General features: G+C 43.5%; 1 protein-coding gene across 2 annotated transcripts; it reads left to right on the plus strand.

Moving 5' to 3' along the window:
- Positions 1–24,116: 24,116 nt before the first annotated feature.
- FHL2 (four and a half LIM domains 2) lies at positions 24,117–105,159 on the plus strand. 2 transcript variants are annotated; one of them, XM_049856980.1, is made up of 6 exons: positions 24,117–24,414; positions 75,872–76,051; positions 92,645–92,819; positions 102,318–102,487; positions 103,385–103,571; positions 104,513–105,159. In XM_049856980.1, exons 1-6 carry the CDS (start codon positions 24,382–24,384, stop codon positions 104,662–104,664), a joined length of 897 nt encoding a protein of 298 aa, XP_049712937.1. In that variant the 5' UTR covers positions 24,117–24,381; the 3' UTR covers positions 104,665–105,159. The 2 variants fall into 2 exon arrangements, with proteins under 2 accessions (XP_049712937.1, XP_049712938.1); XM_049856981.1 differs by lacking the exon at positions 24,117–24,414 and adding an exon at positions 61,472–62,133.
- The last annotated feature ends 6,238 nt before the right edge of the window (positions 105,160–111,397 follow it).

The raw sequence follows: 111,397 nt of genomic DNA on the forward strand, positions 1-111,397 counted from the left end.
AAGAATTAAGGAGAATAGAAGAATTAAAACAAATATAAGCAATTGAAGAGAGGCAGAGAGGATGGTGGAAGTGTTGAGCCAAAAGCCTACCTATGCTATAAAAGTTAATAGAGTCCAAGTCTGATAATTTTTAAATAGAAGTATATACATGTGATTTTAAATTGTTGTAGAAAAACAACAAATAGAAACAGTTAAAGGTGGCTAGTCTGTGCATAGGGAGGCGTGGTTTTATGAATCACTTTTATATTGTACGGCCTTCTAGCCATGGTCTTTTAACTCCCACCAAATGTTTGGGTAGGATTATGCAAATAAGGTGCTTGTGGCCCACCAAGGGGATTGGACAGTTTGTTAATGATACAAAAAATGTGCATGGCACCCTTGTGGGAGTGGGACCATGCTATTAAAAGTGTACAGAATCCAAACGAGGCAATTGGTCAGTTTTGCAATCTGCTAGATTTAAAACGAGCCATCCCAGAGGCAGGAAGGGGGGACTTCGCTCTCACCAAGAAAAAGAGACAGGAGCAGAAAGCATCCTTTGGACCTGGAGTTCCTGTGCTGAGAAACTCCTAGACCCAGGAGACATAGAGAGAGAGAGAGAGATGTAATGCTGGAGATGGTACAAGACTGTAAGAAGCAGTGGCAGAGAAATGGTGGCAGCAGAACTAGAAGACTGATCGGCATGAGATGGTGCAGTGGGCTTCCCAGCCCACAGAGCAAGGCAGTTACAGTGGGTGTGCTGACCCAAGGAGTAACAGAGCTGAGAGCCTTTGGGCAGGAGGGTTCTTGATGGAGTGGGGTGCCTCCAGGCACTTGTCAGCAGAGCGAGGCTTGCTGATCCACAGGGCAAGAGAACTGAGTACCTTTAGGCTGAGACTTACTGGCAGAACGGGATGCTTCTGGGCACTTATTGGCAGAGCTATAGAGCTTTGTAACACTTGTCCAAGGGGCCTAGAGGCTGAGGGCCAGAGAAAGGCCCGCTGGCAGGCAGAGAAGGCTGTTCTGATCAAAGAGCTGTATCCTGAGTTGTCCCTGAGCCTGAACTGTAACCTGTTACTTCCCCAATAAACCCCATAATCGTGAGTATGGTCTGTGAGTTCTGTGGGGCCACTGCAATGAATTCTTGAACGTAGCAGAGAAGTAGAGAGTGCCGTGGGAGGGATGGCTGGTGTCAGAACTGGTAAAGAGTTTGGAAAGAAGAAGTATGTCTAACCTCCGCTTTGTAAGAATCAGCCTTGGACTGCTGATGGTGATTCCCTCTCCCCCGTGTGAAGTTAGATGACGAGGTCGGACAATGCTGCCACCACACCATTTTTCCAGTTGGCACCATTTTTACAGACAGATTCAACTTGAAGCAAGAGAAATTTACTTTTTATTTCATACATTCTGTGTTATTTGAATTGTTTTCTATTATTCGGTTTTATTGCTTTCATAATAAAAGTTTTCTTTTCTAAGAAGAAAATGTTCACCAAATTTTAAATGGAAAGAACAGTATCCAAAAGACAGCATACAGAATAATTTCAGTTTAGTTCATATATCTAGTTCTAATATATCTTAGAAAAAAAAATTGGAAGGAAATAAACCAAACTGTTAACAATGGCTAATTATGGAGAGTGGGAGAACTGGTATTTCTTATTATTTCTGAAATTAGTAGGCAAGACTTTAATAATCACACACATAGACACAAAATCATATTAAGAGCTGGCACTAGACATTTTCTTAATGATAGAACTAAATTTGCAGTCTATGAGATTTTGGACAATATCTTCTTAAGATTTTGGAGAATATCTTCTTAGGATGTGGAGTAGGTGATAGCTGTAGATGTGGATATTGGCTGGCACCCAGGCAGTAGTGAGAAGGCACTCCACACACTGTTGTCGAGCAACAGAGCCAGCCAACCCCTGGTCACAGAGACAAGATGAAGCTTTTAATTTATTGCTTTTCTATAAACTGCTTTTCTACCAAATTCTTAGGCAGTGTCTTACTTAGCTAGCACTGCCGTAACAAAAATAGCTCAGGTGAATGGCTTTAACAAACGGATGTTTATTCTCTTACAGCCTAGGAGGCTAGAAGTATGAATTCAGGACACCAGCTCCAGGGGAAGTCTTTCTCTTTCTGTCAGCCCTGGGGGAAGGTCCTTGTCATCAATCTTCCCCTGGCCTAGGAGCTTCTCAGCACAGGGACCCTGGGGCCAAAGACATGCTCCACTCCTGACACTTATTTCTTGGAGATATGAGGTCCTACTTCTCTCTGCTGAATTCTCTCTTTTATGTCTTAAAAGAGATTGACTCAAAATACAACCTAATCCTGTAGACTGAGTCCTGCCTCATTAACATAACTGCCTCTAATCCTGCCTCATCAGCATCACAGAGGTTAGGATTTACAACACATAGGATAATCATATCAGATCACAAAATGGTGGACAACCACAAATACTAGGAATTGTGGCCTCGCCAAGTTGATACATGTTTTCGAGGGGCAACAATTCAATCTATAACAAGCAGTATAGTACCCACTCTGAACTTCAAATCTCTTATAGAGTCCAAAACAGCCCCCAAGGCTGGAAGGCTGGATGTCTTCTTCCTGTTAGGTTCAAATACACTGTCATGGGAGGCCCCCATCGCCACAGAAGAGATATCAAAGTGTGCAGATTCATAACAGCCTTGGCATCTGTGCAGACCTGTAGCTGTGAAAGACTGGGGCTGAAGAGTTTCGTCTTAGCATGAGCTACAAGGGAAAGCTCTAATTCAGTGCTGGGCCATACTCTTTGGTTCAGGGAGCCTCTAGAAGACTAGGTAAGTTCTCATACCAGGAGGCTGGAGTTTGCTGGGAGTCACCAGTGGGCGGGCCTGTGTGGCCGGGTCAACCTGGAAAAGCCCTAGGTTCCAAAACCAAGGCTACGTGTACCAGAAAGTCTGCCTGGAAGGTGTCAAGGTAGTCAGAGAATGTGTTGGGGGGCAGGTACCATTCCTTCCCTGTTTTTGTGCCCTGTGGGACATGCTCTTAAAGTCTACGAACTGTTGTTGTTTTCAGTTGTCATAGAGCCAACCCCCAACTCATGGTGATGCCACACACAAAAGGATTGGATCATTGTGATCTATAGGGTTTTCAGCTGATTTTTCAGAAGGAGACAGCCAGGCTTTTCTTCCTAGTCTTTCTTAGTTTGCAAGCATCACTGGAGCCTCTTCAGCGTCACGGCAACACACAAACCTCCACCAACAGACAGGTGGTGGCTGTGCACGAGGTGTATTTGGCTGGGAACCTCCAGCATAAAAGGAGAGAACTCTACCACTGAACCACCACTGCCCCCAAGAGAGGGTACAGGGGTTGCAAACTCATGAGCTTATAGCAGCCAAGCAGGTGGCATGAATGTGTGAAGCCAATAAAGAGTGTAGGGAAACCCTGAGCTGGACAAATAAAACCCACTTGCATCTGGACTTCACCCACCAGCTGCCAGATAGGCAGTCGTGGAGAAGAGTCCAAGGTCAGTCTGATCAATTCAGATCATGAAACGAAACCCGCTGCCATCGAATCAATTCCAACTCATAGCGACCCTATAGCACAGAGCAGAACTGCCCTACAGGGTTTCCAAGTTCGCACCTGGTGGATTCATAGTGCCAACTTTTGGTTAACAGCCATAGCTCTCAATCACTACACGACCAGGGTTTCCTCAGATCATAAAAAGCCGCTGGGAAATCCTGCCAAGACTGGGAGACCTTGGCCCCAGTGGTGCTCACAAGGTTACCAGACAAAACCTTAAGGGGAATGCTTTGTTGTTGCTGTTAGATGCCTTCAAGTGTTGGCTCCACCAAATTAGAGTGCATCCGCCAGGCTCTTTTGTGAAATTGTTTGCCCCACTTTTTTCCCCTCTCCCCCTCCTTCCCACATTTTTCTTCCCAATTTAAGCAAAACAGACCTTGAGTTTCTTACTTCTGGAATGTTATTGAAAACAGCTTACTCAGAAAAGCTTACTTTCCATAAATATACCAATTCATAAGCGAGAAAACATGATAACTGGGAAGCTGAAGACATTCCTAATTTGCCTTTATTTTTCAGGGACACAGTCACCCAATGCACAGAGACATTTTTTCAGGTCTGTGCATTAGTTCTGAAGCCTTGACCAGAATTTCTTAAGCCAAGGAGTTTGCAATCAATGATCTTTCAAGAACCCACTGCCAGAGGCCAAGAGGGAAAAATTCAGAGTTAAAATTCCTCTTTTGGCTTATGCTTAAATTTGTCAAAACAATAGATTAAACCAGGACAAATTATTTATCTAGATACCCTGACCCAGCCACCCGTGACGGGCGAGCAAAACACCAGGCATAGAGTGACGCTAAATATTTCTAGAATAAAGGATGAATTGAGCACACTGCTCGTCCATGTAGAAAATCCATTTTGATACCACATACCTAAAGCTCACTTTCCTACTGCATGAGCTGGCTGTTCCACATTGGGTTCCATGGAAAATGGAAGCCATCCCCGATTGTCTGGGCTCACACTCCTCAGCCAGAAATAGACTCACTTTTTTTTTGGAAAGATTGGTTTTCAAGGAAAGAAAGAGGATTTTTGTTTCCTTGTTGCTGTTTTCCTTTAGCATCTGTTCCCATTTTTCTCCTTCCTGCCTACCTTGAGGGTTTTTAAATCAGTGACTATCTCCACACAAGCAAACGAATTTTGATTTCCGACTCAAAGCTCTCTCCGTCTGATTCCTGCCCAAAATAAAACAGAATAACAATTTGGGGTACCTTTTCCTTCATGATTTCGTATGACCAAATTAGGTGATATGGAAAAACAAGGTAAATATTGTGCATTTTAGGAACGCATGTACCGTGGTAGGTAACTATTACCCAGGGAATAGCTGCCATATTTTTCAGGATAATTTTTTTTTTAATTTTATTATGGTAAAATACATATAACAAAAAATTGCCATTTTAAGAGTTCAGCTCAGTGACATTAGTTCCATTCACCAGGCTGTAAAGCCATCACCACTATTTCTAAAATCTTTTCATCGCCCTGAATAGAAACTCACTAGCTGCCATTTTCTTTTTGAGGCAGCACAAGACCTATACATAAGGGGATAAGTACACATGAAGGAAAGGTAACCCCTTTAGTTAGTTCCTTACCATATGCTTAGAAAGATTTTCTATCTACTTTATACTTACAGGAAACCCTGGTGGCTTAGTGGTTAAGTGCTACAGCTAACCCAGAGGTCAGTAGTTCAAATCCGCCAGGCGCTCCTTGGAAACTCTATGGGGCAGTCCTACTCTGTCCTATAGCGTGGCTATGAGTCAGAATCGACTAGACGGCAGTGGGTTTGGTTTTATACTTATGACTTTTTCTTTGGAAAGCAGTCCTATCCCTCCACCAACGTAATTGTCCGGTTTAGGAGTATTTTCACGAGAGAGTTTATTTTCTGGATATCTTCTAAATCAGGAAGAGGGTGCCCGTCTTTCATTTATATATTCCTTATAACCTCCCGCTTCCTCTTTCTACTCTCCTGCATCCTTTTCTCCAGCACCCCCACTTCCAGCTTTCCCCCTTTGCACTCCCGCCCTCTTTTTGATCCTGAGCCAACCGTATTCACCCTGATGGTGGACTTGAGGCTGAAATGATTGCTGGCTTCTCATCACCAACATTTTACCTCTAAGGATTAAGCGTCAGTGCTTTGTGCCTATGTCAGGTTTGCACTATGGTAACTATGAAATGTCAAAGAATCAATTAATGCCATGGGCACTCCCTGTGTGTCTGGAGAATTTACTGGTGAGTCTGTATTGTCTTAAAACCATCCGTGTTTTCATGAACTACAATGATCCAGTAACATGAAGAGTACTGGGGGACAAGCCCACTTGTTTCTTTTTTTTGCAGGTAAAAGTTCATTTCAAGGGGAGGTTGACAAATATGGTAACATCTTGGTTTTGTCAAATGTCACCGATTATTTTTCGACTATTTTAAGCTCAGCAAAACTAACTCTCTCTTTCTTCCTGGACTTTTTCTAACTTTGCTGTGACTGTTGAGCTTCGTGAGTACTTTAGGTGAAATATAATCCCTGTCTACCGCACTTGCACCTAATTCAGCCAACTGTTACTTTCTTAATGTCCGAGAAGACTTTAGGAGATTTCAATAAGCCTGGTTTAAAGGCTTGCTTCCTTCCAGGCCCCCAAACAGGAAATCATGTCTTACTAAGGGTAAACAAATTTTGACATTTTCAAAGTTCACGTATGGCTTCACGCCAAGCACCAAACATGGTTGGGAAGGTTCCTGAATTTAACGAAATGTATTCTTTTCCCTCTAGTTTAAAAATGTGCATATGTGAAATTCCCAAGTAAGCTTATAACCACCCAAAATATAAATATAATGCATAAATAAATGATATATGAACGCATTATATCTCTACACATCTAAGCACTCAGCTGCTAACAGAAAGGTTGGCAGTTCGAGTCCACCCAGAGATGCCTCAGAAGAAAGGCTGGATAATCTCCTTCCAAAAAATCAGCCATGGAAAACCCTGTGGAGCGCATTTGTACTCTGACACACATGGGGTCAACATGAGTTGGAATCCACTCAATGGCAACTGGTTTTGGTGGCGGAGTGGCTAAGAGCTTGGCTGCTAGCCAAAAAGTCGGCAGTCTGAATCCACCAGAGGCTGCTTGAAAACCATATGGGGCAGTTCTACTTGTCCTATAGGGTCACCATGAGTCAGAATCGCAGCAGGTTTGGGGTTTGTTATCTCCAGCTTAATGCTTTCATTCAAGTTCTGTGAGTGGCCATTCAATCTGTGTACAAGCATAATCAATACAGAGAGAAATATCTAAACCAAATAAAAAATGTTAACGAAAACATTCAGGGTTTGGGCGTTTAGGACAGACACAACCCAGAAAGCCCTGAAATCTTCCCACACCTTGCCTCGAGACTCATGGCCTTCAGACTTCTGGGCTCTCTGTTTTCCTACTTGTCTCTATCCGAATGCCATATTAGAATGTATAGCTAATTACTTCATTACGTTAACTAAATCAGTTTTTATTCTCTGAATTCTTTACAATAGTTCTTTTGCAATATGCCAGCCACCCTCCCTTCAGACTATGCTGCGCCGCCCAACTGAGTGTGAAGGATGTTTGCCTGCTTGCTGGATGGGATCACGCCTTTAGACCTCCCGCATGCAAATGCTCAATGCTGTCTGACCTAAAGATTGTAAAATTTTGCAAAGCATGTTAAAATTAAGCAGGACTCAGGTACTTAAGAATCAAACTCTCATTTCCACATATATTTATCATGTATAGATATCATATCTTCAGCAAAAAAAAAAAAATTCAACCCCCCTTTTCACCTTTCTGAGCCCCAGTGGTTGCCCTCAGCTGCAAACCGAAAGGTTGAAGGTTTGAACCTACCTGAAAGATGTGGCAGTCTGCTTCCATAAAGATTACAGCCTCGGAAGCCCTACGGGGCAGTTCTACTCTGTCCCTCAGGGTCATCCATAAGTTGGGATCGACTCCACAGCAGGGGTTTTTCACCTTTCATGGTGTCTCTGAAGAATATAAAATCATAACTACAAAGAGAAAGTGGTATTTTCAAATACAGAGACCTTGAGAAAATCCCTAGAGCATTCCATAGAGTCTGAGGTTGTTTCTTACTATTCTTTGCTCTTTTAAATATGTGATTTAATTGGAACTTTTCTACACATTCAATCCAAGTTGAGGTGCATGTCGCCATATGCTCAAAGCCTGAATCCGCTCTTTACTCTTTTTTAATAATCCAGTGACCAACTGATTGTTGGTCACAAACAGTGGCCAGCTTGTTTCTGAGACAGGGCAGAAAGGATAGAGTGTCCTGAATTAAGCACAGCTGGGAGAACCTGAGATCACTGCACCAATACACTTTCCCGCTGGGGTCATTTGGTCACCAGGTGTATAGAAAGTCATTCTGATCAAAATGCTCCGTTTTTGCACGTGCCAACAACACACTTAGAAAAGAATTCACAGTTGATTCCTGAGGATCCCTTGGCGTTCAGCAAGTGTGAACGCTTAGACACGCGCACACACAAACACACGCAGACACGTGCATACACACACGCACGGACAGACGTACACATGCACACACATACAGGCGCACAGAACTTTTTCTTTCATTTCCACATATCCCTGAACCCAACATGCCTTTCATTCCATCTCCACAAAGGACCCAAAGCAGACTTTCAAGTGTAGCTTTTAAAGAGGAATTGCACTGTGTGAGTCAAAGCCCAGGACTGAATCTAGATGGTTTTAACTGAGTCACCTCAGGCAGGATTCTTATCCTTCTGTGGGTCAGCCAACAGTCAGATCCCTATCTTCTGAAGTGCTCCTCAGAAAAGACAGGAGGGGCAAAGATAAAAAGGGCTGGTATTCACTGATTCAAAGAAAATCATTCACGTTCATGTTTCATTATTATTTTGTATTTCCTGATAGCCCGTCCTTGGTGAATGGCTTTCCTCCCTCCTTGTGCACCACCTTCAATATAAACACCCTAGTTGGGAATAGGAGGAAATATAAACACAGGAAGAGGATGAATAGTCTTGATGAGAGCTGTTTGAGGACAGGAAAATCAAAAAGAAGTGGAGAATCGCAATTTAAAAAGGAAGTCAGCGGAACAGGAAACTGACACAGATGTAGGATTAAAAAAAAAAAAAAAAAAACCTGCTGCCTTCGAGTTGATTCCAACTCACAGCGACCCTATAGGACAGAGTAGAAATGCCCCATAGAATTTCCAAGGAGTGACTGGTGGATTCGAACTGTCAACTTTTTGGTTAGCAACCATAGCTCTTAACCACCACGCCACCAGGGTTTCTGAGTCAAGAAGTATAGCTCTCTTTTATCTTCATGATCCACCGATGTTTCAGTGTTTTGATGTAAAATGATTTAAGTAAAACTCCATAGTTTTACTTCTTATTCTTCTGCTATAAGTATGCCTGAGATAAAAATCCTTGTATCTATATCTTTTCATACTTTCGAAACATCTTAAAATAGAGTGCTAGAAACGGAATTTGTATCGCTTCTCAGCCTTTTGGCTAAAATCAAGTGTGAACTGGAATTTGCATGAAGTGGTATGCTCATTTTAAATTTTAACTAACATTGTCAAACTTCCCCCCCCAAAATAGGAATTAATTTATACTCCCACCAACAGAACCTCAGAGTCGTGATTGCCTCCAGTGTCACCAACATTGGGTACCATCAGTTTTTTAATTTAACCAATCTGGTAGGAAAAACTGATACCTCAGTGTTGTTTTGATTTACATTTCTCTTATTACAAATAAAGTTGGATACATTTTATTAAGGCCTTCAACATCTTTTTTGTTGTTGCATGGTAGATCACCTACCTTCTATACTCATTGGAGTGTTTACCTTTGTCAGGAGCCCTGGTGGCTCTGTGGTTAAGAACTTAGCTGCTAACCAAAAGGTAAGCAGTTTGAATCCACCAGCCAGCTGCTCCTTGGAAACCCTGTGGGGCAGTTCTACTCTGTCATATAGGGTTGCTAGGAGTCAGAATCAACTCAAAGGCAGTGGGTTTTGTTTTGTTTCTTTTTTTGGTTTTACCTTTGTCATATTAATGTATAAAAATTTTCTACATTAGGGATATATATTTGCTATACATGTTATAAATATTTTCTCCAATTTGTGTTTGCCTTTAATCCTGCATGATATTGTCTATCGTTTATTTCTTATGTGTTCCAATTCAATGTTTTTCTTTATAGCTTCAATTTTTCATGTCTTCCCTTACCTCACTGCATAGATTTCAACATCTGAAAACCAGTGGGGACATCCAGCTTCCAAATTCCAGAAATTCTATGCATTACACTTCTTACCTTCCCACTCACCCTACTCTTTGCCTGCAGAACCAGTTTTCATCCCATTTCCTAAATTCTTCCCATAGAGCTAAAGGGATTCAAATCAACCTATCCCCTCACCTCTGGACAGCACTTGTCCAAGCCAATGCCAGGGACCGGGTTATCAGCTAGATGCCATTAGTAACTTTGACATGATCACAGAAAGCAAAAAAAAGAAGGCTGTGCTTCCCAGACTTCTTTCTCACTTGGTTCTACATCTCTGCACATGTGCTGAGCACAAATAAAGTCAGTGTCTTAGTCCTCTGGTGCTGCCATAACAGACACACCACAAATGGGTGGCTTTAACAAACAGAAATTTATTTTCTCACAGTTTAGGAGGCTCAAAGTCTGAATTCAGGACGCTGGCGCTAGGAGATGCCTCTGGAGGAAGGTCCTTGCCTCTTGTGAGCTTCTGCTCCTGGGCGATTTTCGTTTAGCTCAGCATCCCTCTTCTTCTCCATTAAAACTCAAAAGAGATTGATTAAAAAACACACCCTACACTGACCGTGTCTCATTAACATAACAAAGACAACCCGTTCCCAAATGAGATAATAACCACAGGCATAGAAGTCAGGATTTGCAACACATATTTATGGGGAACACAATTCAATCCTAACAGTCAGTGACTCTGGCCTGAAAAGTTAGCCCTTTTGGGGACTTTAAAGCTGCTGTTTGTTTTTTATTTTGTTTTGTTGTTGTTTTATTGTGGTAAATATGTATATAACAAAGTGTTTGCCATTTCGACCTTCATCACATGTACAATTCAGTGACATTGTGTTCCTCGTGTTGTGTGACCATCACCATTATCCCTTTCCAAATGTTTTCATCGTCCTCAACAGGAACTCAATACCCCTCCCTTCCCCCTTCCCTCCTGCCCCTGGTAACCACTAATAAACTTTGGTCCCTATGCATTTGCCTCTCCTAGATATTTCATATAAGTGGGATTATATAATATGTGTCCTTTGGTTACTAACTTTTGTCACTCAGCATGATGTTCTCAAGGTTCACCCATGTTGTAGCATGTAGCAGGACGTCATGTCTCTGGGGCTAATATTCCATTGTACGTATGCACCGCACTTTGTTCTTCCATTCCTCTGATGATGGACATTCAGGTTGTTTCCATCTTTTGACTATTGCAAATCGTGCTGCAGCGAACATTGGTGTACATGTGGGTTTGTTCGTTTCTTCACGACATGAAACCAGAGCTTCCAAACTCTGCTGGAGCTAAACTGTTAATTGCCTAAATTTAAGCTGAAGAGTAGACTAAAGATAAAAAAAAAAAAAATTTTTTTTAAAGAGGGATAATTAAAACTAATGATTCAAGGTCAAATCAGGGGTCGAGAATGAATCACTGAACATAGATTTCATCTAGAAATCTCTCTTTAATATGTCAGGAGCAAAGTTTTTTTTTTTTTTAGTAATGAGAAGTGAATACTTAGGTTTGTGAGCAGTATCATAGCACCTGGCACTTACAAAGCAATCAGTAAGGATTTGCTGAATGAACAAATGAATGAACAACACCCTCAAAGTACATGGTTGCTGGAGCCCTGGTGGTGCACTGGTTAAGAGCTTGGCTGCTAACCAAAAGGTCAGCAGTTCGAATCTGCCTGCTGCTCCTTGGAAACCCTATGGGGCAGCTCAAATAACTGTAGCTGATCGGGAGCCCTGGTGGTACAATGGTTAGAGTAAGGTTGAGTAAGGTTGGTAGTTCCAGTCCACCCAGAGGTGCCTTGGAAGAAAGGCCTGGCAATCTGCTTTTTAAAAATCAGCTGTTGAAAACCCTATGGAACACTGCTCTACACTGACACACATGGGGTAACCATGAATCAGAGCCGATCTGACAGCGACTGAACTGGACTGGAAACAGGCCCTACTTTTGTGGGAAAATCACTCCCATTTAAAACTGAGGACCTCCCCATGAGAACTCATCCTTTGTCTGTTATGCAACCCCCCCCCAAATGTTCCTATGGATCTTCTCCATCCAGAACTAGGACCAGCCATACCCTCTATTGCTCCACCTCTTATCAACAGCAACCTTGTTTGCAGATAGACTGCCTCCTCATAATAAGTGAGGGGCAGAGCAAAAGAAAATGCAAGGAGCCTACGTGCTCCAGGTGTCTTGGGTGCTGAACACCTCTTGTATCTCCTGCTGACATAATTGATAGCAGTATAAATAAATAAATGTTTGTGAGTCCTCAGGTACATCGGGCTCTGGTTACATGAAAGGGAGCCCTGGCACTGCAGGGAGCGAAGCTCATTCTCTCAGTGTTATGGATTGAGTTGTGTCCCCCCAAAATTTGTGAGTCGACTTAGAAAGTCCATGATTCCCATTACTGTGTGATTGCCCACCATTTTGTCATCTAATGTGATTTTCCTATGTGTTGTAAATTCTGCTTCTGTGATGTCAGTGAGGTGGGATTAGTGGCAGTTATGTTAACGAGGCAGGGCTCAGTCTACAAGATTAGGTTGTGTCTTGAGTCAAACTCTTTTGAGACATAAAAGAGAGAAGCGAGCAGAGAGATAGGGAAACCTCTTATCATCAAGAAACAAGAGCCGGGAGAATAACACTTACTTTAGACGAAGGGTTCCTGTGCTGAGAAGCTCCTCAACTGTGGAAGACTGATGACAAGGACCTTCTTCCAGAGCCGACAGAGGGAAAGCATTCCACTGTAGCTGGCACCTTGAATTTGGACTTCTATCCTCCTAGAATGTGAGAGAATAAATTTCTCTTTGTTAAAACCAACCACTCGAGGTATTTCTGTGACAGCAGCACTGGGTAACTAAGACACCTGGTGTGGTGGTTTGGCTAAGTGGCCTGGGTGTTACAGTCCTGGCACCCTCCCTTGCTGGCCCTACCTGAAGAGGCACCTGTGCAGGTCTGGCCGCCATGTTCTCGGCTCCTCTCACTCTCTTCTACTGACAAATACACATTTCCCTTAAGTCTCTGATTTAACACAATTTTATTATTATTACTAACTACATTTAAGGAGCCTTGCTGGTGAGGTGGTGAAGAGCTCAGGCTGCTAACCAAAAGGACAGCAGTTCAAATTCACCAGCCGCTCCTTGAAAACCCTATGGGCCAGTTCTACTCCATCCTTTAGGGTGGCTATGAGTCGGAATCCACTTAACAGCAACGGGTTTGGTTTGGTTTAACTACATTTAATAGTCTTTCCTCCAGTACAATAGATTTCTCTTCTAATTAGTATACGCACCAAAGTGATTAAATAAATAAATGGCTAGTGTATTTGTACTTCATATTTCATGTCGCCTTCACTGCTATCCCTAGTTGTCTGAGCTCTCCCATTTTCTAGCTGCCAAAACCCTCTCTTCCCTAATTTGATACTTTTTAAGCTTTCGCCTCAACCAAGTCCTATCCACTGATCAATCCAAAGTAAGAAATTCACTTTGTCAAAGCACCTCTCTCCTAGTCTTGGAGAATACGGTTATTTAAACATGAAAAGATAAATCAGGTGGACTCAGATGATTGGCATATATTTTTAGTTAATTTGTCTAAACATTTGTATATAATAAAATTTAATTACATAAATTCTGTCAACCTTTAGAAACAGCTTTAGAAGTCTAAACAGGAAATCCGAATCCACTTCAAGTAACTTCAGCAGAAAGAATTAAATGCCAGGAACTGGTTACGTGGGTGAAGGAGATGCTGAGAGGCCAAACTAGGATGATGTGGACAAAGCCACTGCTGGCCTCAGAGGTTAGGCCCAGCAGTTGGGGTCACCCAACAGAAGCTCCAACCTTGGCAAGAGCTATAGCTGCTGCCAGAGACACTGCCAGAAGCAGAGAGGGAGGGACACCCTGGCTTCTCCCTTCCTCTGGATGCCAGCTTCCCCCTCAGTGGCTGAGCCCCACTGGAAGCAGCAGCCACAGAGCTTGAGTTATTCTCCCGGCCATGTAGAGCAGAGCAGAGCAAGCAGGAAAGGGTGAGGGGTAGATCTGAAGGCAATGAGGCCTAGAACCGCCATATTACTCTGTGTTCATGTCCATGGACTAACATAGACAATGTGATGTGGGAGATTGAGACTGTTTTGAGAGCTCCCTGAGAGCAGCACCATGCTTCTTCCCAGTTCTACTATGGGGCCTGAGAAAGGGTGGGCTATCACACCATATTTGTTCGATCGACACAATCATTTTCTCAACTCCCCCTTACACTTTGCCTATTTAGGCATCGTCTTAAAGATAATGCCTCTCACAATGAATCTCTTTTTTATTATTGTGTTGAAATACATATAACAAAACATTTGCCATTTCAGCCACCTTTGGTGTGTAATTCAATGACGTTAATTACGGTCACCATTTTGTGCAGGCAGCTGTGGTGCTTCAGTGGCAGAATTCTTGCATTCCATGGGTTCAATTCCAGCCAATGCACGTCAGGTGCAGGCACCCACTGTCTATCAGTAGGGGTGTGTGTGTTGCTATTATGCCGAACAGGTTTTAGCAGAGCTTCCAGACCAAGATGGATTAAAACTAAAGACACGACGATTGTTATGGATTGAATTGTGTCCCCCCAAAATGTGTATCAACTTGGCCAGGCCATAATTCCCAGCATTGTGTGGTTGTCCACCATTTTATGATTTGAGGTGATTGTCCTATGTGTTGTAAATCCTAATCTCTATGATGTTAATGAGGCGGGATTAGAGGCAGTTATGTTAATGAGGCAGGTCTCAACCTACAGAATTAGGTTGTTGTATCTTGAGTCAGTGTCTTTTGAGATATAAAAAGAGAGAATCAAGCAGAGTAGAGAGGGACTTCGTGCCACCAAGAAAGTGCACTGGAAGCAGAGCACATTCTTTTGACCTGGGACCCCTACACTGAGAAGCTCCTAGACAAGGCGAAGATTGATGACAAGGGCCTTCCATTGCAGTGGACAGAGAGAGAAAGCCTTCTCCTGGAGCCAGTGCCCTGAATTCAGGCTTCCAGCCTCCTAGATTGTGAGAGAATCAAGTTCTGTTTGTTAAGGCCATCCACTTGTGGTATTTCTGTTAGAGCAGCCCTGCATAACTAAGACAACAATCTACTTCTGAAAATGAGACAAAAGAAAACCCTGTGGATCACAATGATCCAATCTGCAAACAATCATGGGGATGGTGCAGGACCAAGAAGCCTTTTATTCTGTTGTAAATGGGGTCCCCAGGATTAGGGGGCCAGCTTGCCAGCAGCAAACGAGGACAACAAAGTGTTGTGCAACAATCAGCTCTATCTGTTTCTATTAACAGAAACTCAGTGCCCCTGAAACAATACCTTTTCCCTCTCTCCCTCCCTCCCACTTCTGGTAACCACTAATACACTTTGGTCTCTGTGCACTTGTCTGGTCTGGATGTTTCCTCTAAGTGGGATTATACAATATTTGTCCTTTTGCGTTCGATTTATTTTGCTCAGCATGTGTTCAAGGTTCATCCATGCTGTAACAGGCAACAGGACTTTGTTTCTCTTTATGGCGGTTCCTTGAGAAGTTAAACATAGAACTACCTTAAGACCCAGCAATTTCACTCCTAAGTATATACCCAAAAGTATTGAAAGCAGGGACTCATACAGATACTTGTACACCAATGTTCATTGTAGCATTATTCACAAGAGCCAAAAGGTGGAAACAACCCTAGCGTCCATCAACATCAACAGATGAATGGAGAAACAAAATGTGGTATATACTGACAACGCATATTTTAACAAACTTGTCTGTGTTCCCTAAATGGTGCTGGAGACCCAAAGGTAGAGAAATCTTCATGAAACACCCACACTTCTGACATTCTCTGAGCCACAATGGCCAATTTCTTGGATCCTTAAGTTATGTTTATGCATATTTATTCTAAACGGTCTGAGATAACTTAATGAAGCCAGTGAATATTTCTCTAGTGGTTTGCCTCCTGAATTGCTATCCATAAGTACAAGCATTTAGGACATTTCAAAATAAATTTTTGCCGGTGCAGTATGAGTCACAAGGACTGTGTTCTTAGTGACTCATAAAATAATCTTGCTTTACAATCAGTTGGCTACTTTGGTCTTTTGCAATAAGGTGACAGTTCACTTAATCTTCAGGAAGACCTGCTGAAGTTAGTCTAGGCTGGGATAGCTGAATGGACTGAAATTGAGATGGGGCAACTCTTTCTCTCCCGGCAATCAGAGCAGAATCAGTAAACACTTTAGTCTTTCAGGAGAGGACTGAGAAATCCATCTTATCTGTCTTAGATGATGCGGGAAATAGAAGACTAGTAAGCATTTTCTTCTCTTATTTTGTGCTCCTTGGTTTGAGTTTCTATAAATATGAAAGTGAGGGGAATTGAGGGCTAGACTTGCTGAGTTGAGTAGTGGGAGGACCTGGCTCCTGAAGAGCAAGTTGGCTCAAGAGCCGATTGTCTCTCCCATCCATCTTCTGTCTTTTCATTAGCTTGCCTTTAGGATGTCAGCCCCTTGGGGATAGTAACTGGCACTCAAAAAAACAGGAAATTTCCAGCAACTATAGTGCGTACAGACTGAACCTCCTACTTTGGGAAACTTTTCTATCTCTTCAAGCAACAAGCTGGATTTGCTTTCAGCATCTCAGACTTCTGCAGCATGGTGTTGTTGTTGTTAGGTGTTGAGTTGATTTCAACTCATAGTGACCCCATGTGACAGATTAGAATTGCCCCACAGGGTTTTCTAGGCCGTGGAGCCCTGGTAGCATAGTGGTTAAGAGCTCAGCTGCTAACCAAAATGTTGGCAGTTCAAATCTACCAGCCACACAGTTCTACTCTGTCCAATAGGGCACTAAGAGTCAGAATTGATTGGACGGCAGTGGGTTTGGTTTGGGTTTGGTTTTGGGTTTGGGTTTGGGTTTGGGTTTGGGTTTGGGTCTGGGTTGGGTTTGGGTTTGGTTAATCTCTATGGGAGCAGATCTCCAGGTCTTTCTCTCATGGAGTGGCTAGGAGTGTTCAAACTGCCAGCCTTCTGGTTAGCAGAAGAGCACTTAACCATTGTGCCACCAGGGCTTATTTTTCTGCAGCATAGAAGTTCCCAATCTGTTCTCACCTCCACCTCTGTAGCAACCAGAAAAAACGAATGAAGAGGAGAGCAAATTAACAGTATAATAACAACGTCCAACATTCACCCTACGCTTCCCAAAGTGTGATCGTATCATAAAAACAGTATGTGTTCTACGTGTCTATTAAGAGAAGGGGGCAGAATAGCACACCATTTAAGAACATAATTTTGAAGCTAATAGATGCAGGGTGCAATATCTGCTCTACCACTTGTAGCTGCATACCCTTGGTGCATGCCTAGCATGTAGTAAGAGCTCCAGAAATGGCAGGTATTGTTCTTAAGGCCATTGTGTATCTCAGTTTAGAAACTGAGGTATGCAGGAAATATATTCTTTCTTTCTCTTAAAACAACTTAATTAGGATTCTGAGCACCTAGTCTACCAAGAAAGTAGGAGATATTGCCTCTGGAATCAAAGGGGTTCTTTCTCTGGCCTGCATCCCACCAGAATCTGGGAGAATTACACAGTGGTCTAAGGCAATGTCCTTGCCTCATGGGCTTGGGCAATGTAAGGGTCTACATTGCTTATGGAATCCACGGATCTCCTTTTATCCATGGTAGCAGAGGGGTGAGGGGTAGAGGGTGAGGAATGGGATGAATTCTCTCTTTCTAGCTGCTTCTGAAGACTTTCGGTCTTTCCCCTCTGCATCAACCGGGGTCCAGGCATGAAAGAGATGCCACATTCAATCTTTGAGCAGGATTTTGTGAGAACAATGGGAGTGGTGCAGAGCCTCAGGCCTGGCAATAGCAAGAAGTTTTTACACGTCTGGGCATTAGGGGCAAGGAGAGGGAGAAGTTACCAGAGCCCCTGAGAAGGTTGCCAAATGGTGAGGGACCCCTGATAAGAGCTGTGGCCTTCCCTTGAGGGATACAGCCAACCTACAGCAACCCCACTGGGGTGGGGCGGAATCTGGGAAATAAATATCCTGATCGCACTCTCCTGCTGCCTCCTCCCACTGGCTAACCCCAACCAAAGCCAGAGAGCCAAGGAGCTCTTAGATGCAGTTCATTCTCTTTGGGGGCTTGGGGTGCACCGAGCAGAGGGTGAAGGTGAAAGAGCAAACACGCTTTCACTCTAGGAATCCTGGCATAATCTCTTTAGGGGGAATGAGGCTTTTCCAAAAAGTGTGCTTCTTCAGGTTGCTTCTACTTTCTGCCCTGCCAGCAATCCCTGCAACACCGTCATTGTGAATGGTTCTAGAATTACAGCCACTGTTGACTACAGCCCATTGTGTACAGCCAAAACCAGGGCGCATCCAGGAGTGGCTTAAAGTATAAACTCATGGGCTAGGAAGACATTTAAAAAAAAATCAAACCCATTGTCAAGGAGTTGATTCAGATTCCTGGTGACCCGATAGGACAGAGTAGGACTGTCCCATAAGGCTTCCAAGGCTTAACTCTTGACGGAAGCAGACTGCCACATCTTCCTCCCTCAGAGCAGCTGAAGGTTTGAACTTTCCATTAGCAGCCAAGTGCTAAACCTTAACTTCTAATTGAGGTTTGATATTTCATTGGTTAAAATTTCCTCCCTTTGATTAAAAATTTGATCCCTACTAGGATATATATAACTTTAGCCAAGGAATCCCCAGGCAGTTATCAATCGTGTGAATCGGGGTGGATGAAGACTCCAAGAGCTGATTGGATAGGATTTCAGGGAGATAAAACAAGAATACAAAGTATCTGGAGTGCAGGAGAGGGATGCTAGCCTGTTGGCATATTGTTGAGTTGCATTTTTTATGTGCTTGGCATGTAACTTGAAGGTGAGTGCTGTCCCAAGTCCAGAAGATCATAACTGAGAACATCTTAGCACAGTCCTGGGAACATAATAAGCACTCAAGTGTTTTTTCTCCTGAAAGTGTAATAGCTTCATATGATAATGAGACTCCAGTCACTACTGGGTTAGTTCCCTAACTCTATAACTTGGTTCATTTCAACACCCAAACTAATTCAACATAAGCCAAGTTCAAAAAGAAGAGAGCCTGGATTCTATCACACTGACATATCGTGGTGTTATTTTTCACATTGAAACTTTCCAGATCTGTTCATGGACGTATTTAAACTATTGGACATTTATGCAGCCGTTCTTGCCTGTTTATTGTTCGGGGAAGTACAGGAAGACTGTTTATGTAGAGATTTCAGTAATAGCAAATGGACTGGTTAGGCAATGAAGGGTATTCATTTGAAAACAAGGAAATGGCAGCAAACACCAGACTTGCCTTCCCACTTTCTGGGGATAGTAACTGACGTTCCACAGGCGACTCATTCCATAAATCACTCACCCTCCCCACCCCTGACATGTACTGGTTCTGCAGCTGAAGGCTCTCCAGTAAAGAAGAGCAAGGCTTTTCTTAGTCTTCATTCTTCTTGGCCTACAATATGCAATGCTGTTACGTGCCTCTCCTTCCTGAAGCCTTGTTCTCTCTGGCTTTCTGGTCCCAAGATTAAATGCTTCTTCTCTTAGCTCTCTGGTTGTCATTCTCTGGTTCCCTGACTAGCTCATCTTCCTCTGTCATGGAGCCTACTAACCCAGTATCTTTGGCTGGGTTCTCTACAAAAGCAAAACCAGTGAAGTGTGTGTGTGTGTGTGTGTGTGTGTATACATATACACGGAGAGAGAGAGAGATTTATCTCAAGGAAATGGCTCATGTGGTTGTAGGATCTGGCAAGTCCCAAGTCTGTGGGTTCAGTGTCAGGCTGGAGGCTTCTCCTGGCTCATGTATTTGCAGGGGCAGATGAACCCAAGATTGGCTGATCAGATGGCAGGCCACTGGCTCACAGGCTGCAGAGGCTGATGAATTCCAAGACTGGCAGGAAATACAGCAGGCTGCTGGCTCAAGTCCCAAGAACCAGAGGTCAGATGATGAGGAGCAAGATGCAGGATCCAGAGCAAGCAATTTAGCTTTGCCAGAACATCCGTATATACATATATTGGATGCAGGTCACACCCCTGAGTAATCTCCCTTTACAACTGATTGGCTGATCACATGAGATCACATCATAGAGGACGACTACATCATTACATAACTGTCAAATTACATCATTACATAACTGCCCAAATTACACAACTGCCAAACCACTGAAAATCATGGTCCAGCCAAGTTGACACACAAACTGAAGCATCACATCCAACAATGTAGCTGGTTCCCTCCAGCTAGGAGGCAGTTGTGGTAGCTTGCCATGTCTTCCCTTCTCATGGAGGGAGATGAAGAAACGGCAGTCACAGCAGCCATCAGGCTAGGTGGAATCAAAGGGGGGGAAGTGTAGGCACCGTCCTTACAATCATTGTTATGCTTCCGCCCATTGTTGCAGCCACTGCGTCAATCCATCTCATTGAGGGTCTTCCTCTGTTTTGCTGACCCTCTACTTTAGCAAGCATGATGTCCTTCTCCAGGGAACGATCCCTCCTAATAATATGTCCAAAGGAAGTGAGACATAATCTCGCTATCCTTGCTTCTAAGGAGCATTCTGCCTTTATTTCTTCCAAGACCTCATACCACCAAGAAACAAGAGCCAGGAGAATAGTGTGTCCATTGGACCTGGAGTCCCCGTGCTGAGAAGCTCCTTGACCAGAGAAGATTGATGATAGGGGCCTTCCCCCAGAGCTGACGGAGAGAGAAAGCCTTCCCCCTGGAGCTGGTGCTGTAAATTTGAACTTCTAGCCTCCTAAACTGTGAGAGAATAAATTTCTCTTTGTTAAAGTCACCCCCTTGTGGTATTTCTGTCATAGCAGCACTAGATAACTAAGACAGCGGCCAACATATGGAAGAAGATAGTTAAATATCTTTTGAAACAAAAGAATAAACAGTACTGATGAATGGAGAACATTTCCTGATCCACTGGCAAAACGCCTGGGCACACGGGCCTGTAGGAGCTGAGACCCTCATGGCCAGGAATAGACTCCCAGAGCTCCAGGCCATCTGTGAGTTTCTACCATCTCTATTCTTGTGCCAACCACAGCTCTGGTTCCTAGTGGGGGCTCAGTACATATTGATTGAATTGAATCAAAATGTTTATTCCAGACCTATTTGTATTTTGGTTTTGATCTCCAAGTTTTCAAAAACAGGACCAAGAAATATATTATACATCAGCCTTTCCTCTCTTATATTATGAGTGAGAGGCAAGTGCTACTTCCATGCCTGACTCCTCTCCCTGGCACTCCCCATCCTGATCACAGCCCAGAAACCCTGGGCACCAGCCCTCACAGAGAGAGGCTACTCCTTCCACACAAGCGTCTGTGGGGCACACCCCCATTACAGCCCACCCATCACCGCCAGGACTATGCAGGTGTAATGTGCCCCCACTGAAGGGATGGGGGCCAGTCAGTGCGAAGGATGGGAGAATGTGAAATACAATGCTTCAGAGGACCGTTCCTCCACATTCAAGAAAGGAGTCCTGCAAACTGATGAGCCCATATGGAAGGCCCCTCTTTATATGTGTACCCCAGCTCTTTGTCTTCAGGCCCAGCTTCCTCTAAGAGAAGCCTTCTTCAGAACTCCACAGCACAGATCTCTTCCTGGCTTTAGGGAAACCATATTCCCACCCACAGGTGGGAAGCTAGAAGCCACCCCTCCTTACCAGGCAGTCTGTTCGGCAAGTATGCTGGCCAAAATATGAGGCAGGTAGCCTGAACTAACACTAGAGGGGCTTTAGAAGGTCAACCAAGAAAGGTCTTGGCATTGCAGGTTCAAAAGAACCCTCCAGAGGATTGCTCAATCCCATACTCCCGTTCTGCTCCTGGACACAGTGTCTATAACAGAACCCATTGCTCACTGCCATTGAGTTAATTCTGAATCATAGCCACCCTATAAGACAGAGGGGAACTGCCCCATAGGGTTTCCAAGGCTGTAAATGAAGCAGACTGCCATATCTTTCTCCCACGGAGTTGTTGGTGTGTTCGAACTGGCGACCTTTTGGTTAGCGGCTGAGCACTTTAACCACTGAGCCACCAGGGCTCCTGTGACGGCTACTTAAGGCAAAAGCTTTGAAACTATTCCATTCTAAGGCTTAGCCCAGATCCAATTCATAGGGGAGGCAACACCGGACTAGTCTCTGTACTCAAAAGGGAAGCAATAAAAGGATTTATGACCTTTCTATCAGCAACCACCAGGAGCCCAGTGGGAGAAGAGGAGGTTCTTCTCTTCCAATTATACATGACATACCAATTAAAATGCGTTCTAGTTCAGGTTTCGAGGCCCATATTTAAGTGAAAACGATAAAAAAAAAAAAAGGAAGTCATCAACAGAACATACCTACGCTTTAAATAAAAGGCATACAAACACCTTTATTATCTTCTGGTCAGAGCACAAATTGGGATGTGTTAGGTCAGATAAAGGTAACTTGAGGGTAATAAAGATAACTATGGATGTTTCTCCATCACCCCATTATATTAACTTTATTTTCTTCTTCTTTCTCAGTGCGTACTTGCTTGTGGGCTCTCCCTTCCTCTCTCTCTCCCTCCTTCCCTCTCTCTCTCTGTCTGTCGTCCTGACTTACCCTTGCCTTGAGCCAGGAGCACTAGGAGGATTCTATGGGCATGGCCCATCGTATCAGCGGTACTGGCATGAAAAAAAGGCTGCTGACCCCTAGGTAGATAACTCTTTCCAAAGACCACGCAAACCTCAAGGAATTCCGTAATCCTAGAATAAGACTGGGTTCATCAGTAAAGAAACACAGAAAGCTCCCTGGCTCTCAAAAACATAGATTTTAAATGATATTACTTTTCTTGATGTAGAAGGGACCTAAGATCACAGCAAACAATTTGGAGATTACGTGTGAGCAACAGAAAAAAAACAAGAGCAGCCACAATTCACCCAGTCGTAGCCCCGTTTTCACATCCGGTGCATATCCTCTCAGGGAATGTGAGCGGACGTACGTGTGTGTAGTAACTTAACATACCTGCACCATTTTTCTCTTCAAGTGAACCGTGCTTTTTGTTATCAATATATCATACGAATTATTCCTATGGCATTAAATATTCTCTCAGGACATCTCTACAGGCTGCACAGTATCTCATTGTATGTTCGCACTGTAACTCATTTAATGAATCCTTCGTTGTTAGCCGTTCAGGTTGTTTTCAATTTTTTCCAGTTATAAAAAAGAACTGCACGAAATATCCTTGTAGCTATAACTTTGTCCATCTTCACAATTCTTTTCTTCCAGCAAATTCCCAGCATGGAATCACTGTGTCGACACATACAGCTAGTGCCAAAGAGTCCTCCGGAGAAGTCAAACTCATGTGATTCCCACCCCCCAGCCCCCCACACCCCAACGCCTGCCTTGGATGAAATGCCTTTTCTGCATACTCAGAAATAAGAAATCTAAGGGTGAATCAAGAGCTATCGCACCCCCAGATTAGTCTTCTCCCTCCTCTTCCAGCGTGTGGTTAAACGAGGCTCTAGTAAGATGTCTCTGTTTTAGTTCTATAGAGAAATTATTTGCACCTCGAGAATTATGCATGAGCAGAGAGGATCAGGAGGGAACTTTCTTTAAACGTCTTCTACTCAGTAGCTTCCTACATATTCAACATTTACTATCTGGATCCTTGGTCTTCCCTAGAATTCTTTTCACCCAAGTAAATGTCTCCTGAAGCCAGGGAGAGAGTGAGCACTCCTTTCATGAGGTGGTGCTAAAAATTCTCACCATGGGATCTCCCAAAATGCCAGCTGGCATTGAGCTGATTCCAACTCATGGCAACTCCATGTGTGTCAGACCAGAACTGTGCTCCACAGAGTTCTCAACGGCTATTTTTCAGAAGCAGATCACCAGGTCTCTTTTCTGAGGCACCTCTGGGTGGACTGGAACCTCCAACCCTTTCTGTTAGCAGCCTCTCATGTTAACCGTTTGCACCACCAGGGTCTCTAAAGTGCATGTCGGGATAATGTTTCCAAGACCACAGAGATCCTGTGCAGCCTGAGAGAAATATACTTCCACTCCTGTGCCTTAAAATGCAGTCACCTACTTAAACTTTCACTTAAAGCACAATAAAAATTATTATTAAAAAAAAACACACACACACACAAAAAACACAGTCACCTACAGCCGTTTAGTTTTTGACCTGCCCTTTGCCCTTCAAAGCCATTAATCTGATGAGCACACAGTCATGAGTCCACCTGCCAGCCTGTTGTAAGCTCTGTTGCGTGTCTGATAAAACGAGATCCTTTGCTGGCAATTATTGCTGCCCCTTCACTCAGCGCTGCTCTTTTGACAGTTGGGATATTTTCAAGGGCTGAGATGTCCTTGAAGTAAGTGCTCCAAATGGGAAACTGGCAGCCCCTTTCTGTCTGGGGACTGAGGCTCCTTTAATTTGGATACCTTAAAAGGCCTGCAGAACAGAGGGGCTGGGTTCTTATCTCCTATGGATGGCTCTTTCTCTGGAGGTGCCTTATTTATAGCCCCGTTGGCATGAGCAAGCCCAGCTGGCCAGCAGCTACACACACCACAGTTGGGATAATTCAATAAAGAGGTCAGCCCTGCGCTGTTGCTGTCCCCACTGTTCAGGCATGAGAACAGAAGACAGGGCCACGCCACAGCAGGTAAGGGCCGCTCTTTTCATCTTCTGCCTTTTTCTCTCCATTGCCTTCTTTGCTTGCCTGTGTCTGCAGCAAGGCTTAGACACCAGCTGTGTAATCCGAGGGCTTCCTGCCGTGTGGGGAATGAGTGTCCCACTCCTGGGAAAGAGCTCTCGGGCACTGTGGACTTCCCAGACCCAGAGCAGAGACACAGACATCACTGCAGTTGGGCTCACGGGTGGTGTCGCCACCAATAACAAATCTCCTTTGTAGGCTGTGGGGAAAGAGCTTCCCCTCACAAAGCTACCCTGGTGCCCGCTTGCATATCAAGTACAAGGAAAAGCTGTGGTCATCTCTCCCTCTATCAGCAGGCAGCAGGCCTTTAAACTGAGTTTTGAACACTGGGAAACTTCTTTAAAAGGGGGAAGAAAAAATAATAATAAAATAAACATTGGAGGGGGAAAAAAAACCACAGCGCACTTGAGCTTTTTCTCCATGACAGAATTTCCGGATGGCCTGGGGTGAAAAGGCAAATTACTGATGAATCTGGTTACACACTGGGAAAGAATGTTTATACAGAATGACTTGCTATTTTATGGTTCAAAAGTACAAATAGCTGTTGCTCGCTTTAAAAGGAAATGTATTAATATTTTACTAATTGCCGGAGCAGGATAGACACTAAAATGCACGTAGGGTAATGCTCTAACCAATTGCACAATCATGTCAATAAGGACAGAATAACATATACGATGACATGTATACAATCATTCTTCTAGCCAGGCTCCATGCAAGACACTTTATGAAGTCCAATCTAAAAAGAAAAGAAATTGTCACTCAATATTTCGTTGTTTTGGTTTTTTTTTTTTACTAATTCTGAGGTCAAAAGATAGTATTAATATCTGCCTTACAGGCTAATGCTCTTTTATTGGGTATTTTCTATATATGGGTTTGTCGTTGTTATTGTTTTATGTCTTGAGGAATGTTATTTGAATTTTATTTTATTGCGTGGCTTTATAACAACAAAATTTGCTGGAAAAAGTTCTATTACATTTTCAAGATGCTGCCTATTTTACAAAGTTTTTGTTTTTAACTGAATAGCTAAGTATACCACTCAAATGATTACGTTTTGGGAACTTTTTGAAAAATTAAGGAAATATTTTAATGCATAACTGCCATGAAAGTTGCATATTTTCCCATGCAGCGTTCCCTGAGTGCTGCTGGCTCACCCACAGCCTTGCCTGTCTTCGAGCACATTTTCCACTGACAGACTTCCTCATCCTGGATAATGCTTCCAGAGCTTTCCATAAATTGCAGATCTCAGAGGTCAGGCCAAGACGGTCTCCCCAGTGTATTTCCACAGTACGTAGCACAGGGACCTACAGACTTTCTCCTGGTCCGCAGAATATTTAACATTTAATGCATGGCCCAGAGGCAGCAACTTAAAATCATCCCCTTTCCACCAACCCAAAAACCTGTTGCCATTGAGTTGATTCCAACTCATAGCAACCCTATAGGATAGAGTTAAACTGCCCTATAGGGTTTCCAAGGAGCGGCTGGTGGGTTTGAGCTGCTGACCTTTGGGTTAGCGGCTGAGCTCTTAACCACTAAATGACAAGAGCTTGGCTGCTAACCGAAAGGTCAATATACTTAAAGAAATATATATACACATATGAGTGCATGTTCATGGATCATTGGGTTATTCAGTGATCTCTTTTTGTCCAATTTATGTTCTTACATAAATTTATGTTTTACTGTCTACTCAAAATGTAATTCTTTGAAAATTGATTTTCTCTATATGACATTAGGGAAACCCTGGGGGCATAGTGGTTAAGTGCCACAGCGCTAACCAAGAGGTCAGCCATTCGAATCCACCAGGCGCTCCTTGGAAACTCAATGGGGCAGTTCTACTCTGTCCTATAGGGTCGCTATGAGTCAGAATCGAATCGATGGCAGTGGGTTTATATGACATTAGGTCCTTGAGTGGCTCAAAGGGTTTGCCCTCAATTGCTGACCTGAAGGTTGTGGGTTCAAATCCACCCAGCAGTGCTGCAGAAGAAAGTCCTGGCAATCTGCTGCCCTAAAGAGTATAACCAAGAAAACTCCATGGATCAGTTCTACTGTATAACTCAAGGGGCCGCCATGAGTCTAAATCGACTTGATGACAATAGTCGAGTTTTGGGTTTATGGCTTATATAACATTATGACTTATTCAGTTAGCCAGAATATTAAAATATTTCATAATAGTTGGATAAAATAGGAGTAAAAAAGCATAAACTGAGCATTTAGATAAATAATTTTTATAAAAATATAGAAACTGGTTTCAAAATATCAGTTTGAAAGAAATCTGATGATTTCTACACTATTAATGGTACCTGCCAAATTAAAAAAAAAAAATTTTTTTTTTTTCACCAAATAGCGAAAAACTCGACCATCTTGTGTTTTGATCTGTATGCCCCCATCTTAGTTTTGTAGTGCTCCTATAACAGAAATATCACAAGGGGATGCCTTTGTCAAACAGAAGTTTATCCTCTCACAGCCTAGGGGGCTGGAAGTCCAAATTCAGGATGCCAGCTCTAGGGGAAGGCTCTCTCTCTCTGTCGCTTCTGGGGGAAGGTCCTTGTCATTAATCTTCCCCAGCTGAGGAGCTTCTCAGCACAGGAACCTCAGGTGCAAAGGACGTGCTCTGCTTTCAGCTCTGCTTTCTTGGCAGTATGAGGTGCCCCTGTCTCTCTGATGCTTCCCTATTTTATATCTTAAAAGAGATTGATTCAAAATACAACCGAATCTTGTAGATTGAGTCCTGCCTCATTAATATAACTGTCTCTAATCCTACTTCATTAACATCATAGAAGTAGGATTTACAACACATAGGAAAATCACATCAGATGACAAAATGGTGGACAATCACACCATACTGGGAATTATGGCCTAGCTAAACTGACACACATTTTTGGGGGACACAGTTCAATCCCCCCCAAAAGTTGGTTTTACTGATTCTTTTTTCATTACAATTGATTTGTCAGCATTTAATCACTTAATCTCCAATATACGGAAATCTGAATTAAAAACAGAAAGAAACTGTCTTAATTTCCTAGTGCGGCTGTAACACAAGTACCACAGTGTGTGGCTTTTAAGAACATAAATTTATTTTCCCACAGTTCTGGAGGCTGAAAGTCCAAATCAGGGTCTCAGATGTTCTATTCCTTCCTTGTAGGTAGTCGCAGCATTCCTTGGTACCTTGGCTTATAGACAATCCTAGCATGGCATCTGCCTTCATGGGTATGTGTCTGTATGTGTGTATGTGTATGTATGTGTGTGTGCACATGTGTGTATGTGGTGTGTGTTTGTGTGTGTATGTATGTGTGTTTGTGTGTGTATGTATGTATGTGTGTGTGTGTGCGCTCGTGTGTGTGCGTGCACTCGTGTGTGTCTAATCTGCTCTTTTTACAAATCAGAGCACTTAAATTTAGACCTCACCCCCCCGCCCACTTGGTATGAACTAATGTGAACATAAGAAAACCCTACTTCCAGATAGGATTACATTCACAGATATAAGGATTTAGGATTCCAACAGATATTCTGGGGGCACACAATTTAACCCAAATCATAAATTCTGAGCAATTTGAGATTTGCCATTTGATAGTTACCAGTTGATAAATGCCATTATGGTTTTTTAAAGTATAAATTTACGAAAATAAAATCAATCTTAACTTTGAGTGAATTTTCACAGCTTGGGGCTTCATTTGCATTTATTTTTTTATTTCATTTTGCTTTAGGTGAAAGTTTACGGCTCAAGCTAATTTCTCACTCAAAAACTCATATGCATTGTTTTGTGACATTGGTTACAATCCCCACAACATGACAGTATGCTCCCGCTTTCCACTTCGAGTTCCCTGTGTCCATTTGTCCAGTTCCTGTCCTTTCCTGATGTCTCGTCTTGTTTTTGGGCAGAAGTTGCCCACTTGGTCTTGTGTATTTGATTGAACTAAGTTTTTTATTTGATTGAACTAAGAAACGCGTTTCTCACGTGTGTTATTGTTTTTTAGGCATGTCAAAATCTTTGTATGAAAAGTCAGCTTCAGGAGTGGTTTCAGTTCTGAGTTAGTAGGGTGTCCAGGGACCATAGTCTCAGAGGTTCCTCCAATCTCTGTCAGACTAATAAATCTGATCTTTTTTTGTGAATTTGAATTTTGTTCTACATTTTTCTCCCATTCTGTCTGGAACCCTCTATTGTGATCCCTGTCAGAGCAGTCGGTGGTGGTAGCCGGGCACCATCTAGTTCTTCTGGGCTCAGGCTGGTGCAGGCTGTGGTTCATGTGGTCCTTTAGTCCTTTGCACTAATATTTTCCTTGTGTCTTTGGTTTTCTTCATTCTCCTTTGCTCTGTACAGATGGGACCAATAAAAGTATCTTAGGTTGCTGCTCACGAGCTTTTAAGACCCTAGATGCTACTTACTAAGGTGGGATATAGGTCATTTCTTTATGAATTATGTGATGCCAATTGACCTAGATGTCCAGTCTCCAGGTCCCTGCCCCAGCAACTCCGTCCCTCAAAGTGTTTGGATATGTCTGGGAAACTTCTATGCCTTTGCCTTGGTCAAGTTGTGCTGACTTCATCTATATTGTGTGTTGTCTTTCCCTTCACCACAGTTGACATTTGTCTACTATCTCGCTAGTGATTTCCTTTTCCCTTCCCTCCCCATTCATTTGCATTGAAAAGATAAATTTTAAGTGGGGAGATGAGGAATAATAATTTATTTTAACAGAAGACTTTTGTTACAGTTAAAAATACTGAAAAATTAAACTGAAGTAAAACTATATCAAACCAACAAGATGTAAAACATAAAAAAAGTGTGTTTTATTAAGGAGGAGAGTGTAATTAGCTATTAAGGGGGAAGCATAAGAATTTCATTTTGGTGTTTTAAGAAATGAGGCTTCTTTAGCTCACTAGGACATGTCTGATTAGTATAAAGGAGGTTAACCCTACCAGCTGCCACTGAGTCAGTTCTAACTCATGACAACCCCCTATGTGTCAAATGTAGAACTCTTCCACAGGGTTTTGAATGGCTGATTTTTTGGAAGTAGATCGCCAGGGCACCTCTGAGTAGACTTCTTCAAAGGCACCTCTGGGTGGACTCAAACCTCCAACCTTTTGGTTAACAGTTAACCATTTGTACCACCCAGGACTCCATAAAGGAGGTTAATGGTATCTTGTTGTTAAAACAGCTGCAAGAATCAGCTATTTCCATGTTTTATGTGAATGCGGTCATCGTGCTTTCTGTGGGCCCAGCCCTTGGCTGAGAAATCTCGGCAAATTTCAAAGTGTAATTCCATGGCTTAATATGAATACAAAATAGAAAAATAAGTGACAATGATTATTCTACTTCTCTCCAATCACATCCTTTGTAAGAGGATAAAATGGATAGTATTGCTAAAAACAATCAAAACACAAGGAAATGAAAACAGAATTTATTGAAGCAGTTATTCTATATCGATGTAGGAAGACCATTCTGGTTCTAAAAACAAAAAACAAACAAAAAAAAGTAGGCTAGTTACCATAAACCCTTAAAGAGAAGAGGAAGGAACAGGAGAGAAAACCGACCATTGAGGTGATTGACTGAACCATGCCCCCCACCTTACTGAGATCAGCCAGCATCAGGTTACCCGGGGTCTCTGGCTTGGCCAGCTCCTCTCCCATTCATTTGCACAAATCTTTAGGTGTTGTTTTGTTTTTTCTTAGTGAATACAAGTTTCCACAGTGACAAGGTGCTTAGCAGCTATTGAGTTAGCATTAGAAAAATGACTCCAGAAAGCCTGGCTATTTACATATTTGTAGCTATGAGACTCCGTGACATTAAGTTTAAGGGGGCACACAGTCTTTTTCATTAAACCACGGGGTAATGGGTTTGTTATTGACTACGTTCTTTTAGCCAAAAAAATGAGTTAACAATGCTGCAAAGTAGATTAGCAGTTTGGGGTGAAAAACAAGTTAACAAAGCTTAACTGCAAGATTAGCACTTTAAAAAAAAAAATTTTTTTTTTTTTTTTTTTAGGGACAGGTTTTTTGGAAAAAAACTATTGGCACTAGTTTTTTTTTTTTTTTTCCATGGGTAAGACAAACCCTTTGAAATCAAAGTAAAATGTCTCTTTTTTATCTTATTTCACAATATAAAGGCACAGAGGGCTATATGACAGCATGATACATAATTAAAACTGAGAAACGGTGCAGCTGGTGTTCAAAAGTAGAGACCGGTTAAATAAATTGTGTGATATAGCCACAGTATATCAAAAACACAGCTTGTGTAGACTTTTTAGGTTTTAAAAACCAGAATACAAAATGTCTTCATAATATGAGCTTAACTGTTTATGTTCTATTTATGTACATAGAAAAAATCCTGGGAAAATATATAAAAGTGTTGTTTCTGGGGATAAGATTAGCAGTAATTTTTATATATTTAGCTACATTTTTAGAAATGTACTAAATTTTCTACGCAGACACTAATGATGGGACGTTTCTCATCATAAAAATTCTATGCAGATACGAGGCGTCGTAATTATTACTGTCAAGTACAAAAACTGTAAGTAACCCATCAGGATGGTCAGCCTCTGAATAAAAATGGTATCTAAAATGTATTGAAGGGTCGCTATACCCAGGAGCTATGCGCTGACTCCTTTAACACCCACAGCAGCCCTCCAAACCCCATGCTGTTAATTCTGACTCATGACAACCCCATGTGTCTCGCAGAGTATAAGGGCTCCATAGGATTTTCTTGGCTGTAATTTAGGGAAGTGTAACCGAACGCCATTCGGGTTCTTGTCCTGTCTTATTAACCGATTGAAATAAGACGGACTCTGATTGCAAGGGAAACAGAAAGTGGCAAGTTTATTGTCTGCGCATACAAGGAGCGCCCAGGGTCTAGTGACCTTAAGGCCACGTGCTCGCTGACTAAGGGGGCTGGGGGGCTTTTTGTTTCCAATGGCATCGGAGGTTGGGTTTGGAACCGGGAACTTTCTGCCCTTAGCCCTCCCATGCCCATATTTGGGGGTCTGGGGGGGGAGGTCAGTTGAAGGATGTGATTTCTTCAATCTGTGTGTGCTTCAAAGTGTAACTCAGGCAAGACAGCGGACTGAGCCACTTACCTGCTGCGACTTCCTGAAAATTGTTGCTCAAAACAAGCTTGTGGTTAGCAAGACAAAGAAAGGGGGGGAGGGGTGTTGACCGGGGTTTTCATTATGGCTGAGCAGCCTCTTTCAGAAGCAAATCGCCAGGACTGTCTTCTGCAGCAACACTGCGTGGGTTCGAACCGCCAACCTGTTGATTAGCAGCTGATTGGAAACTGCTTTACCACCCAGGGGCCTAGGTATTATTACTATTATTCCTATTTTCAGATAAGGAAATGTCTTGGACCAGTGTTATCCATTGCCTGAGATCAACAGTAATTAAAGATATGGTCTCTTTTCTTTCAAGAACTGTATGTCTAGTTGGCATTAGATTTGAATAACAGAAGAGCGATTTAAATTTATATTCAATGGAAAGAATGATTTGAATGGCATATATATATATTTTATATATATATATATATATATATATGTTTTAAGAATTGAGGGTAAGGGAAGGAAGTGCATAGAAGGAGAGGTGGAACCTGAAGGAAATGTGGAATTACGAAAAGTGGAGACGAGAGAACATTACCGTTGCTGAAGAAGGTGAACAATATGCAGACAAAAATAGACATGATCCATTTTGCCAGGGCAAGGTTGTGTCCCAAAGGTACAAAAAGATATGCTACGTGGGTTGAGGCAGAGACAAAGGCTACTTTGTCTGAAAACTAACATTTTTGTACAGGAGCCCTGGTGGCACTAACTGAAAGGTCAGCAGTTTGAAACCACCAGCCACTCCGAGGGAGTAAGATGTGGCAGTCTGCTTCAGTAAGGATTTACGGCCTTGGAAACCCTACGGGGCAGGTCTACTCTGTCCTGCAGGGTCACTGTGAATGAGAATTGACTCCATGGCAAGGGTTAACATTTGTAATGTTAATTATCTGCTGATACAAAGTGATGTGTGAAAAGCTAAAAACAAACAAAAAGCCTTCTCTGTAGAGAATCTGAATTGGAACTAAGTTGAATTCCAAATTTAAAATAAAATAAAGCTCTCTGAATAATAGTAGCTAGCTTACCCCTTGCCTGGTGCTGCTGGGAGGGCTGTACACACACACTCAACTGAGCCTCGCAGCAGGTCTGAGAGGAGTGTTCATAGTTTCCTCATTTATGTATGAGGACATCGAGGCCCTGAGCAGTAAAAAGACACAGAACTAGTAGGTGGGGATGTCAGGATTTGAACCCAGGTGCCAGCACCAACAGGAATCTGACCAGAAACTGTTGGAAAAGTATCCAACATGGAGAAAGCACCTTAGCTGAAAAATGAACGAGGGCTTTCAACCTACCCTTTATTTCTTTTAAAATTCTCCGTTTAGTTCCAGCAACTTCTCAAGAGCAAGGAAGAGTATTGTTTTAATCATCCCCTAATAGCTTGCACAGTGCCTTGCACACAGCAGCTACCTAATAAACATTTGCCCGAACTAAACTATTGGCTGGAGTCCCTGGGTGGTGCAAACGTTTAAGCACTTGGATGCTAACTAAAAAGCTGGAGGTTCGAGTCCACCCAGAGGTGCCTTAAAAGAAAGGCCTGGTGATCTACATCTGAAAAACTGGCCATCGAAAACTCTATGGAGCACAGTTCTACTCTGACACACATGAGGTTACCGTGAGTCAGAGTCAACAACAATTGGTTAAACTATTGGGTAAAGGCATTTAATTCAGGCTTAAGAATTCTATGAGTGTTAAGATCCAAAGGAAGAGGAGCCAAAAGATATCCTCATTGGCTAATACTTTTCCCTTCTGCAATACTGGTGTCAAAGGAGAGAATCTGGTACTTGGTTAGGAGTGAAAGAAAAGGAGTTTTATTGAGGAATAACACAGCTCGAACTGGGCAGGCTAAGTGAAAATACAAAGCCCTCTACATTTCAAGGGAGAGAGGGCTCTATATAGACAGAGAACAAAGGAAAGGTAGCAAGTAATGGTTGATAAGATTAGCTTCAGCTTGAAGTCCTTTGAAAAATGTTAAGGTCAGCGCCTTGGCTAGGAAGGAGTTACCACGACCTAGGTGAGTGGTGCCAGCTGGTTCATTTATACATGATTGTAGCCTGTTATACCTGATTATAGTCATGAACACATTTTTTTCCAGGAACAAATTGTTTACATCTTGACACATTCTTCCCAAATGGTTTACATCCTGACCTTCTGTTTCCTGAGAACGCGTGTGGCTGTATCATCAGTCTGGACACGAATGCCTCCAGTTTAAAATTTTTCTGTTTACACTGGCTTGGAAAAAGCCTTGATGCTTGCTCTCAACCCTTTAATACACAGCACAGTGGTACATAATAAAATAACGATCATACCCAAAGGAAAATATAAATGAAAAATAAGAGGCTGAATTCTCCCTGTTGAAAATAAGAGGCGCTCCGCATCATTTCCTTCCTTGTTGTGAGTCAACTTTTGACTCATATAGACCCGATGTGATAGAGTAAAACTGCCTGGCAAGGTTTTCTTGGCTGTAATCTTTGTGTGTGTGTGTGTGCTTTAAGTGAAAGTTTACAAATCAAGTCAATCTGTCATACAAAGATTTATACACACCTTGCTATGTACTCCTAGTTGCTCTCCCCCAATGAGACAGCATACTCCTCTCTACCCTGTATTTCCGTGTCCATTCAGCCAGCTCCTGTCCCCCTCTGCCTTCTGTCTCCTTCTTGGCTGTAATCTTTATGGAAGCAGATGACCAGGCCTTTCTCAGGTAGCTGGGTGGGTTTGAACCTCCAACTGTTGCCCTAAATTTTTTCTTTGTCTTTTTGAAAAGTATGTAAATCAAGAATGTTTCCTCAAGGACCTGGGAGCCATCTCTTTTGAAATGTGATCTTCAAAGAAGATCAAGCCCCTACCTCCTAGCCATCTCAAACAAAACCAAACCCACTGCTGTTGAGTGGATTCTGACTCATAGTGACCCTATAGGACAGAGTAGAACTGTCTCATGGGGTTTCGAAGGAGCACCTGATGGATTTGAACAGCCGACCTTTGGTTAGCAGCCATAGCTCTTCACTACCATGCCACCAGGGTTTCCTAGCCACCTCAGGTGGCTCCTAATTGCAGCCTTGCGCTGGGGGTGGGAGAAGAGGATGGTGATGTTGAGTAAAGTCCAAAGTAAAGGCACTTTCTGAATTCTGTCGACTTCCTCTTTGAAACTCTGTCTAATTTTGTCCAGAATCTCTTAGTTTATTAAATGACATTTTGTTTTGCTAAAATATAATTTAGGACACATGAAAGTAAATGAAAGGGAACAGTCTACTTTCTTCAAAGCCCAGCTTTAATCCCACTGAATTGCAGATTGAAGGCCAAATGTCATGCCCTTCCAATCCCTATAAAAAAAAAAAACAAAAACAGGTCAGTAAGACTTTCAAATCAGTATCATCCAGTGAAAAATAGCAAGGCAGGTGATCCATAAACAAAGCTAAGAGATTCTGAAAGTGTGTGAAGTAGTGGCTAAGTGCTACAGCTGCTAACCAAAAGGTCGGCAGTTCGAATCCAGGCGCTCCTCGGAAACTCTATGGGGCAGTTCTACTCTGTCCTACAGGGTCGCTATGAGTCGGAATCGACTCGATGGCACTGGGTTTGGTTTGGTTTTTGTTTTGTGAAACAAACTTCTTTCAGGCACCTCTCTCTACTAACTTCTATAAAAACGGCAAAAATCTCGGGAGCAGGTGCCAATTTGTTGGCACTCAAATAAACCAGCATGGCGACCATCCAAGTGAGGGAAGAAATATTCACATCCTCAATCCCAGGTCTACAAATAATCTCAGATGGAAAAACTCTGCAAGTGGCAAAGGAGTGTGGGGTGAGGATCTCTAGTTAAAACACGGTTGTCAACAAGGCAGAAGGTATGGAAATTCAGCAGCACATTCCACATCATTTAAATAATGAAGCCTGGATAGAAGAATTGATAAACCCCTCAGCTATTATCAAGCAGGAACAGCAAATCTTCTCCAGTCCGACTGTTGATTAGCTCTGGCGGGACCCCGGACTATTTCTACTTTTGTAGACAGCCCACACTGCTTCCTGGGAAGCATCAGCACACCTCTGCCAGGCTCGGGTGGGAGCAGCCAGGGAGCTCTGGAGGCCAGTGAGAGTTCCATTTAACTCCCAGTCACTTTTTTAAAAATGCATTATCATATTTGTAACTTCAACTAGGCCATGTCTTTCTCCAGCTCAAAACTCTCCAATGGCTTCCCAAACCAAAATAAAATCCCAACTCTAACCATGACACAAAGAACTACATAATGCAGGCCCCAGGAACCTGACCTCATCTTCTTTCTGCCCCATCCTTCTATGGGCTCCACTCACACTGCTGCTCCCCAACTCTTCTAAGCACTGCCCTGTTCCAGGGCCTTTGCACTTGCTAGTGCCTCTACGCTTTAGGCTTTGCTCGAAGATAAGCACATACTTCATTCCCTCCTTCATTCACATCACATGTGAAAGCCACTCCTGAACACCCTGTCTAAAGTCACACTCTGTCACTCTTTACCCTGATTTACTTTCTTTAAAATACTTATCTCTCTAACACACACCCACATCTGCAAACTTACGTGTATATATACGTATAAACCAGACTAAACCCATTGCCCTTGAGTCAATTCCGATTCACAGTGACCCTATAGGATAAAATAGAACTGCCCCCAAGGATCAGCTGGTGGATTCGAACTGCCGACCTTTTGGTTAGCAGCCATAGCTCTTAACCACTATGCCACCAGGTTTTCCAGGAGCATTACAGCATCTTCAAATCTCTCTCCAACTGATTCCCCTGCCTTCCTCTTTCGTGTGAGGATCCTTGTGATTACATTGGGTTTCCCCTGAAATTCAGGATAATCTCATCTTGAGATCCTTACCTGAATCACATATGCAAAATCCTTTCTGCCACATAAGGAACACACACATTCCAGAGAGTAGGATGAGGACATCTTTGGGGACGATTCATCTGCCTGAGGAGCCCTGGGGAGGCAAAACATTGGCAGTTTGAACCCACCGGCAGCTCCTTGGAAACCCTATGAGGCAGTTCTACTCTGTCTAACAGGGTTACTATGAGTCGGGATCAACTTGTTGGCAACAGGTAACAGGTAATCTGTCTGCCACAGTTACTAACAGGTAGGACTGGGATTTGAACCCATTATACTCTTGTACTGCACAGGTAAGCATTTGGGGTTTAGTAAATCCTTTTCCCCTTTGTTGTAATGAAGGGAGGATAAAAAGATCTGGAGTCCAGATTTTGGCTTTTTACATGACATTTAACAGGACACATCATCCCCTTCTGCCCTATCTATCTGCAATATAGGATGTTAAGAATTCACAATTAACTTTAAAAATAGTTTCTTCTAACACCAAGGTCACACGATAACTATGAGCCCGAGACAGAAAGGGCCACATGAACCAGAGACTTACATCATCCTGAAACCAGAAGAACTAGATGGTGCCCGGCCACAACCGATGACTGCCCTGACAGGGAACACAACAGAGAATTCCTGAGGGAGCAGGAGAACAGTGGGATGCAGACCCCAAATTCTCATAAAAAGACCAGACTTAATGGTCTGACTGAGACTAGAAGAATCCCGGTGGTCATGGTCCCCAAACCTGTTGGCCCAGGACAGGAACCATTCCCGAAGACTACTCATCAGACATGGAAGGGACTGGACAATGGGCTGGAGAGAGATGCTGATGAAGAGTGAGCTACTTGTTATCAGGTGGACACTTGAGACTGTATTGGCATCTCCTGTCTGGAGGGGAGATGGGAGGGTAGAGAGGGTTAGAAACTGGCAAAACAGTCACAAAAGGAGAGACTGGAAGAAGGGAGCGGGCTGACTCATTAGGGGGAGAGTAAATGGGAGTATGGAGTAAGGTGTATATAAGCTTATATGTGACAGACTGACTTGATTTGTAAACTTTCACTTAAAGCACAATAAAAATTATTTAAAAAAAAATAGTTTCTTCTTATCAAGGTAAGTTTCAAAATCACCAGCCTTACCCCATCCCAAAACATATTGTTGACTTTTAAGAAACCATAGACATTCCATAAAGTAGGTTGCAAAATGGAAATGAGAGACTTGCCTGGAGAAAGGCCACGCCACGCCTCCAGTCTGGAGACAGGTGCTCTGTGAGGCAAGGGAGCAGCCAAGGACAGGCTTGGAACCAGGATGCTCCAGGTAAAATGAGTAGGTGAGGGAGAGGCTTGAGCACCTGAGAGGCTCCAGGGACAACCCGGGGTGATCTAGCACAGGAGGCCTCCAATGAGGCACAGAGGGCCCAGCAACACAGGTACCTGGGGAGGGAAAAGGGCCCAGGCCACGGGCCATGGCAGACAGAGGCTGCGGAAATGACTAAACTCTAGGAACCGGCCCAGCAAGGCAGCACCAGTGTCTGATGCACAAGCAGCAAAGTGACAGGCAAACTAGGTCATGGGTCAGGTCACAGGTGGTTTGTCAGCAGGGGACCGTGATCAGCGTGCCTCAGGCTCATAACGTCAACCTTTCACAGGCTGGAAAGAGTCCGACGTCAGATCCAAAGCCCAGAAAACAAGATAGCTAAGGACGGAGCTCTAACCCATGAGTGAGGTAAGGGGCAGAAGCCTTATTTGGGGCACAGAAGAAGCTGGCTAATGGGGAGAGCATAACGTTGGGGATGGGGTGGAGCTCAGGAGGGTAAATATCCAAAGCTTAGCGAGGTCCTTGGCTCCCAAATCTGTGGCAGTGGAACTATGTCCATACTTAACTTTGGGTGGCATGGAACTGCCTGAATGCGCGTGCGCGCGTACACACACACACACACACACCCCTCCACCTGCTTCAGGATACCTCAGGAGCTTCCAGGGCTGAAGGCCTCAGTTTCCCCAGGTGGGAAGGATTGAGTAAAACCCTCAACAGGCTCCCAAATGAAAGAAATGTGTTGTGACAGTGAGTTTTAGGAACAGGAGTACTCACCTGGTACCCAGGCACATTATTTTGACCCTTACCTTAATGTGTGTATCACAGTGTTAGAAACTACAGGTGAATAAACACATGCACTGTATTTTTTTGTGGCAAAGCAATAACAGTAAAGTACCTTGTGTGCTGCAGATATACTTCTCTCAATTATCTATACTCAGTGTGACCACAGAATCTATGGTCCAAACTGGAACACTGTTGAGAGTGCGAGAAAGAGCTTTTAACAAGTATGCAGGGTCAACAGGTAGAAACCAGGACCATCCTAAGTACCTCTACTGGGTCTAAGCTTGGGGCCAAAGCTTCTTAAGCAGCATCAAGGTCTCGGGGTGGAGCTACCTTAGCTGTAAACATAATGGGTTAGAAGGAATTATTCAACCCTCATAAACTGACCTACAACCTTAAACATTTTTATTCCTCTTAAGTGGAAAATAAGAAATACAGACGTTTCCTATAAGCCAGGTAAGTAATATGACTCCCTTACCCCGGTCTCCATTTTAAAGTCAGATGTGTTTCTCCAGTAAACTGTCCACATTCGAAGGTGCAGGCCCCACCTAGCAGCAACCTTTTCTTTTGTGGCATTTTCCTAAATCTGGGAACTTCTCTTCTGTCTGCTCCCTCAGGCTTCACAAGAATTTCTCCCTTGACTAAATTTCCTCTTAAGTTTTTCGGGTTGTGAGTCAAAGCCGATTGGTGAGCTGTAAAGTTCGTTGAGTGGGTTGAAACCAGCTTAACTGTAACAATAAAATAAAATAGACTCGAATAGAAAAAACATATGATAAAAAGTAACACGTAGTAGGAATAATAGTTCATGAAAATATTTTTCCAGCTTTCCATGTGGGTTTTTGTGAAGTGATGGTGATGTAATGATGGATTTCCCAATGTGGTTTGCCGTCCAAAAAGTCAAAAACTTTCTGCTGTAAGCCATATTTTCTGGTTTCTTTTTTCCCTTCGCCCGAATATCCTTGCAATGCCAAGGGTAGCTCACTCACTCCAAGGCGCCCTTCTCAGGTATCCTTCTCTGCTCTGTAAATGGTTTAGTTCGATCCTTTCGGTTGATAGCCAGTGGAATGGCTTCCTGTTTGATCAGTTGAGTCTTCATCCAAAAAGGAAAAGAAGCGAAAGGGTCATGTGAGAAGAGATACCTGAGAAGTTTGAAAGCCGCTTGGTTGATCATTAGCAACTCCACACCTTTTCTTCAGGGTCTGCGCCTCAAGCACTATTTGTGCCTAAGTACAGAAGTCTAGAATTTTTGCTTGCCTGTGTTCTAATGGTTTTCCTTCTGGCCTCCAAAATAAGTGAAAAATGTCGCAGCCCAGGGGCCTGGCCACTTTTCCATTGTTCCAGGGCTCTTCAGTGAGCACCACTGGGGATTCCAGCCTCTTCCTGTAATTTAGGAGAAGATGCTAGAAGGTGGGGGTGGTTAACTGGTTGCACCCACATCAAAGGCTGCCTCCCCTGACTAGCTGGTGGGAAGGATTAAGACAGGACCCTGGGGCAGAGCAAAGGAGGGACCCTAGGCAGGAAGTCTGGAAGAAAAGAGTACAAACTGCAAAGGTGTATTAACTGATAGACACGCTGTTCCCGTTCTTTACCTTGAGTTTTTCGTTCTGGTTTTGGTTCCTTTTGACCTCAGTTGTGGACCTCTCTTGATTAAAGTAACTTAAATACAATTGATTTATACATCAAAAATGAATACTGACTTTTTTTTGGTGGGGCTAGAGCTGATAGTCCAAAGAGAGAAGTACATGCCTTTCAAAACGTCTGATACCGTTTCCCTTCCCTCTTCTTTATGTGAGTACCGGTACCAGTCCGGTGGATTCCCACCCATAGCAACCCCATGCACGGCAGAGTAGAACTGTGCTCCATTGCATTTTCAATAGTTCATTTTTGAGAAGTAGGTCACCAGGGCTCTTTTTAGAGGCACTTTTTTCTGAGTAGACATGACCCTCCAGCCTTTCAGTTAACAGCCCATAGACTCCTTTTCTTGTGAGTAGAGAGCCTATTTTTCCAAGAGCCCAGAGCACTTTGACAAATGCAAATAGTAAGACACTGCATCCCAGGCTGAAAGGCAGCCTCCGCTGAAGAAATAGTGTGCCATTATACGGCAAAAGAGGAAGCAAATGCCTTTTCCCAGAAAGGCAATTGAATAAACGTTCTTCCTACTACAGAAATGCAATAGATTCATCAGTGATTATGACTTAAAAAAAAAGAAAGGCATTGTCATCTACTAACTAAAAATACTGCTGGAAGTAAAAATATGTCCCTGATACTGTGTCAGAGATTTCATGGAGGTCCCAAGCAAGTACTTTCTATTTTTGTAACTCGGTCTCTTCTCTAAAATGCTTATTGTTAGAGCTTATTAAATTGGCTTTTGAAATCTTCAAGTTGCTTCCAAAGAACTGTGAATATTGAACTACAATTTCCAATCATTGGCAAAGCTGCACTTTGGCGTCGTCGGAGGGGTTACTTGCTCCGTTAACATTTCACACTGCCTGGGTATCGCCAACTGCCTTCATTCTGGAGTCAAATAAGGAATCCCCATTCCTCTGGGGGTCAAAGGCGAGCAAGGGGGAGGGAAGAGCCGCCCCCCAGGGCCCTGGTACCACGTACCACTGCCTGAGTCAGACCCAATGCAAATACTCTCAACTTGTTTTCCACTTTAGTCATCAAACTACTGGCCTCTGCTTGATCCCCATGTGACCTGGGCTCCAAAAAAGGGCAGGAAGCAAGAGAGAAAATTAGCATCCATATATATATATATATATATATATATAAATTGGGCTTTAAGTGAAAGTTTACAATTCATCAGTTTCTCATACAAAAACTTATAAACACATTGTTGTGTGACCCTAGTTGCTCTCCCTACAATGTGACAGCACACTCCTTCTCTGCAACATGTATTTCCCGTGTCCATTCAACAAGCTCCTGTCCTCCTCTGCCTTCTCATTTCACCTCCAGACAGGAGCTGCCCACATAGTCTCATGTGTCTGCTTGAGCTAAGAAGCACACTCCTCACTGGTATCATTTTATGTCTTATAATCCAGTCTAATCTTTGTCTGAAAAGTTGGCTTCAGGAGTGGTTTTAGTTCTGGGCTAACAGATAGTCCAGGGGCCATGACCTCTGGTGTCCTTCCAGTCTCACTCAGACCATTAAGTCTGTCTTTTTACTAGAATTTGAGGTCTGCATCCCACTGTTCTCCCGTTCCACCAAGGATTCTCTGTTGTGTTCCCTGTCAGGGCAGTCATTGGTGGTAGCTGGGCACCATCTAGTTCTTCCAGTCTCAGGCTGATGGAGTTTCTGGTTTATGTGGCCGTTTCTGCCTCTTGAGCTCATATTTTCCTTGTATCTTTGGTGTTCTTCATTCCTGCATCCTTATATTGTTAATTGAAGCCTGTACTCAGTTTCCTAATTTTCCAGTTTTCAATAGACACAGTGGCTATTGAATAAAAAAAAGTCAAAATGAAAAACAGTTGTTCTGCAATGATTCTGGAGTCTTGGCCAAAGCAACTCACAGCATAACTGATCCAATTGTTCTGGCCTTTTCTCAATCAATCAAATAAAAAAGACATAAAAATCAACATAAAGATGTAATTTGGTGCCAGTTAGTATTCATTTTCATTGAGATTTCATTCATTTGGGGCATTTTGTAGGAAACCCTGGTGGCGTAGTGGTTGAGTGCTATAGCTGTTAACCAAAAGGCCGGCAGTTCGAATCCTCCACGCACTCCTTGGAAACTCTATGGTGCAGTTCTACTCTGTCCTATAGGGGTGCTATGAGTTGGAATTAACTCGACGGCACTGGGTGTTAGGGGCATTTTGTGTTCAAAGATAAGTCACATCTGTCAGAATAAAAAATTGGCAGAATATTGATTTTAATAGCCCTAATGAGCCCTGATGGCATACTGGTTAAAAGCTCAGCTGCTAATCAAAATATGGGCAGTTCAAATCCACCGCCACTCCTTGGAAACCCTACAAGGCAGTTCTGCTCTGTTCTATAGGGTCGCTATGAGTCGGAGTCAACTCTATGACAACGGGTTTGGGTTTTTTTTTTTTTTTTTTTAACATTTCTGAAAGGAGTCCTGGTGGTGAAGCGGGTAAGCATGTGGCTGCTAGCCAAAAGATCAGCAGTTCAAACCCACTAGCTGCTCTGTGAAAGAAAGATGTCGCAGTCTGCTTCTGTAGACTCCAGCCTTGGAAACCCTATGGGGCAGTTCTGTTCTGTTCTACTGAAGTCTGTAAATCGGAATCAACTCAATGGCAACAGGTTTTAATATTCTAAGTGGCTTATGTTTTGGTTTGTAGTTTATGTCTCACCTATCGCTATAATCCTACAATTAAAAAAAAATAAGCCATAAGAAAAATATAAATTAAAAAAAGAAAATGTCCTTGCTTTTAACCTATTAGTCCCATCACAATTTTGCTTCTTTAGTAGCTTTACCACCTGCACTTCGGTTTCAAATGAGTCCATCCTCCACCACAAACTTGCTGCTATTTCCTGACCTCAAAGGCAACTGCTGTTTATCCAAGCCGGAAGGCTGTGGTCATCTTAGACCTACCTCTCAATAATCCCTTCAGATTTTACGTCTTCACCCAAAACCAAACCAAACCCATGCCGTCAAGTCGATTCCGACTCATAGTCGACCCTATAGGACAGAGTAGAACTGCCCCATAGAGTTTCCAAGGAGCGCCTGGTGGATTTGAACTGCCAACCCTTTGGTTCTCAGCCGTAGCACTTAACCACTACACCACCAGGGTTTACATCTTTAGAACATCTTAAATCAGATGCCCTCTCTCCACCCTGCTATTACTGCCCTTACTCATAACCCCACCCTCCATCCCCAACTTTTAACAGTACCAGTGTGGTGGCCTCCTGTCCTAGGTTAGGCTCTCTGGAAACAGAGCCTGAAATCTGTTAAGGAAGCATCGTTAGTAAGGAAGAGGAGAAAATGAGGCAGAGAACGGGAAGAAGCTAAGCAAGGGTGCAGTTTCTGGTAAAGTCCCTGCCTCAGCTTGATATGTCAGGCGATCTCTGGGCTATAGATTGTGCCTCAGGTTTGTCCTGATCTGAGGAAGGGAGCTGGATATCACACTCCCACACCAGTCAGTCATTGGCTACGGATACACAGGATACCCCAGGATAAGGAGTGAAGCAGCTCGAGCAACCCACAGGCAGTCCACACAGAAACAGCCTAAGTGTTTGCAAAAAAAAAAAAAAAAGATCTGGTTGGAGCACCCTACACCTCCACACTGAGCCCCCAGTCTTTCTTTACCCCCTTAAATTTGATTTCTGTATTTCAGTCAGATTCATTCACCTAAAATTAAGAACTGGCGTGTACTCCCCTACTTAAACGCTTCCAGTGGCTGCCCATCTCCTAGACGTGCTCTGTGGAACAGGCTTCCTTCCCACCCTCAAAAAGTATTAGAATTATACATGCAGAGGGAGTCTGTGTTCAAACACTATATCCTCTCCTGAAGATTCACAGGACGCACTGGCACATTAAAGGCTCTGAAAAGTACTGTATTAAAAAAAAAAAAAAAAACCTGTTAACTTTGCTTAGCCTAGGATTTACCAGATTATCTGACCTTAACCTAGCCTGTTTGTATGTATGTGTCTTGTGTGCAGTATCTCTCATGCCTTACCCAGACCTGATTGGAAAATGCTGGCCTGTAGGACAAAGGTCAAGCTCCTTAGCATGGTACATAAAGTTCTCCATGACCTGGTCCCCGCCTCCCTCTCTAACCTCATCTCCAGCTCCAACTATTCTGAACTGCGTGCCAAACCCTTACACAAACCTTGAGACTTCATAGGGGCCTCTGTACCCTGTTCATGCTGTCCAACTGGCTGCCTCTTACTCATCTGCAAAGGCTCAGGCCAGATGTTATATCATCCAGAGAGTTTTCCTAGGATCTCCATGTGCTCTGTGTTCCCATTGCTTTCGACACATACACTTTCCATATCCTAACCCTTACCAGATCTTACCAGAATTTCATCTTTACTCAGCTGGCTCCTTTCCTTCTGGTCACATTGGACTTTAAGCTTTGGGAGGGATGGGCTGAGCTTCATTCATCTTGGTGAAATTGTGAGGAGTTAGTAAACATGAATCACCTAGCAAATAGCAAGTTCCTGCTCAATAGATCTTAGTTTCCTCCTGTCTACACCAGCCAATCCAGTCGGTGTGAGAAGGATGTCATATGAACTTTTCCTGTCAAAATAGCCCTAAGTTCCAGGATCATTCAGAAATTCTTGGTTAAAAGATTAGGATTCTGGATAAATTGGAAAAATGGATTCTACAAAACCAGAGATAAGATTTATTAAGCTGTGCTTGAAAAGAATTAATGAGAAAGAAATGTCGTATATTATACTTTGTTTTCTTTAAATGTTTGTTCTAAATTTGACATCAGTGATCTTTTGATAATACTTTTTCTAAAGTTATACTTTGTTTTAAATTTTATGTTACATTTAAAATTTTTAAATTAAATGATAATGAATAGGAGATTATGCTAATGTCCTTCAATTTTGTCTGACAGTGAGTGTCAGTCTGCCTTAATTTTGGGTTCAGTTCTTTTGACTGAAATTAGAATGAATGAATCTAACTATCAAAGGAGATGACTGTAATGTGTGTTGGTTCATATTACCACCCTTTAAATTTCATGAGGACTCAGTAAACAAGCCAAAGGAGCAGGGACAAAATGGCGGGCGTGGGAAGCAAATGGTTAAGTGAAACTTGAGACTCAAATAAAAACCTCCAGTGTACTGTTTCCGTGGCATCTTGCCTTTCTGCCCGCCTCAAAATTTTTATGAAGATATCTTAAAGTGTCCTTAAAGACACAGACAAGTTAAACAAAATGCTGGTAGAAAGAAGGCACAGTTGCCAGTAACACCTCAGGTCAATTTAAGGCAGTGTGTAGCTTACTAAGGAGTCCTGAGTAGTGCAAATGGTTAAGCACTCAGCTATTAACCAAAAAGTTGATGGTTCAAATCTACCCAGAGGTGCCTCGGAAGAAAGACTTGGTGATCCACTTCTGAAAGACCAAACCCACCATAAAACATGGCCATTGAAAATTCTGTGGAGTGCAATTCTCCTCTGAACACCCGGGGCCGCCATGAGTCAGAGTAGACTGTGGGGCAACTGGTTAGTTTTATTGGGTAGCTTTCTGAAATAACCAAGCACACTCCCATCACTCAGCTTATGTAAATACTCACTACATGGCTGCTGCCCTGTGTTCGGCTTTACAGCGCTGTTTGTTTCAATTTCACTGCTCCTCACTTATATCTTGCAGCATTTTTTCCACTCATGCGGACCCCTCTGGTTGCCAACACCATAGAAACACAAGCCGATACAGGAAGGTATGCGTACCACATACTTCACTCTGGTCGCTTGTGCCAAGAAATCCTGCATGTCTGAGGAAAATAGGCTGAAGTGTTGGCTTTGGACACCACCATCACCTAGGAGCCTAAAATATAACACGTGTCCCAGAGATTAACAGTCAAAATACACTTTAAGAGGCATTGCCCTAATAAATCTGCTAGCGAGTAGCTTACCGACACTAAGAGTAACATCTACTGAGTAGCTAGGACTACCAGAAACGCTCAATTAATATAGTCTGTGGCTTTTGACACAGAAGTACACAGACTAACGTTCAGTTTAACCCTCTCCTCCCCATCATCTCCCAGGAGACCAGCCAACGACCCTCCAGAAGCAGAGAAGAGAAAACAATTCATTTTGCAGCTATTCGGGGTTATTTGTGTTATCAGGGCATATATCTTGTTATTGTCAGGACCATGAAAGAGGCAGACAGACTTGGCTTCTAAAAGGTGAACTTGTTGCCAGTAAAGCTATCCAGGGTTTAAGACTTCCCAGGTCTTCCTCCAGCTGGCGATCTGCCTCTCTGGCCTCACCCAGATTCCATTTCAGAGACACAACTGTCGTGCTGTCCCTCCTCCTGCTCTAAACCTGACTTTGGTTTTGACAGAGCTTTAGCAAATTGCTCTCCTATGTCCCTGAGCTTGGTGTGACCGCTGAACTCTGAGGTCCCACCTTTCAATCAGGGCTTCAAACAGGTTTGTTCTGGTTCATACTCCTACTGAGAATTTGCATTTCCACCCCAAATATACTAACTCAGAATCTACATTTTAACCATCTATTATACAAGATCAAAAGGGCAACATTTGCCCAAAAGGAAAGATGAGAAGGCTGGAAGGGTTATAAATTCAGGGCGAAAGGAAACAGGGAACCTAGGACAGAAATGGGGGAGGCAGGCACATTGTGGGGGGTGCCACCAATGTCATGGAACACTGTGTGTACAAACTATTGAATGGGAAACTGATTTGCTACGTAACCTTTCAGCTGTCGTTGCTGTTGTTAGGTGCCTTCAAGTAGATTCCAACTCATATTGACCCTACGTACAACAGAAACGAAACACTGTCTGGTCCCGCACCTCTCCTCATAATCATTGCCATGTTTAAGTCCATTGTTGCAACCACTGTGTCAATCCATCTTGTTGAAGGTCTTCCTCTCTTTTGCTGACCGTCTGCTTTACCAATCATGATGTCCTTCTCCAGGGACTGGTCCTGATAACATGTCCAAAGTACAAGAAACAAAGTCTCACCATCCTCACTTCTAAGGAGAATTCTGGCTGTATTTCTTCCAAGACAGAGTTGTTTGTTCTTCTGGCAGTCCATGGTATATTCAACATTCTTTGCCAACACCATAATTCAAAGGTGTCAATACTTCTTTAGTCTTCCTTATTCATTGTCCAGCTTTCTCACGCAAGCTTTCACCTAATACACGATTTAAAAAAATTTTTTTTAAATCTGCGTTTTAACAACGTCCCCAGGTAATTCTTATGTATAATAATTCTTGAGAACCACTGCTCTACTAGTGGTTCTCAGAAGTAGTCTCTGAACAGCAGTATTAGCATTGCCTGGGAACTTGTTAGAAATGCAAGTTCTTACCAGGGGTTCGAACCAGTTCAAAGTTCTGCTTTCAACTCCGCAGATCCTGCTTCCAGCTCTGCCTGTGTAGGTCGCCATCTTTGGGTTCCCACCCCAGCCTGGTAACCTGGCTGGAACTCCAGGTATTCCTGATCCCCTGGAATGTCCCTTCATTCTGATTAACTTGGCCACAGGCACTCGTGGTAGGAACCCAGGCATGAGTTGGCTTGTTCTCCTGGCAGATACACTTGGGGAAGGTTCCCAGGCGCTAACTGTAGCTTTGTGAGCAGGTTTCATGGAAAAGTCCAGCCACGTGCTTTTTCATCCGGTTTCACTACAGGCAGCTCTGAGACTCCAGAGAAGTCAAGAGTGAGCCCTACATGATTCTAGCATCCAGTATGGGTCTTATATAACCTCTCTGCCTCCTCTTTCTGGTACAAAGATCATAGATAGGCATTTGAACAATATCACTTTCTTTAAAACATATCGTAAATAGGATTCACTATAAAACAAACAAAATGGTAGCTTTTATTAGTCCTAAGTATACTTATGGAGCCCTGGTGGTGCAGTGGTTAAGAGCTAGGCTGTTAACCAAAAGTCAGTAGTTCAAATCCACCAGCTGCTCCTTGGAAACCCTATGGGGCAGTTCTACTCTGTCCTATAGGGTCTCTATGAGTCGGAATTGACTCCACAGAAATTTTAAAATATTTTTTTCTTAAGTATACTCACTGAGTCCCTGAGTGGTGCAGATGGTTAATGTGCTCAGCTGCTAACCAAAATGTTGGAGGTTCGAGTCTACCCATTTCTAACAAGTTCCTAGGAAGTTATACATAAGAATCACCTGGGGATCTTGTTAAAATGTAGATTCTGACTCAGCGTATCTGGGGTGGAAATGCAAGTTCTCAGCAAGGCACTTGTCAGAAACGCAAATTCTCAAGAGGGAACTTGTTAGAAATGGAAATTCTCAGCATGTGTTAAACCAGAATGAATCCGTTTGAAGCCCCGCTTGGAAGAAAGGCCTAGAGATCTACTTCCAAAAAAACCAGCCATTGAAAACCCTGTGGAGCACAGCTCTACTCTGACACACATGAGGTCTCCAGGAGTCTGAACTGACTTGATGGCAACAATGTAAGTTCACTTAAGTATTTAAACTGGCACCCAATTACATTAGCAGCTCTAAACCAACAAACCAAACCCATTGCCATCAAGTCGATTCCGACCCATAGCAGCCCTGTAGGACAGAGTAGAACTGCCCCACAGGGCTTCTAAGGAGCAGCAGGTGGATTCGAACTGCTGAACTTTTGGTTAACAGTCTAGCTTTTAACCACTGCACCACCAGGGATCCTTAACAACTCTACTGAACAAAAATTTGATATTGAACGTTAACTTGGGGACTGACATAAGAAGCTGGTAAATTTTCCCTTTCCCTTCCCTGTTTTGCTATCTTGCTGGGGTTAGGTTGTCATGACCTCACTTGGAATGGTTGAAGGTAAATGTGAGTTTCACATGAGAACTTTGGGAAAACTTAAGCCTTCTTCCTTGGAAACCATTCACAGTTTCCTGGTATTGACAGGTCAATTGTATACAGCCACCTTATTTGAGCTCATGAACTCATAAATGAACTAACCACTTGCAGACTCCTTGCATATTGCCCAAGTGGAAATTTCTTTTTACTTGTTCTCATCATTTTCTCACTCTTCTTTCCCTCATTTTTCTGTTGTTGGGTTTTTCTTTCCCCCAGGTACTTTCCTTTTGCTTCCGTTGAAATCATCGTTCCCAACAGGCCTCTGAGGGCCTTTTTCTGTGTCCCCAAGCCTTGTCACATGGCAGCATTCTCCCTCTTGGGGTCACAGGCCCTCCCTACACATCCCCTTTAGTGTCACAGAAACTCTCAGCTGCTGTCTTGGCCCCACAGTAAGGCGATGGCACTCCTGGTGGCAGCCCCAGGCTCTGTGCCTCGTCGCCTCCTCTATCTTTGCTCTGCTACTCTTCTGGCACCGTGTTGGATGTGGAGCTCCTGAAAACTGCCTCTCCCCTTAGGGTTTCAGACAGAAAGGGGAAGAAATTAATCTTCCAAGATTCGGAGTCAAAACCCACTCCAGTCTCATCTTCCCATCCCCAAAATACCACTGCATTAGCTACCAAAAAAAAAAAAGATGAAAACAATGGTGGGAATTATTGTTGTTAGCTACTGCAGTGGGCCCCCACTCATAAAGAACTCACGCACAAAGGGTTCGGACTATTGTGATCCACAGGGTTTTCACTGGCTGATTTTTGGAAGTAGGTTGCCAGGTCTTTCTTCCTAGTTCATCTTTGTGTAGAAGCTTCACTGAAACCTGTTCAACATCATAGCAATATGCCTCCAGCGTTGGAGGGGCGGTATCTGTGCCTGAGGTACAGTGGTCAGGAATTGAACTTGGGTCTCCTGCATGGAAGGTGAGAATTCTATCTGAACCACCACCGCCTCCTATGGTAGTAATGGTGATAATGAAGGATCGTTCCTCAGAACTGCATATTCCAGCATCAGGGACACAAGGTTTACTTTCATTGACTACCAGCTGGATCACAATTAGTTTTGCTCAAGCAAGGAGACCTGGTTTTCTCTCTGCTTATGCAAGCCATTTGCAAATAACAAAGAGAGACCGGTCCAAAGTAATCTAATCCTCACTGCAGACCCAACAGGCTGTGTAAAGGTACAATTACTTGTAAGCGAAAGTTGTACTTCTGCAAATGCAGAAGCTGCCGGTTCGAATTTTGGTTGGAAAGTGTTCTAAGGTAGCCTGCTGGTGTTTAAGTCAAAATCAGGATTACTTGACTTAGAAATCACCACAGTTGTTTGCTGCAGGTGGGATGGTGACAGTAAAGGAAGGTGCAAGGTCTGGTCTACCTTTGGGAGTAATATGAATAGACAATATGAGTAGATTAAAGAAATATATCCATTCTTCCTTCCAAGTGATTCCACCTTAAGGAGAAAGATGTGGCAGTCTGCTTTGTAAAGATTACGGTGTTGGAAACCCTATGGGGGCAGTCCTACTCCGTCCTGGAATTGCTGAGTCAGAATCGACCCAACAGACAGCAAACGGTTTTGTTTTTAGCTTGGAGCATATTGATTTTTTTCTTTTTAATCAAAAGCTTTTAAAAAAAATTGTCACCCAGAGAAACCCTATAAAGCTTCTCTTTCCTTGATAATCTGCAATGCGTATGTCGTGTTTCATTTGTGGAAGCAGGTCTAACTGCAGTTGTTTACAGCGAGCTCTGGTGGTGTAGTGGTTAAGAGCTATGCTGTTAACCAAAAAGTCAGCAGTTTGAATTCACCTGCTGCTCCTGAAGCCCTATGGGGCAGTTCTACCCTGTCCTATAGGGTTGTTATAAGTCGGAATTGACTTGACAGCAATGGGTTTGGTTTAGATTTATGGCTTTGTAAGGGTTTCCTTCCACCTTTGGAGTGTGCTTTTCATAGGCAGGCTGCAGGGATGGGCCCAGATAGGAGTACACACGGTCCTTCAACCTTAACTGTTGAATAGTTGAGGTTGAACTGTTGAACTTCCTTAACGTCTAAGTCTTAAAAAGTGAAGCCATGGTCTTCACTTTTAAGAACTGAATGCAGTGAATTTGTGTCTTTAAATTCTACCTGGAGCATATTGAAGGAGCCCTGGTGACACAGTGGTTAAGCACTTAGCTGCTAATGGACAGGTTGTTGATTTGAACCCACTAGCTGTTCCATGGGAGAAAGATGTGGCAGTCTGCTCCCGTAAAGATTACAGCTTTGGAAACCCTACAGGGCAGCTCTATTCTGTCCTGCAGGGTTACTATGAGTCAGAATCGACTCGCCAGCAATAGGTTACATTACCTGTGGATGCTAACGTCTTCTAACTCTTTCATGCAGGGAGAGCAATTCCAAAGTCACATGACAGACTGCTATCATCTAAAGAATAGGCCCTTGGACTTTTGCTTTAATTCAAATTGTTTGCAAGTTGGATCCCAGTGTAAAGCCTGGATTGTTGAACCACCCAAAAGGGCAATGGGCCTGATCTGTTTGGCCCGAGCCCTTGTAGGGCCACCCTATCTTGGTTTGAGCATTTTCAGGAAAACTGAATTGAATTTAGTAATATTTTAAAGTAAATATTCAGTAAATATTGATCAAGTCAAGAAGTGCTGAGAACACGGAAACGAATGTCTCAATCCTTGCCCATAAGGGACTCACATCCTTTCTTTTGCTGTTATAAATAAGAGACTGTGTGGAATGATCAAAAACAAGACTTTTAACAGGGTACCCCATACAGGCTTCCTAGTGGAGATAACTTATTTGGGTTTTCAGGATAAACAGGAGTTTTCCAGGCAGAACAGAGTGAGGAAAGACATTCAAAGAGTTCCACGATGGAAAGGATCTTCCCTCACCGGCTGCAGGTAGGACACGTGAGGAGCAGAGAGAGTGAACAGAAAGGAGCCTCCACTCTGTTGCAATCAGGAAGTGGGAGGACAAAGACCTTCTATGCTTTGGATTGCAGTCCCTGCTTTTCAGAACCTGATCACTTTCTAAACAATAAATCCCAGAAAAAACAAACCCATTGCCATCGAGTCAATTCTGACTCATACCGACCCTATGGGACAGAGTAGAACTGCCGCATAGACTTTCCAAGGAGTGCCTGGTGGATTTGAACTGCCGACCTTTTGGTTAGCAGCCGAACTCTTAACTGCTACACCACCAGGGTTTCCTTATAAACAATATAATTTAAAAAAATAAATAAATAAGAAAATTTCTCAAGTATTTTCTTCATCTGCTGGAAACTGAAGGGGCAAATGGTGAGACAGGGAAATAGACACTCCACACAAAGAGCGTGAAGGGAGAGAACTGGGTCCATACAATGTTAACAAGGTGTCCTGTGGGTTTTATTTTAAAATAAGTAAAGAAATGCTCAAGCTTATCATGCATAAACTCATTTAGTTTATGGCAAGGTAGTCATGGCAAGGCACATATGTAAGACCACAAGACATTCAATTGGGACTAGAGAATTAGGACAATATGAGATTGTCCAATGGTTAGAGTGCAAATTTTTAGACTTCCGGTGTTTACCTTTACCAAGTGATCTCAGGAGGAAGACTTGTCCACAGCTTGTGCTTGGTGGAGGTCCCTCATAACTGGGGTCTAAGTTCTGCAGCAGCAGACAGAATCTCAACCTTCATCAATGGCACAGTCTCTATCTTTGGAGAGTGTCAGAGACTAGAGAGAGATGTTCTGCTTCCACCTTCTCTCATTGAGTGAAAAGAAATCCAGGGTTTATATATGATTTTCTTATCTGGACTTTTGTGCTAAGGGCCAGGTGATGTAATGTATTAAACAAAGACTGGTATGTTGCATCTTCTCTTCAAGGTCAGAGATTGGGGGATTTTGACTTAGTTATGTCTCAAAGTCAATTCACGGAGATTTAGCTATGTTACGTTTTCTTTTATCATGGCATGCAGGTGCAGAGCCAATGTAGAAAGGTTGTTTACAACATATTTCTATTTCTTAGGTCATCTAAATTCACATTATCATTGATTTATACCTATGTGGTTTGAGAGCATAACAGAAGCATACATAATGCAAAGTCAGGGAACTAAATTAAGTTCAAGACCATTTGTGAAATGGAAATATTTCAAATTGTTGAAGGGAAGGCAAAATATACATATATGTAGATAAATATATGCATATAGATCAATATCTATATGACTATGTATATATATATGTACATATGTATATACATACACATACATTCATTTAACTGTCCTTAAATTCAAGGAAACTTTTTCACATATGGAGCCCTGGTGGCACAGTGGTTAAGAGCTACAGCTGCTAACCAAAAAGTCGGTAGTTCAAATCTGCCAGCTACTCCTTGGAAACCCTACGGAGGCAGTTCTACTCTGTCCTATAGTGTCACTATGAGTCGAAATAAACTAGATGGCAATGGATTTTTAATTTTTTCATATATATATATAAATTTAAGGACAGTTGAATGAATTTAAGGAAAGCTAAATGGATATTTCAGATATCTGACAGTAATTTGCTCCTGGAGCCCCCTCCTTCCCTGCGGGGAGGTGGATTACTAATCTCGGACTCCTGTAGAGTAATTGCTCAGCATCTCTAACTGCGTGGAGGGTTCCAAAAATATTTGTGCAGTTAGGGATGGCTCAGAATTTTTGAAGTTTTTTTTTTTTTTTTGGCAAATGGTACTGACAGGCTGTGCTGAAGGTCGGACATTTTAGAAAAGCTTTTCCTATTACCGCAACGGTCAGCTACTTTTGGAATGGTGCAGAAAGACGCTTGGCTCTTCCAGAAAGCTCTGTCATGACTATTGGGTCCAATTTTAAAGCACCTTCTGAAACACGTTGCCTTAGTCATCTAGTGCTGCCATAACAGAAATACCACAAGTGGATGGCTTTACAAAGAGAAATTTATTTTCTCACAGTCTAGTAGGTTACACGTCCAAATTCAGGGCATCGGTTCCAGGGGAAGGCTTTCTCTCTCTGTTGGCTCTGGAGAAAGGTCCTTGTCCTCAATCTTCCTCTGGTTGAGGAGCTTCTCAGGCACAGGGACCCCATGTCCAAAGGATGCACTCTGCTTCTGGTGCTGCTTTCTTGGGGGTATGAGGCCCCAAACTCTCTGCTTGCTTCCCTTTCCTTTTATCTCTTGAGAGATAAAAGGTGGTGCAGGCCACACCCCAGAGAAACTCACTTTACACTGGAACAGGGAGGTGACCTGAGTAAGGGTGGTGTTACAATCCTATCTAATCCTCTCTACATAAAATTACAATCACAAAAAGGAGGACAACCACACAATACTGGGAATCATGGCCTAACTAAATTGAAACATATTTTGGGGGGGACACAATTCAACCCATGACACACGTGAAAGATATTCCCAAATCTATTTTCTAGAAGAACATGCACAAATTCATACCATGGTACAAATCATCCATATGAGACATTTTAGAATATTTTTAATTGTTGATTAGTCATAAAAACAATCTGGAGAAAAACTAGATAATTTGAAATAGCTCTTTAAGGTAAGAAGAAAGGTCCTACGTTTTGTTTCATGAGGGAGGAAAAGGAAAAGAATACACAAAACTGTTAAGGGTGTTAACCGTGGCTCAGGGGCAGATTATCTAGCAGGCAAGGTAAGCACAATGCTTACCTTGCTTACCAGATCATCCGTTGTGAACAATTTCACATTCTTTCATCACTTCAAAGATTCTGCTTCTAGGTATAGGTGGCATCTGTCTCTCTCCCAACCCCACAGCACCTTCCTACAGAATCGAAGTCTCTTTTCAAATTTACAATCCCTGACAAGGGCAAATGACCAAGTAAGCAAGGTAAGGACCGAATTACTTGCTCTTACTTACTAATCTGTAGTGAACAGTTTCCCATGGTTTCACCGCATTGATCTGGTAAGCACTGTGCTCATCTTGCCTATTGGATAATTCGCCCCTGCAGTGTGGCCATGCACACACAGCTTGATAGGAGAGAGCCGGCCAGGAACCCAGCCCTCTCCTTCCTATGGCCTGGCCTGCCATTGCTTTTCTCAACTAGATCATTTGGATTTTCTGTTAATAACCTCGATCGAAGTGGAAATAGTACAGAAGGACTTTGGAGGCAGGGGAGAGAGAGCCTGGATTTTACAGTTGTAGTGTTGACCGGTAAACTTAATTCACAAGGAATAACTGAGATTTCAGTGTGGCTTAAACTAAACATTCTGAGGAACAAGTGAGCCATGAGACTCTCCAGTTTCAGGGGAGGTGGGAGACACTGTCAGAGGCCAATAGGAAAAGTGGTGTTTTTGGGGGGGCATATTATTATTATTATTTATTTTAGGGAAGCAAACAGGGTTCATTCAAAGCAAGATTTTGCCAGGTTTGCACAGACCCCAGCCGTTCACTCTTCTATTAAAGGGATTTTGGAACAGCTGACAGAGGGAAAAAAGAGAGTAAAACTGTTGTCAAGTTGGAGAAGTTGAATAGATTACTGAAAAAAGGACTGAAATTGGAGACAAAAAGATCTCAAATAAAGCAAAAAGCCAACATTTTCAGAGTCCACATTACAAACAGCATCTCAGAATCACGGAGTTATTTGTGGGTTTGGCTCAAAGCCAAACATGTTTTCAGGCTTTAAACATTTGCATCCATTAAACAAGTTTTTGAAAAGAGAGAGAGAGAGAAGAAATGGAATATGGAAAGTTTGCATCTTAAAAAAGAGCTGGGCATTGCCTCTCCTAACCAGTGTATGTCAGAAGGGGGAAGGGAAGGAAAAGAGTTTAGTTTGCCTTTTTGGAAGGCTCAGCTTTTGGACCCATTGCCATCAAGCCAATTCCAACTCATAGTGACGCTACAGGATAGAGTAGAACTGGCTTGTAGCGTTTCCAAGGCTATAAATCTTGACGTGAGCAGACTGCTGCATCTTTCTCCACGGAGCCACTGGTGAGTTGAACTGCTGACCTTGCAGTGAGCAGCCAAGCACTTAACCACTGCGCCACCAGGGGTCAGAATCAACTGAATGTCAATGAGTAAGCTTTTGGAAGGAGTCCTAGTGGCACAACGGTTAAGTGCTCGGCAACGAACTGAAGGGTTGGTGGTTCGCACCCATCAGCCACTCCATGTGAGGAAAGACCTGGCAATCTGTTCCCGGAAAGATTACAGCCTATGAAAACCTGTGGGGCAGTTCTACTCTGTCCTATAGGGTCACCGTGAGTTGGAATTAACTTGACTGCAAACAAAAAAACAAGCTTTTGGACTACTAACCCAAAAGTTGGTGGTTTAAAGCCAGCCGGCAGCACTGTGGAAGGAAGACCTGGCGATTGACTTCCGTAAAGACGACAGCTAAGAAAACCTTATCGTGCACAGCTCTACTCCGCAACACATGGGGTTGCCGTGAGTCACAGTTGACTTGGTGGCAGGGGGTTGGTTCTGGAGCCTTTCCAGAAAGTTAAACAGGTAAAGGGACAAGGTTTGGGTCCTATAAAGAACACAAGTGTAACTCAAAAAAGTTCCTGCAGTTTGCCTGGAGGGAAGGCACTTCCTCGGGTCTCAGGTCAGATTTTGTACCAGGCACACAGAAACAGGCAGAGAAGCACCCTGCCCGCAGGGTCACCTTTGATCAAGACTTTCTGAACCACCCACCCCACCGGGGCCTGGTGCTCTGTCTGTTGGGACAGGCAGAAGTCGGCCTCCTGACCCTCTCCCAGCAGCGGGGCAGGAGAAGAACTTGCCTGTATATTTACAATCACTCCTACCTCTTTCCCTCCATCTTTTATGATCTTCAGCTCTTACTCACCCTCCAACCATCTAAGGCAATTAAGCATGATTACCTCTGATTCAACAGCAAGTAAATCCGCCAGCTTCCTGCTCAAGGTTTAAGTGAGAGGAGCTGCCTGAGAAATCCTGTTTCTTAAATGCAATAAAGGTTCTCTAGAAAATCTTCGTTGAAATGATCATTTCAGGTCATTGATGTGGGAAGGTCTGATCCCTGATCATTTTTGCTCTTGTTCCCTTTCTTCACGGTGATGGTGAGGTCATTTTAGTCCCCTTAGGGTGGCCACGGTCAGGGAAAGGGCACCTAACCACCCCTGCTAGCATCTGCTCAGTGACCAGCACAGGTGGGCCTGGCCCACAGGCCTCCTTCAGCCAGACAACCACACCACACTGTCTGCAGGCCTGTGCATACTTGTAGAAGCTCCACCTTTCCTTTCAGGGCATCATGGAGAGAGTTACGTTTCAGCATGTGTATCACTGTGACACACACTGGAACTTTCTTTCTTGGAAATTTTTCTACCTTGTGCTTCCTCACATGAAGTAACCAGCAGAATAATTACAGTTGGATTTTAGGGTTCCCGAGTCTGTGTTTAGTCTCTCTCAGCTCTCACTGTCCTCCCTCCACACAGAAACTGACATCCCAGTGAGCCTTTCATTGCAGGTTTCTGGGAAATTATAGAGTCCGGAGGTGGAATCCCTGTGGGGTGTTTTACCTCAGTGCAATATCATTATCAGAATCACCTGGAGGGCTTGTTAAACCAGAGTGAGAATTTGCGTGTCTAACAAGTTGTCATGGATTGAATTGTGTCCCCCCAAAATGTGTGTCAACTTGGCTAGGCCATGATGCCTGGTATTGTGTGGTTGTCCTCCATTTTGTGATCTGATTATCCTCCATTTTGTGACATGTTATAAATCCTCAATGTTATATAGCCTCAGTGCCTGTAGTTATGGTCCCATTTGGGAGTGAGCTGTCCGTTATGTTAATGAGGCAGAATTAGGTCATGTTAACGAGGATTAGGGTAGGATGTGTCTTGAGTTACTTACCTCCCTTCTCTGCCCTACAAGAGATGAGCAGGATTAGGGTGGGATGAAACACCCTTACTCAGGTCACACCCCTGATCTGTAAGGGGAGTTTCCCCGGGCTGTGGCCTGCATCACCTTTTATCTTCCAAGAGATAAGAGGAGAGAGAAACGAGCAGAGAGAGGAACCTGACTACCACCAAGAAAGAAGAGCTGGGAGCAGAGTGCATCCTTTTTACTCATGGTCCTGTCACTGAGAACCTTCTAGACCCAGGGGAAGATTGATGCCAAGACACATGGTGCTCTTTGAGGAACACCAGACCCACAGATGTTGAAAGGAGACAAGGACCTTCCTCCACAGCGGACAGAGAGAGGAAGCTTTCTCCTAGAGCTGGCCCCCTGAATTCAGACTTTTAGCCTCCTAAATTGTGAGAGAATAAATTTCTGCTTGTTAAAGCCATCCACTTGTGGTATTTCTGTTATAGCAGCACTAGATGACCACGACACAAGTTTCCATGGGATCCTGATGCTGCTAGTCCAGTACCACACTTTGAGAATCACTGAGTTAGACTATAAAGCCTTTTCTCTTTTCTTTCCTTTCTTCTTAGTTGCCTCTCCCTTAAAACCCAACCACAAGAGAGGAATGGAGAAATTATGGGCAGTGTTGGCTGGCGAAGGAATTACAGGAGAATTGAAATAAAAGAATTTGGATAACCTATCACAGGCACCACTTGATCCCTTCCCCAGCCCAAACACTGTTATTAAGTATTCCTTAAATTTTCCTTCCACATACTAGTCTTTTATCTATGGCAGTGAGTTTTTCTCTCAAGAAGACAATATTTTATTTTTAGACCTGAACCAAGCTTATTCTTCCTTCTTAGGAGAATTAAGTTCATTTTCTTCTTATTCTAGATTCATGTCCCCTCTATTTTTTGCACTTTAAGTAAAAGCTAATATTCACTGAGGGCTTTCTGTGTACCAAAAGCGGTTCATATGCATCATCTCAAAGAATCTTCACAAGTTTACAAAGTATATATTTTTAGCCCGTTTTACACATGAGGAAACAGAGTTAGAGAGATTTTGTGGTTGCCAAAGTTCACTGAGCTAGTTGGTAGTACGACTGAGATTCAAACCAAGGCTTGACTCCAGGGACCAAACTATACTGCCACGTTGTTGTTGTTATTAGGTGCCATCAAGTAGATTCGGACTCATAGTGACCCCATGTAACAGAGTAAAACTGCCCCATACGATTTTCTAGGCTGTAATCTTCACAGGACCAGGTCTCCAGGTCTTTCTCCCACAGAGTTGCGGGGTGGGTTCAAACTGCCAACCTTTAAGGTAGCAGCCAAGAGCTTAAGCGTTGCTCCATGAAGGCTCCATAGTGTTATATTTTATGCAATGTTCTACCTGCTATATTACCAAATAACCAATTACAAAATGAAAGATTTGTCAAAAATCAAATAATTCATTTAATATGTACATGTATTAAATAGATACTATGTGCCGTGACTGTAGTTAGGTCCCAGGAATACAATGGTGTGCAAAATAGAACTTTTCAAGATAAAAAATTGTTCAGAAAAGCCCGTATGTCATTAAGCCCAGAGTTTGCACCCATCCCTTCCTCTTTCTGTCCAAGATCAAAAAGAATAATTTCTTCAGAAAATTTCTAGCAAACCTCCTTTGACTTTTTAGAAATCTCAGTTCAACAAATTTGTTTTACTATTTTTCTTCAGGGAGCATGTGCTACTTTCATTTTAAAAATATTTTTGTTCATTGAGTGAATAATACATTTACATAGCTCAAAATTCAAAGAAACAAAAGTGTATATGGTAAAAATTAATTTCCCTCCTTACCCTCAGCAACCCAGTAACCTCCAGAGGGAACTATATATATGTAAATATGTATTTTTGTCTTCCTCCTTTCCTTTCTTTGCTCACTAACACAAATGTTGGTTATTATCTACATAGCCTTTTCTACTTGTCTCTCCCTTGATATATCCTGGAGATCATGACAAATCAGTAAATACAGTTACCTTGTTCTTTTTAACAGCTGTATATATAGATAATTCTAAAGTATACCATAATATATTTAACTAGGCTCCTGTTGATACGAATATAACATGGCCCAATATTTTTCTGTTACAAACAGTTCTACAATGACTATGCTTATATCATTTTACACCTCTGCAGGTGTATCTGTAAGATACTTCTCTATAAAGAGAAATGCTGGGTTAAGGGCGAATGGTATGTACATTTATAATTTTTTAAAAATGTATTATGGAATTTTTCAAGCATTACAAAGGGAGACTAGTACAATGAACCTCCACATGCCCAGCACCCAGGTTTAATAGTTACCAATAATCTGTGACTAATATATACTTCATTTATTGGCCCCTCTATCCCCTCACTCCAAACTATTTTGAAACAAATCCCAGACGTTATGTTTTTTCATTGGTAAATATTCTGGCACTATTTCTGAAAAGTGGCGCAGTGGTTAAGCCCTGGGCTGCTAACCAAAAGGTCTGCGGTTCAAACCCACCAGTCACGCAATGGAAGGAAATTGTGGCAGTCTCCTTCTGTAAAGATTACAGCCTTGGAAACTCCATGGGACAGTTCTACTCTGTCACATGGGGTTGCTATGAGTTGGAATTGACTCAATGGCGCCTAACGACAACATCCCACCCCTTAAATTATCTTGAAACAAATCCCAGACATCATGTTATTTCATTGGTAAATATTTTGGCATATTTCTGAAAAGTTTATATATACCTTTTCAGGAATATATTATATAACCAATATATAAAAATATATACCAATATATAGCTTATATAATATACAGATTATATATTACGTTAATAGATTATTATATATCATTTATTAACATAATATGTATATAATCTCAGCTCTCAGTGTTAGCATTCACATGGCCTTGAGCAAATCTCTGTGAGGTGAAATTTCCTCACTATAAAACTGAAGTAACAACCCCTACCCGAAAGGGATGAGGATCAAACGAGGTACACCACAGAGCTAGTACTCAGTAGGTGGTAGGTATGGTAGCTAATTTGATAATTTGATGACCTCCTGTGACTCTCAAGTTCCCCTGGGGATCCTCTAAAATATCACCAGGCATTGCGTGTCAACCAAGAGAAAACAAGCCAATAGTTTTTCCTTCCTTCGCTGGAGAATGTATTATCCTGAAGTAAAATGAATGTTAACAACAATATGCCTGCCCACACAATATTTCATATCAGCAGCAGCAGAGCTACTGGCGTTGCCTAGGCCTTTGTTGGCCATGGCTAATCTTCCACACTTCCCAGCTGGAAGGCTGACCACCTACTCAAGATCAAACTTTTCTATCGTGATCCCCTTTTCCCAGGCACAGGACTGAGACGCTCCTCACTCCTGCAATGTTTAAAAGGGCAATATGTCCTTAGAGAAACGTTAGCTTCACACAGAAAGCCTGGCCTTTCGAGTGTACGGAGCCACCACTAACTACCTCACTTTTGTATTTCCTCTTTGGAGGGAATACACAACGTTTCCACCTCGCTCACTCCCCTGGAGCGCTGGAGATTGGACCTTCACCTCGTCCTGGCCCTAATGGAACAAAGAAGTCGGTATTATCAATTCTTTCTGACCATCTGCTGGTTTCTAGACAGGGGTCTACCGTCTGAGGCAGGAAAAAGCCCACCAGGCAACTAGCTCCAGCCACTGGCTTCCTGCCTTCACAGGACCCAGCAAAGTGGCCTCATTCCATCTCCTTCCGCCTTCCCTTGCACCTTTCACAAGCTTCAGCCTGCCTCCGCGTTCCCAGGGAACTGGGGCTGAGTCCCGAGTGTGGGCAGATTCCTGGAACTCCAACCTGGCCCGGGTCCTAGGTGACCAGCAGCGGGCGGCTCCGCGGAACTGGCCCGACACTCGCCCCCCCCCCCCCTTGTAAGCGGACACCAGGGGCGAAACTCCCCACAATCACCAATGCGCTGAGAGATCCAGAAGGAAAAGAAAGAAGGGAAAAACCCAAAGCAAACAAAGAGTCGTGATCAATGAAACGGCTGCAGCCCCCGAGGGCGGTGGCGTGGTGAGGAGGGGGAGCAGGCCGGAGGCCGGCTCCTGCCCGACCCCAGCAGAGCTCGGAGGCCGAGGGGCGCGCGGCGCCCACGCTCTCCCCGCGCGGCGCTGGGTGCCAGCTGCGGCGAGCCCCGAGCGGCGGGCGGCTCCGAGGCGTCTGTCTCCTTATATGGTAAAATGATAGGGTGGGGGTTTCTCTAGGGCTGGGAAGCCGCGCTGGTCTCCACACGAGCCGGCTGCGGAGCCGAGTCCAGGAGCCGCCGCCGCAGACGGCAGCCTCCGGGAACCGCATCGCCGCCGCGCCGCCCTCGCCGCCCCGGGCCCGTCCGGGTCGGCCCCGCCCAGGGAGACCCCGGCCCCCCGCGTGCGGTGAGTATCCGCGCCCCGACCCGGTTCGACCCGAGAGGGAGTACAAAGGGGCTTTTAATAACAAAGGCATGGGAAGGAGAGAAGAGGGGTGCTGAGCAATTGGGGAGACCTGAGGGTGGGGTAGGGGGCGCTGGGAGACGGGAGGGGACCCGCCGCTCCCATCCCTGGAGGGAGGATCTCAGTCAGGGTCCCCGAGAGGCCCGTCACCAGCGGGTGGCGAAGAGGGGCTGTGCTACTCTGGGAGCGCTGGCAAAGGCAGGCCGGGGGTCCTACCCGGACCCCGGCTGCAGGGAGGTGGCGGTCGCCGTCCCTGCGCTGGGGCTCGGGCTCCGCGCGCGGCGTTTGCCCTGGCACGTTGGCCGCGCTCCGTCTGCGCCAGGACGCCAGGCGTTTTTCTCGAATAGAAAGTGGGGCCGGCGGCGTGGCCTCGCGCTTGGGCGCGTGTGGAAATTAAAGCAGGGAACCGCCAGATTTGAAAGAATCATCTTGGCTTATTTTAAACGAAGTTAATAGAACTGATTTTTCTTCAGTAGCATTCGTGGACTATCTTATTATTCCTGAAACTGTGGAAAGAAAATGTTGACTGTTGCCACTTTTTAATGAAGGATCAATCATCTGTTTACTTAAAAATCCTCATTTGGGTCTCAGTTCTAACTCGCCGAACCCAGGTTAGATAAAATGTGTATACAGAGCTGCTTTCCATGGTGTGGACACTCCCTGGCACTTATTCTGGGAGGGAATACATCACGATTTGTGGTTGTAATCAAGAGAAGTGGGTTGAAAACACAGCGCCGAATAGGTCTCATTTCTTTGCTGCCAGCTCTACTTATGTGTGTTTGATGATGTTGTCACAGTGAGTACTGTGGAGGTGGTTTAGACCAAAAAATATTTGAGGCGAGTCTTAGAAATACAGGAACTCCTAGTCTGAGGATTAAACTTCTAGAAAACCAAACTTCATGAAGCAAATTTTATTATGTGCTTATATAAAATTTTTTCAGGGTTTTCTGATTTAACTCTACCCCGAATTTTTTTTTAATTGTGGTAAAATTATACACAACAAAACATACCCCAATTCAAGAATTTCTACGGGTGTAATTCCTTGACACCGATTATATTCATGTTTGCAGCCGTTCTTGATACCCTTTTCCGAATCGTTCCCCGGTGGTTAACATCAACTCAATGCCTCCTAGGCAAAAACTCCCTCTTCCCCCTCCCTTCCACTCCTGGTAACCTCTAATAATTACTGGTTGCTGTACATTTGCCTGTTTCATTTGAGTGAGATCATACAATATTTGTCCTTTCGCGACTGACTAATTTTTAAACTCAGCATAATGTTTTCAAGGTTCATCCGTGTTGAGGCATGCATCGGGACTTCGTTTCTCTTTATGGCTGAGTAATATTTCATTGTTGTGTCCACCTTTTGGCTGTTGTGGATAGTGCTACAGTGAACATTGGTGTACGTGTGTCTGTTCAGCTTTCACGTTTTATGAGTATATGCCTAAGGACGGACTTGCTGGGTCATACGGTAGTTTTGTTCAACTTTTTGAGGAACCGCCAAAGTTTTCCGCAGTGGCTGTACCAGTTTACATTCCCACCAGCAGTGGATGAGGGCTCCTGGTTCTCTACAGCCTTCCGAACATCAGTGTTTTCCATTTTTTTTATCTTCTCCATTCTAATGTGGGTAAGGTGGCATCTCATTGTGGTTGTGATTTGCATTTCCTTTGTGGATAATGACGTTGAGCATCTTCTCGTGTTTGTTGGCCATTTCAATATCCTCTTTGGTGAAATGCCTGTACAAGTCCTTTGCCCATTTTTTGATTGGATTGATTGTCTTTTTGTTGTTAAGATGTACTAGTATTTTATACATTTTGGATATTAGACCCTTATTGGATATATGGTTCCCCAAAATTTTCTCCCAGTCTGTAGGGTGTCTTTGCGCTTTTTTGATAAAGTCCTTTGACAAACAAAAGTATTTCATTTTGATGACGTCCCATTTATTTATTTTCTCTTTTGCTGCTTGGGCTTTTGCTGTACTGAAAACCCATTGCTAAAAACTAGGCCCCACAGCTTCGTCCCTGTCAACCCAAATTTTGAAAGATTATCAATCACTATATAGAATTAGATTTTCAGGATGTTTATTATCCCGTTGTACTTTAAAATGTGTTTACACAGCAGCATATTAATAAGGGCTAACGTTCAGCTCACTATGGACCAGATGTTGTTCTGGGCACTTATGTTCACAATCTCATTTAATCCTCACAAATACTCCATAAAGCAAGTATGATAGGCTAGTGGACACACATGGACTTGGAGCTGGCCTGCCTATGTCTATCAGCCATGAGCTATGAAACCTTGGCCAAGTTACCTAATCTCTCGGTGCCTCAGTTTCCTCAGTTGGAAAGCAGAGATAATAATGGTGCCTTCCTTGCAGGGTTGTCGGAAACACTGTATACATATTTGATATCTTCATTTTTAAAGATAAAGAGAATGAATCCCGGAGAAATTAAAGTAACTTGCTGAAGGTTACCCAGCCTATAAATGGTGGTACCAATATCTGACCCCAGACAGCTTAACTGGACAGCCTGGATTCTTAACCGCTAAACTCTGCTGGGAGCCCTGGTGCGAAATGGTTAAGAGCTGGGATGCTAACCGTAAGGTTGGCAGTTCAAATCCACCAGTCACTCCTTGGAAACCCTATGGGGCAGTTCTGCTCTGTCCTGTAGGGTCGCTATGAGTCAAAACCGACTTGACCGCACGTAACAACAATAACAGACTCTACTGGGGGCACCCCATATATTCTTAGACTGGACACCAGGAACCCTGAGTTCTACTCATGCCCTGCCTCTGTGGCTTGGGTTGCCAATGAGGGGCTGGGGCAGGTAAACCTCTCTGACTCAAAGCCATGAGATACAAAGATCCTTGAGCATTAGTTATTGGATATTTCCTGTGTTGTTTAATCAGGAGAATTTTATCAAAGCCACGTTTATCAAGTGCCCCATGTAACGTGGTATTATACTGAGAGGTCACTTCCTCAAGATTACCATCTTGAACAAAATTCATGGGCTTTCTCTAACGACTGAGAGCCTAGTCTTCCAGGAAACCTGCTAGCATTGTGACTGTGAGGTAAGTCAAAAGAATTTCCTCTGCCCTGAGTTGTAGTTTTTAGTTTTAGCTCTCCAGTACCATTTGCTTAAACATTCTCTCCACCAGTTCTCATTTTCCCTTTTTTAGGATTCCATTTTTTAGGGGTTTTTTTTTTTGGATACATTGCTACTGGTGGTCTTGGTTTTGCTTTTGTTGTAAGCCGTGGCTCCCAGCTTATAGATCTAATGAAAGATCCAGGGAACATCAGCTGTCTCCATCGACAGTACCATTCTCACAGGTCATTCTCATACCTGGTCTGAATTTTGGCATTATGTGTCTTCTCACTTGTCCTTAGCCTTCATGACCACGTCTCCATAACCGTGGTTTAGTCTGCAACTTCAAGATTTCCTTAAGGCACACAGTAAAAGTCAGAAAATGGTGCCTCTGATAGTAAGAGAAGTGGCTGCTGGGTTTTTAATGGGCAAATGGGGTTGAAATCAAAGAGCATCCTTGAATCCATGAATATTTTGGTTGTCAGTCAAAAATAAAAATTTCTATCGATGTTTGATGATAAAACTTTTGGACCAAATTAGAATTATCCACTCAGTGAACAAAGTAGAAGATGTTCAAGCCTGTGATAACGGAATCCTAATACCGGAGACCGTGGGTGGTATAAATGGGTACGGTGCCCAGCTGCTGAGGTGTCTCAAGAAAGAAAGGCCTGGCAGTCTACTTCTGAAAAATCAGCCATTGAAAAACCCTGTGGAGCACAGTTCTACTCTGACATGCGTGGGATCGCTAGGGTTGGAGTTGACTAGACAGCAGCTAGTTACTGGTTTAAGTCAACGTATTAAAGAAACACAAAGAAAAATCATCTTGAAGAAGCAGGGCTGAACTGAGAATGAAGAGGCCAGGCTTTCATGGAAGTTGGTGGTCGCCAAAGGCAAAGGCTGGTCAAGGGGTTGTAAGAGACGGAACACCAGGCCCATGGAGAGTAAACAAATTGCCTTTTCTCCATCAGAGGTGACTGTTGAGAGAGAGAGCTGTTTTGGTTTTGTAGGTGTAGAAACAGAAAGCTTGAGGTGAGTGACTTGCTCCCACCATTCTAGGAAGGCTAGGTGGAGCTCAGGGTGGAGTCTTTCTTCCATTCCCACGCTAGAATGATTTATGAATCTCAGGCATCCCGCCATTCCCACCTGCATAATTATAGTTTTCTTGCATTGACTAAGCTGACATGTTTAGAGATTAAATTACCTGGTGGTACCTTAAAGGTGATTTAAAATCTTTGGAGATAGAACTACTCCTTCAGAGACTCTGTGTGTTTTCTCAATATCCCAGTGCCTAATACCATTTTTTTTTTTTTCAATACCATACATGAAAAATGTTGTGTGCCGTTGAGTCAATTCCGATTCATGGTGACCCTATAGGACAGAGTGGAACTGCCTCATTCTGTTTCCTAGGCTGAAATCTTTACAGGAGCAGATCTCCAGGTCTTTCCTCCCACAGAGCTGCTGGTGGGTTCGAACTGCTGGCCTTTTGGTTAGCCTCCAAGTGCTTAACCGTTGCACCACCAGGGCTCCTACACTGAAAATAGTAGTTACTAAATACATTCCTATTCAATGGATTAAAAAGTCCCCAGGACATCAAAATGTGCCGTACTAGTCCTTTATTAATGGTCTTGAGGTCAAAAATTTGACATTTGTTTTCCTGTTTCTTTATATTATGTATTCAGTAGTCAAAGGATAATTAAGAAGATAGCATTCACGCATTGTCTTGCGCAGAACATTTCTTAACAACTATCAGAAGCAATATTTCAGAAAATATTTTGAAAGTTACCAGTTTTACATACCAAATTATATCCCTGTCCCCAGCATGTAAAAAAACCAAAACCCACTACCATCGAGTCAATTCTGACTCATAGTGTTTCCGAAGCTGTAAATCTGTGTGGAAGCAGACTGCCTCACCTTTCTCCTGTGGAGCCCCTGAGGGTCTTGAACCGCCAACCTTTCAGTTAGCAGTTGATTGCTCTAACAACTGTGCCACCAGGGCCCCTGCATGTGGATATACTTAATGCCTATTAAATTAACCCATAAACATATTGTACAGTAGTAGGCATAGTTGATTTTGCACCTTGCCAACAATTTTAAAAAACCAATTTCAAATTGATCCAAAATATGTTACTTAGAAATTTTATGTACATATAAAAGACACACTTGAACTTAAAATAACCCTCTCCTTTTCACCAGAATTTGTATTTCTGAAAGAAACAGTTCAGCTAGACTAATGAAGAGTGTTGATGGTGAGCCCTGTTTGTCTGTATGATACTTCTGCCATTAAGAAAACAAACTGGTGCAGGGGGATTCTCCAGCTAAATTTTCCAGTGTGAGAGTCGCATGCCTTTGGGTAGAAGATCTTTGATTTATAGGCATGCCAGGTCTGCACAGAACATCCGGGAACTTTTGCTGGTATCTGGAGCCTATGTGAAGGAATCTGGCTTGTTCTTCCCATTGCTGTTTGGGCGAGTCTCCTGGCAGGCTTTTGCTCCTTGACCCAGACAGTCTCCCATCTATGGACTACGCAGCTGTGTATTCATAAGGATTTAGAGTTCAAACCCAATAAGAAAAATTCTACCTTCTGTGGAATCAGCAATGTAACCGGAAGGAGGGAAAGAGAGCCATAATGAAGCCCAGTATTTGTTACATTAGAAATTTCAGTGCATCAGATGTCAAACCAAAAGACATTTTGAGTTTGCTCTGCAAAATGGCTTGGTCACAGAAAACATGCCTCATTTACATTTTTTTTTGTCCACACGTTTGTATTCTGGGGTATTCGCATTTACGCATTTATCCATTCATTTGTTCATTCGTTCAGCAAGTGTTGACGGAGCACCTACTCTGTGCCATCTGCAGGCAGGGCAGCATGCACCTGGTGCCCACCTTGACGGAGTTGATGATTTGATAGAGACGCAGGCAATCACAGTATGGTGTTGGAGCGTGAGAACATTGCCTTGTAAACATATTCTAAAAAAGACCCCCCACACAACAGACCACTCTTCCTAATTCTTTTCCAGAAGCTTTGCCTGACGGTTGATGAGCAGTGCAGGGACTTTGAAAGGTCAGCCCGACTGTGGAGGGGCCGGCTTACGGACACGGCTTCAGCATGGGTTGCGGGAAAGGCTTGCGGACAGTCACAGGTTTTCTTTAGGAACAACTATGGAAGAGTAGTCTCACAGAGCACAGTATAGAGAAAAACACTTTGGGGTTTGGAGGGGGAGGAGAAAATGGCACTTTTAAGGGTGAGATCAAAGTGGGGAGTGAAATAAAGTGAACATGGAAAAAGGATGCCTAACGGATACTTTTGCAAACCCTAAATCTGGCCTTGGAGGACTTGCATGTCCCATCGGGCCTCCCACTTGGGAAAGACAGGCCACTCTCCTGAAGCTCGACGGCCTGAGCCAGCAGAGGCGGTCTGCCATGCCAGCCTCCCCCTTGACGCTCCAGAAATCCCGCTGCTGGAAAAAGGAACTGACTTCCTGCCTCCAAATGCCCTGCCTTCCCTTGCGTCTTCCTTTCTCCCACTCACCACCACCTCTCTTCTGCCCTTTACTCGCTTTTCATTTTCTTCCTCTCTTTTTTCTTTTCTCCTCTCTCTTCCCTGCTCTAACACCCTGCCGCAGACTTAGTTTTGCGCGTTTTAAACATGAAAAGATAAAAATAAACCACATTTATAAGCCTGTGTTATTAGTTGCTGGAGAGTTGATTTCGGCTCGTGGCAACCCCGTGTGTGCAGAGCAGAACTGCTCCACAGGGTTTTCAAGGTTGTGACCTTTCAGAAGCAGATTGCCAGGCCTGTCTTCTGAAGTGCCTCTGGGTTGGGTTTGAACTGCCAACCTGTCAGCTAGTAGTTGAGTGCTTAACCCGTTTGTGCCACCGGGGACCTCTTTTATAAGCCTGTAGGCCGTAGTTATTTTTAATAGCTGAGCCCTGTGCATCTGTTGCACTCCAAACCTTTTTGTTCTTAGGCTTGAGGAAAAGCTGGGCTAATGGAAAACTCAGAGAGCAAAGGTCTCTCTAGGCCATCCCCAGACCTGGTTCTTGCCTCACCCAGTTAGCCTGGCCTGGAGCCAAGCCTGGAGCCTAAGCTCTAGAATGGAAGAAGAAAGACTAGCTTTTCACAGAGCCGAGGGCAGAATGATGTCAGAGGCTGAGTTAACCCTGGTAAGGGATAACAACTCCAGGACACTGTAATTTGGATTTGAGTCGGTGAAGTAAGTCAGCGGTCACGCCTTAGGTTTAGGTGTCTCTGCACGCTGTTGGTTAAGCCTTTCATCATTGCCGTGTACCACTAATGGACACAGATTTCACAGAAGCTGTCAAGGGGAATACTGAGGTTCAGAGAGGGTAAGCAAACTTTATACAATTTGGATTAAAAAAAACCTTTCAGCAATAAAATGTCCAATTTTTATTTGAAGAAACTATTCAGAAGTGGACCGTGGCACCCTGGGAATTTTTTAAGAGCCGTTGCCTTTCAGTTTTGTCTCCCTCAACCTTATATAACTGTTACGGCTTGAATTGTGTCCCCCTAAAATATATGTCAACTTGGCTAGGCCATGATTCCCAGTATTGTCCACCTTTTTGTCATCTGATGTGATTTTCCTAAGTGTTGTAAATCCTACCTCTACGATGTTAATTAGGCAGGATTAGAGACAGTTATGTTAATGAGGCAGGACTCAATTTACAAGATTAGTTTATGTTTTGAGTCAATCTCTTTTGAGATATAAAAAAGACAGGAACCAGCAGAGATCCGGGAGACCTTATAGCACCAGGAAAGTAGTACCAGAAGCAGAGCACCTCCTTTGGACCTGGGGTCGCTGCACCGAGAACCCCTAGACCAGGGGAAGATTGATGACAAGAACCTTTCCCCAGAGCCAACAGAGAGAGAAAGCCTTCCCCTGGAGCTGGCACCAGAATTTGAACTTCTAGCCTCCTTAGACTGTGAGAGAATGGGTTTCTCTTTGTTAAAGCCATCGACTTGTGGTATTTCTGTTATAGCAGCAAGCTCCAAGGCAGTGACAAAGTCAACTTTCATGCAGTAAACATTTAATTGGGGGGGGGGTCTTTCTATCTCCCATGGCAACCCCAGGTGTGTCAGAGTAAAACTGTATGCCGTAGGGTTTTCAGTGGCTATAGTCCTATGGCAAGGAACCCTGGGTGGCACAAATGGTTTCCTCTCAACCACCAACCTAAAAGTTGATGGTTTGAACCTACCTAGCCACACCACAGGAGAAAGGCCTGGTGATCTGCTTTCATAAAGATTACAGCCAAGAAAACCCTATGGAGCAGTTCTACTCTGTAACACATGGGGTCACCATGAGTCAGAATCAACTTGCTGGTGATTGGTTTACTGGTTTTAATCTCATCCCTCAGCTTCAAGGTTAAGTCCTGACTCAAAGCACTTGGCTGCTAACTGAAAGGCCTGCGGCTTGAACCCCCTGGAGGAAGATGTGTCATTCTGCATCTGTAAAGATTTACAGCTTTGGAAACCCTATGGGGCAGTTCTACTCTGTCCTTTAGGAGCCCTGGTGACATAGTGGTTAAGCACTCAGCTGCTAACCAAAAGGTCAGTGGTTCGAACCCACCATCTGCTCCTAGGGAGACAGATATGGCAGCCTGGTTCCGTAATAGTGTACAGCCTTGGAGACCTTATGGGGGCAGTTCTACTCTGTCCTGTAGGGTTGTTATGAGTCAGAATTGACTCAATGGCAACAGGTTTGGCTTTTTTTTTTTTACTAACAAAGATTGGCGGTTCAAACCCACTCAGTGGCACCTCGGAAGAAAGGCTTGGCAATCTGCTTCTGAGTAGTCACAGCTTTCTGGGACACGGTTCTACTCTGCAACACATGAGGTCGCCATCAGTCGGAATAGACTCAACAGCAAATGATTTGTTTTTTTTTTTCCCCTAATCTCACGGAAGTAGATCCTCAGGCCTTTCTTGCCTTTGTGCCGCTGGTAGATTCTAACCACCAACCTTTCGTTTAGTACCCACTGCCAACCCATTGCCGTCGAGTCGATTCAGAGTACAAACCGCAGGCACCACCTGGTTGCTGTGAGTCAGAATACAGCAGTGAGTTTTGTTTGCTTGTTTCCTATTCCCCCTTGACACTGTGTAGGCTGCAGAAGATAACATGCTTAAACCTTCTGGCTTCCCACTGCCTACAGGATAAATCCAAATGGGTGAACAAGGCACAGTAGGCCCTCCTTGCCTTGGACTTTGTTATTTTGGCTCCATCTTCTGCCACTCCTGCCAACTTGACTCTTGAGTTACTTTCATCTTCATGAGTGTCCCCCTTACCATACGCTGGTTTTTATCTCTCTGCTTTGCTCACCCTATCCCTTTGGCCTGCAGTACCTCCTGACTCTTTCTATAGAGCACTGGTGGTTCAGTGGTAGAATTCTCGCCTTCCGTGCAGGAGACATGAGTTCGATTCCCAGCCAGTGTACCTCAAGCACAGCCACCACCCGTCTGTCAGTGGAGGCTTGTGAGTTGCTATGATGCTGAACAGGTTTCGTCGGAACTTCCAGGCTGAGACAGACTAAAAAGAAAGGACTGGTGATCTGGTGGTGATCTCCTTCTGAAAATCAGCCAGTGAAAACCCTGTGGATCACAATGGTCCAGTCTGCAACCCATCCTGGAGATGGTGCAGGACCAGGCAGTGTTTCATTCTGTTGTGCATGGGGTCGCCATGAGTCGGGGGCCAACTCCATGACAGCTAACAGCAGCTCTTTCTGGGCACAGGTAGTGTCTCCAGGAAGCCGACCCTGCTTTCCCCAGGAAGCGTGGTTCAGGGCTCCCTCCTCTAGAATTCTGTGATACCCCGTGTATGTCTCTGTCTCGCCGTTAGCACAAGGTGGCACAGTGGTAAAGCACTTGGCTGCTAACGGAAGGGTTAGCAATTCAAACCCACCACCCACTCTGCAGGAGAAGGATGTGGCGGTCCGCTTCCATAAAGATCACAGCCTTGGTAACCCTATGAGATAGTTCTACTTTGTCCTGTAGGATGCCATGAGTTGGAATCGACTTGATGGCAATGAATTTGGGTTTTTGTTTTGTTTTTTTGCCCTTCGCACAGTGTTTTACGACTCTGTATGATACAGATCTGTTCTCACTAGACGACCAGTTCTTTGAGGGAAAGGCCTGTATCTTATTCATCCTGGTACCTCCAGCACTTTGCATAACACCTGGTACATAGTTCCGGCTCAACCTGTGTTTCATGAATGAATAAATAATCAGCTATTTTATAAGATTAAAAAACACAGTGATGGAGGTTATGACATAAGGCTGTAAATATGGTTTTCCATTATAAAAGGCTTGAGGTTGGTAATGTCACTTTAAATATACAAATTATTTTTTGTGAAAAATGATCTTCTGTTTGGTAGCATTTAATTAGGGAAGAATTGGTTTTAAACTCCATGATAAAAGGGAAGCTCTTACCTTTTTCCTTAGCTTATAGACTACGTATTCTGAGACTTAAGAGTTTGTGCTTAATATAATTCTTTGGAAACCCTTAAGAGGACCTTCTCAGATGACATGCATCCTGCCTGCTGTGTTTCTGATTTGTGGTGCTGGGTACGCCGCATCTGGCGGGTTTCAGCAGAGATACTCTGCTAACCACTAAAACGATAATGACTTCTTAGAGAAGATAAGGAACAAGGTGGGGGAGAGACCGACAGGGTTCAGAAACCCTTCTATAGAAATGGGCTTCATGCCACTGAGAACAGTGCCTCCTCACAGTTGCACGCCTGAGCAGGTCATGGCCTCTCCTCATTTCGGAGTCCCTGGGTGGTACAAATGGTTAACACACTTGGCTGCTAACCAAAAGGTTTAATGTTCAGGTCCACCCAGCAGCACCTCAGAAAAAAGCCTGGCGATCTACGTCTGAAAAATCAGCCATTGAAAACCCTGTGGAGCACAGTTCTACTCCGACACGCGTGGCGTTTCCACGAGTCAAAACCGACTTAACAGCAACTGGTTAATAATAGCCTTTCTGCTTAGAAGCAGTACCAGTGAGAAGGCCATTTCTCACGAGATGGCCTCAGTCACACTTTGAGTGTACCTGGGGACCTGCTTGTTCTCAAAGCTTATTCACTGAAGGTTTTTTTTTTTTTCTGTCCTGGACCTGTGAAATCAGAGGGTGTGGAAAACTCATGCCAGATATATCAGCATCGAAATCATGACCCTGAAGGCAAAAGGTTCACTCCCCTAACTGGCTTGCGAGCCTAGAAATGGTGTGATATGGAGATTATTGCCAAAGACCGTAGTCTCTTCCTTTCCTCACAGGGTTGCTGCTTGTCTGAAGCCACTTGGAACCACCTCTGCTTTTTGATTTAGGTTTGGAGTTAGTTTTATTTAAGTCAGACGGCTCCGTGGGAAAGCGCGTGTGAATTCTCCTCTGCCATTAATATTTCTCTGCTTCAGTTTTTCCCTCCATTGGATGGGGTAGTTGTCATAGATTATCTCAGGGGTGATTTCCAGCTTTTAAAATTCTGCGATTTATTAGTCTGTCGTCTTTCATTCTTATTTCGAAGTCTCCAATCATTACTCTTATATTTGTGTCAACAGAATAAGCAAGAAGCCTCTGGCTTCCGCAGCGAAATGGCAGCCTTTATTGGAAAAAAATATGTATGTGGGAAGTTTTATTGTGATAAAATAAACAACCATTTTCAAGGCCAGTCACCGAGGAATTACAGGAAAGTATTCAATCTTCGGCCAGTATAGCTGCCGCAACCTGAGACGGCATCGGTACAAAGGATATTTATATGTTGTGTTTCAGAATAATAACTCAAACGCTCAAGAGCCTCATCTTGTGATATTATCGCAAGAATGTCCAGACAGTGTTTTCTTTAACTCCAGGAAGAGCGATTTAGGAGGACAGATCCCGCCACGTGTGTCCAGCTGCATGTTGAATTCTCTTGGAAGAAAAATGGTCCTATAAACACGGAAATAACGCAGTATGAATGCTTGAAAGATGTTCATTTCTTTGCTTATGTTGTCAGGACCTTGTATACACACAAGAGTATAAAATTAATAAACACTATCGAATAGGCTGTTAGCATAACTCAAACAGCAGTATTTTATTTGCATCATGCGGTGTAATTCTAGTTCACTCATAAATGGTCTTAAAACAAAAAAAACCATACCTGTCGCTGTTGCGTCAGTTCCGACTCATGACGACCCCATGTGTTACAGAGCAGAACTGCTCCACAGGATTTTCTTGGCTATAATCTTTACAGAAGCAGTTAGCCAGGCCTTTCTTCCATGGGGCTACTGGGTGGGTTTGAACCGCCAACCTTTAGGTTAAACCAGAAAAACAAACCCGTTGCCGTCGAGTCGATTCTGACTCATAGAGTAGAATTGCCCCATACGGTTTCCAAGGAGCAGCTGGTGGATTTGAACTGCCGACCTCTTGGTTAGCAGCTGAATTCTTAACCCCTGCACTACCAGGACTCCGTCTTCAGGTTAGAGACCTTAAGTGTTCTTACATGACTGAAAATTGAACAAAGTTTAATTATAGTTTGTGAAACATTGCTCAGCTACTTAGCAAATCCATTTACATATTTCACAACGTATAAAACTTTTCACTTTCAGTAAATTAAATATCGCCACTTAAGAAGCTGTTTTTAATGCCTGGAGGGTATTTCTCCACATCACGTATTCCCATCATAAGCTTTCTCCCTGGAGCGCTGCTAACGTTTTTGTATAGGAATGGTCATATGAGGGTGAGGAGAGGTGGAAAACATCCCCGTCCTCCCCTCCCCGCCCTGTCCCTTCCTGCTCCTGCACACTGTAGACTCATCCTGGAAGAATGCAGCAGGACGGTGACTGCCGTGGCGCACAAATGCATGCTTGTTCCTCCTGGAAGAGCAGTAGGTGGTGCCTGGAGATGCCATCACTTCGTTTCCAACTCTGATAATCTGCATTCCTGGGAAGCAGGCCTTTCCTTTTATCCTGCTCTCCTGATACCTGGACAGCTGAAGACTGATCTTATAATCTGGGAAAAGTGGCCTTCCCTGAGGGACATTTTGCAGTTTCTCTTGTGCAGGGGCAGATTATACTTCCCAGGGCAACCTCAAGGTTAAGGGTGGTGTTATTGGCATCTAATCTCAAATATACCAACTTGGATATCCCTCCCCTTTGCTAAGGTGGTTTCTGACTTCGAATTTGTGGATCATAAAGGGACGCTCGTGGAAAATCTTTTTATAGAAATGGACATATTGTTTCTGGTCCCTGCCTTTCTATTTTGGGGGCCCGGGGAAGGGAAAGATTTAAGGCGCTGTCACACTCCTAAAGCACACACAAAGCCCAGCGAGATAACAACTCTGATGTGAAACTTGTATCCAAAACTGAGACAGTTTTATTTGACACCGTCAACAGTAATTGGGACTTTTTAAGAAGCGGAGTGCATTAAAACACAAAACTGCCCCGACTAATAAAAGAAATGTGTCAATGAAAATTACAACTATGTAAAGGGTGAGTTCAAATTAGTCATTCGCAGGAAATAGCTATCCCTTGGCTACAGAGGACTCTAACAGGCCTTTGTATGCACGATATTCACAGTGTGCTCATTGGGATCTGTATTTTTTCTTCCTTTCGATAGGTTGTTGAAACGCCAGGCGTCAAGATGACTGAGCGCTTTGACTGCCACCATTGTAATGAATCTCTCTTTGGCAAGAAGTATATTCTGAGGGAGGACAACCCCTATTGTGTGGAGTGCTTTGAGACCCTCTACGCCAACACCTGCGAGGAGTGTAAGAAGCCCATCGGCTGTGATTGCAAGGTACCTGGCTGAACTCAACAGGGTAACTCGTTGGGGTAACTCTGCTGGATCCCTCTGGCCTCTCCAAGTACCGTGGGCTTCTTGGAATAGTTTGAGCTGATGTCCTAATCCTTATCAGCTACTGAAATTCTGTCTTTGAAGCCCTCCTCAGAAGGGCTGAAACCCTTTAAGGTTGTAACCCTCTCACAAGCCTTTCCCTTCTAGGTGCTTCCCTCTCTTCCCACTCTTACTTCGTAGCACTTGGATATTGCCTTTTCAAGACACTTGAATTTAGTGTCCCAGACCCAAGTCTCGTAGCCTAGGTCTTAGCGTTCTCCTCTAGCCACCCCACCTCTCAGTGCTTAAGGGCAAGGCTGTCTTACTCACTCCTGTCTGTTTGCCTTGTGGTGACTAACGTGTAGCAGGTGCCGTTCAGTAAATATTTGCTGAGTGAATGTATAAGTGAATGGGAGCTGGTTTCTAGAAAATGGGCACATAAATGCGCTAAATTCCTAAGAATATCATGGGTCCTTTTCGTGGGGGAACAACAGGATGTTTATTGGTTTGTTTGGTTTTGTTTGTTTTTAATGGGAAAAAGACTTCTGCATAAAGAATGGACAGCTCTTTTTGGATGGCCAAGAGTGGCTCCACAGAGGCCGCTGGTCATTTGTGCAGACTAACTTGTTGACTGTGAACCCTGGCGTATACTTTGCAGCACATTCTTAGTCAAGCCTGGACGACTGAAGAACACCCCTGGGGTCCTTAGTATTGACTATTGTTGTTGTTAGGTGCCGTTGAGCCTGTTCCAACTCATAGGGACTCTATGGACAACAGAAGGAAACACTGCCTGGTCCCGTGCCATCCTCACAATCGGTGCTATGTTTGAGCCCACTGTTGCAGCCACTGTGTCAATCCATCTCATTGAGGGTCTTCCTCTCCTTTGCTGACCCTCTACTTTACCAAGCATGATATCCTTCTCCAGGGACTGGTCCTTCCTTATAATGTGTCCAAAGTACGTGACACAAAGTCTCTCCACCCTAGCTTTTAAGATCTCTGATATCTTCACCTGCCAAACAGCAGCTAAAACGCTTGACTAGCACTTCAAGGGATTGTCTTCCTGGGAGCCACAGAATTACTTCCAAAATGGGGCCACTTTGGAATCTCCAAGGCATCCCCAGTGTAGTGGATTCCAGGCAAGCTCATATGTTCGAGGATCTCTTTCCTGCTGAAGTTGCTTCGTATTCTCCAGGAAGTTCTGCCACTCTGCTCAGTGGTTACAAGTGTCAATACATGATTGTAGACTGAATGAATGAGTTAGATGAGTTCATCTGTGCCTGTGACTGGATAATCCCAACATTCAGTCCAATTTCTTACATTTCTTCTATCACGTAGTTTCTGGGAAAGGCAACACTGAGAAGGCTACACCATCCATTTCTGTCGCTAGGTATTTAGTGACAGTGGAGGGATGATTTCCATCTTGTGCAGAAAGAGGCCGTTGCCCTGAGCAGAGATGAAGGGCGTGCCACACGGGTTAACTTGAAAGCAGGCTGCAGCAGTGTATCTTTTGGCTCTAGAACGGAGTGGCCTGCCAAGTGTAAAGGAAGTGAAACTCAACCGTGGTATTATGTACGGTTCAGAGGTTTGGCTACATGGAGCAAAAATTAGCTGATCTTGCTTGTCTAAAAGTTGAATATCTTCCTGTCTCCAACTTTGCCTAATATATGTCTCTTTGTCCCTAATGAGCATTCTTAATGTCTTTTTCATTTATTTAATTGGCTGAGCGTATGAGCTCAGACGCCAGACTGCCTGGTTCAAATCTGGCTTCTGTGTCTTTTCTGCTGAACTTTCTGCTGTGTCTTTTCTGTGAACCTGGGCCACTTACTTGACCTCTCTGTGCCCATCTCTGCATCTAGAAAATGGAGATAATAAGGGTCCCTACTTCATAGGACTATTAGGATAGGTAGATATAGAGCCCTTCGCACTCAAAATAGCAGCTGATGTTGTTATAAACTCTAGACTTCCACTTTTATTCTGAATACTTCCCCATTCTTTCTGCAAAACGTTCTCTCCACGCACCTCTTCCCATAAACCTCACTCTCTCTATTACTTTTCATTGTGGAAACAGCAATAAAAATGTCTGATTTGAGGAAGAACTAATGGACAACGGAGAAACATAATTATTTGATAAAGGCTTTACCTGGAAAAGGAGCCCCCCCTGGGGGGTACAGATGGTTAAGGGTTCGCCTACTGACTGAAAAGTTGGGAGCTTGAATCTACCCACAGGCTCCTAGGAAGAAAAGTCTAGCCATAGACTTCTGAAAAATTAGCCACTGAAAATGTTGGGGAGCATGATGTGACTGACGCTCATGGGGTCACCATGAGCGTTCATTGACTTGACGGCCACTGCTTTTTTTAAACCTGGAAAAAAAATACTCAAGCAAACTAGACGTTGAGATATTATTCTGACGATGAACATATCCTGTTTAAAGGGAAGGTTTTGGATATTTGGGGCCAGTCACTCTTGACCAGTGGCTGAAGTGAAAAACAAAACTAGAATCATTTAACATTTCACCAATATGATTTAGTAGAAAAGACCCTTTAAAACAAGTCATCTTTTGGCAGATACTTGACGAGCAAATAAACAAGAATCCCCCAAAATGGGCCAAAATCAACAAGGCTGCTGCAAAGCCAGGAGTTAATCATGGTGAACTTTTCAACCCGGTTTTTCAGTGAACTATTCATGATATGTGGGGTTGTGCCTGTGATCTTCTACCCTTCAGAGCAAAAAGAGATGTTGGTTTGAAGTTAGACTTTACCATCTGGGGCTTTTGAAGATTTGGGGTGGTTCTCTTGACTTTCAAGAATAATTATGTAGTTGACTTTGGGGAGAAAGCCATAATAGAAGAAAATGTTCCTGTTATTTCAGGAAGTGAAGCGAGAGAAATCCTGGCAGGCGGGTCTGCTAGGAAGAGCAACTGAGCTGGCCAATCTGGTTGCCATTCTTGTTTCTTAAAATAGCACAGCCACAGTGGGCCCCACTTAACGTTCTCCCTGAAGGATACGTACATGTGTTCAGCTTAAAAATATTGACAAGCCTGTGGGAATTTGGCTAATTTTGAGGGTATGGACTGGCTTTTAAGTGAGGCAAACAAGACTTCAGGACCTGTTATTTCTGTAGTTAGCTTACATATGTTTGAATATTGTTTCTATGGTCACTCAGTTATACCCTTTATTTCTGTTAAGTTACTGTGAGAAAATGCAGTGATCTCAAAGGTAGAAATCATTCATTTTTATGTCCAGCAGAAAAGTTGAAAACAGATAATACAAATAAAATTTTATGATCCTCTGACATTACACTGTTCTCACAATTTTTCTTGGACACCTGTTGATACTAGCAAAATATTTCTTTAGACTGATTACAGATGTTTTATTGGATGGGCCTACCTAAATTATGGGCTTCAGAAATTCAAGACAGTAAAGATAGCTCGTCCACTGACTCCAGTGATGGCTGTTGGTGCTGTTTATTTAACAAATCAGTGACTTTAACAAACTCGGAGCCACATGTAGGAGCCCCTGGGTGGTGCGAACGGCTAAGCACTCCGTTACTGGCCAGAAGGTCGGAGGGTTGAACCCACCCAGAGGCACCTCAGAAGGAAGGCCTGGTAATCTGCTTCCAAAAGGTCACAGCCTTGAAAACCCCATGGAGCCTTTTGCTATTTGAGCACCCATGGGGTTGTCATGAGTTGGAATTGACACAGTGGTAACTGGTTTATTTTTATTTTGTTTGAGGGAGGGTAAAAAATGGCGTCTGACCTCCTCTAACTTCATGAGGGAGAGTGAGAAGGCTGATTCCAGTGAGGTGGAGGCCAGGCATGCCTCCTCTCTCCAACCTTTTCAACAATTTTGACACCAACCATCCCTCCCATGGTACTCTGTACTTCTCTGCTGGGTTTGATAATTCGTTACAATGGCCTTACAGAACTTATAGACAATATCGTATTTTTATGCAAATAATGTCTGCCTTCTGTGTTTGTCAACCGTGTCCTCCCCCTGCAAGGTATCTTCATAAGCACCGCTATGCCATTTTTTTTTTGCATGTTGCTGTAAAAAAAACAAAATAGCATAGCACACTTACAAAAATACCTCACAGGAGGAGGATGCAGCTGGCAAACAAAAATATGGTACTCATGATTATAGGGTTTATCAGGGAAGTAACAGGTTACAATTCAGGATCAGGAACGACTCAGGATATAGTTCTTTGGCAAGGACAGCTTCTCAGCTGTGCCTGCAGGCAGGCCTCTCTTCCCTTGGCCTCTCGGCGTGGCCTCTGCCCTGCTTGGTCAAGTGTTATAAAGCTCTTTAGCTCCACCAGTAAGTGCCCAGAGGCACCCCACTCTGCCAGTAAGCCTTGGCCCAAAGGCACTCAACTCTCTCACTCCATGAGTTGGCAAGCCTAAGCTCCACGGACAAGTGCCCGGAGGCACTTTATTCCACCAGCAAGCCTCCCGCCTGGAGGCATTCAGCTGTCTCTCTCCATGGATCGGCAAGCCCCCTGTAGCCTCCTTGCTCCGTGGGCCAGGAAACCTACCATGCCGTCTCACGCTGGCCCATCTCATGCCGACCTGTCTCCTGGTTCTGCTGCTGCTATGTCTCTGCTGCTGCTTCTCACCGTTGTGTGCCCTTTCTTGTGTTACCGTTCTCCCCCTCTCTGTCTCTTGGATCTAGAAGGTTCTTAGTCCAGGGACCCTGGGTCCAAAGGACACACTCCGCTTGCAGCTCTTCTTGCTTGGTGGTAGTGAGGTCCCCACTTCTGCCTCTGGGATGGGTCATTTTAAGCCTAGCAGGATGGCAAAATTGAGCAATCCCCTTGTTAGGGCTCCATATACCTTATTTTCATGGTCCCACCCCCCACAAGGGTGCCGTGCACTTTATTCGTATTATTAGCAAGCTGTCCAATCCCCTTGGCAGACCACAGGCACCTTATTTGCATAGCCCCACCCAGCCATTTGGTAGGAGTTACAATACCATAGCGAGAAAGGCCCTTATAAAAGTGATCTATCAACCACAGAGGGAGACACACGTCTAGCTCAGACTTAATTTTCTGTGACTCCCTGAGAAATGCCAGGCATTCAGACTGGCTGTGCACTAGAGGATATGTGAAGAGAAAGAAATAGGAATGGACGAAAAGCCATTTGCAGACTAACAACCAGCATTCAAGGCTTATCTTCCAAGAGTAGTCCTAAAAGTTACCACATATTGAGCAATTATATTGCTTCTGGCACTGTGTAAAAGCCTCCATTGCATGCACTAAATTCCTCATAAAGCCCTGTAAGTAGGAACTTTCATCATTTTATATTATGGAAGAAACCACTGAGGCCTAAGGATCTTGCCCAGAGTTAGGAAATAGTAGAAGGTGGAATATGGAATTTTGAGTCCACGTGTGGTGTTTCCAAAGCAGGTGTTCCTCACCAATGTGCTATCCTGCCTGTCCACTTGCAACCTGGGGTGGGGTGGTGAGGTTGTGCACTGTTTCAGTGACTTGGGTCAGATGTGGTTAGCTTAGTGGTTAGTCCTGTGAATAAGGGGCATCAGCCTGGCCTCTATCAAATGACCTTCAATAAAAGGCCTCTGCCTTTCTCCTGGGCCCCTTCGGATGGCAATGGCTGTGTTATAAAAACGATGCCTAATTTGTTTCTGTGTCACTCTTCTCAGCTTTCTAGTTAATTAATTGGGAAACACCAAACTGATGATCAAATTGGGACAAGTCCACCCAACAAACTATAAAATTTCTCAGTTAATGTTGAGGAAGTTCTTGAAGAACAAAACAAAAACTGTAAGGGGTCTTTTGGCAGAAACTAACCAGAGACTTTAAAACAGTAGGCTAAGTCTTCATATATCCAGGGCAAGTTTTGACACCCCTGTATTCTTTTTGGAGTCTTCCTGGGTGGTGAAAAAGGTTAATGCAGTCAGCCGCTAACCAAAAGGTTGAAGGTTCAAGTCCCCCCAGACGCACCTGAAAAGAAAGGCCTGGGATCTGCTTCTGGGAAATCAGCCATTGATGACCCTTTGGAGCAGTTGTGCTCTGACACACAAGGGGTCACCATGAGTTGGAGTTGACTGGATAGAAACTGGTTTGATTCTTTTTGGATTGTTCCTGGCCAGCAGTTAAAAATACAGAACAAGGCTGTTTTAGGGAGCATAAGGCCAGGTTGGAAAAACCTGTTCTTCCTACCGTGGGGCAGGACTCCTCTTTCCTCCCGAGGGTCCTTCTCGGAAGAGCTCATATTCCAGTCACAATCTCACGCTCCAGCTTGCTAATTCACCACTTTCTCACTTGTTGGGGGAGGTTTTTTAAATTCTTCTAGATTTTCCACATAGAATTTGTAACAGTACTGAAAATATGTTGATTTGTTTAGACATCGTCTTCTAAGAAAAAGGCGTGCCCTCTGAAGGGAATTTAGTAAGCAGGGTCATGAGAAATGGGAACAAAGATGGCCAGATGGGTTATAGGAGAAGGACCTCTCGGCCCTTAAAAATCAAAGGGTCACCTGCTGGGCTCACCAAAAAAGATGCAGAATGTTCAGCAGCAATGGAGCAAGGCCAAGAGGCAGGATGCTGGACCCAGACTGCCTGGGTTTATAGGTGTCTCCACCTTCAATGAGCCATATGACTGAGCAAGTTATGTTATCGTCATAGATTAAATTGTGTCCACCCAAAATATGTGTCAACTTGGATAGGCCATCATTCCCAGTTTTGTGTGGTTGTCCTCCATTTTGTGATCTGATGTAATTGTCCTGTGTGTCGTAAATCCTGATCTCTGCCTGTGGTTGATGAGGCAAGATTAGATTATGTTAAAGAGGATTAGGGTAGGATGCAGCACCCTTACTCAGGTCACAGGCCTGATCCCATGTAAGGGGAGTTTCCCTGGGGTGTTGCCTGTATTATCTTTTACATTACAAGAGATAAAAGGAGAGAAAATCGAGCAGGAAGAGGGTTGGGAATTCCTACCACTAAAAAAGAAGAACCACCAGCAGAGCACATTCTTTGGACCCAGGGTCCCTGTGCTGAGAAATTCCTAGACCCAGGGAGAAGATTGATGACAAGGACCTTCCCCCAGAGCCGACAGAAAGAGAAAGCCTTCCCCTAGAGCTAGCACTCTGAATTCAGACTTCTAGCCTCCTAGACTGTGAGAGAATAAATTTCCGTTTGTTAAAGATACCTACTTGAGGTATTTCTGTTATAGCAGCACTAGATAACTAAGTCACCTATGTGCCTTAATTTCCATGTCTGTAAAATGGGGTTACTGATCTCACAGAACTGTTGGGAGGATTAAATGAGTTAACATATCTGGAGCACTTGGAATAGCGCCTGACACAGAGCAAATGCTGGTATTTCTGCCATCATCCATTCTTCTGGATGTTTGCTTTTTCAAGGATTTGAGAGAATATATAGTTTGAAACATGACCTGACAGTCTCAAAGTATAGAATATCTTTCCAAAATGCTGAGCAGGAATAACAGAGTGAAGCCATTTAACGAGTGAAACCTTGTAGGTTTGAGGAGTTGTTGGTTTGGGAAGACAGCAGTCGGACTTCTCCAAGCCCAGATAACAGAGTGTGCGAAGGAGAGATGTGAGCGCCAGCAGCATCTTCAGTCAGTCTGGGGTGCTTTTGCTGCCAAGGGTCACCTTTAGTCAGCTGAGGGGTCCCTCCAGGCCACTTCCTTGGTCTCAGGACTCAGCTGTTTCCCCAGTTAGATAAAGCCTCAACAAGGGACGTGTTTGGAGCCAAGCTACAAGCACTTCCCATATTAGGAAGGTTTCTGAAATGGAAAAACATAAAATCTGAACGGAAGTGTTTGGGCCTAATCTTACGTGTTTATCAACATTTTACTGCAATTTATGACATTTCTGTGAGCACAAGATTAGTGTTGGTATTTTTTTTCTGGGATCCATCAAACTTTTTTTTTTCTTTTCCACTCTCTCTCCCTAGAAGACTTTAAAACCAGGATATTTTTAGGAAAATTTAAAGTTCTTGGAAGTCTGTTAGTGTGTCTGTATTTCCGTAACCTTGGGATCTCTGTACCCCGGTTACACTCACTTTTGCTGCTAGCATGGTTGTCGTGGATTGAATTATGTCCCCCCAAAAATGTGTGTTATTAACTTGGTTAGGCCATGGTCCCAGTATTGTGTGGTTGTCCTCCATTTTGTGATTGTAATTTTATATTAAAGAGGATTAAGGTGGGATTGCAACATCACCCTTACCAGGTCACATCCCTGTTCCAATATAAAGGGAGTTTCCCTGGGATGTGGCCTGCACCATCTTTTATTTCTCAAGAGATAGCAGAGAGGGGGGAACTCGTACCACCAAGAAAGCAGCACCAGGAGCAGAGCACATCCTTTGGACACAGGGTCTCTGCGCCTGAGAAGTTCCTTGACCAGGGGAAGATTGAGGACACAGACCTTCCTCCAGAGCCAACAGAGAAAGCCTTCCCCTGGAGCTGACACCCTGAATTTGGACTTGTAGTCTACTAGACTTTGAGAGAATAAATTTCTCTTTGTTAAAGCCATCCACTTGTGGCATTTCTGTTATAGCAGCACTGGATGACTAAGACATGGGATACTCAATAAATCACAGAATTAAAATAAGCTAGACAAGACTAGCCCTGTATTAACCACCAAACTAAAAATCTACTTAGAGTTGTGGCCGGTAGAGATGAAAAGGGTCAGCTGGCACCAGGCCCTTTGCAGAAAATATTCAGAGCATGATATGAAGTGGAGCTTCAGGCACACAGGTTTAATCAATTATAATCTAGCTTCTTGGCTTTTGTGGCATTTTCCAGTAGGCCTAAATAAGCTCCAGGGAACCATGTGGCTAAAGTCCTGCCCCGTACTGAGTCTCTGTGCACACAAAGGAAGCAAAACTGGCGGTATTCAGTTACTATCCTCTTGCCATAAGATCTTTCCTCACTTCCTACTTATTGTGGACTTTCTTAAGTGATTCCAGGAAGAAGCTGCTCACATGAATTAACTCAGACTTGAAAAGAAAGTACAAACGTAAAGTCAGAGAAAGAGAATTAGAGAGAAATCCGATAGCATAATTATTTAGATGTGGGGTGGGCAATTAGTTTCTTGATACATAGGGACTTTACTGTGTGGCTTGTGACTTCTCTTCAGCAAGCATCACTTCCTGCTGGGAGAAGCTTCACAGGCAGGTAATCCCTGGGTGGGGGCAAATGGTTAACACACTCAGCTGCTAACTGATAGCTGGGAGATTTGAGTCCGCCTGAGGCACCTTGGAAGAGAGGCCTGGTGATCGGCTTCTGAAAAATCAGCTATCTAATACGCTAGGCAGTGCAATTCTACTCTGACACACATGGGTCGCCATGAGTCAGAATTGTTTTTGTGTTTTACTGCTCAGCTGGCTCTTGTCTGTTGGAGAGGATGAGGAGGGGTGTTCTAAGCCAAGAGGCAGCAGGGACAAAGGCCTGGAGGTGTGAGAGAGGGGACCAGAGCAAAAGGTGGGGGTGGGGAAGACCACGGCAGAAGGTGAGACTGGGAGAGTATGTTGGGACCAACTTGTAAAGATGCTGATGGCCGTGTCAAGGAGACAAGCACAGGTTGGCTCTTTTGGATTGTTGAAGGCTGCAGGATAATGGGAAGGCTGCAGAAGATGTCGTTGTTCACCGATTCTTCGCATCTCTGTGTTGGATTTGTTCATCTATAAGATAAGAATACATAGGGCTGTGGTGTGGTTCAAAATAGATAGGATGGGATTTTAAAAAAATAATAATTTTAGATGTAAAAGGTTTTCGAAGAAATTAAAATCACTAAACAAAACAAGGGTAGAGTGGCAGAGCTGTTAGCATTAGAGCTTTAAAGTGACAGAAATTCTAACTGATCTTACTCTCTTCAGGAAAAAAAAAAACAGGAGTAAATGTAATTTCGGCAAGTGACTCTTTGAAGTAACTGTTCTCATCATTACCTGTGATCTGAACAATAGCTATTACAAACAGTAATCAAGCAATTATAACATACCAGGGACTACTATAAATGCTTCGTGTGTATTACTGCATTAATTAACCCATTCAGTCTTTACAACCAATAGTAGGTACTATGATTCCTACTTTGTAGATGGGAAGTCTAAGGCCCAGAGAGGTTAAGTAACTTGTCCAAAGTCATACAGCTGGTAAATGGCAGAGCCAGGGTTGAATCTAAACAACCTGGGTCTAAAGTCCATGAGTTTAACCACTCATTAGATGAAATATGTATCGCATTTAAGTCATGCTCCTGGAATCCAAGAGGGGCTCTAGGCTAAAAGTGGCACAGCAGTTGTGCGGGTGACATCAGTCCTTCCCTCACTGCCTGTGTGCCAGCAATCGCTCAGATGTTAGTGGTCCAGGAAGTTCACTGCTGTCTGCAGCTGGAACAGTGTTCTATGGAGGACCACCACCAATGGTGGTACAAGCTTATTTAATAAGTATTTCTATTTATTTTATGTTGTACAACGAAATATAAGAGCGTGGTCATCTGTTGAGTGTTTATCTTCGGGGAAAATATTTTCTGTCAAAAGGTTGTGAGAATTATCAAACATCCTTGAATAAACAATTCAGGAACAACTGTATGTTAATGCAGAAACCCCTGTGTGTGGGGTACAGGCACGCATGCAAGGAGGAGAGGAAAAGAGGAAGAAAGGTGGAGAGAGAGGTGAGGCTGATGGAGAAATTGTGCAGGTGAGTTAAGATGGCCCCGGGAATGAACGTTGAGATTAAATCAACTCCAGTCAATTGAAAAGGCGTCGCGTGGAAGGGACTCTCTTTTAGGTTTCTTAGGATGCCCTGACCTCTGCATGCATGCCCTGACCGTGCTCTCATGAGTCGGGGGCATGGGATGAGAAGCCTTTACAGGCTTCTGTTTTATACCAGCCTGAAGGAGCAGGTCAGCTGGCATGGCGGAAGCCAAGGTGAAATGGCTTCTGGGAGCCTGGCACTTAGATGTAGTAGATGAGGCCATCTGAGAGGATGCAGCAGGCACCTTGGCAGAAGGAAATCTCTAAATAGCAAGAGTGACCTGACCTCAGGATTACCTGCTGCGCTTATTAGAAAGGTCTAGAAGTCTTGCTGTTTTGGTTGAGTAACAGCACGTGGATAACAGTGCCAGGTGCCGTGGAGGTGCCATGGTGAACCCATGTGTGTCAGAGCAGAACCGTGCTCCAAGGGGTTTTCAAGGGCTGACGTTTTGGAAGTCGGGCCTTTTTGAGGGGCACCTCTGGCTGGACTCTTGCCTCCAACTCTTCAGTTAGTAGTGGAGTGCATTAATTGTACCACCCAGGACTTCACATGTGGATAGTACCCCAATTTAGAGGGACACTTTTAAGTGTCAACATTCTGCATCAGCAAATCAGTCTTGCACTGTAGCTACAGTGTTTTCAAACCAGAAAACGTTAACTTTAGGGAAAAAGTGGATTTCTGCAGTGCTTTTGATACACATGAATATTTTCCTCTGGAAGCTCGGGGAATAGATTGTCCCCTACAGTCAGTTTTTCCATGACTGTCCAATCACGCTAGCGCATTCTGCTGCTCTTCCCTTTGTCTGGGACTAGCTAACCAGGACAGGGGACTGTGGTGAAATCCTGGCAGTTTACTTCTCGGGATGTTTTCCTTGGAGGCTTCTCTGCCGTTTTTTTTTTTTTTTAAGGTCAGTCCCAAAATGCACATTCCCTTGAACTTGTATTCCTTTCCTTCTCTTTTCTCTGATAACTTAAACCTTTCTCTGTGTGTTGCTTACTTCCCAGGCAGGGTAGCCAACGTGTAAAAATAAACCATCATTAAAGAAGCAGGTCTCTGTCGTTCCTTACTCCTACCGCCTCTCCCTTTTCTGGATTTCTCATCTTATCCAGGTGGTGATTCACCGAACATGGAAAACATTTTGCAGTGTTTCCACAATAACAGCCCTTTACGAGGTGACTTGGTCTGCACAGAGATCCAACTAAGTTCCGGAAAAAGCATTTTTCACCTGCTATTCACAGCTTATTTTTGTTATTGTTGATTTTGTTTTCTTATTGGTTTGTGTGACGTAGGACACCCCTAAGCCTGTGTTACAGAGTAGAACTGCTCCATAGGGTTTTCTTGACTGTAATCTTTATGGAAGCAGAATCGCCAGGTGGTTTCTCCTGTAAAGCTGCTGGGTAGATTCGAACCACTGACCTTTTGGTTAGCAGCTGAGTGTAAGCTGTTTGAGCCACCCAGGGACCTTCATAATTTTTTTTAATATACTTTTTCTATAACCAGCATTATAACAGTGATTAAAAAAAACCAAACCCGTGGCCGTCGAGTCAATTCTGACTCATAGCAACCCTATAGGACAGGAGAGAGTAGAGCTGCACCATAGAGTTTCCAAAGAGCCCCTGGTGGATTCGAACTGCTGACTTTTTGGTTATCAGCTGGAATCTTAACCGCTATGCCACTAGGGCTTCCTATGACAGTGACAGCATGATCAAAAATGCCAAGTCTTAAATTAGGCTGATTACCATGTTTGCTGGGTAGGGTTTAAATGATTTGCTCAACTTTATTCAAAGTTTAAACAAAGGCAGTATTGAACTGTGTTAATTTGGGTACAAAATACAGAAATAAAAGTTGCCAGAGTTTGCTTGTTTCTGAATTTTTTCCATGCATATACACAGATCTCATCAGGGGTACATTTTTAGTAAGTGGCGAGTAACTCCAGTCCTGCCAGAAGTTTTGCTGGTATTGTTCAATGGAAATAGCTGCCGAATCAGAAGGACTTGAGCTTGAATCCTGGCTCAGCCATAGGCCAGCTGTGGGACAGCGGGCAAGTTACTGGATTTCTCTGAGCTGCAGCGATAGCCTTTACTCTGCAAGATTGCACAGTGCCTGCAACTCAACGTGGAAATAGTGATCATCAGTGTTGTCCCAGAAAGAGAAAAAGAATGACTTTTTTTTTAATTGTGGTGAAAATTTACATAACAAAACATTCTCCAATTCAACAACTTCTGCATGTATAATTCAGTAACGTTGGTTACATCCTTCATATTGTACAGCCATTCTCCCTATCCTTTTCCAGATTATTCCACCACCATTAACAACACTTTGAAGATGTGATGTGTGCCCTCCAAGTAGAAACTCCCTGTTTTCCCCTCCCTTCCACCGCTGCTAACACTAATGATCTTTGGTTTCTATATATTTGCTTATTTCATGTAAGTGAAATCATACAGTATTTGTCCTTTTGTGAGTGGTTATTTCACTCAGCGTAAGTTTGCAAGGTGCATCCATGTTGTGGCATGCATCAGGACTTCATTTCTTTTTATGGCTGAGTAATAATCTATTGCGTGTATATACCACATTTTGTTTATCCATTCATCTGTCGATGGACATTTCGGTTTTCCACCTTTTGGCTATTGCGAAAAGTGCTGCAGTGAACATTGGTGTCCAGGCTTCTGTTTGCATTCCTGCTTTCAACGATTTATTCTTGAAGATGGGGTAAATGTGTGGAAAGAATCTAGGCCACACCAAATCCTGAATAAGGATGTACATTTGCAGATTTTGGGCTTCGCAGTTTATAATGAGTTTGCATATACAGATATTAACTCAAATTAAGGCAGTTTAAATGTACTTTATTTCATTTATCAAAACAACCAATAAAGCACAAGGTGATTTTTTTTCAAGTTTCTGGAAATACATCTAGATAGAAATACAAGACTGGTTAGTCCTCTGCCCCCAGGATGTATACCCTTCAGTTTTGGGGTCAGAAATGAGGGAGAGAGACTGAGCATTCAGTAAACTGTCTTTCAGTAGACTGACAGCGCCTTGTGTAGAGGGCCCAAGGGATCCTGGGATTCAGAGGAGAGTCAGCCTCGTGGAAACGAGTCTGTGTAGTCAGGCTTTGACACAATTCTGCGCTTGTCTTGTCTTTTCTCCTTACGAGCCCATGTCAGCAATGATTCTACTCCTGTATGTTCTACCAAGGAAGCTTTTGACGGGGTGACGTCGGGGGACAGCACAAAGCCCAACCCCTCACAAGAAAATTGTACACGTTATGGTGCCTCACACTCAGTTCTTTTCTAAGTGTTTCAACATTTATATTTTTAAAAATTCCTTGAACTAAAAAAAAAAAAAAATGTGCAAAAAGATTGCCAAATGAAATGAGTTTAGTTTGATTCAAGGCTCTGGGGGAAAAAAAATCACAAAAATATTTGAAGAAAAGAGAACTGTTTGTTCTAGTTTTGGTTCAGGGTTAGTTGGTGTTTTAGTCCTTTCTAATCAGGTTCAGGAAACCCTGGTGGCATAGTGGTTAAGAGCTATGGCTGCTAACCAGAAGGTCAGCAGTTCAAATCCACCAGGCTCTCCTTGGAAACCCTGTGGGGCAGTTCTCTGTCCTCTAGGGTCACTATGAGTCGAAATCAACTCGATGGCAACAGGTTATTTTTTTTTTTGGAATCAGGTCCAAGGTACATGCTCTCGTATGACCAGGATGACTCCAGCTCCTGCTTGGGTTTTGGTAACAGTGCTGTCTTGAGAAGGATATTCTTGATGGCAGTCTACGTGAGCAGCCCTGTCACACGGGTGCTCAGGATACTCAGATCTGGACACTGGACAGGAGACCATGCGATGGCCGAAAATTCTATTTCTGCCTCATTAATAAATGGATGATGGCTTCTTGTCAGGCAGCAATAGAAAAATAATCCTTTCTAAGATAATAAAACTGGATGTAGAAATTGGTCGTTTTTCCATTATGTATTAACACTGAAATGCCATTCTGATTGGAAAAAGGCAAGGGGGAAAAAACCTCTTGTTACCCCTCAGGCAAGATCAGGGGCAGCAGAGAGAGAAACAGTTTTCTCTCCTGAGCTCATTGCGCGCGTTTACTGAGAAGTGTGAAGCCTGTTTTCTAAATACCTCTCATGCCTGCTCCCTGTTTACAACTCCCACACACCCGGCCTCGTTCGGGCACCATCCCTCCTCCACAGCAGCCTTCTCCCTGCCTCTCCTTTCTCTCGCCTCCCCTACTCCCACTTACTCACCCGTTTCACACCAGAATCTTAGCATTTTACTCTTCTCCTGGAAACCCAGGTGGTATAGTGGTTAAGAGCTACGGCTGCTAACCAAAAGGTTGGCAGTTGGAATTTACCAGGCACTCCTTGGAAACTCTGTGGGGCAGCTGTACCCTGTCCTCTAGGGTCGCAATGAGTCAGAATTGACTCGGTGGGAACGGTTTTTTTTTTTTTTAATCTAAAATAGCTCAGCAGCTCGCTACTGCCTTCAAGATAAATTTCAAACCCAGTGCAGACAGAAGAGGTCCTTCCTAGTCCCGCCTGGATGTAAACTAACCCATCTCATCTCCTGACCTTTCACTACATGCACACATCACCCCAGTCTGACACGCAGCTCCTCCACGCACCCCTCTTCCTCACGTTTCATCATCGTTGCTCACACTCTTTCTCTGCCTGAAATTCCCTCTCCTACCCCTTCCACCTAGCTCACCCCCTTCTCAGTTACTAAAACAAGCAGTCTTTCCTAACCCCCATTCCACCAGACGACTGGCCTGTCCTCAGGGCTCCTCTGCATTTCCCTTAAACCCAGGGCATCTCTGTCATTCCAGTCATCACAACCTGCTGTCATGGGTGGTTTTGCTTCGTTCCCTCACTAGCCGTCTGTTTTTGTCTTGACTGTGGAATGAGAAGCACTGATCAATTTTCATGTTCTTGGTTTCTCTTTCTTATAGGCAATACCAAAGCAAAATCCATGTTTTTCAAAAGCATCACACATACACGCACACACCTGTTTACACTGTTCATCTAAGATACAGGAAAAGAAAAGCAGCTTAACCCACAAGCCTCATCCCTTAGAACTGCCTCCTGGGGTTTCCGAGGAGTGGCTGGTGGATTTGAACTACTGACCTTCTGGCTAGCAGCCGTAGCTCTTAACCACTGAACCACCAGGGCTCCGTGAGCTTCATACCAACTTTTATTCACTGTTCTGCCCTATGAGTTTGTACCATAGACCCTCTAACCTAGATTAGACTATAGAGAAGTTTATAGTCTCCAACTCTGATAGTCTTTTTTTTAAGGCTTTTTTGTTGTTGTAAAAATAATATATAACACAACATTTGCCAGTTCAGCATTTTCTGGCATATAGTTTAGTGATATCAATTACATTAATCATGTTGTACGACCGTCACCCGTAATCATTGTCAGGTTTCCCATCACCATAAACAGAAACTCACTGATTTCCTAGATAATAGCTCCCCTCTCTTCTGCCCCTCTCTCCCCAGTAACCACTAATAACGCTTTGGTTTCTATACATTTGCCTATTCTTGTTATCTCATGTAAGCGAGATCATACAATATTTGTCCTTTGGTGATTGACTTACTTCACGCAGCATGTTTGGAAGGTTTGTCCATGTTGTGGCATGTATCAGGACTTCATTTCTCTCTATGGCTGAGCGCTGTTCCGTTGTATGTATGCATCCCGTTTTGTCTATCCATTTGTCTGTTGATGGACATTTCAGTTGTTTCCACCTTCTGGCTGTTGTGACTAGGGTTGCAGTGCACGTTGGTGTACGTGTATAGCACTCACTCTTCTGTGGTTTGGGTTCTGCAGGACTTGTCGTACAAGGACCGGCACTGGCATGAGACCTGTTTCCACTGCTCGCAGTGCAACCACTCGCTGGTGGACAAGCCCTTTGCTGCCAAGGAGGATCAGCTGCTCTGCACAGAATGCTACTCCAACGAGTACTCATCCAAGTGCCATGAGTGCAAGAAGGCCATCATGCCAGGTCAGAACACGTACCTTTCTCATTCGTGATGCCATCAAAGGGCCGCATCCACGTGGTACTGGGCCACTCCTAGCTCTTTGCCTTCATATGAAAGTAATCTTGATGCGCTGTTTGCACTGATTTTGTTCTAGACACACATGTTGATTCCCCAGTTCTATGACAGTGTTTTTTGGTATCCCTTGAATTTTTTTTTTTTGAATTACAGAGAAGTGTTTAGAGTGCTTAAAAAGCATGGGTGTGATGGGATAGATTGTTGGAAGGAATTGAGTCTTTACACAGTGCCACTTCGCGTGTGCGTGTGTGTGTGCATGTGCGTGTGTGCATGTGTGTGCATGTTATGCAGCTGAATCATTAGAGCAAGTAAACACTGAGCATTCCTCCTAAAATACATCTCCCTCTCCAGCCTCCACTTTCCCACCAACTGTAAGTTTTCTCCTTTCTTCCCTTCTGCTTGCTGTGTTTGTATTCATTCCATTATTTCAGCTAATGGGCTTTGTGCCCTCCTGTGTGCCAGCCACTGTGCTAGGAACTGGGCATTCAGAATAGTGAGCCAAGAGAGGTATGCGTGGCCCTCTGTCCTCATGGAGTTTACATTCTAGATAGACATAAACCAAAAACATAGCTGGGTCAAGTGCTGATAAGAATAGTAATAAAGTGATTTGTTTATCGATGGGAGAGAGAGGGACTTTGTCTTGGTTTTGGGGGTGGTTTGTTTTGTTTTGGGGTAGAAAGGAATCTTTTACTTTAAAAAAAGTAGAGGGAAAAAGAATATACTGATTTTTTAGATGCACATAAAAAAAAGAAAAAAACTTGTTAGAAACATGTAATTTCTGAATGATAGCAAGGGAAAGTAACCACTTAGAGATGAGGCTAAGATTTTGACCCTGGATACCTGAGAGAGAGTATCTAGGCATTGACTCTGGCTAGTTTAGCGGCCATAGAAGATCACTGATATCCTTGGCATGACCCATAAAAGGGTGACCAGAGACTAGAGTTACCAGAGTTTGCAAATAAAATACAAGGTGCTCATATAAATTTGAATTTCAGAAAAGCAGAGTCCGTAGGTGGCATAAAAGGTCAAGCTCTGGACTACTAGCTGAAAGCTTGGCAGTTTGAACCCACCCAGAGGTGCCTCGGAAGACAAGCCTGACGATCTGCTTCCGAAAGGTCATGGCCTTGGAAACCCTGTGGAGAAGTTCTACCCTGCACACCTGGGGTCACCATGAGTTGGAATCGACTCAGCAGCAACTAGCAACAACAACCTGTCCCATTTGGGACTTATTTGATCTGGCATGTCTACCAGGGAGTCACACAAAGGCAGAGAGAATCTCTCTCCGTTGGAATATTTTCAGGAGTTGTGGCCCCTCACAGAAAACAGAATAGAAAGAAGCTGTAAATAGATGGTTTGAATCCAATTAAGTGGGGTAGCAGACCCGTTGGTGATACAGACTCTGTGAGTAGATGGAGATCTAGGGAGATGTAACTTAAAACTAGAGCATGCCAGCTCTGAGGCCTCCCATTTGATGGGTACTGACAGAGCCACTATAAAATCAGGCTCGGACTGGCAGGAGTGGGGTCAGGCGAGAGTCCAGGCAACTGCCAGGCCGGAGGCCTTCTGACTATTAAGAAACTTAATACAGCTGAATGGTCAACCCCTCAAGTTGCTTGGGATGGTATCCTCTTAAGAGTTTTTTTGGTAGGTAAGCATCCTTTGGAAACCCTGGTGGCGTAGTGGTTAAGTGCTACGGCTGCTAACCTTAAAGGTTGGCAGTTCAAATCTGCCTAGGTGCTCCTCGGAAGCTCTATGGGGCAGTTCTACTCTGTCCTGTAGGGTCACTATGAGTCGGAATCGACTTGACGGCACGGGGTTTGGTTTTTGGTTTGGTAAGCATCCTTTAATCCTACAAAGGTTTAGAACTAAGTGCAGACATATTAAAAGAATCAAAACCATAGTAATAATACTGTGTTAAATAATCTGAGTATAATTGATAGTGTTTATGCTGTTTAAGGAAACCCTGGTGGCGTAGTGGTTAAGTGTTACGGCTGCTAACCAAAGGGTCGGCAGTTCAAATCCACGAGGCGCTCCCTGGAAACTCTCTGGGGCGGCTCTACCCTGTCCTATAGGGTCGCTATGAGTCGGAATCGACTCGACGGCACTGGGTTTTTTTTTTGGGGGGGGTTTATGCTGTTTAAAGAAAATTTGGTCTATCATAATAAATAGATTAACCTTGTCGTTCTGATTTAAAAATGTGCAACTGAATAAGTGATTTGGGCTTATGATTTAAATTGAAATTTCCTTAACTTATGAATTATTTCAACTTTTAAGATACCTTATGATTCCCTGTATTTATATGTTTAATTTATTAGATTTACAACAATCCTTTAAGAACTTGAGGTTTGGTTTGTTAGTTGACGTACTTAAAAGGGATATCAACTATATTAAATTCAGAAATGTAGTTTTAAAGGAGTTTAGTTCACTGCATTGGTAAATGGAACCAAACTCAATCAAGGAACTTAATTCAAGACCATGGAAGATTGCTAACTTCCTTGCCACTCCCGTAATGGTGATTAATTCTAAAGGTGGAATAAGGACAGATTTTGGGGATAAACCTTCACTCCGCTGGTCAGTACAACCTTAGTAATAGGACTATAGACTAGCAGTATTTGGATCATCGCCAAAAAGACAGCGTGGTAAAGTAAAAGTGCGTTGAATTCAGAGTCAGAAGGCTTCGGGTTGTTTTTCTTCTAAGTAGCTACATAACCTTAACTAGTTACACCTGTTGGGCCCTTGGCTTCACTTGAGAATTACGTCTATCTTTAAACTGACCCCTACCCACTCGGATCTGAGTAACTATCAATTCAAAAACAGAATAGGAAAAAAAAAAAAAAACAGTATGGCAAACATGACGTGTTTTTATGAAGTTTATTTCTGAGCTTTGCTACTGGCCACGGCGAGTTTCCTTTAGTGATTCCGGCATTTGCTCCCCTAATTTCTCAACCCCTCTCTGAACGTCGTTTGCGTCTTTAGCCACTAACTGCTGTTTTTCCCACTGGCGTGTCTTCTCGCCTCTCCTAAACTTTGGCCATCCTTCTCTGTATTCTCAGTTCTCAGAAAAGTAGAACTCAGTAGTTTTTAAGTTCTAGCTTTCCTGTTTTGTGGTTCTGATTTTTCAGTGGTCTGAAACCATTTCCATTATCCCGTACTAAGACTGCATTCCACTAATGATAAAGTAGGAGGAAAAGACCTCAAGTCAGAGCAATTATTCTGACGTGATTCTTGGAAATCCTCTGAAGTCTCAGTCTAGGGATTGTTCAAGATTTGGCCTTTAGCACTAACCATGATGTGAGAAACAGACGTATTTCCTGGATCTTCACATTTTCCACCTGTTGTCTTGACCTTCCATTTCTCATAGTGTTTACTGGGCAGAGAAAAAAAATTGTGATCAGAAGAGGTAAACTGTATTGAAAATTTGAGAATTAACTGGTCTTCAGTCTCTTCTATGAGGGAGTAAGGGAAGTGAGAGTAGAAAATTCTAGATTTCAGGCTTCATAGTAGAAAATGTTGTCAAGTAACAAAAGTAGTCCAAAAATTGCTGTCCACTGAACATAGACCAATGGAGTAGAACTGAGAGTCCAGAAATAAACCCACACATCTACGGTCAACTGATTTTTGACAAGGGTGCTAAGTCCATTCAACGGAGGAAAGAAGAGTCTCTTCAATAAATGGTTCTGGGAAAACTGGATTTCCACATGTGGAAAAATGAAACAGGATCCGTGCCTCACACCGTACACAAAAACAGATTCAAAATGGATAAAGGACCTAAATGTGCAAACTAAAACCATAAAATTCTTAGAAAAACAAGCAAGGGCAATGCTATCAGGCCTAGCTTTCAACAATGGATTATCTAATACAATAACAAAAGCACCAAACAAAACAAATATATGGGTCCTCATAAAAATTAAAAAACTTATGTTCATCAAAAGGCTTTACCAAAAAAGTGAAAAGACAAGCTACCAACTGGGGGTATATCTTTGGAAACCATATATTCAACAAGAATCTAATAACTGATATGTATGTATATATATAAAACACTTCAAAACTTAACAACAAAAAGACAAAAAAGCCAGTCATAAAATGGGCAAAGGACTTGAATAGACATTTCACCAAAGAGGACATTCATAAGGCCACCAAATGTGAAATGATGCTCAGTGTCATTAGCCATCAGAAGGCTGCAAATCTAAACCACCATCAGATACCATTTCACTCCCACTAGGATGGCTAAGATTAAAAACAACAACAAAGTAACAAACATTGATGAGGACGTGGGGAAATTGGAACCCTTATCCATTGCTGTGGGAATACAAAATGGTACAGCTGTGGTGGAAAACAGTGTGGCAGTTCCTCAAAAAAGCTAAAAATAGAACTATCATTTAAAAAACCCGCTGCCGTCGAGTCGATTCCAATTCATAGACCCAGCAATTCCACTCCCAGGTATATACCCAAAAGTCTTAAAAGCACAGACTCAAAAACAGATTTGTACACTAATGTTCATTGCAGTACTATTCACAATAGTCAAAAGGTGGGAACAGCCTAAATGCCCATCCGCAGAGGAATGGATAAACAAAATGTGGTACATACACACAGTGAAATAGTACTTAGCCAGTAGGAGAAGTCTTGACACGTGCTGAAATATGGTTGGAGCTGGGAGACATTATGCTGAGCGAAATAAACCCATCATAAAAGGACAAATATTATATAACCCACTTATATAAAAAGTCAAGAAAAGGCAAATGTACAGAGACTAAAGTTTATTAGTGGTTACCAGGGGCGAGAGAGAGGACGAAGAGGGGTGAGCGGTGATGGAAAAATCACACTGATTCTGGGTAGGGTTGCACATCCGAGTATTGTAATTGCGGTCAGTAAGTTGTATACTGTAAGAAGTTGAATTGGCAGAAATTGTGTGATAGATACATTTACAACAACGACAAAAAGAAAGAGTAGCTGCTGAGGCTGTTTATGTACAACCAAATACCTCATGGGATTTGGTTCCTTGGTTTTGAGGTTCAGGGTAATGGTTTCGTGGGACATCCCAGTTAACTGACCTAGTAACACGTTTAGTGCTTCCGTACTACCTCCTCGTTTGTCGTGTAGTGCCGGGGGTCTTAAAAGCTTGCGAGCGGCCATCCAAGGTACATCAGTTTGTCAAGGTAGAGCAGAGGAAGGAGGAGAGTCAGGAATAGGAGGAGGACATGGAATGTGTGGCCAATTGCCTCCAGGAACAACTGCCTCCTTTGCTGTCTTTACTGAACATTTTGATGGAAGATTCTGTAGAAGAATCCTGATTAAAAGGGGAAGAATGCAGACCAGAATTTCAAAATCTCATGGATTCTAGACTCCCTGGCTCCATGCAGGGTGGGTGAACCCCTGAAACTATTGCCCTGAGATAATCTTTAAACCTTAAACCAAAAATATCCCCTGAAGTCATCTTAAAACCGAACAATAGTTTAATTAGCCTGCCTTGAGCATTGTGCTCTTTTAAGAACTACCTATACGGCATCAAACTGACAGTAGCAACTAAAAAGATTAGACAGGAACCTTAGGAGGCAGTGAGTTTATGTTAATAAGGGAGGAACAACTCAGAAAATGAGGGTGAGAATGGCTGCACAACTCGAAGAATGTAATCAATGTCACTAAATGGTATGTGTAGAAATGAACTGGTGTATGTTTTGCTGTGTATGTGCTCAACAACAACAACAACAAAATAAAATTTAGAGAAAAAAATAAACATTTCATGAATCCAGGAATTAGGGGGAAGGGCACTTTCCTCCACTTCTCAGTAATATGCGATTCACTGTCTTCTGTCATTAGGGTTTTTTTTTTTTTAATGTTGGCAAAGCTATAATGGAGGCACATGCCAGGAGTACAGGGGAAGGAGCAGGGAGTTGGGAAAGCAATCCTACGGGATGTCTCATCTGAGCGGCCTTGAAGGATAAGTTGGATTTCAGCCCAGCAGCTGCACAGGAGAAGGACCTGGTGATCTGCTCCCGTAAAGATTACAGCTTAGAAAACCTTATAGGGCAGTTCCAGTCTGTCATACGGGCTCGCTATGAGTCAGAATCAACTTGATGGCTCCCAATAGAAACCCGTTCCCACAGAGTCCATTCCGACTCACAGCAAACCCCATGACTCACAGCAAACCCCATGTGACGGAGCACTCCGCAGGGTTTTGAATGGCTGCTTTTTTCAGAAATAGATCACCAGGCCTTCCTTCCAGGGAGTCTCTCAGTGGACTGGAACCTCCAAGCTTTTGGTTAGCAGCCGAGTGTGTCCACCATTCACACCACCCAGGATTCCTCAACAGATGGAGAAGGCAGAAAGCACTTTCTGGCAGAAGAAATGGGTTGGGCACCAAAGGCAGGGTGGCTAGAAAAAGCTTGGTGTACGTGAAAAAAAAAAAAAAAAAAAAGGCAAACACTAGATCGTATAACCCTTGCTTTGGTTTGTTTTAAAAGTGCTACGACCAGTTCAAGACGAACGGCTGTGCGGAACATGAGTGCCGTAGTCGCAGTGGGTTTAGATGTATCGGACAAGAGGCACATACTAAGTGAAAAACCTTTTCACTGACCCAGCCCCACAAAAGTCAGTTTCTTGATGACCTAAGTCAGGAAATTAGAGGGACATCACAAACCACGATGCTGGGCACTCCAGCTTTCTTCCATCAGACACTGAGTCCCGTGTGGAGGCTTTTCTGCAGACGCACCACAGGCCTCTTGGCAGGCTCCAGGAGGGACATGCTCACTAATCCTTCACTGAAGTGTTTGCTTCCTTACTTGCTCTTTTGGGTTAGAAAAAGGCACACCTTCCTCCAGACCTTGTGCTTTGCTGGAAACTTGTCATCTACAGATTCTGTTAGAAGGAACTCTACTGCCACCTGCTGGAGATATTTTTGTAATCTTCAAATATTGCCCTGATTGGAGCCCTAGTAGTGAGGTGGTTAAGAGCTGAGGCTGCTAACCAAAAGGTTGGCAGTTACCAGCCACTCCTTCGAAACCCTGTGGGGCGGCTCTGCTCAGTCACATAGGGTCACTATGAGTCAGAATCGACTTGAGGGCACACAACAACACAACAGCCCTAGTTGTGCAGTGGTTAAGTGCTCGGCTGCTAACCATCAGCCACTCCGTGGGAGAAAGATGTAGTAGTCTGCTTCCATAAATATTACAGCCTTGGGAACCCTAGGGGACAGTTCTACTCTGTCCTATAGGATCACTATAAGTCAGAATTTACTCAACGGCATACAACACAACAAACTTGACTACTAACCAAAAGGTTGGCAGTTTGAAACTATACAGAGGCGTCTCGGAAGACAGCCCTGGCAACCTGCTTCTGAAAAGTCATAGCTTTAAAAACCCTACGAAGCAGTTCTATCTGCACACATGGGGTTGCCATGAGTTGGAATCCACTCAGTGGAAAACTAACAGCAGCCACAACATGGTGGCCACACATAAAGGGCAGCCGTTTCAATGGGGGCCCTGGGCAGTGCACCTGCCACCTCTTTTGAGCACACAGGAAGGGCCGAGGAGATTTCCCTACATCATTGCAGTTCCCCAAGCACTGGTATTGATGTGAGAGTATCATTTCAGAACACACCAAGGGTGCACTTGTATGATCTTGCTTGGTGTCTTTATGAGAGTCATAATTGCCCTATATTCCTTGACAGAATCCTTTGCTCTCTGGACTTTTTGATCAGAGTGAAGGTCAGCGATTAAAAGAGCAAGTGACAGAGTTAGGCATGAGAAAATAAACTCTGGGAGACCAAAGAAAATCATTCTAAAATTTACATCAACATCCTTCCACCATTAACTGAAATTCGACTGCTTAATGTAATTTTCCTCATTTCAGGATTCATCACTCTGTAATTGGGCTCCGTAGATTTCATAGCCTAGCTTTGAAGATCACTATGTGTTGCCACTTCGAATTCCCTCACATGCCCCAACCCCTAACACCACCTACATACATAACTTGCATATTTTGTGTAACTTATGGAAGGCGAGGCCTGTTTGTCTGGTCTTGGAAGTATCAGGAAGTAAGGAACGGGTGCCAAAAATAAGATCATTCTCAGCACATGTCCTAATTACTTGAGAGGTAGATATCTCTTCACCAACCTTCAAATCAGTTAAAATGCAGCCCTTGGCCTTGTCGTTTGGATGTACAGCTAAAAACCAGCTTATAGACTCCTGCATTACGCTGCCTGTATCATCTCAGCATGCTTCCACCTCATTTCAGATCAGGCAACCCTGATTTATGCCAAACTCTCCCTCGATTCCTGACCCCACATTTGAAGTCTGACTTAAGTGTCCATCATTCTCCATTCCCCGTCTTTAAGTGAGCCCAGGGTTGGCAAACTTATGGCTTTGCGGGTCATACAGCCTCTGTTACAACTACTCAGCTCTGCCTTTGCAGAGAGAAAGCAGCCATAGATAGTGGGAGTAAGTAAATGGCTATGGGCCTTAGGGTGCTAGCCTCTGAGCCTCTCATGTATTTGGAACACTTTTCTATTTCCTCATTGTTATGGATTGAATTGTATCCCCCAAAATGTGTACCAACTTGGCTAGGCCATGATTCCCAGTATTGTGTGACTGTCCACCATTTTGTCATCTCATGATTTTCCTATGCATTATAAATCCTACCTTTGTGATGTTTATAAGGCAGGATTAGAGGCAGTTACGTTAATGAGGCAGGACTCAATCTACAAGAATAGGTTGTATTTTGAGTCAATCTCTTTTGAGATATGAGAGAAACCAGCAGAGAAAGGGGGACCTTATACCACCCAGCAAGAAAAGCCAGACACACGTGCGTCCTTTGGACCCGGGTTCCCTTTGTTGAGAAGCTCCTAGACCAAGGGAAGATTGATGACAACCTTCACCCAGAGCCAACAGAGAGAGAGAAAGCCTTTCCCTGGAGCCAGCACTCTGAATTCAGACTTCTAGCCTCCTAGACTGTGAGAGAATAAATTTCTCTTTGTTAAAGCCACCCACTTGTGGTATTTCTGTTTAGCAGCCATAGATAACTAAGACACTCATCCATTTATACTCCTCTTCCCTAGACCCTTCTTTATACAGCGGGTACTCTCATCCATTTTTCTTGAATCATCTTTTTCTGTAAGTGTATGCTTTTTTTCCTTTGGGAAAGTATGAGAAAAACATCAGACAACAAATATTGAGCATTTGCTGTGCACTGAGATCAGTGGAGGCTTTCAGTGTTCTAGGCCTTCGTAATCTGCTTGGAGGAATGATGTAATCATATCGAATGATAAACAGCTATTCAAAAAGAAATGAGATATCACGAAATAGGATTAGAAGATTACTAAATGGGATATTGTCTTAGTTATCTAGTGCTCTGGCCACAAAGCTAGATGGTAGCAGGCTCGGAAAGCAGATTGCCTGGACTCCGAGCCAGTCATTTTAACAACTCTATTTTGTTCTTGACTTCGGTGACAGGTACTCGCAAGATGGAGTACAAGGGCAGCAGCTGGCATGAGACCTGCTTCATTTGCCATCGCTGCCAACAGCCGATTGGAACCAAGAGTTTCATCCCCAAAGACAATGAGAACTTCTGTGTTCCCTGCTATGAGAAGCAATATGCCATGCAGTGTGTTCAGTGCAAAAAGGTATCTCTCTCTCCGCTTGGACCTTGCACGGCCAGCCAGTTTGTCTCCGTGAGCCCGGTCTGTCGGTTCTTCCTTTCCCCAAGAGATTACACCTGTAATACTTGAATGGCACGACAGTTATGCTTGTCTTGCTTTGCATCTCTTAATTCTGATGTCCCTCAGTACATTTTATCTGTTGAGCCTGTTACAGTCCTTCTTTCAAAGACATGAGGGCTATTTGTGCTCTGAGACAAAAATCCTAAAGGCCCTGCCTTCTTTTACAAATTCCCACGTATTTTCTCATGTGTACGACTTAGAGAGGGGGCGAACTCACCATCCCTGAACTGTCTTTGTTATGCTGCTATCCTTGAAAAAACAAGGAACTAACCACTAAACTTGACGGGGGAGAAAATGAGGTGGCCAAGAGCAGCAGCCATTCTGGTACCGGTCTCACAAAGGGGAAACCAGGGTCCAGAGCTGTATCATGAAAGCGTATGAAAGGGAGAGACCAGTCCCTGGAAAGGGACATCATGTTTGGTAACGTAGAGGGTCAGCAAAAAAAGAGGAAGACCCTCAATACGGTGGGTTGGAACAGTGGCTGCAGTGATGAGCTCAAACATAGCAATGACTGTGAGGATGGCGCAGGACTGGGCAGTGTTTCGTTCTATTGTGCGCAGGGTCGCTGAGAGTCGGAACTGGCTCCACGGCACCCAACAACAACAACAACAACAACAACATATGAACAGGAGGTAGTAAGGCGATGATTATGATGTCTGTGCAGCCGCTCTCAGTGACTTTTCAAACAACCTGAATGAGGGTTTCAATCAGTGGCAATAACTGAGACTGAGGACATTGACTAAAATCGAGGCCACTCCAATGAGAAGAACTGACACTGTACCCATTTTGCCTCCGTGCCAGCCCATCACCACTGGGGGAGTCACCTACCGGGAGCAGCCCTGGCACAGGGAGTGCTTCGTGTGCACCGCCTGCAAGAAGCAGCTGTCTGGGCAGCGTTTCACGTCTCGAGATGAGTTTGCCTACTGCCTGAACTGCTTCTGTGATCTATACGCCAAGAAGTGTGCGGGGTGTACCAACCCAATCAGCGGTGAGTATTTCACGGAATTCCCTCTTAAACACAGAGCAATTTGAAGATAACAAAGTCTAATATTTTAGCATGGGAATATGTTTCTATAACTCTAATCTTTAGGCCTAGCAAAGGTTCTGAACAAGTAACTACTTTTTTCCTTGTTGTATTAGGTACATTTCAGCAGTAACCACTTCACCTCTTGTTCACCTGATCACTTAAAAGCCTGTGGCCTATTCCCTGTAGGTTTATTATTTCTGCTTTGGGTTGGATCATCTCCAAAACTGCACCTGTGAGAGCAAAATGAAAGCTGGCACTTTCAGGCTGAGCAATGGTGCTGTGCTCTCCCAGGTGGTCCACAGAATCCTGGTGAGACTGGGAGGGCACAGGGCGAATTCCAGGTACTTCTTTTGTGTCCTCCAAAGTGAGGCTGGCTGACAGACCAGGCACTGGACTAAACTATTAAACATGCCGAGAAATTTCGTGTGGAGAACAGATGGCAGCTCCTTTGAATTGCTACACCAATCAGTGACTGGGCGGGGAGAGAAAAGTGCGTTATTTAATGCCACAGAAAAAGTTCCACTACGTGCCACTTCCAACTCTGTTACCTTCAGCTGACTGGTTGTTAGTATTGCACAATTGAACCTTTGAAATGGATCAGATCAATTCCTTTTTTACTCCTAGTAGCCATTGATTCTAAGGAGCCCTGATGGCCCAGTGGTTAAGCACTTGGCTGGTAACAGAACCATTGGTGGTTCGAAGCCACCCAGTGTTTCCAGGGGGAGAAAAACCTGGTTCTCTGCTCCTGTGAAGACTACAGCCTAGAAAACCCTATGGGGCAGTTCTCCTGTAACATGGGGGTCTCTCTGAGTTGAAATCGACTTGACGGCACCTAACAACAGCCTGATTTTAACTAGTTTTCTGTCTGTTTTCACCTGGCGCTATTTTTCCTCTCTTCACAGGCATTGGAGGCACGAAGTACATCTCCTTTGAAGAGCGGCAGTGGCATAATGATTGCTTCAACTGTAAGAAATGCTCCCTCTCACTGGTGGGGCGAGGCTTCCTCACAGAAAGGGACGACATCCTGTGCCCTGACTGTGGAAAAGATATCTGAGGGCGAAACAGAGAAGCTACTGCTTGCAGTATATATATACAGATTTATATATGTTCTTTCTCAGCCAGGCAGTATGGTGTTCCGGTTTTCACCAGCCACGTCAGGACTTTCCTCTTGTGCTTCTTGGTGACGTTCACGTTTCTTTAAGCCTTTTAAGCCATTTCACTACTTCAGTCCCAGGGAAGGTGAAAGCTTACGTAAACCCTGGGTGGGAAGGTGGTTTTGAATTTTTGTAATGGAGTAAGACAAATCCGCAAGTACAACTCCTTTGAATGATGTCATTATAAATGTATCTTTCTCTCACTGCGTATTTAATTTTTAAGTGCAATGAACGTGTGTCACGAACTTGAAACTTTTCCCAACTAGGTAAGGTCATGAAGGGTTGGTATCTTATAACTGTGTAACTTCCTGTCATATAAAGCCTAACGCGAGATTACGTGACTTACAATAAAGTTACTCAGTACAAACTCTTTTGCCATGTACAGTGTGTGACATTAGTGACTAAACATGAAGGGTCTCAGTATAAATAACACTTTACTGCACTGTCCGGTCATCATTGTATGAAGCGCCAATTCTGATGGACTGTGGCAGTGTTAAATTGCATCACGTCTTTCATTAGAAAAAAAAAAGAAATCCTTCTATCAGCACTCTTTCTTGCTACCTTCTCTGTTTGCCTCTTCCCCAGACTCTTCCCTGGCTTTGATGCAGTAACATAAGCTCCAGGACATGAACAGAACATGAGGAAACTGTAAAGCCAGTTTTCAGGGCACTTTTCCTGACAGAGCTTGGCTGTTTCCCATTTTCGTGGGTCCATACCTGTCGTGGTTTCTCAGTGCCGCTATAACAGAAATACCACAAGCAGGTGGCTTTTGATTTATTTTCTCACAGTTTAGGGGGCTAGAAGTCCACATTCAGTCCCCGGCCCTAGGGAAGGCTCTCTCTGTTGAGTCTGGGGACAGATCTCTTGAGTTTCTGTAACCTCGGCATTCCTTGGCTATCTCCATGTGGCATCTGTGTTCTCCTCTGTGCTTGCTTCTCTGTCTAATCTCTTTTTATGTGTCAAAAGGAATTATGTTTAAGGCACACTCCACACCAATATGGCTTCATTAACGTAACAAGGAAAACCCTCTTCCCAAATGAGATCACATCCACAGGTGTAGATTAGGATTCCAACACATATTTGGGAGACATACTCTAATCCGTAACAATACCTAACACTGACCTGCCTTCTCTTCAGTAACGTGAAGGATTGCAAAAGGACACACACAACTTGGGGCCAGAGATGACATCTTGTTCATCTTTACATTCTCAACCGTTTACCAATTTAGGGCATTCCAGAAGCCGACTGTCTCAGAAAAGAATCATTGCTGCAGAAATAATACACTGAGCATCTAGCTTGGCGCTAGTCTGTAAAATAATCTTGGAAAGCATCATAAACAACTGGAAAGCACTGAGCTAATCTATGGGGTAGGGTATCACAGCTTTCTCTTTTTAGGATGTAGCAATAGTGGCCTTTTGACTTTAGTTTTCTGAGATGGTATGATAAAAAATGATGTACTGCGCAACAGATAAAAACAATAGAAATCAACAGCCCTATCTATGCTGAGCGTATGTGAAGTCGGTTTCTTAATCTGGGTGGTAGAAATGTCCGAGGCCTTCCGGATCTCTAGTTGGCTTGAGCTGTTGCTTAAAAAGAATACCTCCGCCTTTTGTTGGTTGTTTAGCCACTCCCTGCTTCAGAAAAGTAAAGGCATTCCAAATTTCACTTCCCTTTTCCTTACTAATAGCACAGATGCACCAAGCCTATAGGTACCCAGCCTTCAATTAAGGGTCAGGGAGTTCCACTTCCAGTAGGTAGCTCCTTTGCGTTGAACCAGTCTTCCGTCAAATAACTATACATTCTGGACAAGATATTTTTAAAGTCTGAAAATAAACATTCAGAGTAGGCAGATACTGGAAGGATGTTGACGCTTGAAAGAAAAGAATGGCACTGGGTATTTCCTAATTTGGACTCGGTGGGGCAGCTAAGACTCTGATAGAAAACTTGTAGTCTTTATTGTTTTGAAGAACCAAAGGACAGAGTTTGGGGCAAATACAGCCCCTGGAAAATGAGGGAAGAAATCATGGAAAAGAGAGCCCCAAGTTCTTTGTATAAATCATCTACGAATCTCTGGCTGACCCCTGAACCATGCATGGTGGTGGTAGGTGCCATCAAGTTGAATTCAACTCACAGTGACCCCGTATGACAGAACAGAAGTGCCCCATAGGGTTTTCTAGGCTGTAATCTTTATGGGAGCAGATCACCAGTCTTTGTCCTGTGGAACCGCTGGTGGGTTTGAACCATCAAACTTTTCCTTAGTAGGCTGGGGCTTAACCACTGCACCTCCAGGGCTCCTTTGAATCATGCATTCATAGGCCCAAATAAAAGAATTGAACTGGCAGGACTTTTGGAATGGTGGTATGAGGAGCTCAGCAGACCCTTTTCCCAGCAAAATAACCGTTTAACTGGAGGAAATTAGAGAAAAAAGAAAACTCACAATTTGAGGAACTATCTGAATATCTTCCTAAAGGCATACAGCAAATAGAGAAACATTTACTCAAGAAAATCCACTAAGTTCTAGTGTAAGAGCAGGAGGATTCTGTGGGATTTGAGCTACAAACTGCTCCCATCCCAACCGTCACCCCCAGCTTCACGAGAGAAGCTCCACCCTGAGCATCTACTCCAGGCAAGTGCAGTCAGGAGGGGCTCCCTCTCCCCACAGCAACTGTTCTAGGGCTCTGCCCCAGGGATGACAGGCCAAGAATACTGGGGCTCTGATTGCCCTCGAGGGTCCCTGCCCCCACCTGCTCAAACAGCAGAGGTACCACACTGGGAGGCGCAAGTTGAGAAGACCAGGGGCTACCAATCCCAGCCCCTCAGACACCACTTTTAGAGCAGAAGTGACAACCAGAAGTGGGCTGCTCTCCTGCCCCCAGAGGGAGAGGCTCTAGGGACTGGTAGCTCTGAAGCTGAGAATAGACTTTATTTGGAACAACATGGAGAAATGTGTGCCTAAGGGCATTGTCAAAAACAACAGAGATCTCAGTGGCAACCAATTAAGAGGGCCACTCCATGATCTTAATAGAAACAAACAAAATGGCAGACTAGCCCAAAGTTTAACAGGGACAACCAGGGAAAGAGAATCAAAAAGAGCCCTCTGGGATCCCACTCATCCCTGGGGGCCAGAATGCTGTGCGCAGGGACTAGGCTACACCCACTCAGGAGCAATCAGAGTGGCATGTTGAGCTGACCTGAAAGTATTCCCAAAGCCACATACAGATTCATCAGCAAAGGGTAGAAACCGTATTAGCAAAGGACTAAAGCAGAACCCTTGATCAAACACTGGCTCAATGATAAGCTACTCTGACGCCAGGGCAACTCCTGGGAGGCCAGGCTTACAGTCACACTCATCTCTGGTGGTGTGTAAGATTATGCATGCCTTAAGGCTGAGCCCGTCCGAAGCTACCGGAAAAAAGAACTTCCGAGCTACACGTCCCTGGCTGAACACAGGGCAAAGGTTTAAACTCCCTGAGCTGTGAAGCCCTGGTGGTGAAGTGGTTAATAGCTCTGGCTGCTAAGCAAAAGGCTGGCAGTTTGAATCTACCAGCTGCTCCCTGGAAACCCTATGGGGCAGTTCTACCCTGCCCTATAGGATTGACTATGAGTTGGAATCGAATTGATGGCAACAGGTTTTTTTTTTTTTGAGCCTTGAAACACTCTCCAAGCCACACATATACACCCAATAGTAAAAGGTGAAAATATTGGCTAAAGGGGAGTAAGCACAACCTCTTCTTCAGAAAGTGGTTTACATGGACCCAGGGACAACCTCTCGTAAGCCAAGATGACAAGGTTAAAATAAAGGAAAAATTCTGAGCAGGGATACCAGAGGTACCCACTGCAGGGGAAATAGAATTTACAGAATTAGTCCAGCCAAGGCACTAAAACAAAATAACCAAACATCATCAAGTCCCAGGATGGATCAGTAACCAGAGTAGCTATATTATTTTAAATGTCCAGTATCCAACAAAAATAATTATGAAACATACAAATGAACAAGAAAGTGTGACCCACACACAGGAAAAAAAAGTAGACAACAGACCAGATGACATACTTAGCAGATAAACATGTTCAGAGAACGAAAGGAAACCATGTTTTAAAAGCTAAAGAAGGTATGACAGCAATGGCTTATCAAATAAAGAATATCCACACAGATGGAAATTATAAAAATGACCAAATGGAAATTTGGGAGTTGAAAAGTATAGCTGAATAAAAAATTCACTAGAGGGGCTCAGCATAAATTTCAGTTAGAAGAAAAAAAGTTAGTCAACTTGTAGATGATAATAGAGATTATGCAATCTGAAGAGCAGAGAAAAAAAAGCCTCAGAAAAATGTAGTACCCCATTAAGTCCACCAACATATGCATAATGGGAGTACCAGAAAGAGGAAAGAAAAAAAGGGACCAAAAAGAAAAAAAAAAACTCACATCGACTTAATCCTTAGTTTTTAACTCTCAGTCTCAGTATACAGTGAGGCCCCCTCCCCATCTTCTTTAGGGATTATCTCAGTACTTTTTGGGCCCTTGCTCTTTCATATAAATTTTAGAATAAGCTCATTGGGCCCCCCACTTCATGTCCCCCCCAAAAAAGTAACCAGTTCCGAATGTGTACCAGAGCAGAACTGTGCTTGACAGGGTTTTCGATTGCTGATTTTCGGAAGTAGATTGCCAAGCTTTTCTTCCAACGCACCTCTGGGTGAACTCAAACCTCCAACCTTTCGGTTACAGCCAGGGAACTCTGTCAGCCTCTGTAGCACCATGGTATCTCAAACACTAGACCACTCTGGTGCCCTCTCATCCGTAGCAGGGGCCCGACACATGGCTGGACTATTTGGGTTATGCCTGATCTCTATCGATCCGGATACAGAAGACTGGATTGTAAAGAATAACACTTTTCAATACAGTTTACTCAAATAAAAACAGATCAAGTCACTGCAGAGTATTTTTTTAATTTTATTTTTTTAATGAATAACAGGCATACTCAAAAGATCATTTTTATTCAGTTTATTTAAATAAGGATAAGGCTACTTAAAAGTTTTTTTACATACAAAAATGTACATTACAAGGTTATACTTTTCTGTACTGAAGTACAAAACCTGCACAAGCATTTAATAAAAGAGCACACTTAAAAACATTCTGACCATTCTGTAGCCTCTAAAAATTACTGAAGTTCCACAGTAGAAAATAGAAGAAGCTCTTACAGGCATATGATTTAATCTACTGGCAGTTTTACTTAATGTAAGTTTTAAAAACATCATTGCTACTGAATGAGTCTCTAGATCATTTTAAGAATCATCTCTCAAAACTTAAGCCAACCAAAATATTATTTCAAATAATAATTACAATTCTGAAGAATTTTAATACTAACAAATATATTACGGTTTCATAGTATCAGTTGAACCAACTTTTCCTAAGTGCCTGGCAGCTCTCTAATAAAACTATTTTGGAAAACTACACCACCTTGACAGTCACTGTAACTGTTTTAAAATTACAAGCAATTTAGGGCCCTGGTGCTGCAGGGTCTTGAGACTTCCTGGAATTCATGTAGCAGTCTATGACCCCTCAAATGAAAGAGTACTGGGGGACAGCCTACCTTCACCCTTCAGTGAGTGAGCAAAGCCAAGCAATATGACTTACAAACCTAAGCCTAGGCTTGGGATCTACAGAAAAAATAAAGGAGAATGGAAGTAAAGAAGCTAAAAGTACGGGAAAGGAGAATGAGAAAAAGGGATACAGAACAAAGAGGGAAGGAAAAGAACAAAGACAATCTGCCAATGGCAGGCAGTGGTAAAGTGCCTGTAACTGTACCTCAGAAGTCACCCACTGACTCTGGTGCCATTCGTTTGCTAATCTCAATAATAAGAAAATCTGGCTTTATTGGAATACAGACTCAGGGACAACAGTGTTAACCCATGTTAGTGAGTAAAGGTTATTCCAAAGTTGTTTGCCATTAAAATCAAGTCCTTCTAACCTTTAAAGCACACCAAGCAACATGTCAAAACAGAAGACTCCCAACACTTCTGATCCGTTCCCATCATTCAGTCCTTCACTACGTGGAGAACGACGCTTTAAGACAAGCTGTATCTACCTGCGTTCTAAAGGCACAGATCCGTAAGGTGGGGGCATTATGGAATACAGGGAACAGAGGTTAGCTTTTCTCCACACTGCAAGCTCAAAATAGCTCAGGATGCTGCTACATGAGCAATGACTCTGAATGTTCATAAGAGAAACTTCAATTTGAAGCAACAATGTTACACAGTTCAGCTGTTATTACCAACCTACTCTGTAAGTTAAATATACAAATTAAAACTTCATCTCACTGAATAACTAAAAATAAGTTTCCACTGACTCAAAATCGTCAAATGGCTAACTCTCTTAACTAAGAGAGAAATGCACATGGAAGGAGAGGGGGCAACTGAATATAAGCAGAATTTGTCATTCTACTCTAAAATTTGTACTTTGAAAATCTCTCTTAACACACATTTATAGGATCACAGATGCACGGCAACAGTATTATACATACCAGCCCTGCAGGTAACTATGTATTTAAAACCAGTAACGATTTATGCAACAGTTGGGAAGTATAATTTTTGCCTTCTGTGTACTGATTCACAGTCTGGAAGAGGCCGAAGAGTTAA

This window comes from Elephas maximus, chromosome 17 (genome assembly GCF_024166365.1).
Source record: "Elephas maximus indicus isolate mEleMax1 chromosome 17, mEleMax1 primary haplotype, whole genome shotgun sequence".
NCBI classification, from domain to species: Eukaryota; Metazoa; Chordata; class Mammalia; order Proboscidea; family Elephantidae; genus Elephas; species Elephas maximus.

Excerpts from the sequence above, each read along its gene's own strand:
- FHL2 (XM_049856980.1), top strand. The coding sequence starts at position 24,382 with ATGAGAACAGAAGACAGGGCCACGCCACAGCAG. Across the intron at positions 92,820-102,317 it reads CAAGAAGGCCATCATGCCAG|GTACTCGCAAGATGGAGTAC; the intron begins GTCAGAACACGT and ends CTTCGGTGACAG. Across the intron at positions 103,572-104,512 it reads GTGTACCAACCCAATCAGCG|GCATTGGAGGCACGAAGTAC; the intron begins GTGAGTATTTCA and ends CTCTCTTCACAG.